This window comes from Aythya marila (assembly GCF_965140915.1).
Source record: "Aythya marila genome assembly, chromosome: 5".
In the NCBI taxonomy this organism is placed as follows: Eukaryota; Metazoa; Chordata; class Aves; order Anseriformes; family Anatidae; genus Aythya; species Aythya marila.
This window is the reverse complement of record NC_139046.1, coordinates 14,905,236-15,045,102: the sequence shown is the minus strand read 5'-3', so window position 1 is coordinate 15,045,102 and position 139,867 is coordinate 14,905,236. Positions and strand designations below refer to the sequence as shown.

Here is a 139,867-nt window from a genome sequence, read left to right as displayed (position 1 = left end):
GGGATAAGGCACAGGTAAATGGGCGAGGAGAAACAGAAAGCTCTGCAACCTTCAGCAGCGAAAGGTGTACACAGGGGTGCAGCAGAAGGAGCAAAGGTGAAGAGGAAGCAATAAAGCCAGTCCTCGCTGCCAGCCCTGCCCACTGTGTGATGTTACAGCTGATTCATTGCTTCCCGCACCTTATGCTGGGGCTGCCTTATCTGCTCCTGCCTTCAGCCTGTGCCCTGCCTGGTGCGAGAGGTGCTCAGATCCATCACCAGGGTGCCTGAGGGAGCAGCCCCAGTGCTCCTGACATCTCCAGGCCCGCTGGGCAGCCAGGTTGGACCTGCACAGTCTGGGTCTCAGGGTCAGGCTGGGTTGAAGATGTAAATGATTAACCGTGTGGGCACAAAGAAGTTTAAAATCCCATTTAGGGGGAGGAGAAAGCATATTAAACCTTTTTTTTTTTTTCTTTTTTTCTTTTCTTTCTTTTTTTTTTTTTTTTCTAACCTAGGAAAACATTTGTTCTGTGTACCCTTTTCCCATCAAAATGTCAACAGACGATGAGGACCAGCAGGTAATGCTGCCTGGACCTCCTGCTCATCCTGGGTGATGGGAGGTGAGAGCAGCCACATGGCAGACAGCCCTTCTGCGGGGGGGTCAGGCAGGACCTCAGTCTTGGCTGGGGATCCACGCCCATCTGGGAGGTTGGCCTCTCTGCTTTCTAGCCCAGCACATCAACATAAGCTTCATCAGCCTCATCTTCCACGAGGACACTGGTCTGTGAGATGCTGTACGTGAACACGGGCAGCAGAGCATGTAGCAGGTGTGTGGCCTGAGTTTATCCAGCCTTTCAGCCAGTCCCTCAGCACCTTCCCCAAACCAGCTCTGTGGTGAGCAGAAACCCTCCTGGGTACAACCTCCACTGTGATGGCTGTAACAAAGTGCAATATGTGCAGAACCACATGCTCCAAAATGAAAAATTTAAGCCCCTAAAATTGTAAGGACAGTAAAATTTGTGAGATGAAAAAAGCCATCTTTTATAATAATTTTTCTTTATGTTTTTATTGTATTCAAGTTCTTCCCTGCTACCATGTGGTCTATGAATCAGCCCTAGAAGTATGAAATCTGAGATTCTCACATAAAGCTAGATCTCCAAACGTTATGTTACTTGTCATAAAATCTGTAAATGCTTGTGGGAAATTATCTGTGAAAATACTATATGCCTACTAAGAAGTAACTGATTATATACAGTGAGGAGTAAAGAACTTCTCTTAAACAAAAAGTGATTTCAGATTTTGTTATTGAAGTTTGTTTGCCTTTTGATGTTTAAGGACAATTCTCTAACTGAAAAAGCAGGTTACATTTAATTAAGTCCCTTGGCTCAGACTCGTTACTCAGGGCAACACTATAAACACTTGGCAGAGACTCTAAACTATAATAACAGGTTTATTAAAAAAAGATTTTGGTCACATACGAGAAGACAAGGAGTCTAATAGGAAGTTCATGGGGAACTTACCATTCTTCATAACCTTTATCTTTTCACTTTCTAGTGTATGAAGAATAAAGATATTAAAAAGCTTTGTTTGCCATCTGCATTTGTTTCCTTTGCATATCTTACCTGTGAGTGATTTAATGAGTTGAATACTCAGTTTGAGAAGAAAATTTATACTTGAAGATTGTCTGATAGTAGAAAAATAAATAAAAATAATAAAAAACAATGGACCACACAAATCCTACAGATAAGTTTTGTGCCTGTCCAGATCAAAGGTGCTTTGTGGCTCCTGCTAAAACACCAAGAAAAGGTGTCTACCACAAAGGAAACTATACATGTAGATATATTTATGACATTGTAACTACATTGCTTTGGTTTACAGAGTTCTCCATATGTACAATCATTCTAGGCGCAGATTATTTTCTGTCTTTGTTTAAACCAGTTCCAGAGCAATGAAAACCAGAAAAAGATGATGTCTCTCTTGCAATAGGTACATCCACGCGAGGGCACTGTGAATATTCACCCTATACCTCACAGGAGTGTAACTTCCTATACAGGCATGCTGCTGGCTATCCCTGACTGCTCTGGTCAAAGAGCTACAAAAATATCTCCACAGCAAACCTTTCTAGACCTCCCTCCACCCCACACTCCCAAAATGTCCCTGTTGCATTCTGTAGGCCTGCTCAAGACAAATACGGTGTTTCTGGAAAGGTCTTGGACATTTGGGTCTTGACCCTACACTACCAGCACAGCCCTCAAGTCTTCCCACACTTTTAGCTCCTCAATGGGGCTATAGAGAAGGCGAGCATCTCACTCAATTTTTAATACATGTAGGGTTGGTTTTTTTTTTGAAGTCTTCCTGGAGGAGTAAAAACAGAGGTTTTCTTACTTTACAGCTGAATGAGGAAAAGAGAGGAAGGTTGAAATCTGTAACCTTCAACTAAAAGCAATCCAACTTATCATTTAACTCTCACATTTTACAGTTACAGTACAACCTGACCTGGATGGTGACTCCATTTCGAGGCAATAAGTATGCCACCACAGGTCTCATCAACACTTCATTTTTCTTGTTTACCCCATATCTGAAACACCAAGGAGTGCCAACCATGAGAAAAGATTCATTAACTGTGCCAGATGAATAGCTAAGCGAAGATTTTGCTTTTATTACCCTGTCCGACAGCAGCCACCCTCCAGTCTGGCTCCTCCACCCACACACATGTAAACACTGGGAGGGGTACCATGTGAAGCTGACTTTCAAAGCAAAACGCAAGAAAAGTCAGGAGGAAAAAGAGAGTCTAGTTCAACAAAGTAAGCAGGAGACACTCAAGAAAAGGTGCAAAAGGAATGAGAGAAACTGTATTAAGAGGATTAAGCAATTGGAAGAAGCGAGGTCATGGAAAAAAAAAAAAAGTATAAAATATAAGTTGTCTATGAGTTTTTCTCTGAAGGCAAGCAAGACCAGTAAAATGTGTGTTCTACTTCTCCAACAAAGTTCAGTAACAAGCAATTAATTAATTTTTACAATTAATGTAATCAATTAAATGAGTATCAGCTTTAAAAGCGGAGTGCTGTGTCCCACTAAACTAGTCCCAATTCTGATCCCTTTCAGCTGCTATCAGATGAAGAGGTGTGGTGCCTAGTGGCCCTGTCTCCATGTACTGCTGAGAGTATGAACAAACTCTGTTGAGCAGCCTTTCTTCGTCTGCTCTGTTGTTTCTCTTCATTCCTTGACTCCTAGAAACCCTTAGGCCATCGACTGCCACAACTTAATGGCAAGAAGTAGACTGTAGGATTTGCTAAAAGGTCTCGGTTTGCTATAAATAATTTTTGCCATACACCGCTAACTTGGATAGGTTGAGCTGGACTTGTATTATTTGCATGGTGAAATTTGTATGTACCAACACAGCAGCAAAATGCATTTTCCAGTGAGCAGTAGTATGTTCAAGACTGTGTCTTCTGGGGTGATGGTGTCCCACCAGGAAAAGCTTCCACATGAGAGTCATGTAAGTGAAGTCCTTGAGATTCTGCACCAGTGCAGGTGCTGTGGTGGAAGCCGGGTTGTGTGGATCACTCCTTGTCCTTCCTCTGTTCTTGTTTTGTTGGGGTTTGTTTGTTTGTTTGTTTGTTTTCCTTTGGTGAGTGAGCGTGGTTTATTTTAAAGTGTGATTTACTGAGAAGCTGCATGCTTTATTTGTTAGAGGCAGTAGGATAGTCCCTTCCCTGGCCTGCAGGCTGGCTTTCTTACGTTCAGTTTGATTTTCTGTCATTCTTTCATGCAGTCTGAAGGCTGGAAGAAAAGGAGGGTTGTTATGTAAAACTCATTTGAATATTATGCACTTGTGGAGCTGATTTGTTTCTGTTGCCATGGCCCCTTTGTTCAAAATCTTCCCCTTCACTAGAGCAAAACTCTTTCTTAGATTCACAGAAAACTTGACAGTAAAAACTCTATAAAGTTTTTTGAAACTTGTTCATTATTTTTCCTTTTTCCCCTTCTTATTATTTTTCCTTTGTTTCTAGTGGATGCAGAATGCAGTTGATCTCATCCATTTGACAGTACTGTGTAATTCTTCTCCTTTGGGACTTACTTGCTCTCAGTTGTGTGTGACCAATTGATTTTATGACCTTCAAATTTCCTTCTGTATGTTCCAGCATGTTATGAAGATTTGTTGCCCCAGCAGATACTGAACAAAGGCTGCAATGTGTAGCTATAATGGGACCTGTTTTCCAGGTATAGATGGCCTAAAGGCCAGGAAAAAGACCCATGAAGCGAGGCTTTCATCTTTGGAACATCTGTGTGTGTCTCCTAAGAGGTTTCAGCTTTTCTACAATCTGTTCCCATAATATCAATTTCATCTTTTCACCCTGCCTGATCTCAGTGCAAGGGTAGAGATGCCAGCCTGGTGCCAGCAGTGGCTTAAATAATGTCCCAAGAAATGGAAGAGCCAATGCCATGCAAGGGCTTCCCGTGATTTGGGATGGTGGATGTTTCTGTAGATAGCAACAGCTGGTGAAGTTGTGCAGGTAGAAGCAATCCAAACCACATCCCAGTGATGCTCTGGGCAGGATGACTCCCTTTGCTGCACAATGTTCAGCTCCAGTTGACCCTATCTGGCCAGGTGACCTGAATTATCTCGATTAGAGAAATTTGAGGTACTTTCACTGTATATATGATAAATACAAGTCCAGGGTTCTGGAATAATATTCACTGGCAAATACTATTTCTGGACGTAACTACGAATATTTAACATGGTGTAAATGATAAATCAGCTGTCTCCTACGCCAACCAGAAATGAATACTTCAAGTGGAAAATGGAGATTGCATAGTCTATTTTTTACCCCTTGAACACTAGGATTGGAAGTAAGGCAGCAGGTAGTCATTACAGTGCTTAAGCGCTGTAGTTGAAGATGTTATAAAAATGATGATAACATTGCTGCTTTTATGCACAGCTTTCCATCTGTAGATCTCAAATCTTCTGTATATTGCAATTTTGTGTAATTTCCTGACTTAACATGCCTGAAACAAAATCTACTAGCTCTGAAATAATATTTTATATTATAGAAAACAACCTGCATATTCTTGCAATAAAATGTTTGTGGAGCAATGAATTAAGTGTGATCTGTCCTTCTTACTTCATCATAACAAAACAAATTAGTTTCTTATAAGCAAGCAAGCAAGAATGCTCCTTTTAAGCCGCCTGACCTCTTTTACAACATTGGAGATGTCAAATAGTCTCCAAATACAACATTCAGCTAAACTGCCTGTCAATGCACCTCACTTCAGAAGTAATTCCACCTTCCTTCTATTTGTTTCTATTTGAAGAAATGGTTTCTATTTTACATCCAATGTCAAGTCAGCCTGACTGTGAAAGAGATGTGAGAAGAGATTCCATCCCTGCTGCCTCAAAAAATATCAGCTTGGCAATAGCAGAAATACATAAATATTTCAAATTGAGGGGCAGTTCCTTGTAGCTGACGAATAAGCTGATTTATTTATTTATTTATTTATTTATTTTGAAGTTAAGAGGTGCATGACCCTGCTGATTGCCTAACCTGCCAGGCTGAGGTTTTTGCAGAAAAAGATGCACTAATGTTTCCAAGCCATTCAGGAGCAGGCATTTTCAAACCTTACTTGTATTTCACTGAATATTTAATGTAGCAGTTCTGCCAGAAGCCTCCGAAAATAGGGAGAATTAAAACCCAGCAGCCATTCCTTAGCAGAAGGAGGTTGGTGATTTTGAAAGTTTGTCCTTACCTTACATCAAAGCATGACCTTGAGGAGCCCTACCAATGTCAAACATGCCCCTGTGGTTGCTGCAGCTGGCAGTTTAGATGTCATGGCCAGTGATACTTCACCTGGTCACAGTTAACTGTAAGCATCTAACAGGTTTTACCAACTTCTTTATCAACCTGGATTGTACATGAAAGTTGAGGGGATAAGAAAACGATGGATTTGTATGAAATTTTGCTTTCTTTTGCCTGTATAATAACTGTAAAAATGATCAGCAGTTAAGGAGGAAGACAGGGATACAAAGCATTACTACTTGGCTACTGCTCTTAACTCAGCTTTGATGGGAATGTCTGTTACTTTTCTTCTGAGAAAGACTCAGGAATACATCTATTTATGTCAGCTCCATTGACTTCAACTGGCAGATGATGCCATAGCACAAAATTCAATTGATGTTAAATTCAGGGCATATTTGGGACTAGAAAACACCCTGTAACTCTCCCCTTAGAAGAACTGGTGAAAGTAAAGACATTTGGTGCGTCTGCTACTGGCCCAAACCAACACAGCAGAGATGGGTTTGAATGGAAGTCCTCCCCCAGCAGTAACTGTTTCCAAGACTATAGAACTGCCAGTGTAAAAATCTGCCAAAGGAAAGCTCCCAGGTTTGGGAAGATCTGGCAAGCTTTCCAATCCATTCAAGGATTTTCTCTGTTACATCCCACAGGTTTTTATACAAGTCAATGGCTTATCGCATTTGATTGAAACAAACTTTTACAGGTGCTCTTTGAGATTCTGGGAAGAGGTGAAAGCCTGACCTCATGCCGTCACACTGGCGTGTTTTGCATTTTGACTTCAGTGCTTTTTATCTGCTTTTACATAACTTGCTGAGTTTTATTGCACAATTGATTGCAAAAATACTTATCTGTCCAGGAGCTCTTTCTGATGATGACCACTGAAACACCATTGAAGTATTTAATGAAGAGGCAAAAGTGTTCAGGGCTCTTCATGCGTGTAGTTCATTTTCTTTTTGAGAAGAAAACACCAGCCATCAATGGGTTTTTAAATGCAGTTGGGACAAGAAAAACAAAAACCAATGGTTGCAAGCTGAAGCCAAGACAAATCCAAATGAGGAGATTTTAATAGTGAGTCAGTCATCCAGAGAAATGATGGTTTGCCAACTCTTAGTGTCTTTAGAGAGAGAGCAGGCCTTTCGAGATGTGCCACATCCAAACACAGTACAGTTTATTCAAAAGTGGGTTAATTGTGCAAAGTGTAATGGTCTGCAACGTAAAAGCCAGATCAAAGGGTCCATCTAATGGTCCTTTGCCTTTAGTTTTGTGAGGTTGATTTTAAAATGGTATTGTTTTTTCTTTGCATTTTCCTAGCTCTTGCACAGACCAGGTCCAAGAGTTTTAATGCTGCTCCTTACAGATTTCTACCTTGGGAAAAGAAGCCACTGAGTACAGCAAAAGTAGTAACAGCAACTGCAAAGTGATAACAGGGTGCAGTTAGTGTTCAGCGGCTGGGAACTAATGTACTCATTCACCAAGCTGCAAAGCTGCCGTCAGGCGGCATTTTTTGTCGCTATCAAACAGCTTCTGCTTAGATCCACTGACAAAGGTGAATGGTGTGATGGTCATAACTTAATCCTCGGCTACCAATACAGTAAGACAGTTGCTAAAACATACAGCCCAGTCTTTCAAGGCTATCCTGCACTTAAAAATAAAAGCATTGGCATATTTGAAAACACGTGTTGCTAGATGTTTGTTGCAGTTCACACCTCTGTGTGTACAGAGCCCATATGTCCTCTCTGTCATGAGTGTGAATAAAATTATAAATGTGGGACATGAATGTGTGCACACATCTGCATGCGAACAGTGCCATCTCTAGCAGTCATACACATCCACGCACAAAGAGCCACTGCCTCATGTTCCTCTCATACAGCCTCACAAAGACTCATCTCTTTCACACAATAGCCACAGAGAGAGGCTCGGAAACACAGACAGTGGGTGCCCTGCTACTGGGTGACTCTTTTAGAAAGCTCCTTTCCCCCATTTAGATGTGTTCCGAGAGCAAAAACAAATAGCCACAGAGTTTCAAGGAATTATGGTTATTTGCTGAATTCAGAGCACCTGAATTTGGAAGATCTGGATATCAGCCTTCGGCTGTGGTTTCGGTTGTTACATGATCACATGTAAGTCACTTCTCTGGATTTATATTTCCTTGCTTACAGGACTGGATGCTGTTGTTTACCAAGCCCTACTTCACCCAGCTCTTGTGAGCTGGTATATTCACATTATCTTCACACAGAGGAAGTTTCAGAAGAGCTATGTGGTTTTATTATCACCTGTGTAAACAGAAAGCAATGGCTGTATTTTGACTGATGAAAGCAAAGAGACAGCAATCGGGTTGCTTTTTATTTTCCTCCATATTTGCAGATAGCGTACCAGGTACATCCTTGTTCAACTCTTTCTTACATTCTTTCTCAGAGCAACCCAGTTGGTACCGCATGTGCCTAACCCCTCTACCCTCACCAGTAATGGTTCAAAAGGTGCTAACCTAAGGCCATCAGAGCAGGGAAATGGTGTTATCTCCCCAAATTATGGAAGGGGTTGTAAACCCCATACCAGACATTCTCACTGTTTTCTTCTCATTGCTGTTGTAAATTATGTTCTCTTAAAAGTCCAGTTGCTGCCAGGAAGAGAACCCCAAATGTATTCAATGTTTTGGGGTTTAGGAAGGAAAGGGAAAAGGAAAGGGAAAGGAAAAAGGAAAGAGAAAGGGAAAAGAGAAAGGGAAAGGAAGAGGAAGAGGGAGAGGGAGAGGGAGAGGGAAAAGCCACAGTGCTTAGTGTTAAAAAAAAAAAAAAAAAAAAAAAAAAAAAAGCGCAATTTCTGTGCTGATTTCAATGAGTTTTGAGCAGCTGCAAATGAATATATGCTCTGCACAGCTGAACTAAAGTAATTTCTCAGCTGATGGGGAAAGGATACAGTCTGTTTAACAGCAGACATCCTTTCTGAAGGAAAACCTTTGGGTGCTCAGCCCACTGCCTGAAACCAGAGAAGAGATCCCTGCAGCCACCAGTTACAGGGAGCATGATGCTGTGTGTGTAGATTACACCCACAGCAGCATCCAGGAGCGTGCCCCCACGCCTAGAGGGATACACTCCCACCTGCTCATTTCACCTACAGCACAACCCTCAGCTTCACTCAAACCCAGGCTCTCAGCTTCTGACAGCTCGGTCTCTTGCCAGCAGTCCAGCAGCAGATAGCAATGCACAGCACGGCCCGGCTCATGCTGTCTGAACCCACAAAACAGCCATTGAGCACTGGTCAGGAGCCCTTAGCACCAGTGAAACGCAATATAAATTCTCGCAGAATCCATTGTTTTGACAAAGATCACATGCAATTTGTTGCCAAGCAGCCTACGCAAATATTTAAAGCCTGCCTCTTTCTCCAACACAATTTTTTAAAAAACAAAACCAAAATAACAAGAGCTTTTAATTTGTGCCACGTAGGCTGAGAGAGAGTTAACCCCTTACAGACCCGGACCCAAGGATGATGGGATTACTGTGATGTGTTTCATGGGGACGATGCTGGTGAGGACTTGACTTGGAGGCTGGCAGGCGATTTGTTGGCTTGGGCTGAGGATGTCATACACTGTCAATGCCTTGTGAGTCTTCCAATTCCCTCCCCTCTTTAGAGGTAGTCTTTTCTGGCTAACATTGATGTAATTATCTGATTTCTAATTGCCACCTCCTCGTCCCAAGACCCTTCCATATTTTTGGCCCATTTAGGTAGAATTGCTACATTTGACCTTGTTTTTCTTCCTCCCTCCCTCCCTGCCCTCATTCATATCTAAGCACATGCTTAGCTGACGTGCTGAATCTTCAGATGGGAACAATGTCCAGTCTGTTAAAACGAGGCAAGAGTGCCAGCTGTAGATGTTTTGTGTAGTAAATTTGAAGTAGTAACATTTTAAAAATACTTGTAATTATTTTTACTCCTACCAGACTTCAGTTTCACCAATACAAGCTATCATGCTAGGTTTTTCTGTCTCTGGAAACAATCTCCAGGCACAGGGCTGTCTGGTCAGCCAAGAATTATCATCAGCATCATACAAGATAGACCTCTTATGAAAAATAAACTAAGCATAAATATAAGCAATGGCGCAAATCCCAGCTGCATTTTTTCACAGGAACAGGCCTTTAACGCATGTGCATCTCTGTGTGTGCAACGGCACTACAGGAGGAGTAATTTCCCAGCCAAATGATGCCCTGGACCAGTGGCCCCAGGGTCTGAGCGTAAGGAGACATTTATGATCTGTGAGGATTATAAAGGTAATGAGGATGGCCCTGAGAACTGCTTTGAAAGTTCACCACTCATATCCCTTGCATATGTCAAGTAAATTATTAGAAAGACTGTTTTTAGGCCATTTTCTTACCACTTCTATCTCATATTTGATTTATTAGGTTCAGGTATCATTCTGCTTTTTGAAACCAAAATTTCATGTTCAGAGCAGAGTCACATAAATACAATTTGAGCTCCCTGAGATTGTACTTCATATTCTACATCTCATGCCAGTTTTAAATCTATTCCCCCAAACTGATTTCAGAACTGCTCGGAATCAGACTGCAAATGCCATTTAGGGTGGCTTGACCTAAATTTGCCAAACAAAATTTAAAACTGGTTGAAAAGTATCCCCATTTTAGCAATGACCTTGTTATTTATAATCAGGTCTTGATTCTATAATACCTGTTAATTATGACCATTTCCATCAAAATGTCATTTATCCACACATTCATAAGGATGTTATATCCTACAACTTGCATAACTGAGGAAGAACTAAAATAGCTTATCTTATCTTCTGGTTCTGTAACTATGCAAATACCTACAGCAAATGTGCCATGATGGGATTATCATGGTGGTAAAGTTAATTATGTGCATAACTGTTTTCAGGATCAAGGTACTAATGTGTAAAAACATAAACAATTTTAGATATTTATCTTACTTTTAACCATATTTACCAGCTGTGATTTTCTGTTTCCTTCAGTAAGCACAGGAAGAGTAGGCTAATAGACAGGTTTTCTTTTGTTTCACCTGTGGTTCTCATGCAATGCCAATGACATTCCTTGTTCCCCATGGACAATGGGAGCACGGGGATGGTCAGACTGGGTGAGCCAGGAGGGGCGTCTTGTCCAGTATCCTCTCCTGGAACCATGACTAGCACCAGGAGTGTCAAAAAGCATAAGAACCTCTTGCCAAGCAGATGAGGTCATCTCTCCCCTGTGTTGGAAGCCTCCTTCATTTGTTAAACAGAGATATTGGCATAAAAGCTGACACATTACATTGAACATTGTTTCTGATTTTTTTGGTCAATGCTGTTCCAGGTATTATTGTTACCGTTGCACGGCTCTGCTAACAGGCTAAATTGGACTACAGGGAGCTTTTTAATATGCCCTAGGAGCAGCTTTTGTGTTGCCTAATCGTGTGAAGAGAATGGCTGGCTTGATCTCACCACCTCCAGCTCCCATGCGAGGCCCGTTTCTCTGATGTCGCAAGATGGAGAGAAGCAGAGCTCCTGCAGTGGCCTGCATCCATTGGTACCTAGGTTAAATCCACCTTGCACCCCGCTGCCCGCCAGCCTGGTGGCTTTCCTGGGAGGGCAGCTGCTACATGGGCTAAAAAGCCACCTTTATTATCCTTCCCTCCTTCTGTCCTCCTTTCCCTGCTCAACACTTGCCCATGGAAGGGCCACACCAAGCCGTGCAGCCCTGAGAACCAGAGGAAAGGTGAGGGCATCAGAGGACCCCTCATCCCCACCACACATCCACCAGTCATCTCCTTAACAAACAGCTCCTGCTACAACCACTGACGGCAAGGCGTTTTTCCCCGTGCCTGATCGCACCCTCAGACCGTCGAAAGGACCCTTCGGGGCCCGGCAAGCAGCCGGCCGGGGCCGAAACCCTCCCGTGGCACCGGCCGCCATTTGGAGCCCGGCCGGCGGCGCCGCCTGAGGCGCGGGCAGCGCTGCCCTCTGCTGGCGCCGCGGCGAACGGCGATGGCCCCGCACCTCAGGGGGCTGCCCGCAGCCCGGCCCAGCCAAAACCACGACGGGTTGAAGGGCGAGGGCGTGGGTCGCTGTCACAAAGCAGCTTCTCGGTGCTTCCCGACGGGGGGACACCCCCCCGTGCCCCCTGCCCCAGGCACGCAGCCCGGACGTGCCGTGGAGCTGCCACCGCCCTGCTCTGAGGAGAGTGGTTAATGGGGGAGCTCTGTCATTAGGCAGAACCCCTAATTTGGGGCTGGCGTGAAGCGTTTTCCCATTCCTGCAGTTAACCCGAAACCCCTAACACGTGCACTGCCTGTCTCTGCGGAAAACGAGGCGTATGTGGAGAGCTGCAGTGCTCCACCGAGACCTTGGGGAGAATTTTTTCAGCCTAGGGCCATGGACTTATACGGGGCCTGTTTCTTATTTCTGCCTCCAGCAGCCGTTTGTGGCAGTGTCAACAGAGCACAGAGCTCTGCTGCCCGCATTTTACAGCACCAGCACGTTTGTGTGTGCGAGGAACTCGCCGTCATTGAGACCGATCCCTTCTCTTCATCTTCTTACACAGGGCTTTGGTTTTAACCGCATCTCTCCCTGTCCTTGTCACTCTCTATTTGCAGGGGCTCCTGTAGGTGTGAGAATGCTGCACACCTGCAAAAAGTCAGATAACTTCTTCAGCCAAGTCCATCATCAAGGTTCCTGTCTTGCCCAGGGCACCTTTCCTTTCCTATGCAGAGAATAAAACAAGTAGAGGGAGGAAAATCCTTTTTGCCCATCTCCAGCCAGGGGTGTGACCGCAGGAGCAGCCAGCTCATTAAAAGGGAGATCAGAGAAGGGGAGAAGAGTCCTGTGTGTGGTACACTGCTCCTCGAGAGCATCCCACAGCCCTAACCTACAGAGTGGTGAAAGAAATGTTCACTATTCCCTGCATTTTTATTTTCCTTCTCAAGGAACTTCATATAACTGGAGGAGGAGAAGAAAAACAACCTTCCTAGGTATTATTTCTGTACCTTAATTTTTATTTCAAAGAATCCAATTTATTTAGCAGCAATACCTGAGATTACACTCACCAAGCAAACTCTCAAAGGAAGCCTCACCATCTAGGTGTATTTTTCATTATACAATAAACTCTGAACTCTACCGAAGGTGTTTTCTCGTAATGTTAAACTCAGTGCCTGACAATTATTGTCCAGCTCCATTTGGTGCCAGAAGTGCATTCAGAGGAGAAGTAATAAATCCTTTCATGCTGTTTAATAAAACAAGAAAATGTGTTGCTCACACTTGGATGCTAGACTTTATTACACAAACACAGCTAAAAAAATAAATGGAGTATTTCCTGTTTAGAAGTGCCTACAAGTCACATGATGTTGATTTTCTCCAGGTGTTGCAATTCTAAATGAAATTTTCACTTAAGTTTTTCTTAAAGAACTAAGCGAGTTATTTCAAAATGCAATAATCAACATGTTGTTAAAGGTGCAAAACCACTGTAAAAAAAAAAAAAAAAAAAAAAGCACTAAATGTACTGCAGTGAAATTAGATGTGGAACATGGTGGTTGCCAAACTATACAAGATATTTGTGAGATACTTTGCCATCCACTGGAGTGCTTCAATGAGTTTCCACCCAGGATAAAAATATATATCCTACGAGGTTTGAGAAACCCTTTCAACTTATCAGTTGATTTTGCCTCTTTGTAGGGAGGTGGTTATTCTCCACTCTGGTGGCCTGGTATTCTGGCATCACTGCTATTGTAAAATAAATGCCTGATAAAAATAGATGTCTACAGCAAGGTGCTCAGCACTAAGTGGAAACAGGTCCTTAAGGAGCATTGTCTGTTCCTTCATTTCCACAAGCTTAAATGAAGGAAAAAGTCACCCACACATTGTCTTTTCATAGATAAATTCTATCTGTTCTACACTACTTTTACTTGCATAGGCTGTGTAAATGTAGTGATGCCGTGAGGGACATGACTAATATCAGTCACACACGCTTCATTCCTCCTCTCATCTGCTCTCTGTTGAAAGATTTGTGTGGGCTGCTCTTGCCCCTCTGGGGATCCGTGGGTGAGGGTGCATTTCGAGGTGCCCAATAATCTGTACTTCTGTAGATGACAAGGTTAATAAGTGCTCCTTACATTTGGAACAAGAAGCATTAGGAAGGAAGGACCTTTCATCTTTCTGGAGTTTCTCCCACAGCTTCTGGACAGCCACCAGAGTTGGGACTTCTTCCCAGAGCAGCCCTACCTGCAAGCTAAAAAATCCATACACCTGAGACAGATAACTCTCACCCCACAACTATGGAGGGGTCTAGACGAGCTCTGGGGCCCAACCATCTGTTGTACCCACTGTGATTTTTAGATATGCCATCATATGAACTTAGCACTGCCTCTTTTGGATTCAACAGCTGAAGTTGAATCTTTCTTCTGTTAAACTTGTTCCTGTCTTTGCCAGTGCACAGTGATTGAGCACACTTATGCCAATGCCGTTAATGGCTCCTGTTGATGTTTCTCTTAGGAAAAATCAGATCTCCACCATTGGGTGGTAACACCTCTTCTACAGAGACCAACAACAGCCTACATAGCCATAGGAGGCACTGGTGCTGTGAATCTCAATGCTCTCCTTAAATATCCTCCAGAAATTCTCTTCTATCTGAAAGAATGACTGGGAGAGACATGGTTTCACATACAACACGTCAGAAATGACTGCTGGGGTGAAAAAGTTTCCAAATGACCTGAACTTTGTAACAAGCTGTCAGGGGGGCGCATGAGATTTCCTTATCAGCTTGGCTGACTGAAGCTACTGCTGTCACCAAAAGTGGTGGGATCAGCCCTGTCCGCTTACCCCTCTGTTTTGTGGGCTACTGTCTGCAGTTTCATGACTGTGTAGTTATGTGAATCAGAGAATGTAGCCATCTGAAAACTATTAGTTTTTTTTTTTTTTTTTTTTTTCCTTTTTAATCCAGATCTGTTTGCTGATGCAATTGGCCGAACAGCCAGATGATTGCTGTGTTAGGAAAGCATGGCAGGGGCAAGAGGTGGGACGTGCCTTTTTAATAACAGTGCAATCATCAGATGGCTGAAAGTGCTTGTGAAACCATCTCAGAGAGTTTTGCAAGATTTAGCACTATGTGCATCTCCCTGCATCCTTTTTTCCCCAAGGTCTCAGTTCAACATTGCATTTAGATGACTGCATTTTGAGCTCATGAGTATTTTCCAAGGCAATTCATATTTAATTTCAATTTAATTTTATTTTAAACTTAAACTTAATGATAAGCATAGATCTACTTGCATGTGCAAAGTTAGGTATGTGTTCATGTTCTTTGCTGAAATGAGAATATTTCTCATGAGGAATGGCATAATTGCATGTATAGAAAAGAACCAATTTTTCCTAATGGGTGTGTTGGTAAGAATGCATCTTCCAGTTATGAATTTACTTGTCTCATTAGTTGAGAGATGATTTATTCACACTTTCTCATTACTGACAGTGGCAGTTTTCCTCCCACCTGGATGTAACTCAGGGCTCAGAAGTTTCCAGCTAACTCACTGCAGATTTAGTGAAACCCTCCCTTACCAGAGTTGGTCCTACAAAGGGCTTGTTCTTGCTTAAAATTTTCCAAACTCAGCAGACTCAGGTTTAGGCTCTGTATTTGAGATCCTCAATGCACTTCAGGGGTATTGAGCTCCCCACGTCATTTCCAGTAAGATGGAAAAAAAGGAAAGCTCTGTGAGTGCAGGGAGCAGGAAGGCACAAGCACATCTATCAGTGTGTCTTCCTTACCATCAACGGGCTCTCAGCATGATGCAGGGAGCATGCCTTTGTCCTGGCGGGGCTCGATGAGAGCAAGTGAGGCAGGCAGTGGTGATAGTAATAGAAAAAGAAAGGTGAAAAGACTTGGGATTTAGGAGGGATTTCAAAGACACTCCAGGAATACTAAATATTGGGTATTACGCAATTAAGTGAAACCTTCTGCTGGTATAAAATATATTAAAGAAATCAGTCTGGGTTGAAGTGTGATGCCATGCTGCTTACATTATATATGAATAGTAATTGGAAACAGGACATCTGCAGAAATTAACCATTAACTGTTGAGCACTAAAATCTTTAATTGAGTTTGTAAGCCCTTAATGGCACAGTTAACCTTAAACATAGCTCAGCGCACGCACTACCTGGTTAACGCTGGTTAATAACTCTAACAGCTGATAATATTTCACACCCATGAGAGCTCCAGATTAGCAAGAGACTTGGTGGAATGAGCTCAGCTCACCACTCTTTTGGACCACAGATATAACAGCTTAACCTTTTTGCTGTAATGAGTCTTTTCAGGTTTTCCTCCTTCCAGAGCTGTGTGTGATGAGAGCACCCCTACACGTATGGTGCGGTGAACTACAGACCCCGCTGTGTCCTCTGAGCACGTCATAGCATGGCAGCAAATGGAAACAGCGTGGGTAGTGGTGGATAAATCCTTGACAGCTGGAAAAAGTGGCTGTTACTTGCCATTTCCTTGGCAGGGAGTGATGCTGTGAATCACCCAAGGAGGGCAAATCTGTGCAAATCTACCCCAAGGTATTGATGGGAGCTGGCTGTGAGAGACTTAGGCTGTGAGGAGCAGCCTGCCAGGCTGAGCCGTGATTCAGAAATGTTCAAATACCATCTTTGACCATTAAGCCATGTGCCAAGCAAATCCCAGGACTGTTGCAGCCCAGGAAGTCCAGTTCAGGACAACAAATTTCAGGAGTGTAGGCAGTTTAGATGGATTGGTGCAAGCAATAGAACTAAGGAACAGGTGGAAGCACAGCTGTTGAAAAAGCACCTCTTTCCCAGCAAAGCAAAATAAAATTAGACAAGGAGATCCAAGGGTGTCACTTGGCACTGTCCGTGCTAGGTTTCCTAGTTCAGAGGCTTGTAAACAAGGAGACACTTTGTTACTCACAACTTCTAACACATGTCTAAGCTAGTTAAATCCAAGCTTGTTCCAGAAGTATATGTGAAAGAAAAAAAAAAAAAAAAAAAAAAAAAAGCACAACCTCTGGGCATGGGTAGAATGATGCTTTTGATGAGACTCAAAATCCCAGCACATTCCAAAACATTTTTCACTATCTGAACAACAAACTCTACTGCTGGGAGAGACTGCTGCAATTCAGGCGGAAAGCACTGGATCCCTTGCCAGCTGCAGAGAGCTGTACCACACGTGTGTGCCGCCCTCCTCCAGAGCTGGGGGAGTGCAGCTGACACTTGCATGTTGGCTTTTTTCAAGGGCATCCTTGCTCAAACACGGGCAGAGCTGCCATGCTCTGCCCTCACTCCCTGCTGACAGAGCTGGCAGTGGTGATGGGAAACCCCTGTGGCAGACCTGCCTACGTCCAAATGTTTCTCTGAAGCAAGCCATGCTTCATAAGGTGAAAAATACGGGCCTGTGACCAGGAAGGAGTTGAACAGCACAAGCAGAGAGGCAAACAGACCTTGGTGTCAGGGCCCTCCATCTGTGTGCTTTGTGACTTGGGGTTCCTGGAGGCTGTGACTGTTACTCTGTGCAGAGAGTTCCCCAAATTAAAAATTGCCACCGGATGGAGGACGTGCTGCTGAGATGCTGTGCTGGACTTGACCTGCCCCTACAGCCTTCCTGGCAGCACAACCCGAGGACACTGATCCTCACCCTGTGCTTTTATGGCCACGACCTGCAGCGTGTGGCCACAGCCATGCAGTGAAATCCACCTTCATCCTCAGCTCGCTCATTTTCCTTAATGAGGCACAAAAAATTAATGCTTAATCATATGAATGCCTGCTTGTAATGTTCATCAGCTGTTGTGAACATCACAACAACTCTGGCAATAAATAATTTTAAAAATAATAAAATAAAATAAAATAAAATAAAATAAAATAAAATAAAATAAAATAAAATAAAATAAAATAAAATAAAATAAAATAAAATAAAATATATATATATATATTTTTTTTTTCCTGTATGCTTTTATGGTTCCTGAAACTTCACGATATGTGGGTACAAGTTGAACCCTTTGAACCAACAGCTGCCTCTGAAACCCACTTTGCCTGTCCCCATACAACAGGAATCCTCTGACCTCTTTTTTTCACCTACAGAGAAGTTTTCCATGATAAGTAAAACAGGAATCAGTGCAAGGTGGGGGTGTGTGTTTAATGCAGTTCTCCCTCCGACGCAGAGGTTCAGGCCCTCCATGGCCTCCGTTTTGTCACGTTTTGCAGATTTGTCTCCCAGGCACCCTCAGCCTTTACTGCCGCTGACATTGCTTCCTGTGGACTTGCGGTACCTGCTGGTGCCGATCTCTTTGCAGCCATTATTCCTTTCCTATTTTCCCATGTGTTTTTACGGCAACTTGTGCTGATTTTCTAGGCTAGCTGGGGTATCTGGGGCTGCTTTGTGCCTTTGTTGGATGTTTTGTTTTTCTTTCTTTTTCCCTAATGGCAGTGACTTTATTACATCGCAGCCTGCGTCTCCAGGCCTCATGCTCTGGGATTCCTGTTTGGTTTCCTCGCGGAGCAACCCTTTTCCCTTACCATTTCCCCGAAGCCTTGTATTGCGTTTTTATTACAGCAGAGGCTGTGTCTACGGGTCCTTCAGGCTATTTGTTCTGAGACTTTTATTGGATTCTCAATAAATATGTTTGCCATTGGGGGTCCTTAGCTGGTTTCCTTACCTATTTTATTGAAGCCGTGCTTCCAGACAAAACGTTAAGCAGCTATTTCAACAGCAATCTGGTTTCTCTTCTGAGAACCTTGCACAGTTTCTTACATGTTTGCCTTGGCTGAGTTACATCTCCTGCTTTTTTTTGATGTTTCCCTCACATTTGGGGCTTTGTGTGCAGGCAGTCTGGGTGTTTTTCTTCAGTCATCTCCGTTCGGCTTGGTAGCACAACCGAGCTCTTGTGGCAAGTGGCAGGTGGAAGGGAGAAGGCTTGGGACGCTCTGCAAGACTGAGAAACCCAAGATTTCAGCTAGTCAAAGAAAGGTGAATCACAGGCCTGCAAAGAGCTGCTCCTTAGGAAGCTGGCAGGATGGGTTTTGCTTGGGATAGACCTTGCTCCATGGGGGTACACTGAGAGTGAAGAAAGATGGAGTCGGTGTCTCACAGGCTGTAGATGTGTCATCGTGGGGATTATCTGATGGGGACACACCGTGGTGTGACCTTTCAGGTACCTCAGTGGTGTTCCCGGTTCCCTTTTACTTCCTAAACACAACTGTTGCACCCATGCACTAGCTCTTCCTGCAATGAGGTGGAGAACATCTCCTGCTAGTAACAGCCCAGGGAGAGAAATCACACAGCCTGAGCTCAGCTCTTTAAGACTTCAGAGAATCCACACAGGAAAGAGCCACTCTAAATGCTTTAACGGCAGGAAAATGTAGATCACAGTTAATGCTCTATTAGACATAAAAATCCACCTATCATTCAAGTTGTCTTCCCTAAATGAGGTACATATCCTGTGTGTAATAAAAGGTAATTCCGATGAAGCTTTTTCCGGTGCTAAGGGCATTCATAAAGTCCTCTCTCCTCTCACAAACACATGCTGCAGCTTCAGTCTAACTTGGTTAAAAAAATAAAATAAAATGACCTGCGAGATGCAGATTCACCTGAAATCAGGATTTGCTTCTTCTGCTGCTGAGAGACATCCTTGACTTGCTGGGTGATCTGACTGCACCATACCCAGGTCCAAAGCAAGACTGGAAGGACACAGGAGTCACAGCTAGACACAGCTACTGGGACACCACCCGTTGGGGAAATGCTCTTTAAAAAAAAAAAAAAAGATAAAATGTTTTCCTACTTTGAAAACAATAAAAAAATTTGAACCAATCTGCAGAAACTAAAACAAGCTGGAAAAACCTATATTTTATCTGCTGTATTCAGATCAATGTTGAGAGCCTCATGATTAGTTGTTAGAGACTGCATGATCCAGTAAGTCTGAGGCTCTTGAACATTTCCTCACAAGTCCTTTCCTGCAGAAGCAATGGGACTGCAGCTCGCTTCCTCCAAGTGAGCCCAAACCAAGCTTTTGCCTGCTGCTGGGAGAGCTACAGGCTCTGGCACAGCAGAGGAGGTGATCAGGAGCCATCCTGGGCACCTCTGTCCCTAGAGCATGAGCTGCATGGCTCCCCGGGATGACATTAGTTCAGGAGGGGTGCTGGGCTCAGGAAAAGCTCTCCCACCTTCAAAATTGGATTTCTTTTGAAGGAACCATCACATCAGACTTGTCATGCTGGTCCTTGAGCTACTGGGTAACTCCAGGCACTGCACGAGGTCACTTCTTGTCCCTCTGTCAGTGAGGACAATGACACAAACCTTGTAGAAGATCTTCTGTAGTGTTCCTTATTGTTTGGAGAACCTGAAGTATCTAACATAAATTCACACAGAACAGAGTAAACCCATCCTGCTTCAAGCTAGAGTTTGGGGAAACCACAAAATGACAAGGATAACGTGCCTTCCTCCAGGCTCCACAGACCATTAATAGTCCTGTGAATGTGGGACACAATATTTCAGCACAGCTGGGGAGGCTATCACAACTGATAGGTTCTAACAAGAAACATCTTTTAAAAATTATCAGAACTACTTTCTGCATTTCTGTGACTCTTTTTTTGCAAAGCTTTTTAGTTTTCTTTTCTTTCTTTTTTTTTTTTTTTTTTTTTCCCCTCTTGTTGCAAATGTGCAGTTGGAAGATGCATCACACATCTTGGTGTGGTGTTTTCATACCCCCATGGGGATGAAATGTCTGAATGCTTTACAGTAAAAATATCTCCCCCCCGTAACATTATAGTTGACTAAAATGTGGGACAAAATAACAATAGCAATTTTAATATTTCTTAAATGAAAGCGGGTAGCTATATTCTTAAGGGCTCAGCTCCCATTTATGAGTTATTTTAAGCAAACAAAAGGCTCACTCTCTAAGCCAAAAATAGTGGATATTTTTTTTTCCGCTCTTAACAGAACTATAATCTTTTATTATTGTGGCACTTAATGTATCACAAAGCAAACCGCTCAAATCCAAATTTAGGTATCAGAGACCAACACATGTACCTGAACCTGGTACTCTGAACTGTGTTTATGTAACATCTTTCTGCAGTGACCATTCCCAACATTTGGTCTTCTGTGTCCAGAACGTGTTGAGATGGCCCGGAGCTGGGATGCCGATGATAACACAGCTCTGAGCAGCTGCTGGGAAGGGCTCAGGAGCAAGGGCTGGCCAGGGATGTCCCCCTTAGGCACTGGGCTGCAGCCACCTGCTTTCATGCTCGGCTGTGGCATTGCCCTCAGTGCCAGAGATCTGTCCTGCAGACGTTTCATTTGCTTGTACAGACACAGTCAAAATGCTGAGAATGTTCAACTTTGAAACATGGGCATAAGACCTTTTAGGAACGATGGCTTCTAGTGTTTTTTTGTTTGTTTGTTTTTCTGAAATTACTGTTACCTGACTTCAGTCTAAACTTACTCCCTATCAGACACCAAAGTTTCATGATACACAAGTTGTGCAGTGGTACAGCCAGCTGGGATGATTCAGTTATGTTAAAATTCTGCAGACACACTTTGTGAGCTGTTTCAACCTTTTTGAGGTGTTTTTCCCGGAGTTCAATTTTCTTTTTGCTGCTGATTTCTTGCAAAAAGACACTTCAGGTGGTGTGAATTAGCCTAGCTCCAGAGGGGCTTGGTCTCAAGACGTGTTGTTTGGTGCCTTTGTGGCCTCCATGAAATCAATAGCAAACCTCAGATGTGTTTCAGAGAGGGAAGGAGCAAGTCCAACACCTCCATCACTGGGGAACAGGAAAGCAATTCTGAAAGAGCTCTAAGTTTTGCTTACTGAAGAAAATTTGACATGAACTACTGAATAGGCAGAGTCCCATGACTAAAGGCATCCTGAAATGCGATAAGGCAGTCGGAGGAGAACTTACTGCTTTTCAAAAGAGCACACTGGAACTATACAAGCAGAAAATGTATTACTTGATAATGGATACGCTTTTTGGCAGAAATATCGTGCGAGTCTACAAGGTCATTTATGTTCTGCAATAGTCGCTTTATAACGAAGGGGAAAAAACAGTAATTAGATCCCCATGCTTCAATCCATGGCAGATTGCTGAGAGTCTTGCAGAAGAACTAACAGAAGAAGCCCTATGTGATGTGGCAGCAGAGCTGCAGGATGTTTGTGAGGATTATGCAGAAGCTGTGTTCACGTCAGGAAGGCAACAGATCCCTCTTTACTGGCAGATTTCAGATTCCTTTATCCTCCTGTGAGTCTCCAAAATCCTCGCATTTCTGTTATATTGAGATTCTTCTTGTCCCTTCCTCCTTTTTGCTCACAGAAAAAGGCACACCGGACTTTTATCTGCTTTTGTCTGAGCCGAACCACTCCATTTCATTCTTGTGCAGCACCAGCAGCTGTGTGTGACACTGGGTGGTTTCGGAGTGCATGGGAAATGAGGAGTCCTTCCCACAGATTATCTGTGACACACTCAAGAATTAAAGTAAACACTGCTATTTCAAACAAAAGAAGAAATAGCAGCTGGTTTGGGCTGGTTGAAGCAGAAGAAGTTTTGCAGGATGTGATGGAATTTAAACACAAGTGTTACAGGCCTTGGTGTGAGAGCGGTGAGGGAAACGGAGCATGTCCTTGTCTCCGTAGGAGCACTCACAGCCCTGTGTGTATCCACATGTGTGCCCCAAAGATCTTCCTGTAACAATGGTACATGCTGGAGGTATGAACTGGGAAACTGACTACTTGCACAGTCAGCAGCCGGGCCCCTCCAAGGAGGTCTGACCAGCCAAGTCCTCTAAAAATAAATAAAGTAATAACATAAATTTGGATAGCCTCTTATTCCACAGACTGTAGTTCAGTCCCAGCTGCTCCTTTTTACTGAGCGGATGGCCTCATCACAAGGGTTCCTGAGCTGCCCCTGACCAGGCCATGGCTTGTGCATCTCGTGGGCTTCTCTGCTTGTGAAGCTGCCCAGTTTTTATTCCTGTTGCTTGTGTGCCTGGGCTCCTTGCAAATAAAGTGTTAACAGTGTATAAAGATACATATAAAACCAGACATTAATCCATTAATCCATTACTTCTTGCATGAGTTTGAGCAGAGAGTGAGCAGCATGGCATGCACGCTAAAGTGTGATGTTGTTAGATGTTAGGTGGTTGTTAGATTCCAGAAAAAATGCTCTGGTTCTCTTCCCTCTCCAATACCAATGGGTGTGCATGAATACAAGCAAGAGCTGCCTGTGCCCTAATGCAGTCTTGACTTTGTAACTTGACAGTTACAAAGCTGCCACTCCATTTGTTATTTACCCTTTTGCTATCCATGTAAATGCTATTTTTTATCTATGTATTTATTTATTTATTTAACCTTGCTGCTGCATCTTTCATTTATTTCTATTTCCTCATTTTCACATCGGCTAATTTGGTTTTGCACTGATTTTTGCTTTTCTTTTAATTTCCTGTAAGTTTTCTGGGATCAAATTGCCACCCTGTGTAGACGAAGTGGAAATCTGAATTGCTCATGGGTCTCATCAGCTGCTCCAGCTTTTTGAAGTGCAAGGAGCAGAGCCAAGACAGAGAGGGGCAAACCTACACTGCTTTTATCTAATAAAATAGCCTAGTGTCTGTGTACATCAGGAGTCTCATGGTATATATATATATATATTATATAAATAGTATGTCTGTATATAGTATATATATAAATATATATAGGTATGTAAAAAAAAAAAAAAAAAGCTTGTTGCATAGATATGGTTGTCCCAGTAAAAACATATTTCTGCCAATATGTCTTAGTTCTCTACTGTAAAAATAAATGCTGTTGTTATAAAGATGCAGTTTTGCTGGTATAAACCGTCTCCTGTCACTGAAGATTTTGCCAGTAACATATAATCCCAACACAAAAGCTACACTCAGCACTATGGCACTGTGCAAGACATTTTGCCTGATATCTATCTGAAGTCATGAGCAAAAAAGCAATACAACCTGCAGCAACTCATCCCTAATGGGCTGAGATGCTGTTGTTGAAAGCAGCAATGTAGGGGTGTGAGCAGTATTAGGCTAACTTCTGCCCCCAAACAGGCCCACCCGGCTTTATCTGTGTGGATGAAGAGCTGCGAATCCTCCTTTGGGGGCTGGGGGCTGGGCTGCTGGCACTCGCTGTGCCTGATAGTCTCATGCTGCTCCCCAGTCTGTGCCCTGTGGCACCTATGCGAGCTATGGGGGCCTGATGTACTAGGAAGAAAGGGCTGGTGCCAGCAGGGATGTTTGCACCATTTTCCTCTTCTGCATGATACCATTTTATGAAGGAGCCTGGTACCTAGTGCAAAACACAAAACCTCTCAGTGGGTACCTACCTCATGGTCAACATAAAGGCTGGCCCTGCAGGTCGCCGCAGGCTGAACTGACTCCTGCTGCAGCACGGCCACCTCCTGAAGCGGCCTGGGGAGGAAATCCGGCAGCCACAGAACTAACAGGCTGCTCCTGAGGGCCTGTTGCTAATTACCATTACTGGATGTTAACAGTGCTGGAGAAATATCGAGAGTGCTCTATATATAAAAATATTTTTGTAGCGGCTAAGGTCATAAATGACTGTACTAATTTCAGCTAAAAAGCAGGAGCTGAGGACCTGTAGGTTTGCCTGGGGGCCCTGTGCAGTGCCACGCAGATTGGGCTGGGGCCGCTGGAGCCTCGAAGGCACCGTTTGGGGAAGAAAGGTAAGTGCTGGGCCCAGCCTGCCCGGCCTTCCCCTTGCACCTCCAAGTTATCTGCAGCAACCTTTCTTCCAAGCTAAACAAAATCAGGGGCTTTTAGGAACTTAGAAATGTCTGCTTAATTTCAGCACCGATAAGCCTCTGCTCCATCTCATTCTTAATGTATCAAAATTAAATATTTTAAACATATTTATCTAGTTGCTATGGCTTTGCCCAGTGTGTCAGACACTTTATCCATCAAATACGACAATTGAATAATATTTTTATTTTTAGATACGGATCACAGATCCTTCTCATCATCCTGGTCCCTCCCCCACCTCAGCCTCAAGTTTTGAACTCACTGGAAAATCTGTTCCATAATATGGTGGGTAAATGAATTACAGTCACAGATGGCCTCTGGAGATTTTCATACATGCTGCAATTCATTTGTTCAGGAATGGAAAAAAAAGACCCCTGTCTTGTGAGGGTATTATCGGAGACAGCAGATCAGACGCTGTAATGCTGCCTTGCACTCTGGATTCTCCCCATTTCCTAGGCTTTTATGACTCGGCATTTGCTATTCCTGGGTTTGAAATTTTGTAAGTGGAAAGTCAAATTCCACAATGAAAATGATTGAATGCATGGGACTGCAGCATTTAGAATTTACAATTTATTTTTACAGTCCTGAGTGAAAATATTGTGTGCTATCGCAGAGAGATACTCAAGAACTGCAGCCTTCTGCTGGGCAGTAGCAATTAGTAAAAAGCACTTAATTCACAGATGACTGCTGAGAATTAGTCAAACTCTCAGCCTGCCTTGAGATCCCCAGGAAGAAAATGATAGAAAAGAAAACACAGAAAGCAGTATATAATTTTACTGCTTGAATGTCTTGTTCAGTGTAAGTCATGACGTGTGTAAGTCATGTAAGTCAGTGCACACTTTTGCCTCAGAATTGAGGCCAGCAGTAGCAGGAAGAAGGGATGGGATGTCCAATGCATCAGGCATAAGGAAAAAATTCACCCCACAATAACTACAGAGAATTCAGCCCCAGAGTGAAATCAACAAAAAATTCTGTTTATGCAATGATAAAAAATATATATATATATATTACCACAGTGTAAAATTTAGTATGTTTAAGTCTCTGTGCTGACACACTGTCACCCTCTTGCGGAGGCAGGCTGGGAGTGGGAACACTCACCTTTTCTGAATATTTAGCCTTTTCTGAGTGACATTTTGTACCTTACAGCACCTCTCTCTCCCACCCCCCCTCCCACCTCCTGAGATTAGGCCTGCTGGATAAGTCAGCCTGATGGGCAGCTGCTGGAAGCCTAATGAAGACATTTTACCAAACATCAGGTAAAACAGCTGATGCTGCCATTGACGCAGAGAAGTAGCTGAGAGGCCCCTCCCTGTGCCTGGGCTTGCTTTGGATTTGGAGAAAACCATATAAGTCTTAACTTTGGTCTATGTATCTACAAGCAGGTGCCTATGGGGAGGCTGCGCACCCCAGCGGGGTTCCTGGCCCCCTGTGGACACTGCATAGGGACGGACATGGGGACAAGCTGCCTATGTACTGCTCACCTTTGCTTAAACGCCTCGTCCGGATTGGGCAAAATGGGAGGTTAAAATGCTGGCGGAGGTCAAAGCCGCCATGCTTCCAGCCAGAGACAGCTCCCTGGGCAGCTGACAAGCAGTCAGCGTCTGCTCCCCATCTCTGTTTGCACTTCATCGAGTTATCTCCTCACAAGCAAAGAAATCCCAGCTGATCGAACAGCATGTTCATCATCTGGATTTCCCCGGTATCTCTTTCTGTATTAATGGTGCCATAAAAAGCCCACCAGAAAAGCTGACGGAGATCTGCTCTATCTTCCACTAAAAGCTTTTGCAGAGCCACTTTTAGATCTGAAGTGAAAACCAAACCAAGCCAAACCCAAAACAAGCACGACAACGACATGCACAAACCCAAATCTTCCCTCCCCCCCCCCCCACTCAAGTGTCAATCAAGGAACATTAAACAAAAAGATTAGTTCTGCCCCTATTTGTTTGTAAAACACAGAGCATGAAATATTTAGCAGCATTGTAATGCAAACCAGATGGGAATAATGTAGGCTTTCAAGGCCGCAGCCGAGCACCCCTTTCATGCTGCTGCAGCAGCAGGACGGCGCAGGCAGCCCATTAGGACAATTTATGAACTGGACCGCCACAGAGGGAGTTCTAGCAAGAGGTCCACAGCTCGTACAGAGCAACCCTGATAACATCTGTTAGGGTTATTCATCGAAGAGGATTATATTACAATCCTTCTTAATACCACGAGTGCTACAGTAAAACCGGATGAAACTTCAGTTTCATTTGCCCCAGCAATATGTGTTTATCAGGGTGTTTGTCTGCAGCTGGGAACTGAGGCTGCATTCATGGTATGTCAAGGAATCACGTATAGAAAGTTTGAAATATTAACCTGGAAACAAACAAACAAATAAATAAACAAACAAACAACAAACCACAGCTTGTAATTTCTCATGACCGTAACACTCAGCTTGGACACACCATCAGCCCTTTTTCCATAGAAAGCCACTCCCTGTTAACTCTCCAGAGCTGAGATTGATTTTATTTAAATAGTTCTCACTCGGTAACCTTGCTCATTTTATTTAAGACATTGCTAATTATGTGGGTTTTTTTTTCTTCTTTTTTTTTTTTTCTTTCTTTTTTTTTTCCTTAATTTACCTAATCATGTAATGAACGCTCACATCCTAAACAACCTCATTATACTGGTGGGGGCTTTTGTGTGGATACAAGTTAATGCAGAGGCAGAAGGCAGAGGAGAGCTCTCTAAATGGAGAGGTTTTAAGCATTCAGTAAAATCCCTGCTGACCACAAGCCAGATTCTTACTGTTGTAAATTGAGTTAGTTCCAACAGCTTTAATGCAGCTACCCTGATTTACTCCACTTAAGGGTCTTACCTTATTATTTTTATTTATTGAACTTGCCACCTTTTGCTGCTACAACCTAAACAGATATTTCTATCCTCCAGCAGTGGGGTTTCTATCTGAAACAGGTGTTTATCTAGTAATATATGACTTAGGAGATTTATAACTGCTCAGAGTATTTCACTGTCCTCTAAAAGTGTTTATAACAATTCTCATTGACTGTACCAGCTCCCGCTGATCAGCTGTAGAGCTGTTAGCAGCCTGAACCTGGTCAACAAAATATTCATTCACCATACAAGAATGAGTTATTTTATCTATTTTTAGGCATTTCTTTCCCCTCTCTGCTGGAAGACAGTCTTCCCTGGTCTATGTGTGGTGTCTGGGGCAAAATCAAGTCATTCCAAGTTTCCTTATCAGTGCCAGAAGAACTGGCCTAATGTACACAAAGAAACCTCCACAAAACAACAAAACAAAACAAATCAAACAACAACAACAACAACAAAACCTGCAAGATGAAAATATATTTTGCAAAGGAAAAAAGAAAAGAAAAGAAATTCTGTTTGTGCACTGATTGCAGCCCTTAGAGCAATGTAACTGACCCCCCCTTCATAGTTTTCACCTGTTTTACCCCACTCTCTTCTGGGAGGAATTTGAGCTGCTGGTCAGATCTTGACACAGCTATGGTCAGCTGTAGTGTTTGCATGTTTACTTTTGGTGGCTTAATGGGAGACAGCTCATAGGAAGGCACAGGACAACATTGCACAAATACCTGAGAAATGTCACGAAGACCTGGATAAAGATCAGTGTGTTCATAAAAGCGACAGGAAACTGAGCCCATAGGTTAACCAAAAAATCATAGGGGTTTCCTATTCCTCCAGAAGTAGCTGCTTGTGGAGCCCTTTCACGTCAGAGAACTTGGCAGACTCTGTCTCATAAAGATTCAGGAAAGAAAACAGCTATTACTCGGATGCTAATGAGAGCTGTGCATCCGCACACACACGTTGCGGTGATTAGCCTTCAGAGAAGTCAGCAGCAGCTAAAGTAACACACCGCTCGCTCACTGGAGGTAATTCCAGGATTGAGGTCCTGAAAAAATTCCCCTTTGTCTTACCAGGTTTGGGACTGAGGGGAACACCATAGAGAGGAAATGTCAGATGCTAATGCTGCAAGAAATTATATTGAATCATAATATGATTTAGCAAATTCACTTTTTCTTTGGGTTCTGAACAATTCTATTCAAACAGCATCACAGTCTTATAGAAAAGGTGACATTTTCTATTAAATTTTAGAGGGCTAGAATGAAGCAGGTACTATTAGCACAACCTTCCTCCAGTGGTACCTGAGCAGAGAGGCAGGCAGCAGCAAATTTTATCCTTGCTTCACTTGTTCTGGGTGTTTCTAGGTCGGTCCAAATACTCTGATGATAAGAAATAAGCACAGTGAAAACGTAAAACTGCCCCCCAAGAATGATTTAAAAGTCCTTACAAAGAAAAACATAAGTTTATTTATGGCATTATAACTGCAACATCTTTTTTTTTTTATTACAAAAAAGGATACATGCAATAAAATAAAATACTCTGATGTTATATCCAATGCAACATAGTTCACTGCAAACAGTGGAGTGTCACAGAAGTCACAAGGCGAAGGCTTGGGGTGATGAATTTCCAGTCTCTTTATCCCCCTTGCCAACAGCAAAGCCACGTCGTATTTTATTTGTCATCAAGGGATAAGCTTTCATAATAATGTGGCCTGATCACAGGAGGTCCCAGCTGCCTACCTATCCAAGAAGAGTACCGTGGTATCAGATTCTTTTACTGTTGAAAGTATGCTTCTGGCAAGGCAGAGGACTAGGCAGTGTTTTTGCAGGCAGCATGCAGGAATCCTGCCACGTTATGCCACGATCACAGCACACACCACAGGCCCCTGCTTCACAGGTGCACAGAAGCCCTGGCTGCAGGTGACTTGAGCCCCCACTGCTGCCCTGAGGAATGAAATCAGGTCATTTTCCACAATATTGCACCGTAGGTTTCTATTATGTTCATCTACATGTGCAGTTTCAACTGATTTAATCTGGTGTTTCAGCTGTGGGGTAAGCCCAGAGCACACAGGAGGTGCCCACAGCCCAGGAGGGTACCCAAAGTGCTGTCCTGAGGTACTGAGAACTCAACCTCCTCCTGGTGAAAGGGCCCCATCCATTGTTAGAAAAGGGCCTTGCTCTGCCACTGCTATTCACACATCATAGGCTCTTATTTTTAATATTTCCTGTGAAATTTCACGGGACTGCTTGTGAAATGAGGTTCTGAACGGTGTGAATGACCTACAGAGTCAGGCCCCGGACTGGCACCATTTCTAGGATAAACTCCCTTGACTTGCAGTCAAGGCTTTTTAGGAAGTGCTACATAACGCAGTCCAGGCTTTCGAAAAAATGACCTGATTTCTTTCCGCACATCTTGCATGGAATAACACTACAGACAACTTAGCTCCAGCAATTTAAACAAAAAATAAACTCAGTCTTTTTTATGCAGTTACGTTTTTATATGATTTCATAGAGAGTCAGCATACAGAAGCATCCAGCTCCTTGAGATAATTCTAGCAAATAGGAGGACATGTATGAAAACAAAGAGCTTCAAAACTACATGGAAATCTGTAGAATAAAAAATATATTTATATATACTATTTTCCAACACAAGCAATAGGCAGTTTAGAAAAATATGAGTGTTACAGTCTTTCTGAGTCAACAGTTGTAAAAAGAAAGGATTTAAAAAATAAGTTTAGCTTTTCAAAAAGCCACATTTTTAATAAGAAAATAGACTGGTCCACATTTCCCTGAATAAGCCAGAAAGGTTAAGGAAAGGTCCAAGCAAGACGAGGAGTCTGACTTGGACTTGATATCAGCTGTGATAACATGCACATGTACAGAGACAGCTGCTTGGCTCCAGTATTGTTTACCTTAGAAATGAGCCTAATTTATCACAAATGTACTTTAAAATCATAAATAACATGACAAAAGTGGAACTGGTCCCTGCAATGCAAATAATTGTATTCATACAAGCAAGAAGTGACATCAATCCAGTTATTTTTTTGTGACACTTAAAAGGTATTTTGCAGGCAGCGGTTACATTGAACAGCACATGTATAAACACAGATTATTATTGCAGACTCTGCTATCAGCTACTACACATAAACAAGAGGAGATGTTCGTGCTGTAATTGCCTCTAACATTTTTGTTCTACTTGGACATTAACATTTACAAGAAGCCGGGCTGGGGAGGGGGAGGCCTGAATTCAAGCCAGGGTTTCAGCAAGCAGTATGCACAGGGTTCACGGGAAGTTGTCTGATCCTCTCCACTACCAGCCCTGGACCCATGGAGGAGCTCTGAAGAATTTAAAGCCATTCACAACTTGAGTTCCTCTTGTGAACAGCTTTGGTTTTCCTCAGGGCCCTGGGGCAGGTGATGTAAGATGGGACATAATGGTGTAATTTAGATCTGTATCAATAAGCCTCTAATTCTGGACAATTCCCATTTTAGTTCCATGTCACTTCTAACAGAATACAATATTTGCTGACTTTTATATTAAAAGCAGAGAATGGTTCAATTACAGAAAAGTTCACTGCAGGCTGTTCTTAATAATTTGAATACATTCATTAGAAGTTCTTATTAATTTTATTCAATGTGAGAGTAAATCCCTTCATTTTGCCATAATTTTTGTGATGCACATGGGATATTTATGCACCCTAAAAGGGTGTCTCAGCACATTTCTTTAAATTTTCCTCTAGCTTAAGACTAAACAAAAGCACAAAAACTGATGGAAGCAAGATTAATGGAGTGCTGGTGAAGGGATCCAAGAGTGTTTATAATCCAGCCTTGTTAATGAAATTGGGCCCAAGACAGCCAGCTGTTTTGAGAAGTGAGGACAGGTCCTCTGCAGAAGCACTGTACATTGGTTATATTGCTAGTAAACAATAATGAGGTTTCTGGGTCTCCTACCACTTTTCAAAGTCAATGCGGTGTTACGTCTTACAAAAGCAATGACAGAAAAACGCAACACCCACATTATTGCTTGTGTAATTGTTTCACAGTGGTCCAGCACAGCCTGGTAAACAGAAAAGAAGGTAGGAGGCTGGGAAGGTAGCTTGGAGGCTGGCGGGGTGGAGGATTCCAGGATGCTCTCTTGGAATCACCCCATAAACTGGGTAAGCACTAATTACAAGGAAAACATTTAATTAATGACACTGATCAAAAGCAATACATCCACTGAGACAAAAACAGTCAGGGTCTCAGAGAAAGACAAAGAGGGGTCTTCTGATTTCCAGTAAACTACGTGTACAAAATGGGGGTTGGTGTTTGAGGTGTTTGTACGTTCAGTACCTCCAGCATCCAAATACCTTCAGAAACCCCAGTGCTCAGTCTGTGACTCCCAGGTTAAACTCTTAGTGTCTGATCTGGGAAGTAGATGGGAAAATAATCTTGGGAGCTTTTCACCTCAGAGGCTGAAGCTCTAACTCAAAGCTTATTAAAGCTCATTAAAGCTTATTAAAAACATACCTCTAAACTTTCCCAGCTTTCTTTCAAGACACAATTTCTTTTAAAAGCTGCACTTGAGAGTTGCATTGTGAAGTGGAACGTCACCTTTCTTTAAGCAGAAAAATAATTACACTTCCCATTCCATTCATACACAAATACATACGTGTATTTCTTAGCAATGGACAGTACCATACAGAGGTGTTCATAGCTATAGCGAAACCAAGCCTGTGGTGTTTGATGCTTGTTGGACTTGACAAAAGAAAAAATTTGATTGTGAAGGTAGGGACCACTTTAGGAACAGTACCAGCTCCTATCCCCAGATTTGAGCTGGAGGCCTCACTGCAAAACCCAGATAATTGCGGGTGGCAACACAGCCTGCCCTCAGCTTCCAGCCTCTCCAAATTTCCCTCCCTTTTTTAACATACAGCTTTTGATTGAACTAAATGGAGCTAAAATAAATAGTTTGCTAGAGGGCTTGATGAATGAGTTGTGAAATCAGCTTGCTAGAAGTGACCATTTTCTTTTTTTTTTTCTTCAACTCAAAAAAAAAAAAAAAAATAAAACAGTGTCCTGGCTTATTTTGATGTCTAACAGCAACACTCAAGCATTCTGGGCAGCTCTGGGGCAGACACCATTGAGCACGCAGCCCTGGGCCCAGCAGCACACGGCAGTGTTCATAGAGGCAGTGGCAGCACATGGGTAACAGATCCGAAAATACCAGCCCTCCACGCTGATTAAGGGGCACTTTTCTGCATGCAGTAATTGGATTACCCACCAAAACCTGCTTAGAGAGAAGGAGGAAAAAAGGGTCTGGGCAGGGTCTGAACAATGCTAATGGCAGGGCTTTCATCACTAATAACTATTTGTTAAGCAACACCTTGCACTCTGATCTGCAGGTGTGAATATTAATGATGGTCCCCGAGTCAATACAGAAGGCAGGTAAGGGCAAGACATGGGCAGGAGACTTGGAAGAGACAGCAGCAGGGGCCAGAGCTGCCTCAGATGGGTACAAGGAGCCAGATGGCTGTTTTGCTACAGGGTGTGGTAGAAAAAGGCAGAGCATCTGCAGGAGGAGCTGCAATGGGGGAATGACAGGGCTGGCTGCTGTGGGACCAAGACTCTGGCATGAAACTTTCCAACAACCCTTGGAAGGAGGGGCTGAGGATGAGCAGAGTTTGGCAGACAGAAAGACAAGCCTAAGTGCTGCAGCAGGACTGCTGCAGGGAGAGAGGAAAGCTGAACAGGATGGAGAAGTGGAGGAGTAAAAAACAAGAAAGGTGGCCAATAAGTTTTTCATTTTGTTGAAACTAGACCTTAATTTTTGCTATGTGTATCAATGAAGAATTGGCTTTGGAAACAGTTAAGAGAAAGGTGACAGGAATGATCAAGTTCATGGGTGCCTTATGAAAAGCAGAGAAGACTGAGTTCATTTACTTCGGAAAGTAAACAAAGAAAGAAGACATGATAAAAGAAGTGAAGATGACAAACGGTCTGGAGAAGCTAACAGTGGTCTGTCTCCTTCCTTGGATTCAACGCACGGGCCAGAGAAGGAAAATCAAGCAACCCCCACCATTTTGAAACCTAATTCAGTGGAATACTTTTTTACTTTTTTCATGTGGCAGAAAGATGTGGAACTCATTGCCCTGTTTGCTTAGGAGCCAGAAAGCCCCTGGCATTCGATAAGGCATCGACTAGGCTCATCCCCAAACCCAGAAGACTGAAGGCCACACCTTGCATTTACTTGGAAAGGAACAAAAAACCTCGCCTACCTCAGATGTATAATGAACCCCTGATTCCCAAGGATCAAACAGAGACCCTCATTATCTTTCTCTCCACAATAGCATTTCCTGTGTCTTTTCCTGGCACATCAGCACCTACCACCTACAATTAATCTGTCACTGAGGCGTTTGAATTAGCAGTTCCTTCTGTCTTTAGTGAGGAGAAAGAAGCACCCCCAAGGCTCAGATCTCAGCTAAAGTGAAGCACCCTGAAGGAAGCCTCTTTCACAGTCAGCAAGGTGAAGCTGGACAATGCTGATGGCCACTGTCACAATTTTGTCTGGCAGAGCAGGCTGGCAAACCCTTGTTCCTGTGTCATTAGTCAGGGGCTGCTCCCATTATGCCAATCCAACCTGTTCACTTCTTGCACTGAGATACCAGGTTGCCTTTTGAAGACTTGATGTCTCCTGCTGCTGCCATCACGACTTTGTACCTTCAGCACAGCAGGTTCACCTCACCCATGGTTTGACAGGAGGAGGGGGGATGGCTCACTGATACAACCAGCTCACACCTGGCACTTGCTGAAGTAGGATAGGTAACAGAGGTGCCATTCAGGCTGCTGCTCAACTTGATATATTCCTGACATGTCTTCATTTTCTTTTCAGATCTACTGATATCTGTTAGATGCATTCATATTTTAGTTTGGATAGACAAATTAGAAAAGAATTAGAAAAAATAACTATATGACAGACTATTCCATCCTGCTTTATAGATATATATTAAAAAAAAAAAAAAAAAGCTATATTCAAGCATCTCGACTTTGTTTTGTTTTACCATTGATCAAATGCAAGATGAACCCCTAATTCTTATACATACTTCTGCCAGTCAAGTGACTAAAACCTTCTACACGGTTACCCAATATCTATGACTATTTATGATCTGAACCCAGTATAACCCATTTATAATTATGTTTAAAAATGGCAAAAATAATAAGATTGGTTTCTAAATGAATCACAATGTCTCTACCAACAATGTTATCTTTAGTATTTTAATAAACTGCCTTCTGAGAGCTGCTGAGCACTGACAGCTAGATTGATGCAATAAACTTGCAATGGCTCAGAACAGGTCAATGATCTGAGCACTACTAAGAATATCCTTGCCAGCCCCCAGCAACTCTGGAAGAAGCTGATATAGTTCATTGAGTAGAAGTGTTTTCAGCTGCAGGATAGCAAATGATACTATCCAATGGGCAGGAAAGATTCCAAAAGCAGCTTTTACAGCCAGCTGGCTACATAACCTATGACTTGGGAGACAGCTGTGATGCCTGGTGAAGATATATTTGTTGGGATATTTATAATAATATTTCTTGAAAGGCAAAATACTGTATACTAGGGTGGATAATAAATCAGTTTCAGTCTGTAACCTTCTGTTGACATGCAGAGGCTACCATACATGCATTTAGTGGTGGCCATTTTTTTGGAGACATTTGTTCTTTCTGAGGTGTTTGACTTCCAGTGAAAAAGACTATGGAGAAATAGAAATTCTAAGGGTATCCAGCAATCATTAGCTGTTTCTACTAGCTAGGTTAATATCTCAGTCAGGGCAAATAAGCTAGAGCTTGGTAGAAATGATTATCACTCTGCAGATTCTGTGCTAACAAGTGAATATGATGATTTTTATATGCATATAGAACTGAACACATTTTTCATAAAGAGATTTCTGAAGAGGGCATATATAAATAATATTTAGTATAATCTAAATTGCTAGTTGAAATCAGAGACATGTGGCACAATAGCAATTTTCTACTTCACTGTGTTGCAGTCATGGAAAATTTTGTTGAAAGCATCTGGCTACAAAATCAATTACAATTTATAAATTAGGCTTGCTTTCACTCCGAAGGCTGGGTTTGAAGTATGCCCTTGGGGCTGTGCAGAATTCTTACTTTAATGCTTTGGCATCAGACTGTAGGATTTTGCCTTCAGCACTGATGGGTCATTAATGTGGTTAATCACCTACTGGGTCCGATAGGGCAGGCAAGAAAGCTTGGACAGAAGCACAAAGACTCTGCTCTGAGAACAGGCTGTGAATCTACGTGCAGTGTAGGCTACATGGCCTGAGTCAGATGCACAAACAATGTAAAAGCTCAATCATTTTCAGTCTATTTTATGGGGCTTTCACACTCTCTGACAGTGGCTGGATCTGCATTAAAGCAGTGCAAGCACTCTGGTGTAGACACTTATCTGTTTTGCACATCCCAGGTTTTTGGCAAGGGATATTTTAAGACAGCAGCCCCAATATGAAGCTGAGCTACAAAATGACTCAGTTAAATAGATGTCAGAGGTGCATGAGCATTTTATAGGCACTGAAATAGGATATAATCCCCAAATCATCTGTGATCAATGATTCAGACATGAAGAACAGTGCTAAAGATTTTAAGGACTGATTTAGAAACACTATGATTTATTTTGTGTTTTGAGCAATCTGGCCTTTGCTCTGTTCCCTGGAAATTGAACTGAGCATTTTGTTTTCCTTGTTCCTATTACTGACTTAGTTAATATTTATGCACACCTCCAGCTATCGGTATCTTAAACTTTTCAGAAGAAAGCAAGAGAATAAAAAAGAAAGTAAACTTTGAACTTACATTTCAAGCTTACTTTTGCTATTTCTAAAATTCCTTAGAGAAATAAAAGGAATAAAATTCCTTAGCAAAATTTTCATCTCATTGGACAGGTGAGGTCAATAAAAAGAAGTGAAATTGTCCTAAGTGAGATGGAAATCAAAGTCTTGTGCTTCAAGGGGATTCCATTGCAAAGATGTAGAAAGATTCATCACTTAAGTGAGATATTTAGATAACACAAGTTAAGAAGAATAGATTTGCTGTGATTTAAAGCAAAAAAAAATGCAAGATAATAAAGGATTTAAAGAAGAAATTGAATGTAACCCAGCAGCACAAGAGTGTTTCTCTCTCTCTCTTTTTTTTTTTTTTTTTTTTTTTTTGCATCAGGGTGATGATGCAGTTTTCTGTTATGGTCCTTCGTGTAAGTTTTCTTTATCCAGTTGCATGCTTACATAAAAATCATCCAGATTAGAAAGGCTGGGCAGAAAGAAATGCAATGTGAGATTATGTGCTTTCACAGTAGAAATTTGTATGTGCCCCTTTTGATTTTCTCTTGTGGCTATATTTTCACTCATTATTTTAAATCTGTTTTTCACTGGCATTTATTTTCATCACATGGAGAGGCTCAGCAGAACTCAGAGAAGTGCAACGTAGCTACACCAGAGAAAAGTGTGTGCACAAGCACACATATACACAACCCCATACAGCAGGTTTTGTTGCTGCCCCTCTTCCCCCACACTTCTTTTCTGTTGAAGCATTTCATTAGAAATGGAGCTGTGCCTGATGATGATGATTAGCTCCTTGCTGCACAGCCACTGGGTTCTTCCCCAGGGGCTGGCAGCAATGCTTAGAGAAGCGTTGCGGGACTGTGTATGGCTCCTGAGCAGCTAATCGGGGGAAAGGAGGAGGCATGCCCTCTGCCTCCAGAAAGAACGGTTGCAAAGAAGGAATTCATTTGCTCTGCTCTCTGATGAATTAGAGCTCCTCTCCATCTGGCTCCTCCATGGAAGAAACGACAGGCCTTGCCTTCCCTTGCTTCCTGTTTAGCTGTGAATAACTTTTAGTTATATCTCAGCATACAGCCTGTACCCTCACCTCTCTGCTGTCAGTGCCCCCTCTGCCTGCTCTCTTCCTCTCTTCTGCTGCCTCCTGACACTCAGGCTTTAATTTGCTTCAGTTCAGAACCTCCTCACACTCCCCTTGCACTCTACCTGAATACCTTCACCTTCCCTGCTATCCTTTGCTCTTTTTCACATCCGAAATCTGATGTTTTTATATAACTCTAGCAAAATCACTGCAGTTGGAAGCATTACTAGGAAGACAGTGCAAGAGTGCTGATGGCAAAAAAGCCTCCTCAGAATGCTGGCAGACTCCCTGTTACTTGCCCCATTTTAAATCTTACTGAAGAAAGGGTGTTTAATATGCAATAGTATCAATACTTGAGCAGGGAGAGGGAATCAAAGATTCAGAAATGTTTCTTCTTTAGAGACTGTATTATTGTCCTTTCTGTTATTCAAAAGACTTCCTTTCTTAGGTTTTATAAGTTGTTGGACCCCTCTCTTCTCTATCTACTCTTCTTTGACATGTGCTTGTTCCCCTCCACTCTATGCCCATAATGAGCTCCTTGCTGCTCTGCCTTCCTATGCTACTCGAGTTATTTTTATTTAACAAAACATTCATGGGTTTGTTAAAGAAAAATGACTTCCTCCTCCAATTCCTCAGCTATTAAATAATTTACCTGTGCAACAGATTTAACATTATTTTGAAATATATTTGGAAAACACCAAGTACCACATGCTGGTATGGACAAGGCAAACTTCTCCTGCACCAAAGCCAGGATGGGAAAAACAACTGTTTCTTCTGTTATTTTTTTTCTTCTTCTCCCCCCTCCTCCCCATGACAATTACTGAGGCTAAAATAAAGGTCGCTCTCAGAAATGGCATAGAATTTTAGAAATTGCCCTTTCTTTCAGGAATCAATTAGGTAAAACACCACCAAGAATGGTTTCATCACAGTAAAGCTGAGGTTTTGCATTAAAAGGCAATGTTAAAATGTACATTCAGAAATTTGATAAATCAGGCATAAAGCTAGGTAAATAAATGATAAGTTGTTATCATCTTGGCATTCAGCCTATATAAAAATCCATGCTGCCTGCCTTTGATACAGTCAGTTCACATCACAGCAAAACATTAACAAATTAACATAAAAATAGACTATGAAAGAAGTTTGTTTTCAAGGAGGTATTATTAAAGTAGTTCTGACTTCTGCAATGCTGACATTGAGGCAGGTTGTATCCCACTGTTCAGGCTTTATAATCCATTCCCAAATGACTCTTTATAAAGTTATAACAATAATAATATTAATAATAAAATCTCCACCATTTTTTTCAAGACAAAATCACTAATATAAGGTTTTGTTCAGTGCTCACAAATTTGTTCAGAAAATTATGACCTGATTTTACAAATTCTCTATATAGATGTAACAAAAAAAGTCTTTTTTTTTTTCCAGCTTTCCTCCTACTGTATTCTACCTCTCCTGATTCAGGTGGGCTGGAGAACACAGTAATTGGAAAAGAAATCTGGTAAAAAAAAAAAAAAAAAAAAAAAAAAGAGAACGAAAGAAGGCCCACCCCCACTTCTATTTAAGTCAGTGGAAAATTTTCCATTACCTTCTGCAATACCTGCATCCAGATACTGAAAAACAGTTCAAGATTTTAAATAGAATTGTCCCAGTTTTCCTCAGGCTGAATGTCAACCACTGTCTTCCAACACAACTCTGTTCTACCTGCTCCCCAATTCACGCTCTGGTGCATGTTTGCAACTTCGCATACTTGCTGACTTTGGTTGCAAACATTAAAAATCTGATTTAAAACTTGCTGACTTTGGTTGCAAACATTAAAAATCTGATTTAAAAAAAAAAAAACAAACAGCCAACCAACCAACCAAAAAAAAAAAAACAACCACAAGAACACCACCATTCAGTGTTCTTTGTTGAAAGATGATATAAACATAAACATTGCAGGATTATCTCCAAACAGTGGATGAGTGGATGGAGATGTTAGTTTGACCACAGATATGCATTTATACTTTTTGTATATATATATACACACATATACAGAGTCTCTATATACACTTTATAAATGTTATAACAAAATATTGTAAAAATAATATTTTTGCTCAAATACTTGATTAATGTGGACTAATCTTATGCTGCATTTATGTGATATACCCATTTGATAAGATGGCCTTGTTAGAAGCCCTAAAGTCTACAATACTTGCAGTTGTTAGGAAAAAAATAGACAGAAAGAAAAAAAATAATTTAAAAAAAGAGTCTGTATTTCTGAGTCACCTCTTGCCATGCCAAGAAGTCAGGTTGGAGGTGGGCCCTCGTATCTCAGCATCAGGCTGAAGGACCGAGCGAAGTTGTTTGCCAGTGTGCAGCTGTGCTTGTCCTTTGCCAGGGGCAGGAGGAAGGCCAGGAGCAGAAGCAACAGGAGGAGCAGTTGCAGTGGCAGCGCTGCCCAGCACACTCGATGCAGGAAGGAGCACACACCTCCAGAGCGCTTCTGAAAGACATAAAGCAAACAGTAACTCAGACTGCAGTCTGCCTCAGTTCTTCTTACACCTACCCAGGCACATCTTAAACTTTTATGTGATGCAGAAGAATTGGAGACAACACAAAACATTTATTGCTGAGCAGCCACAGAAGAGATGCACACAAAAAAGTCAGATCATTTTTCTTATGCTGGTGCATGTCAGGAGTAGTTTGGTTAACCTCATCAATTTAATCTGGATTAGCACAAACAGGAGGGAACATATCTGGGGCTACAGAATTCAGGAAATATCAATTAAGAAGCAAGATCTCCACTGGCAGAATTCCTGGATCTCTCCTGTCAATAAGCAGAACTGTGTGTGCTTTGAAGAAAAAAAAAAAAAAAAAAAGCCCAAATATCAGCAATCTGTAAGAGAATCCTGAAAAATATGACTCAGTAACCCATTAATTTCATCAAACATGGATTTATGCTTAGAACACAGAAATAACACTTAATACTGCTACAGCATTAGGTATCAACCTACATCACAAGTATCAGCACAGAACATCCGCTGCAGTGGGATCTGTGTTTTCCACAAAAGGAAGTTAATTTGAAGGAGCTTAGGTTGTGTTCAAGCCACAGGGGATATCAGTACTACAGCAAAATCAGGGCTCCTAGCCTCTGCTGGATGTATGACTTAACAGGCAATGCCTTTGTCCCATTAAAGCCCCATCAGGAACAGCCTGTGGGAAACGTCAGCAGAGAAGATAAGGAGCAGGATGATGGTAAAGGAAAGCAATTACTCTTTGCTATTTTTAAGGGTCTCTTCTACTGCTTTCTAAATTTCCCAGTCTCTTGCAGCTCTATATAAATGTTTACAGAATTGATTATGAAGGCAAACATATCGTTGTGGTTCCAGGTCACAAGACACTTGTGTTGTGAAATCCTCCTTCAGATGCAGTTCATTTGCTTCCATTGCATCAAATGGCTGATGAGATTTAGTTGTTGTATTAGGCAGAGGTAGAGGCAGCGAAGCAGGAGCTGCTTGCTCTATCATTTCAGACCTGCACAGTGTCTCAGCTGGAACTTGCTCATTGAGGCCAATGAAAACTCAGGTCCCTGAGCACTGGGACCGCCAGAAGGCAACAAGTAAGTGTCAGGGTGCAAGTGGGACTCTGTAAACACGCTTGGGAACCTTCCTAGGTACAGCTAGCATTTACCCACCCAATCAAGGCTTCACCATCCTGTCTGGATCACAGGAGTCATCTGTTCCTACTGTGATCTGTTCTCAAAAACTAGCCAAAATACAAGGCGTAACTACCTGTACTAGTGGCACTTTCCCTTTTCGAAAATGAAATCCTTCATCTTCTCTGGATTTTTTATTTATTTATTTTTAATTAAGAGGTGTAGTTCTGTTGATGGAAGATCAGACTGGAGTTGCATCTACTTTGGGACAATACAGACCACACTCCTTCTTCTACCACGAAGATGTAACAAGGTTTAATGCTGATGTTGTTAAACCCTGTGACTGACTGCTCCACAGTTCATTATGGCTAGGGATCTCAGAAAGGTCCTCACAAACTCAAACTGGGAATTGGAAGCTCAGCTCTAAATGACACTCAGCTGTGACGAAGACAGCCAATCTTTCTAACAACACCTAAAACTTTACAGCTGTCCATCCACTCAGGTTTGTCTTGGTCTCCCTACAATGGCCCCGCTGCTAAGGCCACTCACGTTGTTCCTACCCCAGCTCTTTTCCTTATCCAATGTTTGATTCAGAGCAGGTCACTGACTCCACCCTGAGCTCTAAAGCAAAGGCTGTTAATGCAACTCTAAAAAAATAAGATGAGATTGAAATGTTATTTGTCAAGTGTGCTGTTCTAAGATCTATGGGAAGGAGCTGTAAAATGATCCTGCCTTTCAAAGTTTATCCTGCAGAAAGAATTAATATGAAATGGCCTTATTAGCAAGCTATCATTTGAAGCTACCCTTGGAGCTTTCTGCAGGGTAAGATACTCAGGCTAACCACAGCAGATCCTAGCATTGGAAAAATCTGTGGAAGAACTTGTGCCTTGGGGCAGAACTTCAGAGAAGTAGAAATATATTGTATTTATCTGCTGTTTCTCTCCCATCTCTTTGCTGGGGTTGTAGGCACTTGTGTTTGATGAACTTTTGTCTTTGCTGCCCAGCTTCTCTGTTTTGTTTGATCACACAGCAAGGTCAGAATCTGTATTTTTGATTCCATTTGTTGCCATGGAAATGCCTCTCCTATCACACACATGACATTATGATGGCTCTGCAGGGCTGAAGATGAGGCACACAAGAGCTGTGAGAGTTTGGTGGTTACAGCAAATTTGCAATGATAAGCCCTTAATATATGAGGGCCCCAACCTGCACACACCGAAATCCATGGGAGATTTACCATTAACGACAGTGTCTGCAGCAGGATTATGCACAGAGACAACTAAATAAAGTCGGGATTGAGAACTACTTATTCATAGAGTTCAAATGATATCCTTACAAATGGGTTCATTACTTACACATCCGGGTTCTGCTATTGTGCACATGAATCCTACAGTAATTCTGTTGCTTTGGGCTGGCTGGAACAGTTTCTTTATTATTATTATTTTTATTTTCTTTTTTTTTTTTTTTTTGTGATAGCACTGCTAGAGGTGTCATAATTTAAGGACAGAAAATTTTGAGAGACACAGTAACTTTGAAGAGGGGAGATGATACAGTTGGAAAAAGCTCAGAAGCTTTCAGGCACTGATTCCCTCTCCTGGGTGTGAACAAAGCAGCACTTCAGTTTGGCTAAGGATTTTTAGTGCTATACTGCGAGAGAGATGTTTTCAGGCTGCAGTGACCTGAGAATATAGCACCAATGAGGAATTGAGGAGGCCGAAGTGGAAACCTCTGCTATGCTGGACTTGGAGTGATCAGGAATGTACAAGTCTACCTAGAGTCAGGACCACAGTCCCAACCCTTTAGCACATCATTCTGTGTTAGAAGAGGACAGTCTGCGCAGTTCCACCTTTGCAAAAGCCAGCTTGATCATTTCATTTCCATGTCAGATCAAAGGTGGGAACCACAAACCTTGCTACACAGTGGAATTCCCCTTCTCCCCTCATTTCAGCTACTGGCATCGGTACATCTGCTACCCAGCACCCACAGTGTCTGCAGAGTGTGTGTCAGATCTAGGCTTCACAAAATACCCTGAAACCAAATCCTCCTCTAAGGAAAACTGGCAGAACTCCACTGAAGTCAACAGAACTTTAATTTCCACCATCTTAGAATAACAGCTGGAATACCTGGGTACCGAGCCAAAGTGTTAAGACATTTTTGAAACACACATGGAAAAGGAATAGATCGATATGTAAAATGAAAATATACTTTTAAAGTTCACCATCAAAGATAAGTGCCTGTTCTCTGCCCCTTATCCCTTGACGTATCAGGAGAAGCATGGATTGTCAAGAGGCAGACAGCTGTGTTTTGTGTAATGCTAAATGCATGCTTGTTACCAAATGAACTGCACTGGCTGTGAACATTCACATTTGTACTTGATTCGTGCTGGGGTGTTTGAATGACAAGCACCAGTTTAGATCTAGGGAGTCCTCAGCACTTAAATCTGTTTGCAGTTAATAACTCTTTACCCAGCACACCATGAAAAATCGCTTGGATGGGAAACAGCAGAAAAACACTTTAGAACTTGCTACAGAATATTCCTCTATAAGTTGCTGAAGTTATTTGCTGAAATTCAGTGCACTCCCTGGTTTGCTGTTGACCACATTCCAAGACGTGCAGAAACACACAGTTAATCTGGCTCTATGAGGAGCAGAGGAATACTGCATCTGATATCATTCTCATTAGTGGGTTTTTGCTGCTGCTTATATGTCATCAGCATGTCCGATAAAAGTCATACCTGCACCTCTGAATCACTGATTCAGTAGAGAAATAAAATCAGCTCTGCATTTCTTCCTCTGACCTTAGAGCATTTCACTCTGAGAGAATATCTGAGGAGATGTATTGCTATCTGAAAACTCCTGCTCTCCCCATAGATAAAGGAACCAACTCCTTCATATTCTCAGCCTCCAACTGCTTTCAGCTCTGGCACTCTCCTGAGCCTATGTAGCTTGTCCACCTAGTTAACCCTCAGTAAATCTTCCAGGTACCTTACCCAGCTTCTCCTTGAACCTACGCAGACTTTTGAAGTCCAACATCCTTTCACAAGGAGTTCCACGGGTCAACTATTAGAGGCATGAAGAAGTTAGCCTTGAACCTAGCTGCTAGTTCTTTCCTGTGGAGAATCTGTCCCCATCTGTACTCTCTGCACCATGCATGACTTGAAAGCCCTGAAGCCACTGCTCAGAAAGGATGAATCCAGGCCTGTACCTCCCCAGTGGGCAGATCACAACACAATGGGCTTAATCTGCAATAGCAATGGCAGAGGAAGAACACCTTAATAGGAAGAATAGGAAGACCTTGGAAGGGATTGCCTACATGAGTGTCATTTCTGCCACCTTGTTATTCCTTTGAGTACAAGCAGAACAGCCAAGAAGGCAGGAACAGCAGTTTACCATACTTCTAAATAGAAACATGTCATCATCATGTTCAATTGCCTTTTTTTTTTTTTTTTTGGTAAAGCAGTTGCCTCTGGGATGCCATGGCTTTCTGCCGCTTGAGATACCACTAGAAACAAATGTAGTTGCCACTTACAGAGGCAGGTTACTGCCAACCAGAATAGATCAGCTCCAGGGGGAGCAGAGGCTCCTCTCTCAAACCAAAGTAAAATGGACTTTTACCTCTTTGTGGGACCATTTATAGGTGGGCTCCTCATCAGTTCTCAGTTCAGAGCCATGAATATCCCTCTCTGAGATAAGCAATACTGCAAATCACAGCTTGTCTTTTCAAGAGGGGAGGACTTTTTGATTGTTTGTTTCCTTGCTGAGGTTCTAATGTGGGGGAGTTGGATGCCACTGCCCCTAGAGCTGAGCATCCAGCAAGCTGTAAGAAAAAGCGCTGGCTCACTCCCACACACCAGAGCAAAAATCAAGTGTTGAATGCTGTCGATCAGGCCTCTGCAAAAGGACAGTGAGCCACTGGGTTCAGAACCATGCTTTCCTAAACATAAATACTGCCCAGGGTAGGAAACCAGCAGTGAGGAATGAGTGAGGATGGCTGGGACCCCTCATTCTCCATCTAACAAAGCTTATCATTCTCCATCTAACAAAGGTCTACCAGAATGTATGTGCTGAAGGAGGTTAACTGAGGTCACACAAGCAATTTCAGTTCTGACATTTTCTATCTTCAGTTTGCTTGACTTCATAACCTCAACATTCTTCTCAGTTTTGAAGAGGATAAGTGTATGCATGTGAATAAGTAAGTATACAGGCAAATTACAGGCTTTTGTTTTCTCCCTGAGGGGAAATGCTGAGTACCTCAACACGGATGGATGGTTAACTAGAATCTTTGATGAACATTTGATTTAAAAGGAACGAAAAACATGGAAAAGCCAGCAGTTTGGATCTGAGATTTCAGCAATCACACATGGCAGATATTTCAATTTTCTGCTGCAAAGTCGCTTAGAACTAAGTCCCGTGCCATATGCTGCTGTGACACAAACAGATTTATAAAGGTTAGCTTCTGCATGCATAAACAACATGCCATGCTTTTAGGATAAGCATGCCACAGGACAAGGGCTACAGCTTGATCCATTAAAGGAGCACTCATTTCTATAATTCTCCAGACCTAAGCAAGCACAAAAAGTCTCAGTTTGGTCCCAGCAGTGGAAGCTGATTTCTCTTTACCCAGAAAATGTTTTATGTGGGATGAAAGACAGAAAGCACTGTGGAAGACTAGTAAAGCAGTAGGTAGAATGGGTCATAAAAATTTTCTTTTCTATGTTATGAGAATATGGAGGGCCAAATTTCCAGCCGGGTAATTTTGAAGCACTTTTTCACACCCAACAGCAAGGCAGTGAGATACACCGACTCCCTCAATTATCACACCTTTGCAAAAATTTCAGAACAGGGTAAGAGGTTTTTAAACCAGTGCTACACAAATCTGTGCTCTGGAAATCCAGTCAATATCAAGGAAGGATAGTAGTTCTTTACTTTCATTTCAATTCCTGACAAAAAAAGTACTTCAAAAAAACTTTATTAAAAGGACATTTAAATCAAGGCTTTTAGCATGCCATTTAACATCTTACCTAAGGTAACTATTCTAAAAATCAGCTAGCAAGATACTTGAGGTAATCAATTTCAACTTTTTAGAGCAAGCTTTTCCTGTTTTTCCAAATAACATTGATTCACAGTGATTACTAACCTTTAAGATACATTTATTGTCATGGAAATAAAATCTTTGCAGTTTAATTGTTTTATTTTTCCTAATCTCAAAGCTATATGTTAAACTATCATTAAGCTAAGTTGCTTTTATTTGTATGCTTCTGCTTGTATCTATACAGAACATATATAGTCAGTTTTAATTTTGATGTATTAAGATGTTGGAAAATTGTGAACAGTAATTCATCTTTACTAGATGATACATACTTTAATCATGATTTGTGACAAGTAAATCATGAAGGGAAAATGGAATAATTAAAACCACAAATATACCACTAGCTTAAATACACTCATAAGCAACATGATTTATCCAAATATATTTTGTACTTAAAAGCAATTCTCTACTACTTTTGGAAAAAGAGTCTTAGGCAGCTAGTAAACTGGATTACATTTTTGTTATTATGCCTGAAATTTTAGTATTAGACATCAGTATCCTGCATTTATACAGGAAGGTAGATAAGTAAAACAACTCCTAGTTTGCAACTTCCACTCAGCCTTGCAATATAAAGTTAATTAAATTTGGCATAGAAAGAATAAAAACTGAAATAAAGACAGCATTTATCTGAAGCTGTAGAAGAGTTACTAAGTTCAGACATTGGTCTATCCCATCAACAATGCATGTTTCCAGCTGCTTTACCTGTGACTTCCCTCAGTTCAAGATTAAATTTATCTTAAATTTCAGTCATCATACACAGCTTGAATATTTGCATTCTATTTAAATCACTTAACATTGTGATTGTTTGCTTTAAAAATTTGAGATGTTATTATAATTTCTCTTACTGTGCTTTTTACAGTAGTTTAAAAATATTTCTCATGTGTCTAGCGGAAACTGTTTTTTTTTTCTGCTGTTGTCAATAAATCTCTCCCTTGATACCTTTGAATTAGTAAGTAAAATTATATCTGCTGAGAAAGAAAATCATTCTAGGATATTTGCTCAGTGAAAATCTGCAAGTAGTCCACAAAGTGGTAGGACTCAACATTTTAACAAAGAAGGGGCCACCAATCACATATTCTGCTATATTAACGTTAACATAAGGTGAGAACTAGGCATCCTAGGAAGGAAAATGTCTCCTCCATCTTGTACTAGCACCTCTTTAGAGGGAGAGCATCAGCATAGCACAATGGAAGAACCAGGCAAGAAGCAAACAAGGAGTCCCTCTTTTCCAGCTTTTATGAAAGTCTGCAATGTGGATTGTTGAAAAGCCCAGAACCTACAGAAACAAGTGCAGGCAGGCAGTCTCAGTTACAGTAACCTGAAGGGAAGCTTGTGGACCTGTTGGAGAAAGCAGGTGACGATGTTGTTAGGCCAGCACACTGAGTAGCAGGTCAGAGTTAGGAAGAGGAATGGTCAGGATTCTTCAGTTTTTTGGTGGTGTTTTTTTTTTTTTTTTTTTTTTTGTTCCTTTTTTTTTTTTTGTTCCTCTTCTCCCTAAGAAGTTTCCTTTCTGAGCAAACATCACTGCTGAGTGATGTTAGTCCAGCCGGAATTGTTGTTAATCTGAATGGTGAGATGCTCTTCTCCCTGTGTTTGGGCCATATTATAATTCCTGCAGCAGGCAGGTACAGCTGTATAGACACACTGATGGAAAAAATATGGGCCATTTCTTCAGAGAACGAGAAAGCAAAGTGTCACAGCAAAGTTTCAGTGCCTGACTGACAAGCTGGGCTCTAGCTCTTGGTTCCCTCACAGCCCTGAATTTGAAGCATTTTGGCTTCATCTTGGCTGACACCTAACCTTTTTTTGTTCAGCACAAAAACATTTCCTTAGTCAAAAGAGATAAGAAAAGCTGAGGAAAAGATACTTTTTACCAAGTCTTTTCCATTTTACTAATAATGTACCTGCACTGAAGGTTTCAAGTGATTAAAACCCAGCAGGACTACAGGAAAATAAACAGTCCACATACTTTCAATAGAAAGGCACCATTAAGACAAGCATGTACATATGATGCTGAGCATTTTTGTAATATGAGTTTCTGCACGAAGAATTCCTGTTGTATCTGCACTTGGACAGAGCAGAATGCATTACTGTTTTCTTCCTGACAAGCTGTGGCAAGCTCTTGCTTTGCACAGTTTCCTGAATGGCTGCATTAATTTGATTGACTCCAGATCAATGGTGTTTCTAAATAAGATTAAATTACAGGCTCCTTCTGTCCATGTGTTATAGGAGATTATTCTTAGCAGAATCTCAAAGGAAGCAATTAGCTGACCACTGATGTAATGAATTCTAATTATTTTGTTTGTACAAACAATAAAGCCAGAATCATTTTGTGTAGCAAGGAAGTGTAATTACTCTGAGCACTTGAGAAAATAAATCAAGCAGTGCTACCTAGACCTGTAAATAACGAGCTTTTGACTTCCTATTTCTGTTAAGAATGTCCATGGAATATTTTCAGTTAACTCAGAGCCAACCTTTGAATGTAACATTTATCATAGTTACTATTAAGCATTTGCTTGATTACGTCCTTGAATGTGCTAGGTGCCCTGCAGAAATATCCATCTACATTGCCCTGTCACTGGCACCTGCTAAAAATTCACTACAGCCAGTGCAATTTCCTGCAACTGTTTTTTGTTAATCAACAAGAAGCTGCTCACATCCCAGTCATTAGGCCATACTGTTCCTTAAGGGCACTGGTGGCTAGGGGCATGTCCTCAGCGAAGGATGAATGATCAGAAAAAAGCCCATTAATAAATGTGGAGAAGGCTCTATTCTGGCCAACATTTTTCTGTGCAGGCTAGAAAAGGAAATAAAACCAGAGGGCAATGGAATGAGACTAGCTGCATCTGGGTCTTCCCATTTTTCAGGTTGATCTTTTCTGCTGCAAAATATTCTTAACTCAAACTTGGAAGACAAGCAGAGTCACTGGGGACCTCATGTTGTAGAAGCAGAGTTCAGCCCAAAATACCTAAATATTTGCCACCTCCCACTGCATGCCAGCTCACTGGATATTTCAAGTACAGTGAAGCAGTCCCCAACCAGGTGTCCTTTCTGCAGATACCAGCTCCCAAGATCAGCCACTCCAAGTGGTTTCCTTCATCGTGGATTTGAAAGGATAGTCAAAACATACATGTACAAAAATATTTTGCTTTATCTTTCATTTCTAATCACACTTTGAGTGTTACATCGGATTTTAAAATAAATTGCAAAGCTCCCAGTTCTGCAATTGGTTTGCTTTTCCTCTTTTCTCAGCCTGAATAGTGATGCACCCACAAGGGATCAACATTATCTTCTGGTTCTCCTAAATGGTGTTCAACCATCTTATGTCAAAGCAGGCTCACATCCTGATAATACCCTTAGCCTGAATGAGAGAGACACTTCTGCTTACAGCACTTGGATTCTGATTGTAGACACAGTTTAAAACCAGAATGAATGCTCTGAAGTCTGCAGAATCCCACTGAAGTGATTAAGGTGTAAGTTACAACAACATTTGTACTGGCTGGGGGAAAATGGCACATAACAGTGGTGCAATGGGAGCCATTTCCTTTGTGCTTATGGGTTATTTCAGTTCTACAATCCTTCTCACCCCGAGCTGTTTCTCTTTGTGTTCAGTAGCTATTAAAACTCAAAGAATGTTTTTTTTTGTGCTCTTGCTGTAGACCTAATTGAAAAATGTTTGCTGTCTGCCATTATGTTATTTCAATATCCTTGAAAATTAACAGCAGATTTCAGTCTCTATTAGAGAGGTTGAGGAACAAATACCACCTACCCCAAGGCAGGTGGGACAGATGAATTACAAAGTGACAGCTAATTGCTCAGTGAAGATGGGCTGATGCCCAGAGGGATTTTTTGTTTGTTTGCTCATATGCTTTGGTTTTTTTTTTTTTTTTTGTTTTGTTTGTTTGTTTTTTAACTGTTTTTGGTTTTTATTCCTCACTCCACTCCTCCCCAGACAACTCTAGCCAACTGAATCGTATGAAAGCAGAGAATTCCTTGGTCAGTCTTCTGGACAATCCCTCTAGGGAAAGGCAACACTACTAAATGTTTGGTTCAGCCTACACCAAGTATTAAGATGTCACATTGTTTTTCCAACCTGCAAAATACTGTCAACTTTACTGCATTACTAATCAACTAATGCTGAGCCAGACAGGCAAGAATGGAAAGTCTTTGGGGGTTTTCGGGAAGGCTGAACTGTAGCCAAAACTATTTAGGTGATGTGTGAAAACTACCAGGAATAAGTCACTATTTCACCAGGGAAAAACATGGGAGTTGCTTCTCCACATCTGAGCATCAAACAAATATCTCTGAATGAAGAAATCTCGACCTCTCACCATACTAGAGCTGCACTGTATTACACTTTAAATATTGGTCTTTTCAAAAGAGATGTTGCAACAAGGAAAATCAAGGGCTTGGTTTAGTTTAAGATAATTATGTGATTATGTTCATGCAACACATTATTCATCCAATTGACCGTGTATTGGGCAAATACAGCCTTATTCTATTCCTTCTGAAAACACAGGGAAAGTGAGATAACAGTGCAAAGTAGAAGCTATCTCTCTGTAAACAGAGTAAATCTGACAGAGAGAAAGGACTGTCCAGCTCAACAGAAACACTCCCTGACTTATGAAAAGTGGATCAGAAAAGCTTCTTAGGTTAAGTAAGAAGCTGGCAGTATTTTGTTTTCTTTAAGCTTGTCCTTATCATCTGCTGTGCTGCTTCTGTTTCTTATGTCATCACTTCCAAAAGTAACTCTTCACAGGAGGAATTTTGCTGCTTAGAGTAAGGATTTAGTCTAATAATATTAGGCAAATCTCTTTACTTTCTGTTTTTCTGCATTAGTAAGAAAGTCAGCTCAATGATCCAAAGCAATTTTTCTGAAGTGTCTAAAGGAATCAGAAGTCTCAATTTCAAGGTTATTTAGGCACTTAGTCCCTAAGTCCTTTAGAGAAAGATATTAAGTCTTCCTTAGTATCTTTTGAAAAAATGAATAAAGTTCATATAGCATAGCATAGAGGAGATGGATTCTATGGATAAAGAAAAAAAAGAAAAAGAAAAAAAAAAAAGGGGGAGAAAACTTCATTTTTTTAAGACACATTCTTGAAATTATTTGGTTATTAAGAATCTTGAAAAAAAATAATTTAAAATAATTATCTGTGAAATGTCTGGTAAAATATACATACATACGTATATATATATATATATACACACACATATATATATATATATTAGTTTAATGAAACTCTCATACCTTTCTGAATCTGTCTGGTTCTTCTGAAGATCTCATACTCTGTTAAAAAAAAAAAAAGAAAAAGAAAAAAAATGTGAACTTAAGATCCCAGTGGAGCCTATAAATTAGTATTCACCTCATATGGGATGTTTCTTTAAATTCATGGTCATCTGGATAGAGTGAACCAGCAGGTGATTTTTTTTAACGACTTTTTTAACACATATTAGGCAGAAAGCTAAAATGCTTTTAGGTTCTCGACTATGAATCAGATGAAATGTTCTCCTACCAATAAGTTTGATTTTACTGACACCTATTGACTATGCTTATACTTACATGAGGTTTTGGTCAAAAAAAAACATTACTCGTTATAATCAGTGGCAATGAAATCTAAGAAATATGTTTTTGATTAGCAAAGGTCATGAATACCTTCTGTGAACTTTAAAGGATTTGTGTTTTAAGTAATTTCTGGATTTGAAACCAAGGTTTCCTAAAGCAGAAAAATTGCTGGGGTTTCATTTTTTTCAGGTGTTCAAGTTCTGTATAGAAAGTGTCAAATGTACAACTGGAAAGTCAAGTCCTCTGATTAAGGTATTTTGAACAGACAACGTTAAGTTAGAAAAAACTCTTAATAATTATGTATGTTTATGCTAACTCAGAATATCTTACATATTGGGATGAATTGCCATCCTTATTATATCTGAAATGTAATAACTCTATAAAGTCTTTAAACATTTGGTTCACACATTAAAATATATTGCAGTTGTTCTTTAAAAATACCTGTCCTTATCCCATTCTACATCCTTAGCTCATGAAGACAGTTTCAAAAAGGACATACATAGCACAAGGTCCTCCTGTGCATTGTTACTTTCTGAGTTAGTTCAGTCAGTGGCTATTCTGATCACTGTCTTCTAGCAGGAAAGACACAAATAATGAATATATTCTTACCACAGGAACTGTTCAAAAAAATAATTCAAGAGAACATGTTGTACAGAGAAAGGGCAAAAAGCTAGAAATCCATTTGCCCAGAACAAGGTATATAACCAAAATACTCACATGCAAAAACCTCACCATCCCCAATTGTGTGCATTTTTGACAATGGCTAATTATTGTTCTGTTTGGAACCTTCCACTCTAAGAAATATTCAGAGCATTGCTTATAAAGTGAAAAAACTAGTGTGCAACTTTTATTTTAATACAAGAAGGTTCATGCTTATGTTTATAAATACATAGCTATATTTGCTCTGTCTTGTATGGCATTTACTAAGGAAGATTTTAATTAAGCAAACATAACTGTGCTGGTGATTTGGGACTAGAAATTTGCAGCAAGCTGAATGAGCAAAAGCAGAGATCAGCAAATTGAGTGCTGTCACCTACCGGCAAACTCGTGTAATCTTTCAGGTGAGATTTGTAAAGCATCCATCGGTAACGCAGGTCCTCTAGGCCTTCAGAGTCACCAATGACAGGATGAAGATGAAGAAGGTTCTCAAAGCGACGCTGACCATCAGGCACACGAGCCTGCAGTTTCTGCAGGCAAAGTTACACCAGTAACTCGGAATTCAAGAAGATCTTACTTTTAAAATCTAACACTTAAAAAACCAGTGGTACTAAATCAAACTACTGGGTATTCTGGAACAGCATATTTATTTCTATCCTTTTTTTTTTTTTTTGTGTGTGTGTTTTTTTTTTTTTTTTGTTGTTGTTTTTTTTTTTTTTGGCTTGAATTAATGGTTCACTCATCTGCAGTACCCATGCAGCTTTGGATATCTTTATTTGTTTCATTTTTTACAGCATGCTTTGTTAGTTCATTCAAACAAATCTAAAACAGTAATGTCAAATACCAAACACTGATTTTAAATCAGCTTATTTTAATGAACATCTTTGCTGTACCATGCTAGAAATGTTCTGTCCAACATCTACAGGCCAGGCTGCTCCTTTCCTTTCTACCACTCTGGCTCTGGCAGATCTTTCTTATTATGAGCAAAATACTTGTCCTAAAGTCCTGAGCTTACTAGTTTCTCTGTAGCACTGGAGTCTCCTAATGCAGGAAGTGTACTTTTTTAAAATAACATTCTTTATGGAGATGCTTTTATTTCAATCGCTGTCTGGAAAACTAACCTCCAGTTTGTTACGGCGTGCCTTGATTTCCTCTGTGGAATATGAAGTTGCAGCAAGAATTTTGAACAGTGTGATGTTTTCTCCTTGTAACCACTCTTCAAAGTCATGTAGGAGCGCAAGGTGGCTACTTGTATTTTGTCCTTCTCCTATCCTCTCCTAGGTTACAGAACAACAGCAACAAAATAATCCATTACTGTTAAGTCAGATGTTTCTTCTGAAGGCCTGATTGCAAGATCTCAACCTCCAAGCTTATAACCCATAGTATCAAATGAAGTCGATGAAATTGTTCTTGTGAAACTGATAACAAAGGCAGACTCAAAGTCCCCCTCTCACCTGCTTATAGTTGGGATCTAAAAGACGGGATGCAGGTCCTGACATGTGTCTGCTGTCCACAGATGCTATTTTCTTCTTCTTCTTATCAGCCACTGGTCTATTTAACTGCCGCCTTTTGAGAATACTTGAAAACACAAAATCAAAGGGATCAGTTCAGTGAGACCTCTAACAGTGAGATGCACATATTTTGACTGGGGTATGGGAGATGTCTGTAGTGAAATAAAACTATTACAATTTATTAATGTTACAGTTATTTCCATCATCTTTTTAACAAAATAAGATCAAGACAGAATTGTCTCAAAGCAGCACCAGTCCTCTAATTCTAAATTTTTCATTGGAGTGTTTTATTTTCCTTCACTGGGTGAAGTGAGTGTCCAAAAAATGTACTTCCTTGACAATACACCTCCCAGTCTGGAAACAGCAAGAAGTACAATTAGGCCTTCCTCAATTTAGGTCATTTTTATGCTTGTCCTGTCACTACATGTGAATACACACACACACACACACACACACTCACAAGTAGCACAGTATTAAATTTTAATACAGACTAACAGGCCTGAAGAGCAGTTTGACATTGCACAGCGAGGACAAAATAAGTAAGTCCACATTTGCCAGCTAAGGGAGGGTTTTAGCTCTTCTTCGACTCCTGCAGGTTTGCAAAAGTCACAAGCTAGCACAGACATAGCCTCCTTTGAGATAGCTCTGGACCAGACAGCAAAGAGAATGGACAGGTGAGGAACAACAGCAGATATCACCCAGTCTATGTCCTATTTCCTTTGACATGGGCTGCTGCACAAGGGTGAGCCAGACCCTAAGGAGGTACTGCCTGCTCCAAGCATGGAAAAGGCAGCTTCAGAGACTACTCTGGTCCTTGGATTTTCTAAGATGATTTTCTTCAAAGTCATGATTTCCAAATTACAAACAATGAAATAAAATCTCATCCTGCACCCCAGCGTTGCGACATAGTTGTTCACTTTTACAGCACAGAGCATAAAGCACCAAGTATTTCTGGTCATACAGCAGTAAGGAGCAGACCGTTGAAGGGACTTGAGGAAAACATACATGAACACTTACCCAGCTGTCATTTTTTTCAGTGATCTCCAAGACTCCTTCAGCTGATCCAGCTCAGCCTGGATATGGGTGGTCTCCTCTGGGGAAGAATTCTCCATGACCAGCTGGCCATGAGCTTCTACAAGGTACAGCTGGATCTCCTTATCTGGAAACTCTGCTATCCATCTCTGAAACGCACAGCCCTTACAGTTACTTCTAGGTATCCTGGGTAAAGCAGAGGCTATGTGAGACTGAAGGCCATGTTCAGTCCAGGACTATGCTGGTTCTGTTGGCACTAGCTAGAACATACCTAGCGGGAAAAAAGATACGCTGAGGATTCTTGCAAAGAGCCAACATAAGTCAAAGAGCTGATAGCAAAACTTAAAGGGCCTAAGCTGTCAGTGCATCCCTTCTCTAGCCTTCCCTTGAGATATTTTAGTTTCCCATGTGAAGGCAAAAGCTGCCAGCTGAGGTAAGCTGGCAGAGTGAATCTAGCATGCAAAATACTGCTAATAGGGGAAAAAAGAAAAAAAAAAAAAAAAAAAAAAAAACACTGTGGAATTGCTTGTTTCAACACAGTATAAGGATAGCTAACATGGTAATATTCAGTGTATTGATGCATACATACAGACAAAGATAGGTATAACATTTCAAAACCACTAGTCCTTCGATAAAATTTTATCCATTTCTTCAGTTCTTTGTCTATTTCTCACTGTTCTTGTCTTGTACCTAGGTCCATATCCCACAGCACATGGCAAAGCAGGGAGACAGCAGCAGCAAAAGTTATCTCAGGAAGAACAAACATCACCACTCCCCTCAGCTTGGAGCCCCTTGCTGTAAAACCCCTTCTCATAATGTCTGAATGTTACTTATTCAACTTTGCAGCATCTTACACTAAGATGCCTTTCTCACCTTAAGGTCTGCCATCCTGCTCTCAGTGCTCTGCTCTCCAGCAGCACCCTGGTAGGAGCTGATCTTCCCTGTGGTTGCTGTGATCCACTGCTGGAGGTCAGAGAGTTTGTCATTAAATGCCCAGTGCTTCTGAACATGGTCTTCAGTCTGCTGGATCATCATCTGCAAATGATAAAAATATGTCAGCAATTGAACACAGACAAAAAGCGCTTTTACTGCTAGATCTAACACTGTGACTGCTAAGACAGAATCTCATGGGCAGAAAGGAAACAAACAGCTGTTAACAAGACACAGAAATCTTTCACTATCAGTGGCATAGACACCTAAAAGCTCGTGCAGACCTGAATTCAACCACATGGGGGCATTAAGCACTAGAATAGCTCCTTTTTTTTTTTTTTTTCCAGCTGAAACAGAATAAAGAACATGGCTTTTTTATACTTCAATCAATATTAAATACATCTTTTACTATGACTGTACAGAAATGACTGTACAGATTTATTTCTTTTTCAAAAAGTCCAGTTCAATGATAAATGGGATTATTGAGATTGAAACTAAAATTCAACAGTGTATATTATGGTAACATTTTATGATAAGTTATTTTATGTTGCTCTCCATAACTAAGGTCATTTCATAAGCTATTCCTCTGAGACTGTTTTGAAAGGTCGTTTTATAACTATGTTTACAAGCTACAGAAAGTCTCAGGTCAAAACTAGTACTTGTGAAGATGCAACACATCAGCTTTCAGGTCACAAAGCTACACAAGAAAAAAACTATTGGCTTGGTACTATAGCTCTATCCAAGAATCAGTGAACAAGTCCAAGCACCTCCATAATAATGTAACTATCAGATCTATTTGTCAGAAATCTCAGGCCCTCTCCAGAAATAATTTATCTATATAAAAAAATATATGTGGAAGGTAATCCCTCCTGAAGGGAAATTACATTACAGATAACTAGAGAATCCTGGAAGAGTTATCAAAGTCATAAGAATTTAGTGCCCTCTTCACTTGAAATGAATATATCTGTCTTAGTTTATAATCTCATATGCTCAAAGATTTTAAGTATTTATTTATTTATTTATTTTAAATGGGGCAACTGGTAACTCCTCCTGCAACCAAAAACTCTTCCATGTGTTACCTCCAGTGATCTTTTCATGGCTTGAGCATCAGACAAAAGTTGATCCATTTCATGCTTATGTGTCGGGTTTGACTGGACCAGTTTCTCTACCTCTTCCATTTGAATTGTAAGCTCTGCCAAGTCATCTTGGATCATCTGCAGTGGAAAAGACAGACTGTGTAAAGGCTATGTGCTAATATGTGGTGTGGCCCTTTACCAAATAATCACTAAAGAAAATTCCGGTTGAGTGTGAGGGCACAAAAAACAAAAACAAAAACAAAAACAAACAAACAAAAAAACCCTGTCATTAAGAAAATTAATTGTTTGATGTCTAGAAGTAAATAGTTCTGAAATAAATGGATGGATGTTCTTATGTGTCACCTGTTGATAACAAAGACAACAAGATGCAGAAAAGCTGCCAGAGGATACATACTACAGTTGGGTAAGTACTGACAACTGTGCAGTCAACAAAGGCGAAATAGCATATCACCATATCTCCATACCTCACCATGGCCAAAAGGAACGTTGATGCCCCCTTCTCTCTTCCTTTTCATCCCTTCTCTCCCCTTTCCCAGCTACCTAGTCCCACTGAGCATGTTGGACCCTTTGCTGAACAAGTTCAAAACATTAAACATTGTAATTAGGTCCATCTGAATTAGGTCTTGGTGTAAATTGGGCAAGTGTCAAAGCTGAGAGAAGGTAAACAGCAGGAAGCAGGGATGTGAAGGGAGGTGGGACAATGGAAACTCCCTGCTTATGAAGGGAGGAAGGTACAGTTTATCTCATGCAGTTTCATTCTCAGTACATAGCAGAAGGATACATTTTTTTTGGTGGAAAAACTAGCTCTATTTAGGGGACACGGTCCTGAGTTTCTAACACTAATTAAACATGACCAGGAGCACATCAAGGTCAAGCATTGCTGTAATGTACCTGGAGTCTCTGGAGCTGTGTCTTTTTACCCAAGAGGTCTGGCTGTTGTTCATGCTCCAGATCTAATTTGGCTTTGATGGCAGATAATTTCATCTGCAAAGGTGCAAAATCAACATCAAAGTCCTCATGTTGTGATATCAAATTCTAGGAGAGAAAGAATAAAAAACAATCAGCATTCAGTATCCATCCCTTGGCACTATCTTTGTTAATGTCCATTTCATACTCAGAACAAATACTATGCCACACTATGCAACAGGCCATAAATTTATTTGAATATTTGATTAGCCTAGGAAAATAGATTAGGCCCAACTGATTCATACTAAATTTATTTCTATAAAACTGGCTTAGTAACAGATTGATCTTTGTCACAGGCAAAGTCTGCATATGTGTTTTGAAGCTCACCTGGAGTTTGCTTTTGGTTTGTAACAGATGTTTGTGTAGTATTTCTCTCTCCTTTGAAGCTTCAGCTACTTCTGACAGGAAAGATTTAGCATTTTCCTCACCAAAGATATTGTTTAGCAAATATTTCTTCAACTGTAATGTCATTAACTTTTCTTTGAACTGGGAGCTTTCAGCTAGAGCAACCTAAAGGAAAACAATTCTTCCAGTGGAATCATAACAAACAAACAAACAAATCATAACATAACCGTATTATTCTCACACGAGTCACACAACCAAAGCAGTAGGACAAATTCAGGTAAAAACAGCATGCTGGGCCGACAAGGGGTAACAGAAGGTACCTGGACAGTGCCCAGTTAAAGGAAAAGTCTTCCTGATAATGTTAGAAGCACCAGGGCTGCATCCATTTTGTGAACAGAAATAGAAGAAAGCTGTGCTATGGAAAGAGTTGTCTGTGCAGAGGAGAGGCCTAAACAACCAACAGAAAGGACAGCTTGAATGCTCATCCCAAGGGTAAACTCCATCCCTGTTCACAGATACAGCTATTCTGGAGATTACAGGGATGACAAAGTAACAAACACACCTTCCTGGGTGCATGCAGAAATCATGCATTTTAATCCCACAACTACATCACTACACACTCATTAGAGAGTCCACAGACTTCCCGTCCAGGAAGATTTGGATTAAGGCTAAACAGTTTTATCAACATTGTTAAAGACACCTAGCATTTCGGCCTATTCAGCTGACAACTCCAATTAACCAGGGAAAGGCAGAAAATAAGATATTCTGCTACAGAATATCTTGAGCTGAACTCTATGCTGTGGGGTTTCATATCATACAGGAAAGACCCTTCCAGCTGCTGCTGTTTGGCAGCTGTACACAGGCAGCTGCTGGCATAGCTTGGACAAACACATACCAAGCATTAGTTTCTGAATTTAGTAACAGGTTTGCTACCTCAATCTGAGCCAGCGATGGCTCTGGAGACTCCAGGAGCATCTGGACGGACGCCTTCCACTGTTCAAAATCTTGCAGGGGATTTTGGAAAACTTTCCTCAGTTGAGTTTCTATGTCGGTACTCGTTTTAGATGTCTTCCCTCTAACACTGCAAGGATAAAGTGACAGCTGTGAGAAAAATTACAAAGAAATATAAATCCAAATATCCCATTCATTGAAGCATGAATTAACACAATCTTTGGGTGTAAACCATATCCAACACAAAAGCCTCAGTCTTTTTTACTGTCTGAGCCTGGTGTTACATACTGACAGCTGTTGTGTCAGTCAGAAAGGTCTGACAAAACTTCATTTAGATGTCCCAAGACACATTTTTATTTTTGTACAACTGTGTATCAGGAACTACTTTGTGTTTTTAGCAGTGATTTCCCCTTGCATGTCATCTTTCTTGGCTGATATCAGCAGCATGATTTACCAGATTATATTACCAGAGCAGTCTCATTGACTTTTGGGAGGAACAAGCCAAAGGTATCTAGAATTTAACTACAGTTGTCTGTAGTTTTACATATAAAAATTGTATTAAGAAAACTATGATCACCCTAACTTACCTATAACAAAAGGAAAATATGTAATCATTTTTTGTCTTCAAATCTAGATTTTTAAAATTTTGAAGAACCACATTTGCAGAAGCTCTTGTATTTATATACATTTATATATATGATTCTGGAAAAATACAAATAAATATATATATGTATACACATACCTATCTACCTCTCTGTGTGTATATATATGTGTATACATATGTGTGTATGTGTGTATAATATATAAATCAGCACACATTTATTTAGTATCCAGGCTTCTCTTACAAAGGCTTATCCAAGATACAGCTGAGTAACAAGGCCTAGCAGAGACACACCCATGCATCTGCCTCCTGTTTTTCTAAGCTTTCCTGACAGTTTGCTGAGTCCTATCAAACATGGCAGAATGCAGCCCAAACTGCATGTGCACATGGGAACTGTATCGCGAGAATTCACGGGATAAGTAGTCAAGAACAGGCTTCCAAGGTAATCACGATTAATTCTGCCTGTCTATAAAGCCAGAAAGAATAATCTTACTTGTGTCACTGGGACATTACAAAGCTAAACAAATACAAGTTTGCAGAAGCTGAAAGCTCCGCAAAAGGAAAGCACTGACATTACACCTACCTTGCCGTTTCCTCTGCTGGCCCTGCTGAGCTCAGCATGAAGCTGCCAGAATTTGCAAAGAAGCTTTGGAAGAAAGCTGGAGGGAAAAACCTCTCCCAGCTAGGCAGTATACTCTGCACTTGACAGAGGAAAATAATATTGTGTACAGTAGAAAAAGCATGTAACCACAAAAACTGGCCTTTTTCCTAAAAAAAATAAAATAAAAATAAAAATAAAAATAAAAATAAAAATAAAAATAAAAATAAAAATAAAAATAAAATTAAAAAAAAAATCCTTTTTCTAGTTGCAGTTGCAAAATTCGCTACAGCTTCTTTACTTCCTGACTTCCTGATTCCAGACAGCCTGGAAACGGAAACACTGAAGTCTAGGAAGAGGCTAAACTTTCAAAATTTAACCCATTCCAAGGCAAGACAAAAACAGGAATTACGCATGCATGCAGTCAGAAGGGGAATAAACTCTGCCAAGTAATTGCTAAGGCCGATGAGTCATCACCGCAGACTCAAAAAGGAAGGGCCATAATTGTTCTGAACTACTACAGCTCCTGTCCTGATTTTCTAGTTGCTGTCATGAAAGGCAAGCAAAGCACATGAATTATTATTATACAAGACTAAGAAAATCAAATTAGCTGCCAACAATCTAATTTTCTTCAAACCATACACGACATCAATGACACAAAATCACTGCATGAAAACTTCCAGAAACCTACAACTCCTAGCAAATGGCTAAAATTACAGGCTTATTGAAATGTGGAGGCAGATTTAATTAGGAAAAAAGAAAAAAGAAAAAATAAAAGAAGAAAAAAGAAAAATAAAAAAGAAAAAAAAAATAAAAAGAAAAACTTATTTTCCACCCATAACCTACAATTGTATGGCTTCTCTCTTTTTTACAAGGTCCCTCTCAATCCCTTCAATTCCTGAGAGATTGCTCCCCCCCTCCATAGTCAGACTTCTCTCTACCTTTGATAGTCCCGTATGGCAGAGACAACACTCTCAGTGTGTGGCTGCACATCTTGGGAAAACTGTAGCAGATCCTTAAGCTGAGCCTTCAGCCTCTCAATCTTCGATTCTTCTGCAGCCAGAACTGCTCTTGTTGCCTTAATCACAAAAATAACAAACAGGTCACACCATACGTACTGTCTGGAAAATGAAATGAAGTGCTAAGGCTGTCTCTCAAAGTATTCATGTTGCTAACGAAAAGTCCCCTTTCCGATGCCTTTTTTCCTTGCTGTAATGAATATGAAATTTGATAAAGTAGAAAATATTCTCAGGAACTGTTTTGTTCCTGTAGGTGATCTCTGCTGTCCTTCCTCTCTGCCCCACTGCCTACCCTCTGGCATCTGATCGGTGGGGTTTGCTGTTTGAACAGTGAATCACAGCTAGACCCAGTTTCAGTTCACTGATTGCACTGTATAACAAGATGCATGTCTGGAATAATCTTAACCACCTCTGTTTGCAGGAACACATCTTTCTGAAACATCCATAAATATAGAACATTAATTCTATGCTGATGTAAGGAAACTAAACCAACAAAAAAATGTAGCTGTAATTGGATCGAACCAATCTGTATTTAGTGGATTTTTTTATTATTATTTTTTTAAAAATTTTTACATATTATTTTCCCCCTCTAGTCCTGCTGAGTTCTGGACATATGAATAGCTATGAAAAGTATTTTGGAAAGAGATGATAAATGCAAAACCAACCTTTTAAGATGAAACAACTGGTAAAGATTCTTATGTACTTTATGTGCAAATAAATTTTTGCACTCCTTTTTCCAACAGACTGATTTTGCTGTAAATGCTGGATTATTACAAATGTGGGACTTTAAAAAAATAGTTGTGTTTGATGGTAGGGGAATACACGTAATACACGTACCCACCTTACACAGATGAAGGATATAACATAAAAATGGCCTTCCAAAAACCCCCAAGGTATGTGTACTTATAAGGACACATTTGTATGTATATGAATGTATGTATATATTTGTATATACAGTGAGGCATTATTTTTCCTACTTCTTTATAAGTAGAGCAAATTATGTTGTTTGTTCTGTATTGTTCTCCTTTTGCATATTTTCCCTATGAACTCAAAATACAAAATGCCAAATCATCTTCCAGTCCTTCTCCCTACTGTGCAGTGAGATAAAGGTTAGAGTATTTGATTCCATGGCTGGTATTCACACTTTAGTCAGTTTGTTTCATATATACTACTACTCTGTCCTTATAATCTGTAAACAATGGGGCAGGCAGCTGGATGTGACTCTGTGTATTCAATCTATGACTACATTTGATACCTGCTATTGCTAAGCATTCGAAGGACAGCAACTTACATTGCATTTTCTCCACTGAGCTACAAACTCATCTTCAGTCTTTTCCCTTTCCCCAACGTTCAGGTCATTTTCTAGTTTCTGTAGGTCTTTTTTGAATTCCTGGATATCTGCTTCTAATTGTCTGACTTGGGACTTGTAGGCACTTTCTGACTGTTGGATCTTGAGCAATCTTTCCTCCTCCTCACTGCTCAGCAGTTTCAACTTCTCCAGGGCTTTTTTCAGCTCTTCAAGTTCATCCTTCATTCTCTCAGCTCCCAACGGGGAGGTATTCTGAATCACCTCTGCACATTGATTTTCAAGGTGCTTCCATTTCTTCCCACCACTCCTGATGGCTTTGGTAATTTCCTGCAGAAAGAAGTTACATAAACATTATCTGTAGGAATTGGAAACTAGGAAAAAGGTAAAAGCGGTAGGAAAACAAGACCACCTCTCCTAGTTGTACATATTTCATTCATCACTTCTTATTTCAAGAATAAAATTCTCTCTCTCTCTTTTTTTTTTTTTTTTTTTTTTTTTTTAAGTGACCAGAAGAGCCAGGGCTGGTCATCTGACTGCCTTCTGAGTAATACTAGAGTAATACTACCTGCCATAATTCTGAAAATATTGGCTCGATTTTCAGAAACGCTTGTCATCTGAGGTCCCTGATGGAGAAAACAGGAACTGCAGGCAAACAAATCTATGAGATTTAAAGCTGAACAGTTTAAGAGATAGTACTAAAATATTAAAAAATGTTCTCAAAACTGTTATTTTTATCACCAGCTCTATACACTCAAGACCCGTGTGCCTTCAGGCTCTATTTGGAACATATTTACCGAATATAATTTCACTTAAAAAGTTTAAAAGGACAAGATGCTCGAAGAACCACATAACTGTAGAAGAGCTGGCTTTAAGGAAAACAAAACAAAATAAAAAACACCACCACAAAACAAAACAAACAAACAAACAACAACAACAAAAAAAAACAGCCTGAAACTCCTGATACCATCAGGAGAACCATATATACTAACGATTTCCAGACCTGCAATAACTCTTCACCAACATTACAACAACTACCACCTTATTTTGTTTGTGCAATTCTTGTCTTAAATACATCCTTGTGCAGTTTGAGAAACATATAAAGGTATGGAGAACACACAGGCCTGCTTCATTGTCAGAGTTATTTCATTTAAGGACCTTCAGTGCCTTTAGCTTGTCCTCTGCTGAAGACTTAGTTGCTTCCCCAGTGCAGCAGTTTAATCTTTCTGTCACACCATTCAGCCATGATTGAAACTGGTTGACGTTAGCGTTGTACCGCTCGTGCTCGTTGGTTATCTTTTCAAGCAGTTTCACTCTGCTCTGTAACAAGAGACATCAGAAGCTGTGAGGACAGTGCTTATCTGGCTCTTTTAAACAAGAGCCCCTTTCCACAAGCCCCAGTAGTACTTGGCCTGCAGAGGACTTCATGGTTCATCTCAGAAAGCAGGACATGAGGGTGCATAAAGGCTTGTCCCAGCTGTCCTGCAGGGTCTCTCAGCCCTGCAGGCTTGTACCCAAGGACACAAACTACAGGTTCCTCTCTGGTAGGAAAATAATCCCTGATCTTACAGCGGCCTGCACTTCGGGAATTGCTCCCCACTGATCCAGCCTGGCACCACTCACAGGGCAAAATTACATTGCTTAGTCTATCCTTCTTTGTTAGCTGAGGTTTTGTGTTTGCTGAAGGATATTATACATGAATCATAAGCAATCTTGTTCTGTTGTTCCAGTAATTTAATATCCAACCTAGTACTATTTCCTACAAATCAGATTGATGTTTTTTTGCCCTTTACCAGGTGGCATGAAATGCAATTCTGTTACGCTATGGGGAAAAAAAAAAAAAAAAAAGCCCTCTGTGGAATATACGTTGTGCTTGTAGCAGCACCCTTGACAGGCTGTGCTGTCATTAACAGTAGGGTGAGTTTCATTTTGTGTAATATGGAATTTGGAATGGTGGTCCCACTGGGCCTTTGCCTTTAACCTTGGGACAGGTTATGCCCACGGCACAGTACAAAGCTGCCACTCTGCAGGTGGCAGCACAGCTCTCTCTTTTCCACACTGACTTCTCATTTCTGCTGATTTAATGCAAGCACAGGTGTAGGCAACAGACCAAAAAGCAGAATTATTACTACAGACTTCTGTGGCCGAGATGTATCCAGCAAAACTCTGCACCCATTTGCTGTGTCCCCTTGCCTTGGTTCTCAAGTCTGCAGATGCGCATGGAGGTGAAACTTTGACCTGAGTTAGGGACCTGAGGAGTGCATTCATTATAATGGTGTGCTGGATCCAAACATCAAACTGAAGCACATGAGCCCAAGTTTATTGTTTCCAGGGAATTAGGCTAATTTAGATAGAAGTCCGAAAGGGAATGAACCAGAATATCAAAGCAGAGCTATTATTAAATTCAAAGGCCTGTTTTTAACATATAGAGGGTTAAAAAGGAAGTAGAAATGACCCACCCTGGCACAGGCTATTCAGTCAAAACAAAGGAGTGCACAGTCTGAAAACAGCTCGTCCATAAGGAAGAGATGACACATACGTGGATACACTGTGCTAGCTGTCAAGCAAAAGGCTGACAAAAAACTGTCTGAATTTCCCCCACCAAGACATTAGGCAGGGAAAGGATGGGAAAAATGATGGGAAAAATGACATCACTTGCTTCTGTTAGATTAGCTGTTTGGGAAGTAGGGCAGTGTTAAACTCCATCTCCACATGCACATGGTTAACATGAGGAGGTATATTCAGCAAGGATTTGGCCCTGGAAAGAATGAGAGCCTGGCAGGAAAAGAATGGGTCCACCATGGGCTGCAAGGGGAAGAAACGTGTCTGGGCAGGATCCGCTCAGCCCTGGGTACTCACAGAGGCTGAACGGAGGCATAGGAAACACTCTCCCCTAAGGTCCCCTTACAATCAGCAAAGGCAAACAAACCTCTTTCGGAAGGCAATTTGGAGCATATAAAGGAAGTTCCTGCTCTAAATCCCTCTCCCAGATCAAGTACAGAAAGCTCCTGTAGCCTCTCCAGCTGCATTCAGTCTTAGTAGCTATGAGGTACAGGGGAGCTGGCATTATAAATATCTAGGCTTGAGTTAACAGAGACAACATGGATAAAAATCGGTGTGCTGAGGCATATTTGATATATTTGACTAACTACATTTTCTTATCATCTTCAGTCACAATTTATGCTAAATCCCACAACCATCTACATCTGCATATTGATATTTTATCAGGCAAGGGAAAGCATTTAGGGAATGGCTGCCACATCTAAAAATAACTCTATTGATGTAATTAAAAGAAAAATTTCTAAAATTTGGAAATAAGGGCACGTTAGCACTATGAGGAGAAAAAAAAAAAGTTTACGCATACCAGAGAAGCAAAGCAATGTCACAAGAAAACCACTAAACTGTTTAATAATCTCTGTCCAAGAGCTTGTACTCGATAGGGCTGGACAACTGCACGGGATCTAAAAATGCTCCTCAACACAAGTGTAATCTACAGAAAGCAGGATTCCTCCTGTGGCAGGCAGCTCAGGCATTCAGCTGGCGTCTGCAATTCACATTTAGCCTGGACTCTCATCATGTGAGGGGCTGGAGCAATCCCCTTACAACTCCTGTGTCTCTTTCATTCATTCCTCTCTCCTGGTGGGAGAGGTGGCAGGGCTTCCTTAACTATTTTTCTGCTTTCCAACATGTCTGCAATCTTGACATTACCTAATGAACTCTGCATTTACCTCAGCTGCAAAATCCAAGTCTTCCCAACCCCCTTCTTTATTTCATACCTCCTGAAAGGGATTTCTTAGCTGGATTTTCTCACCCCATCTTTCTGTGAAATGTGGTATTTGTAACCAATGCCAAAGAAAAGCTTTTTCTGGCTGGAGACATAAAAACATATTTTATCTACTATGAGACACTTCCTGATCTAATTTACACCAGCATACTTCCAAGTCAGTCAGAGAAATTAAACTGTGTAAAACCAGACTAGAAAGGTCACATTCAGGTTCTGAGTACTCAAATCACTTGTTTGAAAGAGCGGCCTTATTAAAATGTCTAATGACTGTCTCCTGCTTCCAAACTAAACACAAATGTTGGTTAAAAGGGACTGAATGAGAATTTTAAATGGTAATCTAGATAGAGGACATCTGAATTCCAAGAAACTGTCTTATTCATAAAACCAGTTGCCTCATTATGAAGAGACATACCTTTACAAATAAATAATCAACATTGACTTGCAATTCTGCTAGTGGTTTTACAGCCTCTCTGCAGCAGCTGCAGATACAAAATTTCTTAATATTCTGTTTTCTAGAGAGACTTATTAGCAGCAGTTTTAACATTTTTATTATATATTAAAAAAAAAAAGAATATCATGTTCATGAAAGCTGCCAGCTGTTTTTTTTTTCTTTCTTTTTTTTTTTTTTTTTTTTTTTTTTTAACAGAAGACAGTATCTATAGAGCAAGCAGAGCAAATGGTATGAGCACCCCAGTGTTGTTCTTCCAGTGTGATCCGAAACTAACCTTTGTTACAACAGCACCTAGGGACGGATAGCATACATTGCTCCAGCTCTGAGTTGTGATGTGGGAACAAATAGAAGGCAACATTATGTCGGGGCCAGATAGAGCAAATGAGATGGAAATTATTTGTATTTGCATCACTTAAATCAAGCCTGTGGGTTTGTTGGAAGCTACTATGAGGCACAAATTAGATTTTAAGAAGCTCTATATCCTATATGAGTTTATATATATTTCAAATATTCTTTTGGGTGTTTCTATTAATACAAGTTAGTAAGCAACTGAACTTTTCTGCCCACTTGCAAGTTTCTACCCCTTAGCCATGCCACATGCTCCAATCCTGTCTTTATCCTAGTTTCTTTACCCAGGAACAGGGTCAAAGGAAATCACTGGCACCGAAAGATAACTACAACATCTTATACCAGCCTAATAACTGGTTAAGCTGGAAGATTAGCATCAAGCACAAATTAATATCTATGTTTAATGGAACTCGTACTGGGACTGGCCAGCTGAGTTCAGTGTCGGGCTGCAGCTGACTCCATCCCAGTGCTTCCCAGTGCTACAGGTGGAGAGCACAGCTCTGGATCTGAAATTAATTTAACAACCACCAATTAGTGTGCAAGCTTGTGATATTCCCTGGCCCTGTGAATGGATGCTTTGTACCTGGCTATACAAAAATCATAAATGTTACAGCTAGCCCACTGACTGAAAGAAAAGGGATCCTCAGCTCTGCTTCTTTTTGCAGTCCTACCAGGTAAGCCCATCAGCCAAGAAACACAGATAGTAAACGATACTGCATATTGATGAAATCTGAACACCTCCCGTTGTTAATCGGTGTACCTGGGCTTCTTCCTTGATTCCTTCATATTCCACCCTCATTTTCTTCTGAACATCCTCATCAACGCTGGGGTCACCTATCCTGTTGAACAAGGAAGCAGCTTCTTCTAGCAGTCTTTCCAGCAAAACTGACTGATTTAAGACATCATTCAGCAGAACTTGAGCATGGCTCAGCTGCCACTGCTTCTCCTTTAAGCCAAGCTGCAACTCAATGTCAGGCTCCAAGGTCACCCTCATGTTGTGAATCCATGCATAAAACTCATCCTGGGCTTTCAGGTACTCACTCCAGTGCAGCCAGACCCATTCAATGCGGCTGTTGGGAAGAACAAGAGAGATGAGTTAAATGAAATCATAGTGGGACCAGTGGAAACTGGCAAGCTCAAAAGGCATTCAAAGAAAAAAATGCTGAGAGCCTTGTCCTTTAAGATGCTCTGATTTCAGAAGGTCACAATTTACTTCCCAGGTCCTTCCTAATCTGTGGAAGAAATATCCTGTAAAAGGAAGGTATCTATGCCAACAAAATTCATTGCTGAAGTCCATGAGATGGGCTGGCTATGAAGGGAGAGTGAGCTGAGTTTCCACCAACTCTATCGCCACTACTGCCCTCCAAACTCCCAAATGCTAATGGATTAGCAGCAACTGTAGTTAGCAGCGACTGCTACCTGCAATCCAGGCAGAAGACAGAGACAGTCACTTTACAAAAGCACTGGATGAAATAACTTGCTTCAACCCAAAAAGCAGCCTTGTGCAGAGTACACTCGTCTTACCTGTGACAATGAGTGATGTATATGGCTGTCTCTTCCCACAAGGCTTTAATGTGTCTCAATTTAGATAATACTTCACGCTTCTTATCCTCACTGATGCTACGAAGAGCAGCATCTGCCTTCACAAGAATCAAGTCAATTTTCAAGCTGCCTTCTGGTTCCAGAGCACATATTTTCTGTGGGAAAAACAAATGAGACTGAAAGTTTGAAAAGAAAGAAAGCATAACTGATGAAATTTAACTTTTGCTTTTTCTAGCAATCATATAGTCCCTGCTGCAAAGCTTTTCCTGAGTGGAAATTAAGAAATTTTCTTCAGATTTGTTTTTTCTTAAACATCCTAAAGGACTTAATTGAATTGAAAACCATGTAGGAATTGAAAAACATTTTGTTAGCTAAAAAGAAGCAATCTCCACATCTCCATTCTAAGCTGTACTGTAAGAAATCATGAAGTGTATTTGAAAGGCCTCCTAATGCAAATAAAGGTTGGCTCCGAAAATAAACCAAGAGAAGCTAACTAATAGAATTTCCTGTCTGCTACCAAATTTTGCTTTGACCCTAAATTGCTAAGTTATGAATTGCTGAAAAAGTGTATCTTGAACAAATCAGAAAGCCAAGAACTGAAAGTTAAGCCATCTAATCTGAGGCAAACTCTCTTTCTTTACCTGAACACAGAAAATCAGCACAACTTTGTACAGTATTGCAGAATAACTATGTCTAAACTTGGATGCCAGCTTTTAGTGTTATTTTAGCCAATCCTCTGATACCATTGGATTGGTTTTTCCTGCTGTTCTTCCACAGACTCCTAACACACAGCAGGCTTTCAAGCTTGAGGGAAAAGGTTTCTGTTTTGAAAACATGGAGAGGTTCAAACTTAGCAACTACTTTTGGAAAGATAAGGCCCACGGGATTTGTTCAAAGGAAAAAAAAATAAACCAAGTCAGTTATTGCAAAGGTGAGACCAAATCACAGGCCTTTGAACTTCCAGCCTCACATTCTGGGAAAAGACTGGTCTTCTGGCATGAACAAAGCACATCTGCATGTTACTTACAAGCAGGTGTTTTGACCAACTATGTGATTAAAATAATCCAAGAAAGAAGGTCGAAGGATAGGGTAGGAAAAGAAAATAAAAGCCACATCTCTCACCCAACAGGAAAAATTTAAAGGAAAGCTGTGTTAAAAGCCTGACATTTTTCCAGCGCTTGAAGTGAAAGCAAACAACAGCCAGAGAGAAAGCAGTGGCTGTACAGGCATTTTTCAAATATGTTTAAATGATTGCTATCGTTGGCTGACATTTTCATTAATAAATTAACAGAAGGTAAACCACAGGAAGGAAGCATGAAAAAAAAAAAAAAAAGCAAGCCAGATGCAAAAAAGGAACTGAAAAATGATGACAGGATTTAAAATCAGCCAATACGTGAAGCAGTGAGCACATAGTGAGGAGACAGGCAAGCCAAGCCCATCAGTAAGGCAGGATGAGAGAGCAGGAGGTGGATAATGTACACACAAAGAGAAAATAGACACTTGTTTGTCTTTAGAATGATGCAGTTCTGAAGTCTGAATTAACAAACTCTTCTAACCTGATTTTGGTCATGTTGCAAAACTGCTCCAAATCCCACAGAAGTCAACAGGCTTCAGTTCAGCCATATTAAATCACCAAAAACCTCTAAACCTTATGTCTCTGCCATGATTACACCCCCTTTGCCAAACTACCACTCTCCTTACTCAAGTTCTTGTGCTTCCTGCATATTTCTAGAGACTGCATATATCAGTTTCCCAGACAAAAGGAAAGAATGGAAATTATTTAAGGGCAGAAATAAATCCATAGCCCATGAGGAAATACTTCAGATTCTCATGACTGACATGTAAATCTAGCCATCATCCATCACTCCATGCAGAGTCTCTAAATTAGTCCAGAGGCAAGATCCAGCCTTCAGTGAGCCACAGTTAGGAAAAAAGACATTGCTATGCTATGGTATAAGGTACCTCGCTCTCCACGTATGCCTGCTAGGTTTCCTTAGAGCTGTTAAACTTCAGAAGATGCTGTCCAAACATTAGTAGATACAAAACCAAATACTGTTGGGTAAATAACGATGGAAAGGATATGGCTGATTGATTTAAAGAATAGACTAGTTAGAATTGAAGGTAAGTACAAAAATAGTTTCAGTGTTAATCATAGAAATACCACCACTCCCTCTAATCATGAATGCTATTGATGGGACAAACAGGAGTGTTTCATTTTTTGAGATTATAAGAGCAAGATAACATCTAATGAAACTGAACTTAATGAATGTGAAATCACAGTAAGAGAACAGGCACAATCTGCAATGGGATCTCTGTGAGGGAGTTATATAAGAGATTAAGTCAGAACAGAAAAAATGAAAACATTTGCCTTTTCATTAGACGGATTATGAAGAGGAGCTGTAAAGCCTCTTATTACCAGGTCTTATGGAAAAGGACAAGTAGATTACTCTAGAACAGCCATTGCTAGGACACTTGCAATCTTTCTTTACCAGTCCTGGAGGACATGGAACACTAATATAATCAAATTCTCTTGTATGATACCCAACTTTTGCAAGCGGCCACTCAGGTCTGAGCATGCTCACAGAAGTGTGCAGACATTTTAACCTGCCAAACCTCCCGCTCATCTTCCAAAATAATCTGAAAAGCTCAGAAGCCTGTGATAACAGATTGCTCTCCTCTTTTTCTACAATGTCTGTAAACATTCTGCAGATGGAAAATTAGAAGCCCATCCACACAGGAACAATATTACAGCAGCTGTGGGTAGCTGAGAGTTTCTTAACAGAAAACTCCAGAGCTAGCAGCAATAACTGCAATTGATAGCACCTCTGACCCATTATATCACTCTTCCCTTACCTCTGTCTCTCTTAGTCTGGCTTCTAGGGCAGATCGAGGTCCCTTGGTGTTGTCATTGATCCTCAGTCTCTCTTGGATGGCCTTCATCCAAGCTTCTGCATTCTCCACGCTACTGTCAAATTCATCCTGTAGCTGCTGAGTCATTGCATTCGAAGAAACTGAAAGGATAAGAAGTAGGAAAGTTATAAGTTTTTAGGTTAAAATCCAAACAGCATTGCATTCAAGGGAACCTAAGGAAACAAAAGAAAAAAGCTAATGATCACGTGGCTTTCCTTTTTAATAATAATACAAAAAATTCACCCATGTAGCAGTATCGTGATTCAGGAGAGCACAAAGACGACATTTGCACTGCAACTTCCCCAAATGAAAATCTACCAGGAAACAAAAAGAAGGCAGGGAGTTGTGGGAGGCTCCATTACAGTAAACAGATTTAATTCAAAGCTTTCAAATGAGATGAATCTGGTATTTGTGGTATATTCCAGACTGGCTACAGAAATCACAACCACTGTGTCTCTTCGCAGAGCCTAGTCAGTACAAAACTCTCCTGACACCCTTCCTAGTTCATGTATGGTGCAGCCGACAGACACCAGACTAGCACAGCACTTGGCACATGCTTAACTTGTATGCATATAAATCTTCTAAAGCTGGTGAAATCAGCATCAGACACATAGATGAAATCAGCATCAGTTAACTTGTTCTGCTGAGACCACAGAGAGGTTATCTGAATGCATGCTCAGTGTCTGGGAAAGATCCATACAGGGGGAATGAGTGAGCACCTGCAAAGCCAAACCACTAACAAGCCATCACCTGGGAATCTCAGCACTCATGAACTTTTTGCCACCTCTCCTATTCTGTAACAGGCTCTCGTGTGCTGCACCGAGCTTCTCATTTTCCCCTCCCTCCCTTGTTCCTGTTCCCAAACAGCAACGAGATGCAGAGGTTGCTGGCTCTGTTGATGCATTCTCGTGTTTTATCTGTTCAGCCTGCAAGCTCTCTGCTGCCCAGATGGCTTACCTTGTGCCTGTGCAACAAGGGAGAGCCATCCTCGGCTAGCCCTTAGGCACTGCCATACTAAAACTTGACTAATAAGCACGAATCATAATGAAGCCCCCGAAAGTCAGCTCTACTGAAGTGAACAGAAAGATAACAATAGACAATAAATGGTTTTGGATTGCATCCTACAGCTACTGCCAGCCAAGCGTTCAATGTTTCTTGTAAATTAAAATGTTCTTCCTCTTTGTTTTTCAACACTGAAATATTTTCTCAGCACAAATCATGAGGGTTAATTATTGAATCAAGCTTGCTGCACGGGATTCAGTGCCAGAGCAGCCCCTTCCATTTCCATGAGATGATTCATGTGGAAGAAACTGCTCAGCGTGAGCTGCAGAGTATGGCTCTGGATGAAGCTGGACAAAGGGAGTTCTGTAACCATTTTAACTCTTAGCAGTTTCATCTTTACACAGGGGAGAGCCGTCCAATTCTTGTCCACTTGCAGAAAGCTTCTCACCATCCTGCTGATGTTCTTGCCTGTGATGTAAAAGGACTCACACCATATTAGATGTCTTCCCCTGTAGCTCCCAATGTATTTTGTTCCATGCTAGAGTCGGGGAAATGAGCCATTTGTGAATACAACGCTGAGGTCTGGCAACAGAAACAATCCAAATTGTTGCTCCACAGCCTTCAGTAGGCTTTATGCTCAACAGGTCACAGTAGAGAGAGAGAGAACTGTGCCTATGGATCAGGGCAGGTGTCCTACCTGCTACCCTACTCTTGGGTTTGCTGAAACAGAGGATGGTGCAGACAAGGGGAGCTGCACTGACATGAAGGAGGGAATTCTTCTTGGAAGGGGAGATGGCAGACAAGGCAAAATCCAAAGCTCTAACTCTCACAGCTAGAAGGCAATTTAAAACAAACAAACAAACAAAAACAAACAACAAACAAACAACAACAAAAAAAAGTGACCTCACGTTGAAAAGATTAAAGAATAGAACAGGATGTACTGGATTTAGTGAGGGTGGTGTGGTATGGGGCACCTACTCCCTCTCTCAAATAAACCATATGATAGGATATATAATTAAAGCTAAAATCATCATCATACGTCACAAGAGTCCTAAAGGATGAAGCAGGTTCATGGAGTAATGTTATTTTCAGAGGCTTGCTAGATTGCTGTGCCTTTCTCCAATGCCTGATCCAGAGCTGCTGTTTCCCAGCTGTCTAACTCACAGACAAGAGCACACGTCTCTGCAGCTGACTGGTCAACTCACTTGCACATTAACATTTCCCATTATATCCAGTAGCCACACAGGGAACCGTGCCCTAACACTTTGTTAAATACATACGTTTCTGGGCAAATGGTGTCTGAATGCTGGAGTACAAGCGGTGCTGATTCCAGGTAGAACAGGTTGTGAAATGAAAACTCCCGGTGTATTTGCTGGAGAGGCTCTGATGAGGACTGACATTCATTCCCTAGGAGAGGATCTATTCCTGGTAACATCCATATCATATTTAAAATTGGCTTCAGGACTCCAGTCAGGGACTAGCCCATAGAGACCATTTTGTTATTCTAGTCCCACTCCTTACACAAAGCACAGAGCAACCAAATAGGCTTAAGAAGTGCTGGAAAACCTACTGTCATCTTACATGAAGAAAACCCTACTCCCACTCTCCCCTCGGGCTGCTGTCCTCTGAAAGCAAGGATTTTCTGGCCAAAACCCAGAGACACAGACCCCCATCCCACACGCAGACATTCCTTGTACGTAGCCAACAGGAAGCCATGGAAAATGTTATTTCCATATTAAGATTACCAGTGTGCAAAGGAAGAGAAGCACTCCAGCTACTCCAGTTACTCCAGCTGCCTGCATAACATCATTTACTGATTTTTACCAACTAATTCATATAATACAGCACTGTAAAGACAATTAAATTTAGCATGAACTTTCACCCAGTCTGCAGGCAGATTTCATGGTGGTTATAAGCTGCAATAAGGGACAGGTTTGGGGAATGCCTGTGGAGATTGTGCCCTCCTGCTTCCTCCGCACTGGGCAGTCTGAGCCCAGCTGAATCAATCGGCTGCAGTGTCCTGGGGACTTCTCTCTTGGAAGCCTTCACAGGCATTAAAGGCATGGATGAGTTTCTACAGAGAAAGTATATTTTCTGACTTGGAAGGAAGAACAGCTACCTGAAATCTGGCAATGCCTGTATTTTTTTAAATTTTAATTATTTATTTTTGCAAGTAGTCCTAAAGTTGGATGATTACTGGATATAATGTATCAAAAATATAGAAATCCATTTCTTCTGCATCATTATGACTAACTGATCGAGCAGTTCTGCAGATGAAATACAGGTCAGTGCAAATACTACAAAGCAGACATAGCAGCTCCTGAAGCAGTGGTGCAAAGCCAGCACTCGCAGACCAGCCTGCAGCAGCAGCAGGCCACTGGGGCTCCCTGCACCACAGCACAACAGCTCCTGGCCCAGGGCACAGGCACCTGGACCCGCTGTGCCAAGGAAAGCCTCCGCTTCAGCACAGGTGCAATCCCCTGAGCAATTTGTACAGGATTATTTTTATCACAGTCTTTTACAAATGCATGTAGTGGCTCAAAACAGCATTTCATTTTAATGCCACTTGAATCACTGTATTAATTCATACTGTGGAAGGCATATTTATACTGCAACAAGCATTTAGTGTCTCTATACATATGCTACTAAGTGAGGGTAATAACTAAGCATAAGAAATTCTGGTATAGATAATGAGACACTGAGCAAAACCCAGTTTTATTTCTCCAAATGCAATAATGCAGTCACTTAGTAGAAGTAGGGAAGAAGCATGTTTCCAGGTGCTGAGCATAACTGCCTGACAACAGCTCCTGCAGACGTTACATAAAGCATGTTTGTGCTTCAGGAACAGGAAAATGTAAGACACAGATCAGCTCCAGAGTCCTTAAGCCCAACCTCTCCCACAACAACAGGCTTCCTATTTTCTCTAATCTCCCTCCATGGCCCCAAAGCACAGCTTGGCAGTGCCCAGACAGGCACACGTGTTTTGGTGCTGCAGAAGGCACAATGCCTCAGCCCAAATATCCCAAAGCAAAAGCAAGTCGCCAATCTGCTCAGCTCCTGAGCTGTGGCCTGCCTGTGTTAGGCTCAGCTGATGATGAGAGATATGGAGGCAGCCTTGCAACAAACACAATCCTCGAGCTGTCTTGGGGAGGACAAATTAATTAGCCAACTCCTTGGCATTTGTAGGTCCTTGAGCCTCAGGTACTTGGAGATGCCTGGGTCTCCACAACAGACCTGAACCACTGGAAGGAACAAAGTGTCCTCTGCATGATCCACTTGTGGGGCCAAATTCCTCTGAACATTTCCTCCTTAAGTGCTTTTACTTCAGCAGTCTTTCTAGTGCATCTAATCACTCTCACTAGGGTACCATGAGATTGTAATTCACCACCAAGAGCTGTTATTTTGCAAGAGCACTGCCTTTTTGGTGGTATTATCCTACTATTTTGCAATGTTTCATAGCGTACTTTTTTCTCTCTGCCAAGTCATGAAGCTTTTTTTTTTTTTTTTTTTTTTTTTTTTTTTTTTTTTAAGACCAGTTTCCAGAACCCAGTTCTTACAAAAATAAAAGAAACAAACAAGAATGCTGCAGGAAATTCAAATCACTCACCATTAGGGAGACCGTTTCCCAATTTTTGAAATACTTCAAACTTATCATAACCCTTTCCATTTGGTTTCGGGATTGCACGTGAAAAAGATTTGGAAAAACCCCACGTGGAGTATGTTAAATTTTATACAAACGCATGAGTAGGGAAGCAATTGCTGTTCTGGGAATTGTTTGGATCCTGGGATAATTTAATAACTCTTCAGGTTCTCTGGATATTGTAAAAGGAGCTCTGAGAAGGCGCAGAGCTGGGAGCTCTGGCTGGCCTTCCCAGAGCTGAATTACTGGTGGTCTGCTCCGGGAGGTGCTGTTTGGAAGCAGGACACCGGTAGCAGATGCCTTGCCAGGAGAGGCACACCCACGCGCAGCAGAATTAACCTGCCTGAGTAGTTGCAGATGCCCTCCAGGTTGTAAATAAAAGGTGTTGTTATTTCCAGCATAATCTTTTAGAGGCTCTAAACATTAATCCTATCACCTTGGCCATCTTCCAACACAGCCTTTTCCAGTGTTATTTGCCGCGAATGTTTATGACAGCCAGCAATTGTTTGCCCTAATTAAAGAGCTAGAGAATAAATAAGGATTATTATTTTTTTGAATAAACAAAAACATACGCAAGTTACAAGTATCCCCTTCAACCAAGGAATGCAAACATCATGAATGCATGCAGTGTTCAAGCATATCACAATCATTTCTTTTCCATAGGAATCCTAAGGCTAATGCATGGAATTCAGCTTCAACATGATCACACCAGAAAATTTTCTATTTGATTAAAAATTTAAAAAAAAAAAAAAAGGAGAGGAAAAAAAAACCTGTTTGTCAGACATGTTGTGAACCACGCTAACTCTGAAAAAGCCTATTTCTTTTCAACCATTTGTTTAGAAGATCAATTTCAGACTTTGGTGAGAGCCAGTGCAAATGGGATGTATTTTTGCTTTACACAGCTCTTCTGGAAAGTATAGATTCCCAGATCTAAGAAGTTATTTCCTAAAAAAAAAAAAAATGGATAAAAATTTTAAACTAGTTCTATTTTTGAATGGAATCATCATGTACAAGTCAGGCAGACCTAGGTGCTGGGGCTATCCTTCCACATCTGGTGCTTTCCTTGTCCACTAAGGGCATCTGCAAGAATGACCTCCAATAGATCTGACCAGGGCTCTTTTAATTTTATTATTTCAATCTTCAAGTCATATGGGATGAAATAGATGTCATAAGTGATGACTCAACTGCGACTCTTTGTCCTCTCCCTACACTCCATACCCATGCATTTCTGTATTCCCAGGTCAGTCTAGGAGACAGGCTGGTCTTCCATGACTCAGCTTCATTAGAAAGATACAGCATTTAGTCCTGGTCTAGAGTTTATTCTTATCACCACGGAGAGAGAGAGAGTATCTTTATGAGGTATCTGTCCATTTTAGATTTTGATCTAGCCCCACATTACTGAGGCATTTAACCAACCAGTTGTTCAGTCAGTACTTCATGCCCTTTATGTTACACCTCAGGTTCAAAGGTTTCTTGCCTATAGGCAATAAGGAAATCCTTAACCAGACAACAATGAAAATAGTATTTCAGATACTAGGCCAGTGGTATAAACACTGAAGAGAGTGGCTTCAAGCTTTTCTCATACATACCCCTAGAAGTTCATCTACAAAGAAGTAGATCTCTGTTTAGTGACTTCAGACCTAATGGCAACAGGCTTGCTTTTCCTGGTCATGTTTCACAGACTCTTTAGTCTGGGAAATCACAAGTTAAACACCTCTACTCTAAAACTTCATCAGAGATTCTTCGGATAAAGGGTATCTGCTTCTGAAATTGCCAACAGAGTGCATCTGCTGCTCTGTGAGTAATCTCCATCTTGTGAACCCCAACCCAGCTGTTGGAATAGGCTCAGTTTAAGCTTTGCTCAGCTCCTGAAGAGTTTTACCATCAGTCAGCCAAAGAAAAAGCACTACAAGCCAACAGCATTAGTCTCATGGTCTCTGGAGGCTGGAATTTATGTTTTTAATTATTTTCCATTTGTCTTCTACAGTCCACACGATCCCGAAATACCAGGTGCCAGTCACAGCACTGATATACTGACTAATAAACCTCTGCGATGTCTGGATCTTGGCTAGAGGTTGGTGAACAATTCAGAGTGAAAAATATACCTGATAAATTGTTCCTCTTTCACTGGTCATATATCGTGTACAGACAATGTAGTTTTCTCAAAGCTATGGCTATTCTTTACCATTTGCCAAATAAACTGTAAATTAAATTTGCTCTGTAGGCTATTCCCAAGTAATTCTTCCTTGAGACTCTTCATACCCCAGCTACACTGCTAAGTTTTGGTTCCCCATCAGAACCCTACTGAGAAATTGTCATCTTCAGCTGGCTAGCGGTTGCTCATGTCACACAGAAACTCCCAAGGGTCATTTCCACCGTCAGGACCCAAGTGGGTCCTCAAGCCTGGGTTAAGTACAACCAGCATGCTTTCACAGCATCCTGCAGTGGCCAGAAACACCCCACAGTTAGAAGGATAGCACCTCTGTCTGAAAGAGATTACAGACAACATGTTAGAAGGGGATCAGCAATGAAAGCAGGGCATCAGTGTGTACTTCAACTGTAGTTCGTGGTTTGACTCAGCTTTCCCCTGAAGGCAGAGATCCTCAGAGATCCTCTGGCCTTGCTGGGGCAGGCAGCCTCAGCAAGGGTCTGCAACATGCTGGGGCTCCGAAACGGTGCTCACACCACAAGAGAGTCATGGCACTGAACCTCAGGCTGTTTTATGGGACACCCTGAGCTAGGAGCGTCAGCCCTGCAATTCCTTGGGAAGCCAGGGTGAGAGGGGCACTTCCAGGCAAGGATCCATGCCAGAGATGGATGACTTCCTTCTGCAGGAATCCTGTGTCCTGAAGAGGCCTACAGTCATGATGTAGGTGCTCAGGGCTAGGAACTGTCAACCTGTCTCAGAGTCTACACCCTTTTCTGCCTCCTTCCCTCTTTCGCATAACTGTTTCCACATTTGGCTCTAGGGGTTTTGTGCCTAGAATTTCACCCCTCAAACATGTTATACCTTATTCAACCATCTGTCAGATACCTCTGCTTCTGAGTGATCAATTGTGTCTAAACTGAGAGCACTAGGCATAAGACCTTAAAACTAATAAACCCTGTATGTCAAGTATTTAGTAGCAATATTTGTTAGAAATAAAGTTATTTGTAAATAGTAAACAAATATAACTCTATGGGCATAATATCCATAATCCACTTCAGAAGAACAGCTGAAAGGCTAACTCCCCAAAACATAAAATTTCTCTGATCTATTTTTCAAATAGAGTTTGATTATTTTCAGGAGTTGGACTTGATGATCCATATAGGTCCCTTCCAACTCGGGATATTCTATGATGCTATGAAATCATTATCACCATAATGAGATATAAACACAGAAAATGTGAGATTCACTGGAATAATAATAATAAAAAGTAGACAAAAGTAATTAGGACAATCCTACTTTTAAATACTGAAGTTGATGATTAAAATAAATGTGTGATTTCCATAGGATCAAAGTAAATGACAATGGAAAAAACTTCCTATTTTAATTTTACCACACAAGAAGTGCTGTTTATATAAAGAAAGAGAAAAATGGTCACTGCAGGCAGGAGCTAAACCATTGAAATGCTGTCAAAGAAACACATCAGGGTAAGTAAAGTTAGACCCAGCCTGCCAGCATTTTGGACATAATTTGAAGTAACATTTGCACTAAGCTGATAATGCCAGGCTTTATACTGCAAAAAGACACTGGTTTGTGTTCAGACAAACCCCAGCTCTGGGGCAAACAAGGCCTGCCTCTGTTCCAAACAATACACTGTCAGAACTGCCAGCAAACTTATCCCCAAGCTTGTTACTCAGAAACAAAGTAGACCACTGCAGATCTGTGGCTCTAAATTAATTCGGAGTGGTTCAGAACATTTTGGGAATTGAATAAAACAGGCTGTTTTCCTGTGACTCATTTTTGCCTGAACTCTTGCAGTTTCCATGTCTTCGTCACCCTCCCACTGCACGCATTCGCCAGGCACTGTGGGTTACAGACCAAGAACGCATCTCTGCTTTCAGCTGCAGAGACCACTCCTAGAAGCTGCTGGAGCTTTTGTTGCTGTGAGGAGACCAGCACCTCGACAGCACACGTGGAAACCAGGGTTTCACAACCAGGAGGAAGCATGCCTCCTAGATGAAGCAGCGCTGCTGTTTTAGCAGTCTTGTTAGCCTATAGGACTGAAGTCCTATATTTATAAACCTAAAGGGGATTTCAACCTCCTCCTACTGAGGTTAATTAAAAACCAAACTAAGTGTAAAGTGGCAGCAGCGCTCAGCAGAAAGCTGTGTTGGTCAGCAGTCTACCTCTGGTGAGAAGGACCTGAGCTTATGTAAAGCTGCGATCACAGGTAATTACCTTGCTGAGCAGTCAGGGTAAAGCCAGTGCTTATTATTCTCACTCTTACATCACCCAAATTTAATCACCTTTTACAAATGTAATATTAAAAGAAATCAAGGCCTTTTTTTTTTTTTTTTTTTTTTAATCCCCTTATGAACATCTGAAAAGATTAGGCAGCTCAGCTCTATTTAGACTCCACTGGGAGCTCAGGGCCTACATCCTTGTGGCAACTTTGAAAATCCCACCCTAAATACAATGGGACACATCTGTGGCTGTCAGCCACCAGACATCTAATGCAGATACACGTTCAGAGCAAGTGGTCACATCAGCAGAGGATGTACACGCACACGCTGGCACATTTGACACACACACGCTTCCTGAGTGATGTGTCAGAGCACTGATGATTCTCAAACACTTAAAATCAGGAAAAGATTAAAGATACACATTTTTATAACCCAAGTAATTTATAATTCTTCTACAAGGAGTAATATACATCATGACACAAACTTAACTTGGATCTAAAAGAGTGAATCTTTCCTCAGCAATCTCCAAGGCCATCTTTTAAAGATGCTATATTTTAAATATGTTCCTTGTTATTTAATTCTCTCCTCACACACACACACTGTTTGCCCTTTGAATGCATAGTTCATGGTGCAGCAGAGCATTACTAAAGGTTGTTTCAGGAAACATGGGGAGCAAGTTATCACCTTCCCTGAGGAAAATGCACACATCTGCAATGGGACCACAGCTAAGCTGCAGCCCAGCAGACTCACAACTATCAGAAGGTTTGCACAAAGGGCTCAATGAACATAACACAAGTGACCCTGCAAGATGGGAATTATACCTCCTACTTAAAACATAACATTGAATTTCTTTAATCACTTTTTAATTTATCGCATACACCCAGGCCATGTTTCAACATGCCAAATACTGTGGTCTTTAGTTCCCAAACTTCAGGTAAGGCATCCCAGCAGTCCCAATGCTGGTGAACATTTTGAGGTTGTAAAACCCGATAACACATCCTGCATGTCAGCAACAGTCCTAGCAGATATTCTCTATTAGCTCCACTGGCTTCCCCTTATCTCTAGCCCCTGGCCCTGTGGTAGGTCCCTGCCCTACACGAAGGAATTCCTCATCCTGGTCTTAGAATATCATATTCAGGCACTCACAAAGCTGTTTATCTGGTTGAAGTTCATCACATAGTGCTCTTGTCCTCTCGGCCACCGCCCTAGGGCACTTCCACCCAGCAAAAGATGAAGCCTGGGCTTTCCCTGGAGACAAGTGCACAAATGGGCTGGGCTGCGTGAGTCACGGGCAACCATGCGGGTGTTGCCCAAGTGCTCGATCATTGCCCTCCCCTAGCAGAGTATTTCTATCTCCTTTTCATTACAATCCACATCCATGAAATGTCAAGGCACTTAGTAACTTTGATGCTTCTATCTCTCTGGCAAATTTAATGGAAAGAAGAAGTTCAAGAAGTTACTAGGAATCAAAAGAGAAACACATAGGCAGCATGGGCTCAGCAGTCACACTTCCTTATGAAATAAAAGTAACAAATCCTACAAAAACCTTACCAAAATCCCATAAGTTCTGCAAAAATGATGCGTAAAAGTCTGCGGAGATTTCCCCAGCATTCCTCTGCAAGTTTGCAGCACCTCAAGCTCAGCCTGTCTGCTGCTGGGCATTCAGTGAGAAGTTCAGCATGGCTGGCAACACCAGCGGGGCTGGTGCAAAGAGAAACCAGCGGCTTCCTCCTCACTCATGTCAGAGACAGCGCAGGATTTCCTCTCTGCCTTCTGCCGCATGGTAGGAGTGAAAGAGGGGATGAAAATGTAGAGATAAAACAGTCCAGAAAAATAAATAAATAAATAAATAAAATAAAATAAAATAAAATAAAATAAAATAAAATAAAATAAAATAAAATAAAATAAAATAAAATAAAATAAAGGGAGAAAACAAAAGAAAACCATCACGGTATGCTGCCACTGTTTCAAAGGTAATATTTACATAGCAATAATCCCCAAAACTATCAGGAGTTCAGGTCATCAACTAATAAGCTGGTTAATTCTGGAGGATTAATGCTTGAAATTATTATGCCTGACAAATGTTTGCTGAACAGGAATGAGTCCAGAATACTTGGCATGAAAACAAAAAAACAAAGCAGCAAGAAGCAAAAGTGCAGACAGGTACGGGTCAGCGCCAAGATTTTTTAGAAATCATTAGCTCAACCTCTGACATAATTATAACTTTATCTTCCACTTCTTTTTTCCTCTCAGCTCCCCAGTCCCTTCACAGACTGACACACTAATCTGGATTCTGCTCTCAGTTACAACCGTGCAATGTAAAGAAGAGGTCAGATGACATTTTCAGGCAATCCTGCTGCAGGCAAAATTTGGCTAAACTGAGTACATTTTGTATGCATTAACCATCATCTCTTGTGCTGGAGCACATGATGAATTCTCCATTCCTGATTCTTCCAAACTGTTGGAAAATATTAAGCAGCATTTTCCCTCAATTGATTATGATTCATCGGGGTATTTCTGCTGTTAGATATCATATGAATTAAAGCCCACTGCTGTTTAACCATCCTAGTAGTGTCAATCTAGTTAATATACGACAATGCCAAAACAGATCTTGCTTACACTCAAGCTAGTGTAAATCCTAAATGAGTGCACGTGGCCAACAAATCTCTAGTTGTACAGTTGCTGTGCATCCAAATTTGTACTACGCTGATCAGCATTCCTGAGAGTACAAGAAACATAAAGATGAAGGGTGGAGAAAATTGGTGAAAATGAAATGCAAGAAAAAAAGTTGGTCCAAATTCTACTTCCAAATTACAAGTTAGCTACAATTATGACCCTCTCCATCCATTTCTGTGGGCAGAATCAGTCACTTCACACATAGCATGGGGAAAAGCTGAAGACAGCAAAAAAGTTGGAACGAAAATCTAAGTAGAAGAATAACAGTGAGATAGAAACTGTCCATCAGGCTCAGCCTGTGGAGTTGCTAATACAGAGGATTACCTGAGGACCAGGGGTCCAAGCTAAGCCACATCCATCTGCAATGGTGACCACAATGTAGCCAGAACCACAGGCAGGTCCACATATCTGAAAGTCAAATCAGTTTCATTTTAGGATATGTTGCTGTTTGAAAGGCAGAATGTAAAATGCCTACAAATGAACCTCTTTGCAAGCTTCTTCCCTATTTTCTCTCTCCTGCAATAAATTCCATAGTCAGTGTGCATTTGCCATAGTCATGTTAAACAAACAAGCAAAGCAACTACAAAAACACTACTAGTTCTGAGGAAACAAAGCATATATATGGCTAGCATTAGCTGTACACAGTAGCTTCTAAAACATAGTAAGAAGCCTTCTCTTCAGATGGCTAACCTAGAAAGCAAAAGAGCCCAGCAGCTACCCTGGTGACTACAAATAGCCACAACCCGGAGGCAGCAATGAATGGATTAAACTAACAGTCAGAAATGCAGCACTCCCTATAAAACTTTCAGTAAGTTAGATCAAAACATAACATGTTTTGAAAGGAATCTGCAGCTTCAGAAAAACACACCAAATGTTCCTACAGCAGCTAACTTACCATTCCCTTCCTTCCCATCTGAAGGATGCTATTTTCAGTTTAGCAAGGGGTGGAAGAGTCTTTCCCACCCCTCAGACCAACTATGGGTTTTGTTGTGTTAGGAAAAAGCATTTGAATGGCACCTTCTGTAGCGAGATGTCTCCATCTTAGGTCATGAATTTACTCATATCATATTATAAAAAAGAAAAAAAAAAGTTGGAAGACTTTAGATTACCTGACAGTCTGTACACACTGCAAGGAGAAGATTTTTGCAAATGTAGCGTAACCCATGGAGTCAAAGGCCTGCACTGTCCCACTGATAAAGTGACAGTCCATACATGATACTCACTGCACACCAAGACTTTGCATCTTGGAACAGTCAGTGATGTACCAAGACCACCAACCATTGGGTTACAAGGATTACAAACTACCAAGTGTCGTTAGAGACCTGACAAACCTATGAAACCCCTGAGTAAGGGAAAGGAGAAGCAGTGTGAAAGATTTTCTTCTAAGAAGACCAACATGACTGTGGCATATGTTCCTACTATTCTACAGGGGCTGAGGTCCTAGCTGTAGGCAGCACACATAGAACAACTGTGGGATCCCCGACTCACAGAGGTTACGACCAAAGCTGAAGAGGCAGAGCTTGGGTACAGACAGAGGAGGAAGGCACTGGAGCAACAAGGCAGCATTAGTTGGTGTGAACAGTCACAGGCAGAGCAGCAGCAGCTTAAATGCTGTCAAATTTCCATAAACATGAGTTTTAAGGAGGAATCTCAGGGGTGGTCATGACATGATTTTAGGAATGATTACACATGAGAACAAGAATGTGAGAAAAAGCAGGGAAGTGCTCCAGTGAAAATCAAATGGCCATTAATTAGTTAGGCTGGCCAGAAGTGGAAGCTTGTCTCTCAGTAACAAATGGAAAGTAGCACGGGGACATATGGGAATGAAAATTTCTGTCATGTGGGAATGGCCTCTTTTTAACCATATTTTAATTCTGAATTACGGTAACGTTGGGATAAAAGGACTCTTCATGCAGTTGATAGTCCCCAAGGAATCTGTTTTGGAGATGCTGTGAAAGGACTTTTCAGAAAAATAACACCTACACCGAATATTCAGGTTGTCCTAAGGGCTCGGAGGTCCTGGTGGGGTGGCACAGGCAGGTGTCGGGTTGTTGACTTCTTTCTGGTACAATTTCCCACTGTGTAAATAATGAATCACTAAGCAGAAGCTAATCACTAGGCAGTGCCTAATAATTCAGGTGTCCCACCTCCAAGCTGAGCAGCTGAAAGATGAGGTTAAGGGAGGCATTACACTTTGCCCCATTCAACAAGAAAAGAAGTATTTTGACTTTATTTCATGGCATAAAAGCCAAAGAAACAAAATACAACACAACAACCCTCACCCCCCCGCCCCCCCCCCCCCAATACACACACCAAACCAAACCCTGAAAAATGCCAGATCTGATCTGAGGAAGATGTGGGTTAGCTGTTGGTATAGTTGCTTAACTGAAAAACTCATCCATTAGCAAATCCCCAAATAATTAAGGTGTAACCTAAAAGAGCTTCACAAATACCACGGTGACAGACAGCACAGGAAAGGGACACTACAGAAAACAATTACATCTGGAGCACTGAAGCTGGTTATTAGCATTCAGATAAATTCCAGAGCACTGACTAACTACAGCTATTCAACACAGGCAAGACTTTAAAAAAAAAAAAAAAAAAAAAAAGGATGTGACTTTTAAAGTATTGGGATTAAGAGGGTTTATGTAACTACTTATAGAAATGTTTATAAACATCTTCAGCTCTTTCATCAGGTATCAAATGCTTGCTCTGCAGCCCCAAACAACACTAACAGCTTGCCGCTATAATTAAGTTTTCTCACAACACCCAACAGCCGGAAAAGCAAGCAGTAGAGGTGTGAAATAAGGTGATGCTGAAAGCAAGAGCATCTCTGGGGCTGCTGGTAGCCCCTGTCCCAGGCAGCCCCAGGTAAGTCCCATCAGGGTTAAGGGTTTACAAGCATTACAAGGGATGCCTCTAAGGGAACATCTGAAGAAGAGAGATTTTGCAAACAGACAGGTGTTCCTCCCCATCTTCTGTGGCTCTGGAGAAGGCACCTGGTGTTGCAAGCAAATCAGTGATGTGGGCAGTGAGGTCCAGGCTGATAGGAAGGTTGCAGAAGCCAGCCATGCTGCGGACAGCCAGAGAGGGCACAGCTATGACCACAGTGCATGACCCTGCATGCAGGCAGCCTGCCAGGCAATGCCAGCGACACGCTCCTGCACATTACTTCGTATGGCCATAGTACCACAGAATATCCCGAGCTGGAAGGGGCCCACAAGGATCAGAGTCCAACTCCTGGCTCCACACAGGACTTCCCAAAAATCACACCATGTGCGTGAGAGCACTGTCCAAATGCTTCTTGAACTCCAGCAGGCTCAGTGCTGTGACCACTGGCCTGGGCAGCCTGTCCCAGTGCCTGACCACCACCTCAGTGCAGAACCTTTCCCTAACACCCAGCCTGGCCTTCCCCTGTCCCAGCTCCATGCCCTTCCCACAGGTCCTGTCGCTGGTCACCAGAGTCTACTTCCCCATCATTCTCTTTTTTCTTTCCTCTTTGTCTCCCTACTCATTAAATTATTGATTCTACAATTATACATGAGCTTCTCCTCAGGCAGGGAGCAATCATTTTGGGGATCTCCCTACCAGGACCATTTTTCTGACAAGGACTTGCAGTACAGTACTAGGAGCTTGGTCCCATTGGCATTGCATTCTCACTGAAGTGAGAAGCAGTCATGCCTGGAGCAAGATTTGAAAAGCCAAACAATCTGGGTAAAGAAGTTATTTCTACACTGTAGAAAATATGCAGTAACTAAAGACCAAGGACACAAGGAGAGGGAGAAAGGTTCTGTAATAATTTGAAGCTTGAACAAATGAACGGAGAGGCTTGAATTTATTTTCCTTTCTATTAGGTCAAAGGTGTTTTCTGTAACCTAGTGTCTCACACCAATAATATGCACCCACTGCTGTAACAACTAAGGCAGTCAGCATAATCTGCGAACACAGGGGAAAATTCAAAGCTCTGGTGAAGCCAATGGCAATATTGCCACAGAGCCAAGATTTCTCCTGTGGACTTAAAAGACAAGCTAGCAAGATTTTTTTTCTTTGGGTGTTCTCTTTATCTGGAGATCTAAATTAACGTGAGCATTTCTCTGGCATTTACTGAGCTAGCACTATTAGCTATGTATGTTACAAAGAGCCCGTGCTCAGCCTGCTCAGTTCCACCACTGCGGCTATAGAGCGTTCTTGCTGACTTAAACACAGAAAATCACCTATATTTGTCATACTCTGTCATCTGCCATTCATATAACCGCTACCACATTCCCACAGGGCCTCAAGAGCACTTAAGCAGAGAGACATGCATCAGGAGAAATCAGTCATCTAAGTTACAGGAAACGTACAGCTTGGGGAAGAACCAACGGCTTCAAAGATTGGTTTCTTTCATTTACTCACAGAATTTCCTCACATGATGCTGCCTTTCCATATGACAGACTTGAAAATGCAGTGGGTACATCAATGTCTGTTCACTTTCCATCTTCAGCTTCCCTGAGTTTCTTCAGGCTGTACTGACAGTGGATTGCAAAGTCTGGATAATGACCAGATATTACGCCTCTTAAGCTATTCCTGTATCACAGACATGTTTTTCTGCTAGGATTGCCTCATTATAATGGTTGGAAAATAAATGACAAGCATGTAATGCTTTAACCATGTGTCACTGCTATGTAAGGTGGAGGGAACAGTCAAAAGTAACCCTTACACTTTTTTATAGTTTAACTTTTTATTGCTGTTGTGTTCATCCAATGGATTTAGTAGGTGAGTCACAGAATCTCAGAATGGTTTGGGTTGGAAGGGACCTTAAAGACCACCTGGTGCCAAACCCCCTGCCATGGGCAGAGACACCTCCCACCAGACCAGGTTGCCCAAAGCACCATCCAGCCTGGCCTTGAACACCTCCAGGAATGGGGCACCCACAGCTTCTCTGGGAAACCTGTTCCAGGGCCTCACCACCCTTTGAGTAAATAATTTCTTCATGATGTCTAATCTAAACCTACCCTCTTTTAGTTTAAAGCCATCACCCTTTGTCGTATCACTGCAGTCGCTGATAAAGAGCCCTTCCTCAGCTAGTTCCTCCCCAGAGTCAGTGTTCAATGGTCTTGTAGAGTAAAAGCTTTCATTTTGGCTTTTAAATCCACTACGGGTCATTTACTCTGTCCTACCCAAGACACCTCTGACCTAGACCTAGCTCTCACAACATAGGTGCCACACGTGCTGGATGTGCCCTGTTAGATGTTAGCCTCCCCTTTCACAGATGGGGATGCCAATGCTCTCAGTAGGGTCTGTCTTCCCAAAGTAGTCTCTAACAGGTGGTTCCAGACCCAGTGACACTTTAAGCACCCAACATCATTGGTCCCACTTCAAACCTGACTATATGTGCTCACCCAACACCACAAAGCAATCTGTGGCATTTCTGAGTCAGTCTCATGTATTAAGAGGAGAAGGATGACTGTGTGCTCAGCAAAAGCCAACTCGTACATTTGGGAGTCATGAATTACAGCCTTGAGGTCTGCACTTCTCACTCAGCAGAACCACGCAAACACTTTTAGGAGAATTCATGAGAATTCAAGTTGTATACGCCAGCCTGGATCAAAACAATACTTACAGATACACTTGTTCTCTAAAATCAAGTATTGTCAAGGAGTTTTGAAGAACATTTCTCACTCCACTAAAGATGACTTCCCAAATAATCTTTTAATCCCAAGAGGCATGACAGTGAAGATTATAAGCTGCTATTACTCAAGCAGTGGGAAGAATGTGTCTAGGAAAGCAAGCCAGCAAATTGGGCTACTGGTCAGACTTGTCACGGCTCCTGATGAATTCCAGCATCCCTGGGCAAGCAACACAGCATTGCTCCAGTTTGCTCCGCTGCCCCTTAGATACAACAATACTCACCTGTCTCAGAGGAACCCAAAGGTGGGTCCGATCACTTTTCTACTAAAGCCAATGTTATTAAAGCAAAGTTATTATTATTAACTAATATAATAGGGGTAGCAGCGTGAGGTCCTACATATAGTGTGTCTAGGATTCACTGGTGACAGGCACTATATTTGTATAACAGAGATACTAATGCTAAGTATAACCCAGCACAGGCTACCCCACACGGGCCTCTCATTCATCTTGTGCTCTCAAGTATTGCTGTCATCATTCTGAAAAGACTTCCTGCATACAACAACAGTAAAAATAGTTATTTCATCTTTTTAATACCACTAAAGAAGCACCAATCAAGAATAAAACAAGCAAGCCCCAACTCGGTATCTGATTTCCACACAAATTTTAACCTCATGGTTGTCCTTGTTTCTTGCGATCTCCTTCAGTTTCTCTCACCATATTATTCCATGCATCTGTTCAGTGAAATCCCAAGGCTGAAATGGCAACTTAATCCTCAGCCTTTTAAAGTCAAAGCATGAATCCCCCTGAAATCCCTTGCTATGAAGGACTTCATATCAAGCTCATGTCTTCAAGTATAATATATAAAAGATCCCTGCATCAACAGACATGAAACCTGAGTCCTGCCAAAATAAAGTAGCAAGTCCACATCACGTTTAAAATCACCAAATTTTGTCCCTTGTAATACAATTAAGCAACATTCAGACAGATAGCGACATCAAAGATTGCTTATTAACCTGGCATATGGGGTCAATGAGAACGTCCTTCCCTATCAAACAAATTTGCAATCTTTATCTTGACATTGAGGTGGGGCAACTTTGGGCAGCGCAAGTTAAACACCCCAGAACTCACAGATCTGTGAGTCACTTCAGTTGCAGGTCAGTGTGTTGCTGAGTCATCAATTCTCATTGACGCCAATCACTTACAAGATGCACGTGCACGCAAATAGTAAGGGATAGATAAAAATCTTGTTTCCAATAGAAATTATGTTGAAAGTTGAAGGCCAGTTATCTTTACGGAAGATGTAGGTGCTAGGCCTAGAGCATCTCCCCAGGTAGGGGCACTGGTTTGCAAAGTCACATATGTGGAAGTGCAGCTGCATCCCAAGACTGAGCACCTACAAGTGTCCACAGAGGTTTTTCAGGATGATTTAGGAGCCACAGAGAACTGGAGGGAAGAAAAATGGCTTACACAAAAGTAAAGGGAAGGTGCTCCTTTCCATGTGGTCAGTGCATGAAGGCCAGACAGAGGACATATGTGCTGTGAACTAACAAACACAGTAGAAGTCTTGACCAGGATGGGAGGGAAAGAAGGAGCAGTGAAATACGAGACTAAAGGAAAGAATTGAAACTAACTTATGAAAGGGCAAACGCCATGGCACTACACCCTGAAAGGCAGCAAGGTCTGCCTTCCTTGGGAGCTTGAGAAGGCTCAAGATCTGATACTTCATGAGGAACATGAAAACAGTGCCGTGTGTAAGGGAAAACTTTTTTTTTTCCCCTTTTTATTTTTTTTCCTTTTTTTTTGTTTGTTTGTTTGTTTTTAATAGCGAGACCATCAGCTTAGTAAGGTTCCACTTCCCGATGGACAGTTTGCAGGGAACAATGCTCCCATGACTCACTGCAAGTTTGCATCTGCTTGAAATAAAAGCTGCCAGGGGACTGCAGCGGATTACATTTCTTTGCTTGCTCACACACTAGGCAACCAGAGACCATGCCAAGCCAGCGTATGTTTCAACGGCTCATGGATTTGAGACACTTTTAGAAAAAGAAAGAAAAAAAATGAAAAGCAACCAATCAGCTTTTAAAGCTTTGCTACATTTTTTAAAATTCCTTCCCCAAAACCCAGCCACTGTGTACAAAGGTTTTCAGATGGCACGCAGCGTGCCAAAGGCGAACAACATCCAGAAGTAGCAGCAAGGGGCTGGTAAGACTATAGCAGTGATACCGTTTTTCATTAATGTTATAAGATATCAAAGCTTAGATTCTAGGGAAAAGAGAGGGGAGGCATTCACTGTTTCGATAAACTTGTAAAAGGGAGCACAGCCCTGCAACGCTCATTTGTGCAATTAATCCTTGTGTATACATGAGCAATTCCTGTCTGTGAACATGACATGAGCAAAGCTCTTCCCAGGAATTGAGTATTCCTGGACTAAGACCTGAGTTCATGCAGGTCAAACCAATAAACGTTTGGAAACAAAATCGATGGCGGGAACACGCCCATGAGAAACCGAAGCCTTACTGCACATTGGGGCTCGGGGGTCATACTACATACTCCATGCTGTCATACAACAGCTCCATACTGTCATACTACATCCTACATGCTGTCATACTACAGCGGTGCGGGGTCTAAAAGCGAGGGTAGCAGCTCTCTCAGCCAACACGGGATCCCTTCTGATCGCCTAGGGAAAGGGAAGGGGGACGAGGGCAGACCTAGGGGGTCGGGGCAGACCTAGGGTACCTTTGACAGATGCGCAGAGCACAGACAGGCGGTCACAAACCGCACCGGCGTCCTGGCCGCGGCCACCGCACGCTGCCGAAATGTGACAGCGCCCAGCCCGGGGAAGGAGAGCCCGACATCTGCGGGGCAAAGTTGCGAGCCGCCGCCGGGCTGGCGCTCCTTTAGGGACGCGGCTTGGGGGCCGCGGTTGAAAGGCGCTCGGTGGAAGCTGTCACCGGGGAGCTGTTACCGGGGAAGCTGTTACCGGGGAGCCTTGTGCCGCCGGGGGGCCGTGCCTCCGGACCGTCACGGCCGCCCGGGGAGCCCCACGGAGCCCCGTCCCCCCGCTCCCCCCCGGTCTCCGGGCAGCGCCGCAGGCCCGCTCCCCGCTCACCGCCGCGGCGCTCTCCGCCGCCGCCGCGCGTCCCCCGCAGGCAGCCCCCGAGCAGGGCCGGCGGGGCTGCTCCTCTCCGCTCGTCCTGCGCCCGCTTCGCCCTCGGCCGGGCCGCCCGGCCCCGGCTGCCAGCGCGGAGAGAGCCCGCCCCCGGTACCGCCGCCACCAACACCGCCGCCTCGGCTCGGCCCGGCCCCCCCCCGCCGCCGCGTTATGTAAGGCGGGCTGCGGGGAGCCCTGGCGGCGGCTCGGGCTCGGGGCTCGGCCCCGGGGGCAGCTCGGCGGCGCTGACAGGGCCCCCCCCGGCGGTGCGGGGGCCGGGGGAGCGGCGGCAGCCCGCCTCGGGGACCCTGAGGGGCCGCGACCCCGCGCCCACCCGGCGAAGTTTGACAAGTCGAGTAGTGCAAAAATCAAAGGAGATCGGACCCCTTCCCTCCCCTTCTCCTCACCTTTCGTTTTTGAGCTGACAGGCTTCGTGCTGCTTGGCTGGTAAAAGGAAATGAGCGAGAAAATAAAAAGGTGAATTTCTCACAAAATCGTATTTTGGAGCTATGAGAATCACCAGGCACTCCAAGGCTCATCACACAAACGTGAACGTGCATTTAGGTGCAGGGCAACCCACTCCAGCTCCCTGAGAAGACCCCCGGAGAAGACCCTTTCTACCGAAGGCAGCAGCATGGCCAGCACTTTGCCAGCTGCTCCTAACTGAAATAACCCCAGGTCACCGCAGGCAGTGCAAACAGGGATTCACCTGGGTGCAAGGACAGCTACAGCTGGAATCTGAAAACAAAACAAAGCCCAGGGAGCAAAAACGTGTGGGATTCAGGCGATTCTGTCTTCTGTAACCAATCCAAGGAAAAAATCTACTGTATATGCCCAAGTTAGTGTGGAAAAATCAGTTAGAACAGAAAGCAAGCAGTGGTGGTAGGCTGCCAGCCACGGAGCAGGCTCTGAAGCCAACCGCAGGCAGGGGAGTGAACGTTTTGTACTCAATCTACAGCAGCAAAGCAATCATCACATCAAGCATGCACTGAGCCACGGGGAGGGAGGAAGAAAGACTGAACAGCTTCTTCATATTTGAACAATAATATAATGTAAACAAACTGAGCGTGTGAGGCTTTTCTCTACTTCACAAGGCACAAAAATGCACTCCTTGAGAGAGGCTATCTTACTGCCCTCTGCTGCCGACACCTCGCACAGTTATCTGCAGAACGAGCAGAAAAACAGGCCAGCAGCGATAAACGTCTCTGAGCCACACATAGCGTCACTGCGGCCAGGAGCCTCTAGACACACGGTTCAGAAGTGAGAAGCGGGTGAGCTCCAGAGTCAGCGGGAAGCAAGGGCTGAGAGCCCTGCCGTGCTGCCAGCCCTCCTGATGCCGCACAGGTTCAAGCAGGCCGGCTCACACCAGTAATGATCCCTGCCAGGGCAGCCTTCTGGGGCTTGCTTCTACCCACAGCCAGGTGTCTGGGAAGATCAGCCAGCCACGTGTCAACACAACCTTACTTGGAATAACTCTGTATTTAAGTTGCTCCCAAGCCATCAGGAACCCCTGTCCCTCAGTGGAAAGGTTAATGGAAATTTTGTCAGAATTTTATGGTGAGACTTTTTTTTTTTTTTTTTTTTTTTTTTTTTTTTTTTTAATCTGGTTCTGACCTTGAAGCACTGAATCACTGGATGCCTGGGGTGGGTCCGGTAGTGGCATACTTTGGGGTTATTATGATCTTCAAATTGTCACTGAGGGGGAACTGAATGCTGTAATCGCCCTATGTTTGCAGACAAGCTTGTCACCCAATGTGGAAAATCTCATTTATTTTGACTTACTGTTTACTTGAAGTTTGTATCACCGGTGTGTAAAATTGCATCTGTGCAACCACTTGCCTCACAGTACATTCAAAGTTGATTATCTCTTAATAAACTTTAGAACAGTGAGAGGGATTGCACACAGTCCAGAGGGCTGAACTCCACAAGTAGATGATACAGAATAGAAAATCTTATCTATGATTTTGCCTTGGGAAAACTGGCTGTCGCTAAAGTACATGAGCAATCCTTACTGGCAGCAATACATTTGTAACAAAAAACCACCCCCTAAGAAATGACTTGGTGCACCTAGATCTTTTGAGTCCAAACTAAAAACAGTCCCTTGTGCTCAGAAAGCCTGCCGATAGTGGACAATGCATCATTATACTTAAAAACACTGCGTGCATTAAACTCCCCTTTTGCATTTCCCCATGCGGAGGCTTTCATGGCTCTGATTTTACTACCTTGAACAGCTTTGTACGTGCTGAGTTAGAAAGACCAATACACACAGGCAAACAGCAGGCATTAGGTAAATGAGTATTCAGTGCATTATCCAAACAACATAAAGCTGCCCACACACCTCACCTAAACAACAAAGGAGAGGTTAGAATGCCTGAAATTAGAATGGAAGGGTGGGGAAGCTTCTGAAAAGGAAAGAGCAGCAGCTCTTTTTCCTTAGAAGAAAGGCATATGCATTTAGAAGCCATTTGCTCAGCCTCAAAACCAAACCGCAAATAGTTGTCAGTGAATATGCAGCATTTTCAGACATTTCCTGCGATGTGCAAAATGCCCATGAGACTGGGTGGGAAGCACCAAATACTGCTACTGACATGCAAAAGCAACAATGGTGTTGGCATGGTTAATCTGCAGGAAGAACTGCACAATATCTTTAGGACAGCAGAGAAGCAATTATAATGCTGCAGGGTAACTGCTCTCTCATTAGTGTAACACGCCCATTTATCCCTACTCATAACTGACGACAAACAAGTACTACAAGATATTAAGATGTTTCCCTTTATGCTTGCTTGGGTACAGCAACATAAACTCGTTATTCAAATAATGAGTCATTTGGCAGTCCTGTGGTGGGAGGAACAGCATTTGTTGGGAGAATAACATTCGTGTGCAGCATACCAGTGACATGTGTCTTTGGGATGAAAGGTTTTAACCCTGGTACTTCTCAGTTATTTTGTTTCTTAGCAGTTACTAGAAGTTGCACTTTGCTTGACAGAAAGCTTCACTAGGTGGTAGCTGCTACAGAAGATCTCTTTCCTCAGTGGGTGACGAATGAAGAGACATAATAAACTCCAAATGCTGACATCAAAGCAATGTATCTTCAGGAGCACCAGTGGAAGGATCCTATCAGTTAAATATGCTAACTTTGCACTCTGAATTCATGCAGACTGGGCATTTCATTCTCCCAGCTGAATATTATAAAATTTACCTTTTGTCTGACCAGGCTTCACATCCTAGGCACAAACTGACCACCTCTGCAGAGAAGTGGGACCTCTGTGCCCCTCACTCCCTGTCCTGATCTTTTTTTCTAAAAGTTGTCTGTAACATTTAGCCATGGGCAAGATTAGAAAATACAGTTTCTAAGTTTTGTGCTGGGGACAAAATGTAGACGAGATTGAATATACTTTGTTTCTTTGAGATATCTTCGCAGCTGTCAAGTACTTTCTTCGCAATACATTTTGAGACACACCATTCTGTGGTTGTTTTTTCTTTCCCCCCAAGCGTCTTTACAGAGCTTGGTGACCTATTTAAGTTAGGAAGAAAAGTAAATATGGAAACAGGAGGCTGCAAACTGGAGGAAAGTATGAAAATGTATTTAGAGAAAGGAGTGGGGAAGTAGGGGGTGGAGGGAAGAGTGGTTTTCCATTTGTAAACAGAAAGAGAAGCTTGCTCAGAACATATGCCTTTCCAGGTGAGATAAGAGTGGGATGAAGAGGGAAGTGGGAAGCACCCACAGCTTACTGTGTACAAGCCAACTGCAGGGCTGCTCAGGCTTGTACACTTTGCAGCACTGCACTCAGGGAGCACATGCTATTTGTAAGTCCCATGCAATTCCCTAAAATATGAGAAAGGATCTGGAAATCAAACAGTTTAGTGTTGTTATATTTAAACCAGAAGCCATTTTTTACCTGTAAAACTTCACATTCTTCATTTAAGAGAATTTGATTAATTCATCTCATTTAAGCAAACAACACAGGCTTGACATCCATGATAAACTAGTGTAGGAGTAAAGACTTAAGACAAGTCCAAATGTCTTCCCACAGCTTGAAATGAAAAATATTCTCTATTTAGCATATGCTTCATACTTTATTTAGATAGAAAAAAACAATACACAGATTTCTTCTAAACAAATGCATGAAAAATCATTAGGTTTATGATTAGTCCTGTATATAAACAGCATTCAAGGGACTGGAGCACCTCTTCTATGAGGAGGGGCTGAGAGCTGGGACTGTTGAGCCCAAAGGAGGATTGGGGGGGGGGGAAATCTCATCTATGGGTACAAACACCTAAAGGGAAAGTACAAAGAGGATGGAGCCAACATCTTCTCAGTGGTGCCCAGTGCCAGGACAACCAAGACAACAGGCAGTGGGCATGTGCTGGGACACAAGAGGTTCTGTCTGAATGCCAGGAAGCACATTGTCATGTGGGTGGCTAAGCACTGGCATAGGCTGCCCAGAGGCTGTGGAGTCTCCCTCCTTGGAGAACTCCAAAAGCCACCTACATGTAAATGTGGTCCTAGGCAGCCTGCTCTGTATAGTCTTGCTTGAGGAGGGGGTTGGACCAGATGTCCTCCAGAGGCATCTTCTCACCTCATTCTCTGCATGTTTTTTTTTTTTTTTTTTAAGCTTCAGATTTTATGTAATTACTAATTCATGCTGTGAAGTTGCTGCAGACCAAAAAATGTCTAGTGACTGTACTGTAGTACCCAAAGACCTTCAACCACAGCCAGATTCATGGTATGCTGAGGAATCTCAATGCACCTAGAAAACCAGGTGATCTGGAGAAGCATCAACACCTAAACACACCAGAAAGCAGAAGAGGGGTATTATGTTAACTTATGCTTTGAAAGTGCAAAGAACACAGCACCAAAATGGAAGTTTATGTTTAGGAACATGCATCGTTAACTTCTTGCAGTTAACTAACAGCAATGACACTGACATAGGAGACAAGCCACTGGGAAGAGTCAAGACCAGTTGGGGATGCAACAGGACTGATCTGAAGCCAAATCTCCTACATCCAACCCAAGTGTGATGGATTATTTCCTTGCTCCTCCCCCTGCCCTGTGTTTTTAAGTTAAACAGGGATGTCAGAAGCTGGTTTAAAACAAAAAATCGGAATTCCTCAGTATAAACAAAGACAGTGGAAAAATAACATTCCACAAACTTAATATTAAAATTCACAAGTAACTACATTTAGCTCTCCTTGCTTCCACTCAGACTACAAATGCAGTTCTGCTATTTTGATTTCCCTCTGACTCAGTGGTCTGGAGTTACACTTTCATCTGTCTCTTTGCTTCTAGACATGCCAGCTTTGTGAAGCAGTTTGTATCTGGTCTTTTAAGGGGCAGGAAACATGCTAGGCAAAATGATTGTCTACCAGTGTTTAAAATAGTTCTAGAAGTCCTTAATTTTACTTCCCTCCCTGGCACATGGACCTTATAGTAGCCTAGCATAAAACTACAACAGAGCACAGATCAACTTTCTGCAATCGAGTGTCAAATTCAAGTACAGAGATAGAAAGTAGCTGCTCAGATACACCTTTATCTCTTCAAGCTTCCCACAACTTGAAACAAAGATGAGTATCAAAACCAATTTCTAGACTAAGAGCCAAAGGGCTACTGATTGGGAAGGGAGCCCAAGGATGACTCAGATGCATGCTCTACTGCATTCTGCAGAACTGCAGTACCACAAAAAAAAAAAAGTGATTTTAAATATCAGGGCTTTTTCCAGGCTGTTACTCATAGAATGCAATGTAAAAAAAAAAAAAAAAAGAAACTGCTCATTTCTGCTCAAAGAAAACAGGCCTCTATATAAGCCCAGTGAGTGCTACAATTAAATATCACATCTTTTCAGTGCACTTTTTAAATCCTATAATTCCATAGCTATGTCCAAGGAAGCTGCTAAACAGTGTGCCACTCGTGTTTAGCCCTTTCTGTCCTACTCCCCTCTAGCTTATTCACGGAAGAGCCTTTTTTTTTTTTTTTTAAACCTAAAGCTCTTCTGCTCCTGATTTTATCCTGCACTGCTCCAGCAGTACCACCATAAACCCTCTACTGGGGTTTATGGAAGCAGACCCCAGCCCAGTCCACAAAAAGAATTCAAAACCCAGGAACAATACCACAGTGGGAAAAAGTAAGCTTGGTTTAGTTTGCACATATACAAGGAACGTTCCCAGAACATCACATTGCAGGCAAACACGGGCAAGTTTCCAGGCACACTTCTTTCACAGAGTTCTCAGGGAAGTCTCAAACCCTCAAGTTCTGTACCACAGCTGTCTTCTGAGAATCACCATATTTATCATTTACCTCATCCAAGTTTAGGTTCTTTAGTAGAACAAAGAATTGTTCAACACCCACAAGAAATTTCAGTCAAAGTAATTCAAACTGACAAAAATTCAAATCCACATGGAGATGTACACAAGTGAGGGAGATTTTTTTCTTCAAGTAATAGTGGAACTAGATTTTTTATAATGCCATTGATCATATTGGTTCATTTTAGTTTCTCATTTAAGCCTCACTTTCTTCATTCCTGCAATGTCCCTTCTGCACTGCCACAAATGCATATAGCTGAAAAGTAGCCTCAGCATTTCCAGAGCTGAGAATTACCCTCAGTTACAGAAGTGAGCTTATTTATGCTACATCTAACAAAATTACATTGCTAACAGTAACAACTGAAGACAAATGTTTAAACAAAAAACTTCCACACTCCTCAGAATTTAATACAGATTTGTCAAGCAAAGATTAAACAGCAATTCACATGATTTAGGCTCACAACACAGATTAGATTGCACTTTTGCAGTTTTTCAAAAGGGAAGTTATAAGAACTCTAATCTGTTAAAACATGTAAACACATTCCTAGGAAAAAAAAGACTGAAGGGTGTGTAACAAAAAACAAATCTTTATTGAAATACCATAGCACCAAGTTTACATTGCTAAGAAAAACATACTTGAGATTCTCTATAAGAATTCCATGCAAACTGCAGAGTTGCACACAAATGTGCTGACGTGTGCAAAACACTTACATTTTTATTTGGAAAAATTTCTCATACAGTTGAGATCCCCATGTGATGACAGTTTTGGTAGCATCTGTCCTCTCCCATAGAAAAGATCATTTACCCACTGCAGTTGAGAAATGTTTTTCTAACAGATACAACATTTTTTACAAGACAGAAAAGTACCTTGCTGTATTTTTTTAAACTTTGTATAGAAATATTTTGTATAGGAATTGAAAAGCAGAACAGATTTAATCACCCCAGGGGCAACAGGCATCCAGTTACTACAGCCTGCCACGTTAGTGAAGCAACTCAGTTGAGGACCTTGGGCATTCAGCCCCGACCTGCCAGAGCCCCCTCGTGGTCAGTAAATACACGCACATCAGAGCTTTCCTTGCCTCTCTGCAGCTGCACATTCTCAAATCAAACCAAGCCAACAAAAGCACTCCTATCATGGTAGCTATGCCATGAACATGCTCTAGGACTTTACTAGGGAACAAGAATTCCTTACAGGCAAAAGATGCCCTAGGGTTTTTCCCATGCTTATGAGAGACCAGAAGCCACTTCCAGCATTTTAAGTACATCACAATTTGTAAAGATTACCATACATAGTTAAGCCTGATGCTCAGGGCCCAGGTCCCTGTTCTTCAACACTGGTCAAAAGTGAACACAAAGAACAGGAGATACATGTATTAGAATCCCAGTCTCTAGCTTTCTATTGCTCAATTCCAAAAGCAGACTTAACAGGAACTGACATATAATCTTCATAAAGAGATGATCCACATGGGCCCCTTCCAACTTGGGATGTTCTATGACTCTATCACTCTATGTCTAGCTTCAAGGTCTGCATTTAAGCTTGAACATTTTTCATTGTTAAATGCCAGGCTCAAACACTTTTGCTTTGATTACCAGCATGACTTCTCCCTGCTAAAGGCATTCTTACCTTGATCCAAATCAACTCAGATCACATAGATTATCCATTAAAACTGACATATGTAACTTCATATACATTCTTTGCCTCTGTCAATCACGAAATGGACTGATAAATTTTAAAGCTAATGCAAACACCCTCTTGGGAGTATCCTATGAATGCATAAGTATGATTCAATTATTCATCTAGTTCAGAAACAAATTTGCTTATAGGTCTATAGGTCTCTTGGTTAGATCCAGGACAAGTTAGATACACTTCAGATTCTAAAGTGTCCATTTCCCATGGAGCTTGAGTTTCTACAGGAAAAAAAACATAGTATTTCAACAGTTCTGCTGCTTGTTAATAATCAGGAACTGTTCACGGCTGCTTCTTCAGCATTCACAATTTAAGCATGCCACACAGATTTTAACTGTGCAGGCCAGAACTGTAAGTGCATTTTAAACATTCTTAATGCTCTCAGAATTTAGGGTATGTTAATGCTGCCAGATGCTGCCCTGATTGTATGCCTCAAATTATTTACCTGGCATGCAGAACAGGAGCTCAAACCATCCCAGTTAAAAAGCTTCAAAAGATAAAACCACTTAAGCAGAGCTCAACTATTTACACACATAAGGGGCTTCATTTCCAGCCCCTGCCACAAGTCAGGAAGACAAGTATCTACCTTGAACACGAAGAAAAAGCTCTCTAATAATATTTTTAGATGTGTGCTTGCATACTACATAAGCACATCAAACCACTGACTCATAACTACTGTTTTTGCTCAGCTGCAGAATGCCTGGAAGTCATCTTATTTGTGGCTGACCATTTAAGCCCTGCAGTTTGAATATCAACTCCTATTGCTCTTCTCAAAATGAGGTGATAATAGGTCTTCTAACAGGAAGATCAACAAAACATCAGGAGTCTCAAGGAAGTCCCATTAATATTTCTTCTGAACAGGTGATTTAAATCATTATCTGGAAAATATAAGAAATTTCACTTAGACCAACAGCAAACTGAACCAGATAACAAATAGTTATTTCTGTTAGTACAGAGTACACAGGCTAATTGTTCAAGTCTTATCAACAGCGAGAACTGTTTATTCCCTTACATGGTGCTGCATACTTTGCAATGTAAAAACATTTGACAGTACTAAATGTTTTCTTTAAAACACATTCTGTTAAGCTTAGTATTATCTCACATCATTACAACAAATAACTATGAGTTCAGGTACTTCTGTTTAACCAAGCACACAGACGTTGCAGAAGCTTTTCAAAATTTATAGCAGTTTTTAAGTGTTCAGCAGAAATTGCTCTATTTGCTAAACAATATCAGACTGCAAAATTGCTCTTCCTGTTGCTAGATCGATAATGACATGGGATGAGCCATTATCTCCGTGACAACAGAATGTGAGCTGTTAGAGGAGCATTGCACATGTTGCTGCCACTACTCTTACAGGCATGCCTCGGCTTCCTCCCATCAGTGCTCTCTCTGCAAGCCTGGTCTGCCCAGAGTACCAGCAACCAAGGGCATCTCTTCGACTACAGAGGATTAAGCTGCAACTTATAACTGGCTATGTTATTCCCAGGGGAACATGTCCTCACAAAGTTTTATGACGCTTGAGTTTGATGTCCTTACACTACATTCCATTTATTAACCATCTGCTTGTAGAAACAGCTAAAATAGTATACAGGAATCCAGACAGTATCAAGTTCCTTCAACTTATTATTTTTAATTGAAAGCTTTTAGTTAGCTTTAAGTATAGAAGAAGCTTTTTCTTTTCAATCAGTTTTTATTTAATTCCCTCTGGAATCTCCAGAAACGGAGTGGGTGGAGTGTTCCAGCTAGATTAAAAGTGTGAAAGTATACCACTAAGCATCTTACATTTAAGACTTAAGGCTCTGATTCTGTGTAGCATAACCATATGATAAAAATTTTTGTGGAATTTGCTAGTTTTATCCAACTCACACTGAGATAGTAACCTATACATAGTAAACAACCCTTTTGTGTTTTATGCATTATGATTAACAGCCAAGTATTGACCTCTCTGTCTAGATTAGAAGAAAATAAGGTGGCTTCTTATGTGCTGCTGAAAAACATACTGCCATATATATAATATAGTTAGAGTATACAATGCTCATTTGCGGTACAATATGTGAACTTTGCCTTCAGATTCCTGTTAAGTATTTTTTCATAGCTACACACACATTTAAAAGCTGCAGCAGTGTTCCATACAATGGAGGCACAGAAGTTACTTGGGAAACTCTTTTTCTTAATGCCTAAGAGTGGCCGTTAATATACCAAAAGCACAGATGCCAGATCCATAATGTAAGTTAACGGGAAATTAAAGATACATTTAGGTCTGTTATATGTGAGCCGTGCTACTTTCATTTTTCAGTAGCGAGGAAAGTTTCGCTATACCTTTTCCCACTTACCGCCCAGCCGCCGCCGCTGAACTCTTCTGCGCTCTGCTTCAAGCCCTCGGAAAGGCCTCAGGGCCTGCCCAGAGGCTCCTCGCAGACTGAGCTGCTGCCGGGCGCAGTCCCGCAGGCCTCCCGCAGCGCCCGAGCCGGCCCCGAGCACCCGCGGCTCAAGCAGCGCCATGCCCACCCCCCGCTCACATCCCGCCCACCGCCCGCACCGGAAGCAGAAGAAGCCCCCCCCTTCCGCCCTACCCCTCTTAAAGCACCGCGCCGAGGGGAGCCTGGCCAATGGCGGCAGGGAGTAGGCGGGGTTAACCCTCTGGGCGCGGATTGACGGGTGATTCTACCAATGGAGCTGCAGCAGCGCTGTCCGCTCCACAAATAGCCAAACAGCGCTGGTGGGCGGGACAAAGCTAGCTGGAGCTTCACGCTACTGGCTGTCAGCGTTGATTGACAGCTATTAGGCCTATGAAAAGGCGTAGATCCCGTGCGACCTCTCCTTATCTCTACCAATCAGCAGGTAACGGTGACTCTAGGCCGGCGCAGCGCGGCAGGGGCGGGCAGTTGGCGCGGGCGGTGGGGGCAGAGGCAGGATGAGCGTCTCGCTGCGCGCCGGCCTGCGCCTGGCCGGGGGCGGTTGGGCTTCGCGGGGCTGGGCCGGGCGGCGGCGGCTGAGCCAGGCGGCGGCCGAGGGCGGCGGGGCCGAGGGAGGCGGCTCAGGGTCGGGCACGGGGTCGCGGGAGGCGGTGGAGCGCCTGGTGCGTGCGCACCCGGTGGTGGTGTTCATGAAGGGCAGCCCCGAGCAGCCCCTCTGCGGCTTCAGCAACGCCGTGGTGCAGATCCTGCGGCTGCACGGCGTCGAGGACTACCGCGCCCACGACGTGCTGCAGGACCCCGACCTCCGCCAAGGTCAGCGGGGCAGGCCGCGGGGGGGGGGCTTTCAAGCTTTATTACGTGTTTAAACTTATTTGTCTGAAGGTTTACTAAAGCTATTTAAAAAGGAGAAAAATTAATCTTAAGTTCTACCGAAACAAACTCAAACCTTGGAAGTTAAGCCATGTGTGTTTCTCTTGCTTCCATGAGCCCTCAGGCAGTGCTTTTGTCAGTGTGAATTTATTGGGATTTTGTGCACAACCAGCTCTGTTTATTAGCGGGGCTGCAGCTGGGCCTGGCTTGTTGTGTGGTGAGGTGAGTGCCAGAGCCAGCAGCAGGGATGGACCTTGATGTGAGCAGTTAGGGAAGGACACGTTGATCCCAGGGCTGGTGGGCTGTTACCTTGCTTCACTTACATTACCTGCTGCACCCTAACCGGCCAGCCTATGCTTGTTTCTGTGGCTGGCGGCCTCTGACAGGAGAGGGCTGGGCTGCTGGAAGCTGTAGTTTGGTGGGTTGCCAAATGTGATCCAACAGCAACTGTCTGAAGGCTGTCTTCATCTCTCCTGGCCTCAGGTGCTTAAAAGTCAGATACCCTGCATGTCACACTTTCCCGAGCAAGGAGAATATGGCATGTGAGCTGGTCACCAGCTATGCACTTAGCTGAGGATAACGTAAATGTTTGTGTATATTCCTGTTCACAGCACTGGTACTAAGAGTTGGCTGCTAGCAGAGATGGTGCTTCAGGCGTATTTGAAGTGCTGGTTGGTTTTCCTGGACCTAGTGGAATGTGGTATTTTGAGGTTGATATAATTCAGCTGAACTATAACCGACCTTGCTGAAGCTTGCTCTTTGCTATAATAGGGCAAGCTGTAAAAACAGCTCCATACCCTTACTTTTCACCTAAAAGCACTGTCAGTTCTGTAAAACTAGTTACTAGTGCTGCTGTTAAGTGATTTATTTACCTAAATGCAAGCTGAGGATATGTTTCTCTGACACAAATCCTTCATTACCAAAGCTGCTTTAATGTTCTCTCTCGGGCGGCGATTCCACAGCAATTCAGGGTTCTCTGAGTTGTTTCTGCCATAAGTGATCCTACTCTCAGCTGATACACGTGGTTGGGCTGGTTCAGATCTCTAAGGTGGTAGAGAAGTTTGGGATTATGTACTGGGAAAGTGGTGGTTTAAACCAGTTAGAACTGCTGTAGTTCACTCTCAGATTATACGTTACCTAAGTACTAGATTCTGCCATGAGGATGGTCTTGATCTTTCCTCTCACCCTTGGGCTAACTCTTCCCCAGCCATGCTTGCACCAGTGCTAATGATGTCCATGAAAATGTATTGCTTTTCTGGAGAGAGGGTGGTAGGAGTGAGACTGGTTGCTTGAATCATCTCCCTGATGTGGTTCCTTGCTCATTAGTGCTACTGCTGGCAAGAGAGGCTGAGATACAGCCACTGGAGTTGGGGAAATAGAGGGGGAGTGCTCTTGGTACCCCTTTCAGTAGTAGTTTGCACAGGTTGTGGCTTCACAGTCACCTTATGATGTGCTAGTTCAGCTGTCAAGCTTTTAACTGGAGTAATGTTTTACAGAAGTGTTTGAAAAGAGAAGCCTGCAGCTTCTGAAGTAGAGAGGGAAGCCGTAACCTCCAGGGAATGGGAAGGAAGCTCCTTGCAGTGTCTGTGCTGCTGAAGGGTTCATCGCCAAAGTGCATCCTCAGTGCAGCAGGCATAGACCAGGTTGACTTGCGTTAATGCTACTGAAGTAGTTTTGGTAAATGTCATGTTGAACTAAGGGTTTATTTAACAGATCCAGTTTGTAATCTGGTCGAGCTCCAGCATGCAGACAGTTAAAGCAGCTTGTCTCATATGTGAAGGGCAGCACACAGGGCAGTCCAGTTAGACTGTGTTCATGTTTTTATCTGTAGTCGAGTAGAGCCTTGAAAGTGCTATCAGTGCCTGGTCCTTGAAGAAAATATTTCTGTAAAAGAATAATGTTACCCTGGAGTGTTTATTAGCAGTAGACTTATTATGTAGTGCCCTTGGTTCTCAATTCATGTTTAGCATTACAATATCTTAACAGAAACAAACCTTGTTTCATATCTACAGTGGCTCTTTTGAGAAGGGTTATCCCTGAGTGTGACTTTGTCTTGGGACTCAGTTCTTTATTGCAGCTGTTATGGGTTAAAAGGTTTTTAGGGTAAAAAGATTTGGGGGATAGTTTGAGCACTTTGGAGTGCTCAAAGGCCAAGGAATGTTTGAGAGAAGTACTACTTTTCTTGAACATTGAAACACAAGTTCACACCAAAACTTCCAACTTCTGCAAACTGTATCTGAACAAACAAGAAAGGTATTTGTGAAGTGCTAAGGAAGAAGTTATAGGTGGTGATGCCAGAGATCGGGTTAGATGGTTATAGATTAGCTGATTCCTTTTGCCATTGATATGCCAAACTTGCTATTTGGGGCTTTTTAAGCATTAGATGTCCATGCACAAAATATTAAGTCAAAATAAAATCTTTTAGCTGATTTTGCACTTTATAGTTAGGGACACTTTGTCATAGCAAATATTTTTCTAGATTACTGTTATTTTTTTAGAATGCTTATGTTACTTACCATCTTTTTAATCTTTTATGAAATGGTGCCTTTGTGTAAAAGGTTGTTTTAAAAGTGGCAAACTAGGTATCCTGATTCTTCTGTATATTTTTTCCTGATGTCTTTCAGTACAATTTGGGATTTGATTTATATCATCTGATCAGTTAATATGTTTGGATGACTGTCTTTTATGAAGTATGGTTTTTAACTTCAGTTCTGTACTTCATAACTGTGACTGTAGCTAGCTCGGTTTGATATAGTGAGTTCTGAGAGACTTCAACCTTTGTGCCCCTCCCTTGGGCTGTAAGGTCTGGCACTGCAAGATAAAGCAATTTAAAATTTCTTAGGCTTCCAGAGGAGTGAATGCATCTTATTACTGCAATTTAAATTATAGCTGTATGAATTCAGTAAAACATGAAATGTTTTAAAGTTCCTTAGAGAAATGTAAAAGGTAAAGGGATATAAACATTTCTCAGTGGTTTTCAAGATTTCCCACCTCTTTGATTGAATGAAAACAGTACTGCTTGTTTCCTGGGTGGGAAGGGAGACACTATGTTTTTCCAGCATGTTTGAAGTCGCTGTAGGAGCTGACTTCATATCTTTCAACCCATGTCTAGAGTTGGAATGGGAACAAAAGCTAAATTTAACATAGTTTTTCTTTTAGCATTACTGTTACTTATATGAGTTACTGCCACAGTGGGGAAGAAATGAAAATATTAATAGTTCTGTCAGCTTGAAGCAATTGTATTCCATTTAAAATTCCATTGTATTTAGAGGGAGAGGGGAAACATTTAACACCTTTGTTTTTCTTTATGCAGGAATAAAAAACTACTCAAACTGGCCCACCATCCCACAAGTGTACCTCAATGGTGAATTCGTTGGTGGCTGTGATATACTCCTCCAGATGCATCAGAATGGAGATCTTGTAGAAGAGCTGAAGAAGTTAGGAATCCGCTCAGCACTTCTGGATGCAGAAAAAGACCAAGACAAAAAGTAAAACAAGCGAAAAAAGATGCTGTGATAGGAATAAGGAAAATCTTCAATAAGAACTTGTTACCAGTAAAGCCTTATGTACTTCAGCTCAAAGAAGGCATCTTCTTTGGCATTTTTTCACTAAGGCATCTTTTCACTAAGATTTATCAGTGGCTGTCTCTTAGCTCATGGTAAATGTAGTGATCTCAGTATTTTGGTTTATGGATATTGTTGTGAAAGTGAGTATAACCACTGCACTGTAAAGCATACATTTGTGGAAATCGTGTTTAAAAACAAGTACACTTCTGAAAACATTCTCTTGATTGAGGGCAGGAGTAAACCAAAAGAATTAATAATTTTATTTTTATGAATTCTGAGTTTGTTTCTTTGTTCTTTGTTACATGAATCTATGCAAACAGTGTTTGCATTTCCTTGTTCCTTTAAAAGAGAAGTGCGAAGTAGTAGTGCATCTTCTTTTGTATAACTCCTGATAAGACTTCCTGAGAGCTTGTAAAATTTATCTCATATGATATAGGAGAAAACAGTCTTCAAATAATATAGAAGAAAAGATGATATGAGAGTGCATGAAATATACTTTTATTCTAAAGGGTAAAAATAAACACACTAGTATGAATACATGTATAATGGTCATTATTACTTTGTAACTTTATTAGCTTTTAAAGGGTTGCTAAGAATTGTGCCTAAAAATTTTATAAAAAACATTTTCTACCTCTTGTGAAATGGCTTTCCCCCCTGGTTATTTGTGTATTGGAGTTCTTCTGTGTCACAGCAAAAATGTGGGAATTTTTTTTAAGACTTCAGTATTCTAGCTTACATCATTACAGCAGAATACTTTAGTAACTACTGCAGTATTTGGTAGTTACTAAGTTATCTTTTTAGATTTGTTGTAATTCCAAGTGTTCCCTCTGGAGTATTGTTCTTCAGGGAATATGGTCTTCAAACATAGGATAAACAGGCAAAATGTTTTATGGAGATCAGATAAAAAGTGCAGCAGAAACGCTACTTGAATAGATAAGTATTTGTTGGAAGCTCTCTGAAGTCTTCATATAACTGTATAACCCTGTAGTAAAAAAAGTAAAAAAAAAAAAAAAAAAAGTAAAAAATTGTCATAAGTAAAAAGAAATTGTCTTAAACAGTGTAGCTTCATCTGTACAGCAATACTGCTAAGGTTAAACAAAGCTTTAAAATAATAAAATGCAAAATAAAATTTACTTTAAAATGGTAAAATGCAATTTACTTTTCTTAATACAGAGCAGTAAATGGTTTGCATGTGAATTAGGCAAGTGATTGGAAAAACTATTATCTAGATTGTCTCCAATAATTCTTTTTTATTTTAAGTGACTAGTGAAGCTGGTACTGCTTTTGATGTGAAACCTAAAATGCAAGTAAGGAAAAACTATCAGTGGAGGTGGTTTAGACTGGAACTGTTAGATGAGATTTAATGCAAGTTCCAGTTTTCTCTTGTTCACTTGAGCAAGCAGTCTAGTAGGCAAACTATACTTGTCCAGCCTTCACAGAAATTTTGAAATGTGCTGGTTGCAGTAAATGCTCTGTATAGTGCAGTCACTGTCTCCTGGATTAAATGCAGCGTGTATGTTCTCTGTGTATTCTCTTGTTTATGAAAAAGCTGCTCAGCTCCAGTACCAGTAGAACTGACTTGAGAATGAACTCTGATTATGAATAACCTATGCTCAGAGGCAGTCATTTGTGATTGTTAGTTATGTGTATGAGTGCAACAGTTTTTTTGTTCATACACAGTATCACATTCATGAAATGCAAATCTCAAATTCAGCTTTATGTCTCTTGGAAATCTGGTTAAATGAGCTTTCTTACAGCTAATCTTTCATGTTTTTTTTGGCCATTCTGAATGTAAAATAAGGTTTGGAAAAATAAATGAATTTCAAAAGCTTCTGTTTTTTCATGTCAAAAGTCTACAGTGTATGTCCATTTCATTTGGTCAAATAATAAGGTAACTTGAAGAAAAACCACTTATTTTCTACTTCAATGTTTAATTATTAGTCTGGCTACTAAATCTATTTAAAAAAAAAAGGACCCCCCCCAGTCTGGTGTTTTGTGGAGCTTTGTTCTTTATTATTCTGTGAAAGTTCAATATTTCCAGTATTCTCTGCTACTAGTTTAAGATAAAGGTAATTCTAGCTTTGTCAGGTCTTCTTTCTCCTCTGAAGAGCATTTCCCCTCCTATCCCCCACAGGCTCCTGCTGTTACTGAAATTATGAATAGTTTTTCTTCTGCCTTTTTTGTTCTTAATTACTCAGTTTAAAATTTGTATAATGTGCTGTTTATATCAATCCTTTGCTTAATTAGCATGTCTTGTAATTAGCAAGTAGAAGGAAGAGCAATGCCAAAATGTGTGTGTAACAAAGCCATAGGAGTAGGTACATAAAATATGGCTTCTGCCTGCATTCCTCTATGTGCCAGGCTCTGTGTGCATGAGCACTTTTGACATGTTGCATCTTATCTATGTAAATATTCATGTTAATCCCATTGCAATAAAAAAATCAACATCAGTAAAGCTTCAGATGCTCACAAAGACGCTTATTTTGGGAGTTGATTGAGAATTTCCCCTAACAAGCTAGTTCTCAGGTAGATCGTTTTAGAAAATTGGCGCTAGTTTGTTCTCTGCTTAATCAGATGATGATTTCAATCAGTGGGTGCCCTAAGCTTGTAGTGGGGGGGGGTCTTGTGCATGAGGAGTTCACAGCTGGGAGGATGTGATGGTGACTTCCCTACAGGAGGAGTGATTCCTCACAGGAGGCAGCAACTGGCAGGGCACCACTGGGCATCGCTGCTTGTGCTTCCCTGATTGTGGAAGAGGTGATAGTGCTCAGGAGCATGTCTTGGGAAGGCTGGCTGGGAAGTTACTGAGAAGACAGCTGAGAGCAGGCAGGGTGCTGACCTTGCCATCTGTCTCTGGTGAAGAAAAGCAAGTCTGTGTTTTCCTGAGGTTGCCAATGTATGACTGCATCTCAGCACAGCAGGCATCAAGGTGTGAACGAGCATAGCCACCTGAATGGTGTCTCCTGATCAAGGTAGGTCATACTGAGCTGCCAGCTCTAGCAACACCCCGTGAGCCCCATTACTTCTCTCTCCTGTGTCATACCAGGTGGGTGTCCTGGCTGAGTGCTCCTCAAGTGAGATGCTTGTGGACCCAGTTTGGCTGTGTTGAGCTACTGAGGGCTTGTGATGATATGGATGCATGTAAACCATTATTATCATTCTATTAGTATGGGACTGTAGTATGAATGATTGATGTGCTGGAGTTCTCTACTATGATTGTAATTACTTGTATGGTCCTCTGAGGATGCCTGTGATACTGCTGTTGGGGTAAAAGGCTGAGCTAAGTGAACCAAGCTGTTCACCAGATCATTAATTAAGGTAATCCTTTGCATCTTGTAACACTTCTCACCTGCTGCATATACAGCAAGGTGGTTTGATTAAAGCAAATGAGAACAGTTATATAAAACAAGCAGTCTGATTTCAGAAAGGTTAGGCCTCCACCAAAGAGGAGTGGGTTTCTTTGCTCTTGTTGAACTGGTAGGGGCAGATGGAAGCAAGTTACAGATGTTATTTTATTACCTTGCTAATTTTTATTTGGAAGAACTCAAATCAGTTAAGCCAAGAGTTGTTTCCCAGAGAAAACAAGCTGCTACTGGCTCCCAACACCCTAATGGGTTACGTGGTAAGCAAATTTTCTGGCATCAGTGTCCTTTTCCTTGCTTTAACAGTGTGGTCAATGTTTTGTGTTTCATGTCTGTCATGAAAAGAGAAGTGTAAAATGTCCTGAGGTGTTCAAAGTGCCTTTATTTGGGTCTGTTAATACAGAGCCTTATTTTCTCAGTGTATTCTTCAGAAAGGTGGGCTAGAAATAACTTTTTTTTTTTTTTTTTTAACTCCCCAGGAGACTGTTAATGATAACAAAGTGCATAGAAAAAGTGTGGGAATGTGAAATCAGAGAATCATAGTAAGGGAAACCTCTCCCGAACTGGCACTATTAATCCAGTCAAGGCCTTTTCAGTGCCGGCATCTAAGAATGGTAATATTAAAATGTAAACCTGGCAGGCTGAACAGTAAATCCTTGTCTAATCTGGTTTGTGTCCTTACCCCCAACCTCCCTCCCCACCCCCCAGAAGAAAAACAGATCTCCTTACAACAGGTTTTTCAACATTCATAATACAGGACTATGTAAGCAAAAAATGCTCACCTATTACAAGACAGGCAGCACTTGTTAATGTCTCTGTAAGCAAAGGTGGAAAGACAATGAGTTAAAGAGGGTTTGAAGTTTTGGAATTTTTTATAGTGCTGTCTGGTGAGTCAAGCTTGCTTTTTTTGTGCGTTACATCTTTTTGCTGGGAGGCTGCTTATTCCATTGAACAGTGCTGTCTTAGTGCACCGAGATCTCTTACGTGGCGTGTTCCTGGCTACAGAAGCTGCTAATTGATTTAACTGCTTGGGGCCTATCCCCATATATCATTTATGGAAAACAGATTTTAGTTAGAAAAAAAGGATTGAGGTAGTGAAGGGTTCAGTTTCTATTTTCAATAATTTGCCTTGAAAGGTATATACAAAAATTCACATTGTAGTTTCAGGCTTTATTTGATTTAAGCTAAAATAAAAACAAGATTTGCATTGTTGGCACAGAACCTGTGCTGTTTTGCCTGTGTGTGTAATTTCCAGGTAGTCTTTACTGCTTTTTTAAAAATGTTTCTTCTTGGAAAACATCTGAGTTCTTGTACTAGAAGTATCAAAAACAGAACTATGAATTTATTCCCTAATTGATTTATGATTGGGGGAAGATCTTTGGATTTATAAACTCTGCCTTACTGTCTAGCTTCTCACAAGTGTCTAGTTTCCCTGGAGGTAAGGGAGTTGGCTAGGAGCAAAGGCAGTTTTGGTTAGAAAGACCATTCTGTTGTATAAAACTTGTAGGGTGTGACTGAGAAGAAAGGTGTGGTGTTGTATATAAAGAGCAAAATTCATGTCTTCCTGGTTTTGAAGATTTGAAGTTTTTTTTCTCATTAATCAGACACCAAAAATGCTTGCAGGATTGCTACTGACTTGTGCTCCCCTATAAAGAGGAAAGAAAACCTCGTAAAGGCAAATTTTCCCCCTCAAATATTGGAATGGTTTAAGGCCTTTCAAATCAGAGTATAGTAAATAAACACACTAGACTTCTTTAAAGACAGAGGGAGTCACTTGAAACTTGTTTCTCTAACATTTGAAATATGTGCCATAACTTCTAAAGTATTTTGTGTAACTGAAATACATGCAGGTGATGATGATTTATGGGGCCTAAGAAGAATCCAAGGGCAGAGTTCAATACTCATATTGAAATAGCTTTGTAAATTAAATAAGTTAACCGTAACAAGTCATGGAAGGGTCATTTTTTTGCATAGTTGCAATTGTTCTACACAAAAAAAACACAACACATGAGACTTCTCCTGCACATACACTGAGACACTGGTATGTATGTTTTTGTAGTTAGACTTCTTTCTAATGTGAAGCTTGCACATAGGGGACTGATTGACTATTTTATAAAGATGAATAAAATGTCAAATAAAATCCTTTAAAATTTTACTTGACATTTCATGGTAAATTGAGTCAGAAAGGCTTTGGAGGAGGATTGAATTAGGAAGAATCATTGAATTACACTTTTTACTTGTTATATAATCCCATTCTTCAAAGCCCAAAGGATTCTTACATGCAATTTAGCCTCAGAGCAGTGAAGTAGGGCACTCAAATGTTCATTTAACAGGCCATTATAAGCTGCAGTACAGAGAAGTGATTTGCTAGTCATACTATGATAGCTACAAAGCTGAGAATAAAGTTTTGGAGTCTTTTGTCCTAAATCTATGATCTAGCGAGTGAAAATGCATGTTATTAAAGGGTATATTAACAAGCGTTTTAGAGCTTTCATGTCAAATCCACACTACAATATGTATTTTTGAAATACTACTTGTTAGCCAAGTTCTCCTGGTTGAACGGTAATACTATGAAACCCAATGTTTCAGGTCTTACCCACTATTTCATTTGTCTGAAATCTAAATAGCTTTTCAAGTAATTCTATTTTATTTATTTATTTATTTTCCTTAAAGCAAATGTAAGTAACATTTGACAAATGGCATGTCTTGATTACTGCGAAGAGAACGTGGTCCCCACAGACTGGGTACATGTTTAGACCTTCAAAGCTTAGAGGAGACCACTTTTAGGGCTAGTTTTCAGGAACACCTGGTGCTGGTGGTTTAAGGAGAGGCAGGGTTTGGGATGTGCTCTCCTGCAGCGCTCTGTGCGTTGAAGAACCCGGCTCTGGGCTGGGCTCCCATCAGCTGAGCACCGAGGCCACCCAGGAGATGGTGCTCTTGAACCAGCAAACGGCGCAGCCCTGACCCAGAAGCATCCTTCAACGCAGCCCTCCCTGTTTTCTTTTTGTGTTGCACGTTATTCTTTGGGATTCCCGTTTTCTTTGGGGAGAAGAATGTGCTGGTGTTGAGCCCGGAGTGTACTCCCCTCCAATCCATAATGCGATTCCCAGGCAGGTGATCCTATGCCCGCATCTGAAATGACGCTGGTGCTCGAAGGAGGCGTTTTTTCCCTGGACTGCGTGGCTGGCAAGATGCTAGAGCCGAGCAGGGAGCAGCTTCGTGGCTGATTGCCCTAACCAGAGCCTGGGACGTGCTGCACCCAAGCCAAACATCTGCTGGGTGCCGGCTCCATCGCTACCAAGGGTGGTGAGCAGCAAGACTGGGTGCAGGGGCTCCCCACGGCCTCCCTGCCATCCCACGGGACAGCCTGTTCCTGCAGACACGTGTCTTGTAAAGGTAAGGGTGGCTCTGTTTTGGCAAGGACCCAGGTAGGGGGATGTGGTGCCATTTGGCTGCTGACTGCCTCTGACGCGTGATGTGCACAGGGACACGAGGGGCTGAGCTGCTGCCAATGCCACGCGGGGGTGCTCAGCTGTGGAGCTCACCCTCCCACCCAGGCTGGTGAGGTGGGAAGAGGGGATTTGGATGGTCTGTTGAGCCCAGAGTGGCAAGAGGTCAGGTGGTTGCGGTGGAGTTTTCTGTTGATTTGCCATCCTCTCATTGCGTCCAGAAGCTTTGGATTTGGCCAGAAAAGACCAGAAGGAGCTGGATGAGAGCAGCGGTGGTCACTGGGCCTTGGCAGAATATTTAATAGAAAAGTTCAGTCAAAGCCTCTTCCCCCACTAGAGGAGGGCAGGGTCTCCATTTTCTTTTTTGCATATGTAGCCATTGGCTGGGGTTTCATGCAGCATAAATCCACCAAGACTTCTACCTGTTTTCTGTCTGGAGTTACCAAAAACAGGTCTCTGTGCATTCAGGCAGGCAGCAAGCTGGCTGCTGGTATGTGTATGGTTTATGAAGCCTGGCTAAATGCTGCTGTGTCCTGCTACAACAGCATTTTGAGTTTGCTGCACCCACAGCTTCATGGCTGAAGGGAGCATGATGATAGAGGAGGACCATGCCACCTGTGTGGAATGGCTGCCCCAATGGGGAGTATAGACTGGGGTGTGAGGATTACCTGTCATCTCCTCTTGCTAAATTGTTAACAACAATTCAGTGTTTGGCTTTAGCAGTGGCAGGCAGAGCAGTGTTAATTCTCATTGTCTTTTCCATGGAGTTAGGCTGATTTCTTTTTTTTTTTCAACCACTTGCTAATAATAAATGATTTAAAGCTCTGCTGACACATCTTGGTCTCTTGCTGCCTGAGTGATCATTTGGCAACTTGTGGAGGGGGAGCTGGGCAGGGGTGTGGTGGGCAGGCTCTCATGCCCAGCAGTAATGAGGTATGGCAGCAGCAGGGAACCAAAAGAAAACTATAAAGAAGCATCTACCCATTTAGGAATAAGCATAACAGAAATAAAGTAGACTGAAGCAAGTCTGATCAGACACCTTTACTTTTCATGTGGGCTTGAGGTGCAGTTCAGCATGCTTTGCTGAAGAGCTGTCAAGTTTTATGGCTGGGACTGGGTGTTGCTCAAGACCAGGCCTTAGGATTGAGTGCAGGAGAGGGTCCAGGCCTCAGACCACAGCTTTAGCTCTATCAACATGGTCCTGTGTATCTCTATGTCAGAAAAATAACCTCTTCCTATGTATTACAGGGGTGTCTTGGCAGGAAATAGGCTGTAACAAATTTTGTTTTGGGGACTGTGCATCTTGCACTAAACTCTCTTGGATAAAATAAAGCACTGAGGATCAGCACAGTGACTCAAACCTAGGTGACCTCTCTACTCTGAGACTCCAAATCATCAAGCTATAATGTTTCACCCCAGAAACATTGCCATTCTTCCTGATCCAGGAACCCTGCTCCAACAAGAAGGGAGATTGTGTGCCCTCTTTCCTGGTGTTTGGGTGCTTCCTGCATAGTGGGCAATGCTGTCTTGGTCTCCCTCATGTGCAGCCTCTCCATGTCTAGAAGCAAGTAAGGCAGCTTCCATCACCGGCTTGTTGCTGGTGTGGGTTACGTGCTCCAGATCTGCCTAGTTGTTGGTTTTGGCAGATCTAAGAAAGGTGTAGGTGACTGTCTACTCAGCCCGGATCAGTGTCATAAGTAGATATGAGATTTCAGATGAAAGTTCCCTTTTTAGGTGCTTAAATACTGACATCCTGAATTTTTTGGTCCTCGATCTTAAGCAGTGTGCAGGAAGGAATTCAAGACAAAATTGTATTTGAAGCTGCTAGCAGTCGTATTAACATAATATGGTCCAGTAACTCAGTGAGAGATAAGGCACTGAAAAGTGATGGTGAAATTTGAACTTCAGAATATTAATATTTTGATAATGTTGACAGGGTTTCTCAAGAAAGATCCTGATGGAAGAAAAGTACTAGAAGAAAAACCCTTAAAGATGCCATGAATTGAACTTAAGAACAACAACAGAGTCTGGAGGGCACATACATTGCTAACAAAAAATAATACTAGGCAGGCAAGGAGTAAACCAGTACTGCTGAATGACAGGCTTGAGAGATTTTGTTGTTGTTTCTCTCTTTTCTTTTTTTTTTTTTTTGTCTGATGGGAATCCTTTCAAATTTGAAAACGTAAGCTTAGATTTCCTATACATCGGTGCATTAATTAGCGTAAATACTAGATGAGGGAATTAAAAGGAAATACAAGTACACTGCAAACTGCTAGAGGTATGAAATAAAAATGCTTTAGGTTTATTATTCTGTCAAGTGATAATTAATTAGTAGTTCAGAAACTGGATCACTGAAGATTAAAGATAGAAATTAAAGAAGATAAAGACATTGCTGAGAATCTAAATGATTTCTTTGCATCAATCTCCAGCGCAGAGAATATTAGAGCCATTCCTACTGGGACTTGCTCTTTTCCAGTAATCAGGATGTGTCAGAAGAAGAGTTGGAACAAATCAATAATTTAAGAAGCAGTAAGTCACCAGCTCCAGATGGTACTTTGAAGAGTTCTGGAGGAACACAGTATGAAATAGCTGATCTTTTGCAAAAAACATGCCCTCCCTAATAAAAATAGCTATCCTGTTGGAGGAGTGGGAGGTAACAATTACACCTGTGGTTACAATCAAGATTGAGATAATCTGAGGAAGCATACCCTCTTTACCCAGCCATACATTTGTACTTTATAAACTGGATGAAAAGAGTGTGGGAAGTGGGGAAAAAAATAGTAAAAGAAAAGGGAAGATGTTAACATGTTAGGATCTAAAGAGAAATATTTCTGTAAATTAAAATTGTGCCTCACCCATTATCTATTATAATTTCAATCGGTCTAATCTAGTTATGGACATGAAAGAAGCAATTGTTGAGGAGCATCAGGTACTGTGGCTACTCTGCAAGATGTCAAGGTGCTTGGGGATTGCAACCCCCCAGGCTGGGTGGCAGCACTGGGTGATGGCCCTTCCTGCAGGTAGCACCAACACAGCAGCTTTTTGGTGAACAAATGCATGGGGAAAGAAAAACTTCAACAAAACAATCATCTCCAATTTGTTGGGTAAAGCCTGGGTCTGGTCACTGAATCCTCCTTACCTCTGTCAGTTGCACCTGATGGAAGTGTGTGTGTGTATATATATACATATATTTAAAGACAGATTCAATTAGCTGTGTAAAAGGAGGAATTTGGTGCTAGGGAAGCAAAAAATGAACATGTCAAAATAACTTCAGGGAAAAAAAGATGAGAGACAAAATACAATGACTTCCAAATTCCAGACATGAATGAATTAAATAAGTTTTAATGTCAAGGCTTTGTAACAGTACCCTCATGTTTACAAGGAATGATTGGGTTGAACTGAGAGGAAAATATCATCAGAATTCATACATTTACCCTTAACCACATGTGTTGTTCTTTTTTTATATTTTAATTTTATGCAATTTGTGATGATCCGTGGCCTCCTCACTGTGTTCTTAGATTCCATACACTGGTGTAAAAGCACCCTCCTACTTTCATGCTGTCAGAGAAGGTTGACTAACTGCCCATGTTACCTTGGGGGGGGGGGGGGGGGGGGGGGGGGGAAAGCGAGTTAGTGGAAAACAAGCATCTTTTTACAATATAGAAATGATGTTTTTACTGCATGATAGAATGGTTTGGGTTTGAAGAGACCTTAAAGATTGTCCAGTCCCGGCCTCATGATGGCAGAACAGAAGGGGACAACCACCTCCTTCAACCTGCTGGCTCTGCCTGTAGGATGGGATGTTTTTCTGCTGTCTTTTTCTGCTGTGGTTCCTACCTGTCCCTCCAACAGGATAGATCACAGGACTGTTATGTCCTTGTTTTTAATTCTTGTCCTTTGCTTTTGCCCATGTGAGTTCTTCTACTCCTATTTCTTCCGATTTCTGTTTCCATGTATCCCTCCTGTGCTCATAGGATCTCTCCTTCCTTTCCTCCCTGTCCCAGTGTGTGAAGCTGCTGCTGCTGCCCCCCATAGCACTGCCAGCTCACAGCTGTACTGACTCTGGTGTAGACCCAGAGTCAATCCGGACAGCACTGCTAATTAGAAGGCATAGGATGATATGCCTTGTTTTTGAGATCTGTGCATCTCAATTGATGTGTGCTCTGTCATTTGGGAAATTATGATTTATAGTAACACTAAATGATACATACAAAAAAAAAAATAAAAAATGGATTTACAGGCTTCTGGAATAGCCCCGCTGCTTTCTCTGCTCTGTTCTGTACAATTATTTTCACATCAGTAGGCTCCAATCTACAGCATTTCTAGTGTTTCAATGGGCATTTGGTAGGGAACAGCGTCAGCCACAAGATGCCAGGAGAAGCATTATATTTATAGGTGATAAACTAGGCTGTAGATTTTAAGAAGTATGTGTTTCACCCTTTCATTTAAATTTTCTGTGCAGAGTCACAGAAGGGAGGAAAGGATGGTGCAGAGGTGCTCAGAACACCTTTAAATTAGCTAATTTAGATGCAAGATCAGTCTAGCCATGGTAGCACAGAGCAGAGCTGGCTGATTCACTCAGCCTCCCAAGTCCCGAGGGTCCTGCTGCTCAGCTGTTCCAGGGCTCTTCTGTTGGAAAAGTCTCCCCTCTGTTACCACAGGATGCTGGGGCTGGTGTTGTCACACAGTAATTCAGCTGCTTGGCACAGCAGTTGGAAAAGGTGCAGGCTTGTGAGCTTTTTCCGGATTCAAGATCTGCAGTAGAGTTAAATTGCTAACCCTTCAGGCTTGTTAGGTTTGGGTCACTCCTTTCCATTTATGAAACACTCATCACTGTCATGAGCTTGAGAGAACTAAAACCTTGCAAATATCATTATCTGCTTGTGCATCAATACCATCATCTAATGCTATTCTCGAGCTGGTTTACATGTTCAAGTTTCAGATGAACCTGCAGTCATCTTGTTCCCTCTGCATCAGCAAAACGACAGGTAGCTCTGACATCTCTGCCCACAGCCAAAACTGCTCTGGGCTGGGTAACACAATAAGGTGTCAGAAATTGCGATGATCGAGTAATCCTCAAAACCACTTTATTGATCAGTAAGACAAAGAAAAATTTCCTCCTTAGTAGGAAATGACAATTATAGCTATAGTCTTGGGGGAAATCTTTGTGTTTGTTTTATTATCAATAACATCTGAACTCTCTTGAAATGTCTAAGTTGTGAATATTTGGCTTTGCTCCAGCTACCAGAAAAACACAAATGTTTTCTGATAATCCTTACTAGAATACAGCAAATGGTAATGATGTATGTAGTGATTTCCCACCCTCTTCACACCCATAGTGGAAGTTTGGGTCTTGAGTTGGTGGAAGGAAGCCGCAGCTATTTTTTTTTTTTTTTTTTTTTTGCATGGTCAATTTGATTTCCAGAACTGCTGAGTTCAACAGGAACTGTAGGTGCTTGACTGATTTTAAAAATCAAGCTCAGTTTCAAAATTCAGACAAAGGGCAACAATGGTTTACGTTGTAATTTTAGCACTGAAGATGAAAGTTGTTCCACCCTTTAGAGGGAACCTCTTACTTTAGGGGTTATTAATATCAAAACTTTTCTGCTTGAAGTCCTTTCCACTTTGAGGTAAACTAAACTCTACCAAGAATCACAGTGCCTAAGTTCAGCATGAAATGAGACTGAATAGGTGTCTCAATCTCTAGAGATTATTTTTTCATGTTTTCTTTTTTTTTTTTTTTTTTTCATATGGAGATCATAAACAGCACACAATGGAGCTCTACAACATCCTTCCTAAAGAGTACTGGGAACTAGTGTTCAGAGAGGACACCACAAACTGATCTGAATTTTACTTGGTAGGCAAATCTTTGTTTCGTGATGTGAGTAGTTGGGTTAATGCTTTCCTCTGTTCACTGTCTTGCTTTGATTAGTGTTTGAAATTCAGAAGTCAAACTGATCATAATTTTACTTTTTTATTTATTTTATACTTCTACTACCCATTGACCCTGTTCTGTTGCCATCTTGCTTTTTTTTTTTTTTTTCAATATGGATGTCTTCATTTAGGTTGGAAAATAAGTTTATCCTATGCTGGTATACAGAATAGTTCTAGGGAGTCCTGGAGACTGATTTCTGGGGACTTACTTGAGTTTGAAATCAAATCCTGGAGGATGGATGTATAGAACTATAAGTAGTTTCTCAGTTTTTTTTTTTTTTTTCCCCCCTCCTATTAGTTGACTGCAGCTGAGCGATTCACTCAGTTAACTTTAGATTGGCTCATGAGATTTAAGAGCCTTCAATACACTTATATTTTAAATGTCTCTTTTTATTCCTTTATAAACAGACAGTTGAATGGTAATGAGTTTGAATCCGAAGTACCTATTTGCTTTACCACATTGAAGTACAACTGAAAACATCCAAAGTTTTGTGTAGCTGTTAGAAAGTGTTTTACTGTTTTTCAAGCAGTGCTGCTGCTTTGGATTATATATTCCATCGGAGCTCAACAAATGTGCAATACTTCTATAATAATAATAATAAAAGCCTGTATATGCTTTCTGATTAAAATCAAAACGAGTCTTGCATTCTTTTGTAATTAGGGTAAAGTGAGCAGTTCAGGAGGAGACCCTGACCTCCTACAGCAGTTTATTCTGGGGCTGCAATTGTGATGCCAGAGCAGGAATTGGGAGACCCTTTAGACTCCATTACAGATTCTGTTGGAAATAATTCCTTGAGCTCCAAGGCTCAGGTTCTGTTTCCTGTTGCATCAACAATTTAATGTGTGTGTTTGTTTTTAAATCAATGAACTAACACTGATTAACCCACTGAGTAGGGTTTGTCCTTGATTGTGTTTCATCCACTGTGCTCCAATTAGAGTGAGCAGTGTCATTTGGTTTGTTTTTGCTGTCTGTGGGTCCTCCTTGAGAAAAGAGGCTGTAAGCAGTGGGATTCAAGGTAGAATGTACTTTTGGTGTGCTTCTGTGTCACAGCTGACAATGGTCCCCTGAGAGGAGAATTGGGAAAACCTTGGTGTCTTCATGGAGGGGTCTACATGTGAAACAGCATTCTGTGCTTTGATTTTAGTCAGTGATAATTAATCAGTACTGCCAGTGGGGTTCAAAGAGGTGTGCAGGCACCTGGGGAGCTTGGTTCAATTGCTTAAGCACAGGTGCCTGGTGCCATTTGAGATACCTTGGAGTATGTGGGACATTCATAGAACATTGCAGTATTGGCATAAGACTTCTGTTGCTCTGGAGTGGCAGCTATGGGCTCTAGCAGATGCCTTCAGATGTCAATTTACATGTCCTGTACCTACATGACACCTTAATCAAGGCTAGGTGTCCGCTTGAGGGAAAGAGGCTCTCGAGGATCTGCATATGGTATTGGTAAAATCTTACAGCAGTAGGAACCTGGACGTATCACTCACTTATAGACACCTGGGTGAACACATCTTCACCTACAAACGAATGTGGTCCCTTATGGCTACAGATACAGATCTAGTTCCTGGAGACATTTGGAGATGAATATCTAGGTAAGCAGATCCAGAGGGCAATCTATTCAGCCTATTTTTAATATCTATTACAGGATGAAATGAATTACATTCCGAAAGTGACTTTCAAGCAAATTGATTACAGAGAGACACCAGGCATTTTAGCTATTTAACTCACAGGTGGCTGAAAGACAGTAAAGAGTATCCCACCTTTAGTTCAAATGTAATCTTTTTAACTCACTAATTCAGAAAAAAGTGTTATTCAGAACAGCACAGGATAGGCTGTATGGGAAACCCATTAATGATATTCTGAATCTCAAGAGCATTTTAAATATTTCTAACTTTTCAAAATGAAATTGGCTTCAAGTCAGTTGGAATGGAGATGAGCATATGATAAAGGCTGTTTTCCCTTCTCCAAATAAAACTTTACACCTCAGCACAGAAAAACTGTGAAAATAAGAATGCTTCCTTTCTCTAATCCTCTGGACAATTCTAGTCTTCACAGCTCTGGGTGGTGGTATCTTATCTTCTCCCGCTATATTTCTCCTTTCTGAAAAAATGAAAATACCACAGCTTCACTAAGGTTGGTCTGGGAGATGTACAAACTACGAGGGCTGCCATGGGATTGACTGGAGAACTTTAGTGTGGGAGTAATGACATTTTCAAATTAAGGCTGGCTGGCTCAACACTCTTTATAGGCTTGTATCTCATTTAGAAGCTTCAGTGAATTATATGGTCAAAGTTTTAAATGGAGGTGGGAAGGAAAAAACTGGGACAACTGAAAAAGTGCAACGATAAAGGCCTGAAAAGTGCCACAGGGACAGTATATATCCACAACTCACTGGTTACCCAGGGAACATGGGGAAGTCATAGCAGCAAACAGGTAAATACTTAGTGGCTGTGAACTGAGTTAGCTCCAGTGGGATGAATTTTACTTATACCAATGAGAATACAGTTCTCCCTACTATGGGCTGGTGGATTTTGCTGAGATGGCAATGGTGTCCATGTGATACATATTTAAACAATATTATTTTATCTCCCTAGTCCAGAATGTATCATTCCACAGGTGCTTTGATTAGTTTGTCTATATACAGATAAAAAGATAAAGAGAAGGATTTGAACTTTAAATGGATCTCAGTTATTTATTCTTGATTTGCATATACATAGAAAAATGCACATTTATTTGTCACGTAGTGTACTCAGAGCTGTTGGGATGAATGAGCCAAGCAGATCCTGGCAGCCAGCAATTTCCTGATGGTCACTGTTCTACGCTTAGCCATGTGGAGGGGCATGTGCTTATAAGCTTATCTGTATGGACTTCTAAGGGAACTGAGCAACAACATGATACTACCAATTTGCTCTCTGTATTACTGTGGTGCCTTGTTTATAAAGGTCCTAAATGGTTCACAGCTTGTAACGAAAAGAGGGTCATGACAAACATGATGCCAGGAACTGTGCCAGGCTGCTGAAGCTCAGCACTGGCAAGGGATTCGTACAGCAGCTCTCTGGCAAAATCAAGAACAGAGTTCTTGATTCCTTGGTCACAGATCTACACTGCAAAAACAAAGCTCTGTAATGGTCTTGCATGCACACAGGACTAGGTAGTCATCTAGGCAGTCCAGGTTTACCACTATACTTGCTGGTGGTTATTGTAGCCAAGAGTGCAGTCTACCAAAGCTATTATCAAGGTTCACTCTGCAAATAACTGTGATGCCAGCATTTCTAGTTGCTCTGGAGATCTGCTAGGCTGTGGTATGACTTCAGCACAAGCACACAGCAGAACTCCTCTTTTCTGGGGCCACCAGAAAATGGTATTCTGGTACTGCAGGTACCAGAAAATGGTATGCAGGTACTGCATTCATGCCCAGTTCAAGAAAATGATATAATCTGATACCTCTTGTTGTGGGGAGCTACCCTGGCATCTAGTGGTCAGCCACAAGTGGTGGTTTTTGATCAGCTCTGTTCCCTTTATCTAGCTTCTTATCAGGGCCTGGAGCCTGGAATAGAGCAGAAATCATGGTACTGGCTGAACGCTTCTCAAGGTCCCCTGGGGGAACAATGGGGATGATGGGTCTGTTAAGGATAATGTTTCACATCAACAGCCTGTATCTCAAGCTTGAAATACTTTGATCTCAAATCCAAATTTGCCTCCTGTATGAATGCAGGAGAAGGCTGCGTCCAGCTGTAATTTTGAGATGATCTGTGGCCCACTTGAAAGGGTTCATCAATTTTCAGATGCATTTTTCAGTGTATAATTTTCAAATAGGATTTTAGTCAGTTCAAGTTTTACTACTTCATTTTTATGTTTTTAGTTTAAGATTGAGCCCATTCCCTTAAATTGCTGAGATCTTAGTCCATATTCAGTTGCAAATGTCCTTAACATGTAAATGCTCATAGGAGCCTGCTTTCATTTTCTTACTTCCTTCCCACTGAAAACAGCATTTTCTTCTGTTAGAGTAATGTAAACGTAGCTAGCAGGGTTTTGTTGAGATTTAAGTTTTGCACTATGATAAACAAAATCAAAGAACTTTCTGACAAACTCTGGATGATGAAGTGTCAGGATTAGCCCAGGATTAGTGAGGACATGCAGTGCAATGACCTTGTTGTTTGTCCCAGCACCATCCCCACTGGCTGCTTTCCTGGTGGGCTTTGGCATCCCTTGCAGTCTTGCTGAGCCTCTCCTCTAGACTCACGCAGCTGTATTGAGTTTTTTTTTTCAATATTCTCTTGAATATTAGGAAGTTTTGTCCTGTTTAATTCCTTCCTCCTGAGGGAAGGTGACCTTAATTTTCCTCCCCTTTTTTTTTTCCTTACTCTGAGTATTATTAGATGTTAGCACAGATGTGTCAATCTTACCAGCTTATTTAGCCTTCCATTTAGTTCTTCCAAATCTTTAAGGTGCCTTTCTTCCTATTTCGACTCTTCTCTATCTGTATATTATGTTAAGCTTCATGATTCTTCAGGGTACAGTGACATAAACATAGCTTAAATTGTAATAATGAGTTGAACGATGTTCCTGTGGCCCCAGGTTTTAGAGAGAACAAGTTCTGCATCTGAAAATAGACAGATTATAGCTTTGGTTTTGCCTTAAAACATTCAAACCTATTTAATTTTTGCAGTTATTTTCAATTTTCAAAGTTCATTGCACTCTTTCAGATTATTAGAATCTAGAAGGCAAAACTGCTAGAATTTCATTATTTATTTTTCACTGAAAAGACACATCTTCCAGTAAAATAATTTACTGTTGTTGTATCTTGCTAGTGAAGCACATGCTGCTGTTGCTGAAACAGCTAGAAGAGAAGGTCTGGTGAGCATTGTGAGAGGGGAGCCCCAAGTCTCCTTGGGTCTGTGCTGCCTTCACTGTCCTGTGGGATGTGACATGGGTGTCTGCCATGTGTGACAAGCAGGGCAGAACAGGCACATGCTAGGACGTGAGCTCTTCTGGTCTTCTCTTGTCTGTAGATTTTTTTTTCCTGTCCTAGAGAAGCTGTTGAAGGTAAGCATGCAGAAGGAAGGTGACGATGTTTTTGGCATCCTGAAGTGGGGGGATATGATGTGACAGGATTGTGCAGTGTAGCTGAAGGTGTGATGCTTTCTGATACTCCTGATGAATTCACAGCAGTGGTTTCCCTTCTGTACCTCTGTGTCAGTGCCTTTGTCAGCTCAGCCCTCCAAGCACATTTTTTTTTTTTTTTTTTTAAACCATTACAGAAATCTCTTGCTTGTAAAATTCCATGGGCAGAATTAGATTGAAGCTGCCCAGAAACAAAGCGCCTCTGCCTTCACATCTGCTTTTACTGCTTCTTGTAATTCTTTGAGTTGATTTTTGCCATCCCTTCACTCCTCCAGGTGCTGTCACAGCTTTCATACATCAGCACAAAGCTCAGGCAGCCTCATCAATCATCTGGCCTGCTGCAGGGCAGCAGGTTCCTCGGCAGGCACTCCTTGCTGGAAGGGGAGATTTCACTCAGTTTGGGCTGGTGAGAAGAGCAGTTGATGTTGGCAGTGGAAATGAAGGAAAATCACAGTCCTGTGCACACTAGGGGTGGCCAGCTCTGTCACTAGAAAACACTATCGCTCTTTTTAGAACAATACTTCTAACAAGTGAGCCCATTCTTACTATTAGTTTGGATCATGACAGGAAAATAAACTCTCCTGTGCAGAAGATGCTGGTTGTCCTTCAGTTATGTAAGTTAAGGCTTCGGCTTCTGGGCTCTCACTGATTGCTGAAAGCCTCCTTTTCTCTGTACTTTTCCAGCTCATTTGATAGAGGTATATTTTTTTTTAACATACCTTCTATTAAAAAAAAAAGTATTAATTACGCAAATACTTTGTGCAGAGGAAGGTCCATGTCAAAAGGTTTAAGCTTTGGGTTCAATTTGGATGAGTGCCTGAAATACAGTTCTGAACCAGTGACAGCCTTTGAATTTATAAATATTAATGCCCATCTGGGATTCTGGTCCAAAGCAAGAGCAAGACTTTTATTCTGTTCAGGTTTCTGCCTCTCTGCTTGTCACCACAGCAAATCAGTTCTCTCCAGGCAAGCAGCAAGTGGCTTGACTAACAACCATGTGGCCTTTATTCTTTCTTCCCAGTGGTTTTGGTGAGCACGGCCAACGTCTGTCATTCAAGCCGATGACTTGAAAAGGCATTTGATGTTTTTGAGGACACTTGCAAAATTTAATACAAGTCATCATTCTTTGGAAATTTGTCTGTTCCAAGCTGGCCCAGGTTAATCAAAGGTGGGGTGAAATTTCAGCATCTGCCAAAAAACTACACAGGGGCAAGTGTCCAACCATACCCAAGCATTTATCCAAAGAAGCCAATGCCCAGGGTCCAAGTTCTCAAATTGGATGAATTACAGTCTGAAAACAGCTGAAGGTATGACAGCAGGACAGGAATAATACTACAGTTACAATAAAAAATGTGGAAAAAGGCTAATGTATTAAAATATTCAGAATTTATTTATTTATTGACATCTCCCTAGAAAAACACTATAGGATTTAGAACTGATATTGAGCAGATGAGTGAAGCACTGGATTTGGGGCTGAATATGTTATGAAGGTATGAAATGAAAAGGGGATTTTATTTCTGAAAAATTGGAAGGAATCTAGGTGGAAGTGTCTGTGCCATGTGCAGTGTAAACAGGTGTGTCCTTTCTGTTTGCTGTGTGCGTGCTTTTGTGTGAACTTGCCGATTCCTGCTCCAACACAAATATCTGTGCTCTAATCTCATGCTACCAGGCTGTCTGGGTGGTTTTGGGAATTTTCAGCTTCTGCTAAGGCTGGAAATATCAACAGAACAGGGCATTTTGTGCTAGTTGGGGATTTCTGTTTCTGGTGTCATGAAAGACAAAACATTATCATTCTGATTCCTTTATACACTTGATATGGTTTTAAGCAAAGGACTGAGGGCATTCAGCTATATTTTATGCTGTAGAAACTCTACTTTTATCTGCAAAAAGGTGAGCAGAAGTAGGAGCTTCTTTTCTTAACCACCTATGATTGAATACTGTTAGTATTTAATACTGTATTCAATCTCAGATAATTGCTAAAGTGTGCTGAACTACTCTCTCAACTTATCCACAGGCAATTAATAATATTGATCACCTTACATTGACCTTGTGAGTTAATAACTGGTTTTTTTCCCCTGATTTCCCTTGATGAATAGTGCTTTCTAAATGCCAACATATAATTTTGTCAAGTTGTCAGATCACAGGGGCCGATGCTGCAGACACTGAAATGTACCTCAGTCCTTGCTGCTATGGCTGTTTCTTTAGGATCAACAGAAATCCTTATGTCCAGACTGAGGGGGAAAAAAATGTACTTTTTACAGGGTCTGGCATGGGGAAAGCCTTTGAAACGCTTTGAAGTCTACAGAAATTAGTGTGTATGAATCAAATTACTCTAGAACTGTGCAGGATACATGTGCAGGGGGCTTGGGGTTTGTCGCTGATCTCTCTGGTACAAGGGAGCAGCCACACAGTTTGCAGTCGTCATTATTCATTCTGATAGTGAACTTAGAACAGAGATCTCATTCAAATTTCCTGCCAAGTTCAATTTGTTGTTAATTTTGTTTTTCTTAAATGGGTTGAGGAAAATGAACTTTTGTTTTCAGAATCTGAATCACAGGAATTAGTGCGCTAAGACCATCTTCACCATATAGTTGCTTGGAAAGAAATAGGTTAAAGGAGGAAGATTCTAATTTTAGAAGCAATGAAGGTCTAAAGTCATGACACTGATCAAAGAATCATAGAACAGCACAGATTGGAAGGGACCTTGATATATCATCAGGTCCAATATTTCACATGAAAATGGAACCCAGATGACATATAGCACCCTATCCAATTGCACCTTGATACCATACACTTCACTCTTCCTCTTTTGGACTTTTTTTTTTTTTTTTTTTAAATAAATGTGTGTTTGGTATAAAAACTGCTAGATGCAAGGGTTATGTGGTAGTGTTCTCATGAATCTTCACTCAGAGGAGGAATCCATGCTATTCTTGACAGATGAGCGGGACCCGAAAGTCACCATCATAGGGTTAAAACGAGCCAGAGACATCTTGCTCGAGCATGGTATTACTCTCAGTTCCTTTTAGACTAGGCCTTATTTTCTCCCTCTAATAATAAAGCTTTTTTTCCAAAGTCTTTTCAAACACCTTGGTTGAGACATAAATTGTTCTAATTATCTATTTTATCACTCCTCATTTGGAGGGACCCTGAGAAGTCTTTATGCTCTAGGTATTCTAGACAGCACTGGGACTGGCCATGAACAAACTGAAGAATTCAGTTCTGGTTACCTTTTATTTATAGGCTGCCCTGCTTTACCTAATCCTCACCTTGTTAACTTTGTCTTATAAACAGTGTTCTTGTTTTGTAGGATATTCCTTTAAAATCTCTGTAGCACTATGTGCCTCTTCACTCACACGCACTCCTCTACAACAAAATTTTCTGTTGAAATCCCTACCAGAACAATCACAACAGCTGCAGGAGTGGAAAGCAGTGAATTTGGGAAAAGACATTCCATTAATCTTTTTTTTTTTTTTTTTTTTTTTTTTTTTTCCTGTAGCAGAGAATGAGAACAGATCTTGAATGTCTTGAAATGGTACTACCAACCCAGTGGCTGGTATCAATAAGAGAAGCTTTGCAGAACTGTATTATCCAAGAGATGTGTAGCAAGGGAGGTTGGGGGAAGAAATATCCCTCCTCGCATCAGTTTTCTTACACCAGTATTGAAACCTGTTGGCAGAGTTGTCTGTAGGAACAATGTGCTGATAATCTTACTGCTGTAGATGAAGCAGGGCATGTTGTCCTGTGATGGCAACAGCCCAGCACTGGTCTCTAGCTCTGATTTGTTTCCCCTCTAGACATGTATATCCGCCCCCCTCCTCTTACACAATTGACAGCACAATCTCTATATCTTTGCAAAAAGTATCTTGACAAACCATTCAAACGTCAACTCCTCTGTGTCTCTGTACTTATTTATCCCCTCCCCGTTGCGTCTTTAGCTAAAGCAGATTATTGCAAAATCCATTTAAAAAGCAAAGCACTTTTATTCTGAAAGATATCTAGAGGGCAGCAAATCCAGAGGGAAATCTCATCCTTCAGTGAAAACAAAACCTCCTCTTTTATTTTATTTCTGAAAAAAAAAATCAAGTGCAGTGTTACATAAAACCTTTTATTTCTCTACACAAAGCAACAATAATAATATCTCTATAATGCTGAGATATAATCATACCTGGGAGCAAATTTTTAATTTGATTAATGCTTACTGTAGTGGGCAAAGATTCTGAAGTTCAGGTGTGAGTTATGAAGAAACTGCTTGGCCATCTAAAATCGTATCTAAAAGCAAATGTATTTTTAGAATGCTGCTGTGTAATGTGGAATGCTCTGAGTTATTTGTTCATAACTGTAGATGATGTGGAAGATATATTTAATTCAATATTAGGATGGTACTTCTGATTGCAGTTCTGTCATTCTTCATGTTTGGTTCAAGCTGTAGCTGGCTGAGCAGTAACTGGGATCCAATTAACTGTCAGCAATGAAAACCAAGGCTCCTGTCCATCTTGTTTTATTGTTTACTACATTCTTCAGTACATTTTGAAACCCTTTGAGAAGTGTTTCTAGAATTACACCTACTGAATTTCATCACCAATGCTTAGTGCATACAGAAACAGGGCTGTCAGAAATGTCTCTCATCTTCCTTACATTTTAAGTTTGGTGTGTGGCCACAGAATCATAGAATGGTTTGGGTTGGAAGGAACCTTAAAGACTGTCTAATGCCGATGCCACCACCATGGGCAGTGACACCTCCCAGCAGACCAGGCTGCCCAAAGCCCCATCTAGCCTGGCTTTGAACACTCCCAGGAATGGGGCATCCACAGCTTCTCTGGGCAACCTGTTCCAGTATCTTACCAACCATCCAGCAAAGAATTTCTTCCTAATATCTAATCTAGATCTACCCTCTTATAGTTTAAAGCTGTTCTTCCTTGTTCTATCACGACACTGCCTGAAAAAGAGTCCCCCCCAAGCTTTTCTGTAGCCCCCATTAGGTACTGAATGGCTGGTCTCCCCTGAAGCCTTCTGTTCTCCAGACCAAACAACCCCACCTCAGACTGTTTGTATAGAAAAGCCATCACAAAATTATCAGAATGCTTAAACAAAAATAACATTTTAAAATATCTATGTGATTAGTTTGGCTTCTTATGCTGCACACGTTTTCACTTTAATTATGGTTGGCAAATTGGCATTTGTGTGTTGAGAGGTCCAAGTAGAGTCAAATTAGTGCTACTTTGTGTGGCCCCTGGCAGTAGCCAGAAGGAAAACCAGACAGGTTCCTCTGAATGCACTCGGAAATGCTTATACCTACTCAAGGAAGCTATGCAGGGTGTGTCTCTTGAACCTGCATAATACAACAATGTTATTTGAGTGCGACCTTGTGTACAATATGGGCTGCAAGTGGAGGCTGCCCCAGCTCTAAGGGATCTGGGGGAGTGTTGCTGGGCACCAAAGCTCCGTGTGTGTTTCAGCATGCCGGGAAGCCTTGTTCATCTCGGTTTCTGAAGCTGCAAAATGGGATTGACGAACTGATCTCTGTGTCTGATGTTTGCTTTTGCATCTCATCTACTGAAAAGTGTGATATGAGATTGGCATGCAATCATTATTATAAAGGGGAAATATTTGCATTGAAATAAGACGGGGTATATACAAGAGGAAAGAGGATTGGGTCTGCATGATAAGTTTTTTGTTTTGTTTTGTTTCTAGCTGGAGATTGTGCCTGAAATAGGAAGGATTTATGTGGTACCCTGCTAGCACTTATAGCAAAAGCTACCTTAGAGCACAGACAATTTATTTCTAGCTGCGTTTGTTTTGATGTGCAAACTCATTTTCCTGTCTCATATGTGGAGATTTTGCATAACAATACATTGTCACTAAAATAGTTGTTAGTGAATGTACAAACAGCAGCAACTTCCTTAAATGCCTCCTATCTCTGAACAGCCATAGGTTTCTTCTGCAGAAATGGAAGATTCCCTCTCTTCCTGCAGTTTTACTACAGTTTTCCTTTTGTCTCAGCTGTTCACCACGTGACCACTCAGTGGTTTTATAACGCAGCTGCAAGTTGTGAGGCACCGGTTCAGAATGAAGCACTGCAGGAACTAGCTGGCCTGCTACTATTTAATGACAATATAACTGCTTTTTTTCTACCTTTCATTCTTTTTGTGTGTGTGAGAGAGAGAAGTCAGGAATCCAGAACAGCATCGCTGTGCCACAGACAGGCTACAGTTGATGCAGTAACCAGCTCAGGTCATTCTGAAGTCTGAAAGAGGCTTTCAAGGTGCTCATCAGGGCTGTAAAAGGGCTGCTCTGCCTCCCACTTGCAGACACATCTCAGCCCTGTGAAGTTAATCTGTTCTGGGCTCCCGTGGTGTTTGCTCGGAAATGTGGCACTGCCTTGGGCTTCAAAGATTAAATATAAACACCATTTACATCTGCTTAAAATCTGAACTGAACTTGAAATTTATGTTCAGTCCAGCGATGGCTGTAGCTGCTGTTAAATTGCTCCATTAACTATAAAGCAAAGTTTAATCTGCTGTGTTTTACTTCCATGGAGTGCTTCTAAGCACTGGTAATGTTCCCTTTATTGAGTTCCTTTAACTTCACAGGAAACTGAAGGCTTTCTTCTGGGGGAAGAAAAAAAATAAAGTGCAAGTCTTAGAATTAAAACACCCATGAAAGCAATGAAAAAATGGGGAGAGAGAGAGAAATAAGGATTAGCACTACCAGGAAGAATTAGGAGGAAACAGAGCAACTTTCTGATTGCCTTTTCCTTTCCAAATATCTAACATGGTCAAAAAACTCTACTAAGTGGATTATCTTGAGTGCTCATGGAAAAGAGTACAAGTGCAATCCCAAAAGGCAATTACTTTTGTTGTTCATGTAGGATTTTTCAGTTTATAACATGGAGTTAATTACCTACTTTTTCTCCCGTTTTTCCTGTGGTAGTCCTTTGCACAGGTTTAGTCATCCTTGATGACAGCTGTTCCATCTATATAGCAATTGCCAGATGATTACCTCTTTAATGTTTTCACTGAGTACTTTGCTGGTTAACCTCCTTAACTGGAGAGCTGCTTATTGATATTTATGTCTTGTCAGCATAGAGGTTCATTAAGCATCGGTAAATGACATGTTTTCATATCTGCTGACACTAGAAATGCAATATGATCAATTGCAAATTGACTTTAGTGCAGCAATAGAGTGCATTTAACACACATCAGTGGATCATTCATACAAGCAGAGCTGGAATTGTTATGGCTGTTTATGTCTGCCTAATATCTAAGTATAAATTCTCCCAAGTCAAGGAAAAAGCCAAGTAAAACAAAATACAAAACTCAGTGCAATAAATGCACGTATCCCAGGTCAGTTATTGACATAGGTAGATTTTGAATGGCAGGAGGCTGAAGGTGGCAAAATGGCCCTTGTCACACCTCTGGTCTCCTCTCTAGAGTGAGATCCAACCCCAGAGCCAAAGGCCAGCAAAACAGCAAAGTGTCCCCCAAAGCCGGGGATATGGATAAGAGTTTTGTTAGGTGTTCAGACTTTATTGAGAAAAAGTGTTTGTTAAAAAATACCATTGGGTTCCATTTAAAAAAAAATACTATAAAATCAAAGAAAAGTGTGAATGGTGAATGCAGGCAGTAGCCCTGTGAACATTCCGTGCTTACTTCCTGTGCCAGGATGTATCTTCTCTACTGGTCTGCCACACATTGTTACATGTCTGAGATTCCTTACCAGAAGCTGAGAAAACACAGTATTTACTTGCCTTGTCAATTATTTTATGTACTGGGGAAAAAACATAATGGCTTCTGGTAAAGTCTCTGGAAAGTAAGATCTTTACGTACTTTTAATGGGGCAGATTTGGCAACCAGACAGGTATACATAATTCTAAACTTTCTGACATACATCTGAAGCACCCTGGTCCTTAGCTTATGCTTTTCTTCAGCTGGAGGACTTGGAATGTGTTCTGTGCTTTGTGCTGTGTTAACCTCTTTTTTTTTTTCTTATAAAAATGGATCTAAATTTCAGATTGTCTCTCTGGATAGAAAAAGCATGAGCTTCTGATCTGACTTGTTTGGCTGGTGAGCTTTCTGATGAAATCTGTCAGAGGTGTGCGTAGTCCTCCTGGTTATAATCACTCCTAGTGAATGTACAGAATGGTGCTCTCTCATTTGCAGCTGAACTGCTGCTTGTGTTCACCTCTTCTCTGTGGATCAAACCCTGTAAAATAGTATTGCTTCAGCACAGTAGAGAACAGAATGCTAAATTAATATTATGGCTCTGTAACAAAATGGCTTTGACGTAAGATTCCAATATCCTTACTTTGTTATGGAGCTATAATACTGATTTAACATTCATGGCGCTGAACTGAGAGCGACGAATTTCCTAGGAGTGGAGCTGTGGGATTCATGCTGAGGTACAGAGTCAGGTAGATGAAGGTAAATGCCAACTCAAGTTTAAGATTATGAGCTGCAACAGGTGGAAGAGCCAGTGATTTCAGAACATCCTGAATACTTCTGCATTTCTTTTTCATCTCCATCATTTTTTTTTAGCACAGTGTAAAGATAGATCCTGCCCCAGGGGAAACCTCAGTGCTCTGACAGCACACGCTGGTCTGTCAAATGGTCCTGTCGTGGGAGTTGGCACAGGAGGAGCTGTGACCAGGGATGGCTGAGAAAAGGCAGATCCCTGTGCTCTGGAGCATCCTCCTCACTCAGTGCCTCCCAGATGGTTTATTTAGCTGAGGATGCTGTAGTTCCTCGGAATTATGAATCTCTCTCTTATTATCATTTTCATAAATAATAGCAAGTTCAAATCAGGTGTGCAACCAGCTGCTTGGAGCATCCTCACTAGCAGACCCATTCACCAACAGCACAGCACCAGCATCATCACCACTGCTGCCAGGGCTTGCCATACTTGCTGTGTGTAACCCCCATTTTCAGGTTTTATAAGTTAGTTATAAAATGTTACCCAGGATGCATCTGGGCATATGACTGTTTCTTCCTGGAAGAGGTTCTTTGTTTGAAAATGAGTTTAAATAGACTTGGCCAGTAGAAAAACTCCTGAATGTGAGGAATAAAGGACAAGAAAATGCAGGGGTAAATACCTTTGGTAGCTGAGGTTGGCAGGATGGTGCCAGGCACTTCACTTTCACAAAGGCTCAAAAAAATGATTCATCCTCATACATCAGCATGGGAATTGCTAAGACTTTAGTGACACATCACTTGTGAACTTGAATGTGTGCAAGGAACACAGAATGAAGCTGTTGTGAGTGTATTGTTTTGGATCCATGTAGGGTCCTGGCATATCAGGTGTGGAGACTTAAGTGCCTGTTTTCAGCAGATGATTTATTGCTCCTAGGGATGAAGCTCTGATCCCTGAAAAATCACAATTTCCCCCCTCTTTGTCCTCAACCCAATAGAATGACAACAGAGTTTCACTTAAAAACAAACAAAAAAAAACTTCAATTCAGCAGAAAAGTTAGTGTTGGGTGGCTACATGAGCATTTCCTGGTGAGCACCAGATTTCAGTCATGCTGATATTTTTCCATAATTGTCATTTGCTGGGTTTAATATTTTATGACTGTGTTTGCCTGCAAACAGTGTGTCTGAACCAGGCATTTTCTGAAAAATTAAAAATAGTACTTATTGGTCCCCAGATTGCTATGTCTCTCATTATTTTCTTTAAACAAAAAATCCAAATGTCGATAAGGTGAAGAACAAAGGGGCTGTCCAAGGGATGTTTGAATGTTTATGTGAAAAGTGTTTTGGTTCCAACAAATCCTTAGCCATTTAACCAAACTCTACTTGTGTATGCAAATGAGTGCAACATTTGGAAATAAGAAAGGAAGGGAGGAAAACTAGGGTGTGTTTTCAAAGCACACATACATTCCATTTAACATTCACCAGAAGGGATAGTATGTAAAATATGTGATGTACTGAGCCAGTAATAACCAAGCTGAGATTATGGGGAATTCTTACTTTTTGTTGTTTCTTTCTTACAATCAGTTAAAAAACAGTTTTTTTTTTTTTTCAAGAACAAAATTGGAAAATGCCTAAATAGATCATTTATATGTAGCACTGATGTTGGAGGATGATGCCCACTGTCAATAAAATGCAAGAAAACTCAATTCCAGAGGTCTTTAAACTGACTTCTGAACATCTGCCAGAGATCTTCTAGGGCCAGTCACTCTGAGACACCACAGACTCTGTTTCTGCTGTTTCTGGCAATCTCATTAGCAGAACCCCTGCTGGGCCATAACCCAAGGATGTCACTTTCCTCCAGATGCCTCTGGAGCCCCCGCAGTGTCATTGTGCTTTGTGTGAGATGATGATGCAATGTGTGGGAGATGATGCAACCACCCATGAGATGCTGTACAGAAAACACAGTGGCCAACTAGGGTTGGGCGTAGAGATGTCATGTGTGCCTCCTTCCTGGCTTGATGTGGATGCTACAGACCTCCCAGCTGTAATCTGGCTGGGGGCAAGATTGCTGGTCCAGCCAGATGTGCAGGATGGTTCTGAGCAGGAACTGCAGCAGGCTGTGGTCCTGTTCATCACAGCTCTCTTGGCTTTTACAGATAGGAATCTGAGTTTCGAAGGTATGTATTGCTACAAGGATGAGGAAAAAAAATGACTAGAAATACCAATATGACTGTTTTTTCATTAAGAACGATAGATTTACTGACTGTCTAGACTGAAGTTAGTTTTGTATTCACACTTTAAAAGTTTTAATTAAGTTGAAAGTTTACGCTCTTGCCACCTAGCCATTCCCTGGTTAGTTTTATGAAAACATTAACCTTGACATTTTGACAACTTTTTTTTTTTTTCCTTTCATTTAGTCTCATTCAAAATTGTTTTCATTGTCTATGGTTTAGTGATTCCCTTGGTCTGCTTACACAATCAAAACCCTTTGAAGAGCGACAGCTCAGCATGCCTGGCGGCAGCTCCCAGCACAGCACTTGATTCTCAGTTTGAGCCAAGCTGAGCTCCTATTTTAGTGATACTGCACCAACCTGACACCAGGTTTTGCAGGCAGCAGTGTAAAATTTGCCTTCCTGCTTGCACAAGGCACTTGTGAGGACATGCTGATGCCTTCACAGCTTGCAGGGCTGAGGGATTAGCAGGAGGTGTGGTGTCCTCCCTGACTATGGTGCCCGAGGCAAGCTACTCCTCTTGTCCCTCCTGCCATTGGGTACATACACACACATATGCACATGAGTCCTGTGCTCCCAGTTCAGTCTGTCTCTCTGATGCTGGCAGCTCCAGGGCTGGAGGCCCTGTGCTGGGACAGAACTGTGCAGGGCATGAGGATACTCTGGAGCTTCCATGTAGTGACTTGGAAAATCTGAGCTCAGCATCATTGTAGCAGAGAAATCACTGAGGAACTTAGTGCAAGATTTAACTCCTTTCTGCTCCAGCTTTCTGAAGATATTTAGTCAGAAACACATACTATTTAGGTTTTTAAGGATGCAGTGGATGCTGTGAAAGTTGCACCGGCACCTTTCCACAGCTCAGGCCACATAAATGCCTCTTGAAAGTCTGAGCCTTTCTGGCTTACAAATCTACTTCTGTTCAGGTGTTTTTCTCTGCAAAGCTGCTGTGGTTACTAATTCATTGGAGTTCACAAGGTGTTGAGGCAGGGCATTTGGGTGGCAGCAGCAGCAATTTGATAGACAAGCAGGGAGAGAGAAATTATAAATATGTTTCCAGGGAAACAGGAGAACTTGCTGCTGCTGTCTGAAGAAAGGAGTAACCCTCACCTCTGCATCCTTGCACAGCCTGCCTTAAGGCTGTGTTATGTCATGGAATTGTTCCGGTCCCACAAGCTGCAAGAAACTGATCTTTGAATTTTGCTGGAAAGGGTCTTCGTTTTAGGAGAAAGCAGAGAAAAAGCAATAATGCTCCCATGGAACAGACTCCCTTGGGTGCTTGGAAATGTTGCTGGTAAGAGCTGCCGGGAGACAGAAATGGCTTCACAGAAGCCAGGGATTTAAACTGTGGTCATACCTGTAGAGGATTAACCTTTCCTGTAAAAGCTGCCAGTGTGTCCTGCCACTTCTATTTCAAATATTGTCCAGCACATCAAGAGCCAGGTGAAAGGAGTGCACCGATTGATGCCAGCTCTGGGAGGTCAGGATGGGGGTGTGAGATCACCCACCCTTGCTGAAGGTGACTTTCTAACTCAAGTGTGAATCAGGAGCTAAAAACAGCAATGAAATTTTACACAGTTAGGGCTACCCAAAAATGTAAAAGGTTCTGCCTCATTTAAGGTGAGGGGAAAAGAAGGTTGGGACTGAATTTTTAATAATATTTGGGACTCCAGATCCCTCAGACAAGCTATGTGCATCCTTGTGAGCATGAGGGAGAGCTGGGGAGAGTGCATGACCCGGTGTCACCAGCTCCCTCCTGGAGATGGTGACATGTTTATGGCTGGGACATGGCCCTGGTCCCAGGGTGGGGAGAGGCAATGAGAATCTGAGGAACCAAACAAACACTGCTTTTGAAAATCTTCACTCTTGAATAGCAAATATGTCTTTTTCTTGGTGTAAAGTGGGAAGCTGAGAAGCAATACAAAATGTGGTGTGTTGGCACTGGAATTAGGACTTAGAGGAATCTGATGAAGCAAATAACACATAGATCTCAAGAAAAGATGAGCATGACAAAGAAATTGATGATTAAAGCAACACCCGTGGGAATTCCCAAGCAGAAATCCTGCCATTGATTCATTGATTTCTTCTGACACCAAGAAAGAAAAATCCAGGTCAACATACTAAGAAGCACTGTGGATGGAGAGAAAAAATAGTTGCAGTCAGGTAATAATCCCAAATCAAAAGGAGTTCAGAAGAAACAGAAGTATCTAGGCTTGTTTATTTGTAACTGATCTTTGTAAACATGGACGTTATTCCCTGAGGATGTAACTGTATTGATAACTCAACAATAAAAGTTAAAAGGGGGATGAATGGGGGAGCAGGCTACACTTAGTTCTAAAAAATTATTTTCTTTGCCATATAAAAGAAGGGGAAGTCTGCCCATAAGCACCCTGATAATCTCTGCAGCATCCTGAAGTAACACCCTGTATCAGAAATGCAAATTTATTTATTTTTTAATGAGAATCTCTTTTTAATCTATCTGAAGATTAGTGGTAGGGATTTACCATTAACAGTCAATAACAGTGTATTAATATTATAAAAATCTAATGTTTTCTTGTATTGGTTTCCTTTTCTCACATCACCTATATTGGATTGCAAAATTTGGCCAGCAAACCATCTTTTCAATGTATTTGGTCCTCATTGTTCAGAACATTGACTTTATTTTTTGAGACTTGGATGGGTATTTAAGTCTCTGATATCTGATTCCCATCCTTCCCAGAAACTTGATGCTTGATCTTGAATAGATTTTTTTTTTTTTTGTCTCATTTGCCTTTATATTTGGGAAGACATTTACCAAATTTTATTCTCCTAATTGCTAGAATCCCTCTTCTAGTTTTCAGAATGTTTGTGGCAAGTTTACATCCAATATCTTTATGTCAGTTTTTGTTAAATTAGTTACGTTCCTTTCCTGTTTTTTACTTCTTGGATAACTTACAGACTTCAATTCTATCTTCCTTTAATGTGTTTTACTGTGCAAGACAAGTCTTCTAGCCTTCTCTTGTATAAGTGCTTCTGTGATCACCTCCATAAGCCCAGCTATGCTCCTGTTTCAAACTGAGTTAAGTGCAGTATGTATATGGGAATTTCTCTTGTGTTTTATATACAAAGTTCCAGCAGGAAGTTCTGCAGTCTTGTCCCCTCAAAACTGCAGGAATTTTTCTGAGCCTGTTGATTTATGAAACTGCATCAGACACACAGACATGAACTAGTGGTACCCTAAGGCTATGTCCATCAGATTGTCCCCCACCTTGCATACACAAGGAAGGTCAGCATTTCACTGGGGGAAAAGATTGCCCAAATGAAATAGAAAATCAAACGCTATGGTGATGCCAAAAAAAAATAAATAAAAAAATTCTGTATAGTTATGTTTTAATAAAAAACACCCTTGTTAAGCAGTAAAATCTTGAGACCACTGTTGGGTGTGGGGCACCCTGACTATGCTACTGTCCCCTGGATCTCCAGTCCCTCTGCCCTGTCCTTGCTCTGTCCTCTTGCAGCTGCTGGCAGCAAGAAGAGTGCCTGTGGAAGGCCCACCTCACCCATTCTAGGGTCCTGAAGTCAGCAGGAGCACCCCTTGTGGTGTCCCAGCAGCCAAAATGGATGAGTGAGTGACAGGAGGTCTCTGCAGGCAAAGAGGAAGGAGCTGGGGTGGAGGTTCAGCAGATGCAAGGTATGCACCGTCTGTGTGTGTTGAGGAGGTTCTGCAGTGCTGCTGCATGCACTGAATTACTTGGGCTGAGTGATGGTGTTGTGTCATCAGGGGAAGCCCCAGGTGATGCATTTAAAAGCAGTTAATGGGGCAGCATGTAGCAGGGCTGGCCTGGAGCAAGCAATTGTTCTCTGGTCTCTGTGAGGCAGGTATAGCTCACCTTCCTCTTGATGTGGTCTGGAGTGGGCTAAAGGGAAGGTGTGAGGGATGCAAGTTGTTCAGTGGACACTTAGATATGGTTGGCATTTCTGGGAGTTAACTGATGATGGCTTTTAATTACAAAATGCAATGTCAGGAAGTGTGTGTGGTCTTCCCTTGTACAAAATTGTTTCATTAGAATACTCTCTGCTGCATTTGCAGCTTTTTATTTAGGTTATAGGCTGCTCCTTGAAAGCATTATGAAGGCTGTGCTCTCATGTAAGCTATTCCCTTCTTCCTGTGTATAAATTTCACTGAGAGGTTGTGAATAAAAAGCATTTACATTTATAGGTCTTGAACTGATCTTCTTCGGACTTTGATTTAAGCATTATCCCCCCACACGAGTATTCTGTTGTTGCTCTGTTTCTAGTGGTCACAGTCAAAAAGAGTCTTCAATGAAGATTTGTCTGTACAGCTGAGCAAAACGCTCATGAAGAAAGCTCTAAATGAAATGGGTAAATTGTGTTTGCATAGGTTTGTTTTCTAGATGTAGGAGACAATTTATTTGTGAAATAATAAAGATTTTATTT

General features: G+C 41.6%; 2 protein-coding genes across 10 annotated transcripts; one reads left to right on the top strand and one right to left on the bottom strand.

Moving 5' to 3' along the window:
* Positions 1-28,643: 28,643 nt before the first annotated feature.
* Positions 28,644-102,545, bottom strand: SYNE3 (spectrin repeat containing nuclear envelope family member 3). Of its 9 annotated transcripts, XM_082761518.1 has the most exons (20): positions 92,043-92,121; positions 83,648-83,731; positions 71,560-71,717; positions 68,689-68,861; positions 67,925-68,234; positions 63,740-63,901; positions 62,567-62,911; positions 61,198-61,334; positions 59,040-59,187; positions 58,089-58,271; positions 57,687-57,830; positions 56,778-56,912; positions 55,642-55,803; positions 54,754-54,917; positions 53,680-53,803; positions 53,347-53,502; positions 52,606-52,755; positions 51,254-51,292; positions 39,549-39,765; positions 28,644-28,757 (listed from the first exon to the last, which is right to left on the bottom strand). In XM_082761518.1, the coding sequence occupies exons 2-19, from the start codon at positions 83,727-83,729 to the stop codon at positions 39,568-39,570; spliced, it is 2,970 nt and encodes a 989-aa protein (XP_082617644.1). In that variant the 5' UTR covers positions 83,730-83,731; positions 92,043-92,121; the 3' UTR covers positions 28,644-28,757; positions 39,549-39,567. The 9 variants fall into 9 exon arrangements, with proteins under 9 accessions (XP_082617644.1, XP_082617643.1, XP_082617642.1 ...); XM_082761517.1 differs by lacking the exons at positions 28,644-28,757; positions 92,043-92,121 and adding an exon at positions 92,492-93,602 and having other exon boundaries at positions 28,822-39,765; XM_082761516.1 differs by lacking the exon at positions 28,644-28,757 and having other exon boundaries at positions 28,822-39,765.
* Positions 102,546-102,970: 425 nt separating this feature from the next.
* On the top strand, positions 102,971-107,968 carry GLRX5 (glutaredoxin 5). The gene is made up of 2 exons (XM_082760636.1): positions 102,971-103,304; positions 106,675-107,968. Exons 1-2 carry the CDS (start codon positions 102,989-102,991, stop codon positions 106,851-106,853), a joined length of 495 nt encoding a protein of 164 aa, XP_082616762.1. The 5' UTR covers positions 102,971-102,988; the 3' UTR covers positions 106,854-107,968.
* The last annotated feature ends 31,899 nt before the right edge of the window (positions 107,969-139,867 follow it).

Excerpts from the sequence above, each read along its gene's own strand:
- SYNE3 (XM_082761517.1), bottom strand. The coding sequence starts at position 83,729 with ATGTGGACCTGCCTGTGGTTCTGGCTACATTGTGGTCACCATTGCAGA. Across the intron at positions 59,188-61,197 it reads GCCATACGGGACTATCAAAG|TGTTAGAGGGAAGACATCTA; the intron begins GTAGAGAGAAGT and ends TTATCCTTGCAG. Across the intron at positions 53,804-54,753 it reads CTGAAAAAAATGACAGCTGG|TATTCTCAAAAGGCGGCAGT; the intron begins GTAAGTGTTCAT and ends TGTGTTTTCAAG.
- GLRX5 (XM_082760636.1), top strand. The coding sequence starts at position 102,989 with ATGAGCGTCTCGCTGCGCGCCGGCCTGCGCCTGGCCGGGGGCGGTTGG. Across the intron at positions 103,305-106,674 it reads GGACCCCGACCTCCGCCAAG|GAATAAAAAACTACTCAAAC; the intron begins GTCAGCGGGGCA and ends TTCTTTATGCAG.